Source organism: Canis lupus, chromosome 7 (assembly GCF_011100685.1).
Source record: "Canis lupus familiaris isolate Mischka breed German Shepherd chromosome 7, alternate assembly UU_Cfam_GSD_1.0, whole genome shotgun sequence".
Classification (NCBI taxonomy): domain Eukaryota; kingdom Metazoa; phylum Chordata; class Mammalia; order Carnivora; family Canidae; genus Canis; species Canis lupus.
This window is the reverse complement of record NC_049228.1, coordinates 27,120,286-27,245,386: the sequence shown is the minus strand read 5'-3', so window position 1 is coordinate 27,245,386 and position 125,101 is coordinate 27,120,286. Positions and strand designations below refer to the sequence as shown.

The window sequence follows — 125,101 nt, the reverse complement described above, 5'->3', positions numbered from 1 at the left end:
TTCTAGGGGCTCCTGGGTGGCTCAGTCGGTTAAAAACATCTGCCTTTGGCTTAGGTCATGATCCCAAGGGTCCTGGGATGGAGCCCTGTGTCAGGCTCCCTGTTTGCCGGGGAGTTGGCTTCTCTCCCTCTCCCTCTCCTTGTTAAATAAATAATAAAATCTTAAAAAAAAAAAAGATTCATCTTCTAATTAAAGCAGAAAAAAAGTAAGCTTATTTGTTTAATTGATATCCTCAACAACAAAGTGTGACAAAGGTAACTGGTGTTAAGTTGAAGCATGTCAAGTACCGTTGGGTACTTCACATATTCGTGATGATGGTGGCTCTAAAGACAACAGACAGGAAGGAAGGGGGAGAGAGAGAAGACGGTGAAGGCAGAGCACATGCTATGCTTTCTGTGCTTAGAAATGGCTGGAATCGGCTGCCATCAGCTCGCACTGGGTCAGAGCCTGTGAACAGGAAAGCTGGCAGCTGGAGAGGGGTGAGGTCAGGTGGGACGCAAAGGATTTGTTGTTTTTTTAAATCAAAATAGTAGTTTTCCTTGCTACAATGATCTCAAAGACTTAATTCCTTTACAAAGGGCATTTTCTGGTCCAATTCATATTGACCTGGCTTTGTGACAAAATGCATAACCTCAGACAAGGAGGATTTCCAGGGCAGATGAGAGAAAGTAGATGTTATGTTGTTATATTATTCACTGATTCAGTGAAGCTTTAAACTTCCTCATAATACATTTAGGTTTCTCAAATTCCACCACCCATTTTGCATACAGATTCAAAAAATACTAATTGGATGTAAGGCTCTCAATACATGCTAATTGTGGGCACTTTATTAATTGCATTGAATACGAGCCAGGATCTCCTGTGGCCAATATTGTCCTGTGCACTTAAAGAGAGGATAGGAGACACGGAAGATGCAAGCAGGTGAGTTGAGCTAGGTAGGTGAGTGAGTCTAGGATAACTCGTGCTACCTTGTGAGCACAGCTTTTTTCCCACTGGCCCCAGGCTCTCTCTGCCACACCTGCAGCCTCTCTGCATGAGCCTGGGTGCTTACAGCTCAACACATGCAGACCTGCAGCTCCTGAGAGATGGTGGATGGCAAGTTTCCTCCTCACACCTCTTGTGTTATTTCTCTTTCTCTGAAGGGAGCCCGAGTTCAAGAGGTTGCAGTGAGCTCTATTTGGATCAGCCTTCTGCACTGAGGTACAACTGTTCAGAATGTTCTAATAATAGAGGTGATTTAACGTCAGTTTTGCACCAATCCCAGAGAGCAAGAGGGACCCTCATGGTGGCAACGGGCAGGATCTTGCTCTCTCTAGGCCAGGCCAATATCAGCCCGTGCATAGATGTGAATATAACTGATTTGAACTTACATATTTCCTTCTCTTTGGCAAATAGCCACAGCCGTGAGCCTCCAGAGGGGACCCCCCCTCCCCCAATCCTGGGCCCAGGATTCTCAAATATTTCAAGATATTTTGAATATGACCTGGCTCAGGCTAGTACTTTCAATGCTTTTAGCTAGTGACTGAATTCCATTCAAAAAATTTCATCAAGGGGCACCTGGCTGGCTCAGTCAGTGAAGCATACGACTCTTGATTTCTGGGTTGTGAGTTCGAGTGACATGTTGGGCATAGAGTTTACTTAAAATTTCGTTGAGCTTGCATGTCATGCCAAGGTGGATGGAATAGTCAGCGGACAGATTTGCCAATTGTATGGGATAGATGGCCAGTTACAAATGAGAAGGGATTTCAGAGGAGTGGGGTGGAAATATGGTAGTAATTTCCTTTTGCCTTGACGCTTATGATAGTAATCACCACTCCTCATCCTTGAGCCACAGAGAAAGGTGAGTGGAGAAATGAGAAAGAGGAGGCCTGGCAATAGAGTAGGTGGCATTAAGTACATTCATGGTGTTATGCAACCACTACCACTTTCTATCTGCAGAATTCTTTTTGTCTTGTAAAACCAAAATTCTGGGGACACCTGGGTAGCTCAGGGCGTGATCCCAGTCTGGGATTCAAGTCCTGCATCGGGCTCCCTGTGCCTGCTTCTCCCTCTGCCTATGTCTCTGCCTCTCTCTGTCTCTCACAAATAAATAAATTCTTTTTAAAGACCCCGAAATTCTGTACCTATTAAGCAATACTCCCATTCTCTCCTCCTTCCAGTCCCTGGCAACCTCCACTCTACTTTCTGTCTCTGTAAATGTTACTACTCTAGGTACTTCATGTAAACAAAGTCACACAGTAGCTGTGCTGTTGTGACTGGCTCATTTCACTTAACATAATGTCCCCAAGGTTCAGCCATATAGTCACAAATGATCAGATTTCTTTCCTTTATAAGGCTGAACAGTATGCCAGCATTTTGTATGTATATACCCTATTCTGCATGTTCATTCATCTGCCAATGGGCACTTGGGTTGCTGCTACCTCTTGACAACAAGGCTATGAATGCTGCTGCTATGGACAGAGGTGTGCAAATATCGGTTCAAGTCCCTGGCTTCAATTCTTTGGGGTATATATCCAGAAGTGGAATTGCTGGATCCAATTATAGTTTTATTTTTTAAACTCCAGTTTTGCACAGCGGCTGCAGCATTTTGCATTCTCACCAATGGTGCACAAGGGTTGCGATTTCTCCACATCCTCACCAGCACTTGTTTCCTGTCTTTTCTAGTCACCTTCCTACTGGGTGTAAGGTAGGATCTCATCGTGGTTTTGATTTGCATCTCCCCCACGGTTATTGATGCTGACCCAATTATGCTTTATAACTGATACAAATATTTTTAAAGACAAAAGCTTTATATGTCAATACTTTAATGTCATTTTCTCCCTGTTCTTGAACAAGCTGCTCAACATTTTCATTTTGCATTGGATTCTGGAAGTCACGTAACCAGCTCCACTGATGGGGAAAGAAGCAGCTTAGTGACTTTAAATAGTCTGAGCCTATGATACTTCTTTGCAAGGAGGTATTGATCACCTGTTGCCCATCTCTCTTGACTAAGGAATGGAGTAAATAGACTTAGTGGTCATTTTAGAGACTTATTTGCAAAGGAGAACCACCTAGTGCAAGGTGCTGGGGCTTGAGGTAAAGGATCTGGTGATTGGTTTCACTTTGGATTTCAGCTTCAGCTCTATCGTACATCCCCAGTGCCAGTAAAATCTCCCTCTGAGCCTTGATTGGCCGGTCAGGGAGGAGGCAGATCCCAAGATGAGCTAGGATTGTCTTGTAATGCACGTGTCTTGTTTAAGGCTACGGCGTCACTTTCAAGTCAGCAGTAGTGAAGATGAAGAGGGAACTTTATCTTCAACACAGGTAATCAGGCTGCTTCTGCGGGCACAGAGAGTTCTGGGGGTCTGAGGACTCCAGTCTCAGATGCATCTATGCAGATACCCCATCCCAGATCTCTAGGTCCTATTCCTCTGCCAGCAGGACCCTGACTTTGTGTAGGAGGCTTCCTAAGGCTAAGTCATCCTTCTTTGAAGTGCTGCCATTCTTCTGGCTAAGTCCTGGGCCTGGTCTTCAGCTCTTTCTGCTGCTTGTTAGCTTCAGGAAATGAGGGTCTCTCTACTTCCAAGGAGACTCTCTAATTCTCACGTTTTGCTTTAAATTCATACTTGGTTGCCCTCTACCTGTCGTTTTTCCTTTTTCAAAGCTATGGATGCTGTTCAGCAGTAGGCATTCCATTCCACAGTCCTCCTAATTACTCTGTCTCCTGTTGCTCTCAAGTGCCAGAGACATTGCATAAACTTATGCATTCCCTTTTACATGTTTCCTGCCCACTTCACAAGAGGTGAAAATTTTAGCAATTGTACTGCCACTGCATGCCAGGGACTGTCAATATTGCTACCTCCAGCGATTAGATCTGTATTGCCCTCTTATCCATGGGTGATCTAATTCCAGGATCTTATCCTTCAGATCTGTTTTCTAGGATCACTCCTAGTACCACCCATCTTCGGGGGGTTGCTTAGAAATAGCTGGACCTAGGGAATTGGGTCCATTTGCTTTGTCAAGGAAGTGCTTTTTAGGAGAAAACCTCCAAGGGACTAAGTGATGCAGGATAAAGAAGGAAGAGATGGCCAAGCAAATACGTAGCCTTGGGTAAAGTCTCGTCTTGGCTGATCCAAGGGTGTGTGTGTGTGTGGCCCCTGAAGCATATATCACAATATAGAATTGTACCATCTTGAAACATTGGGTTTCAAGATGATCCATGAGCCACCCAGGGATCCCCCTAAACTCTTAATTTTGATTTGTCTTAGCTGTCTTCACCATGTAGGTGTTCCAGTAATTTTTTTTTTAAGAGACAAGGATATTCTATTTTCTGGGCCCTCATGTTCCTAATATTGTGTGTGTGGTTTTCATACATCAGTGATAACCACCTGGGTTTAAAATTCTTGTGTCACAGTTCCCTCCTCTCAACTCCACAGATGCTGTTCTGGTATTCTAAAACTTTGTGTTTGGGAATACCGAGGCAAGCCTACTTTTTGGTTCCTTGTAGGTAGCACATGTTTCTGCTTGGATAGTTACAGGATTTTCTTTAATATGATGACTTACATAGTTTGCCACAATGTATCTTGATGGGTCTTTTCTTATATATGACAAAACTTTTGTCCCACAGGACAGTCAAAGTTTAAGTTTGCTGGATTGATTAGATGATGGTTCTGGGTCTACTCTTTCAGGTTTCCTCCACAGGAACACTGTCCCATTCTTAGTGATTGCTGTCATCTCTGAGAGCTGTCACCATTTTCATTTTTGGTCTTTTTCACCTGTGTTCTGTGTTGTCTTCTCAAGTCTCTCTTCCATATCTCTCATATTCTTTAGTCAATTCTATTTATTGCTTCAGTAAAGGACTTAGTATTGGCATTGTAATTTGTTTCTTGGCAATCCTTGCTTATTGAAACTTGCTCCCCTTCTAGCTGATCTGTCTTTACAACTCCTTTAATTGTTTCATCTCACCTTTTCCCTCTTTCTGACTTTCTAAATTATGGAGGTCATATCTTACATCCTCTCATGGGTGCTAAGGTACTCTAAACATTCATTTAGTTCCTGTAGTACATCATTTTCAAAATCATGGTCTTGCTCTGACTCTTCAGGATAGTCGTCAACTCATCCATTCAACAACTATTTGAGCACTCAGTGTGATACCTGCAATCATAGTGAGGAGTATGTAATACATCGGCGAACAGACGAGACCAAAACCCTCTCTCCTCATGACACTTACATTTGGATGGATGGAGAAAGATCATAGACTGCAGAATGTTGGCAGGGTTTATTGTTCTGGAAGAATAGAGGGAGATTGGATGGTGACTTGAGGGGACTTCATTGAAAAGGACTTAGAACCTGGGAATCGTTCACACAGGTCTCTGAGGTGGGATGTTTCAGACAGGGACACAGTAGACACTAGATCCTGAGGCAGGACCATGCCTGATGTGTTTGAGGAAGAGTGAGGAGGCCACAGAACAGGGAACAGGCAAAGAGGACAAAAAGGAACTTGGGATCAATTATGAGAGAACTTGTAGGCCACCAAAAGTGTTCTAAAGAAGATGGAATGCCACTAGAGAGTTTTGAGCAAAGACATGATCTGATTACACTTTGAAAGAATCCTGTCCATGTTCTGTGGAGATAAGCTGTGGGGAGCAGAAATGGGAGAAGCACAAAGACCAGTTGGAAAGTGGTTGTAGTATTGCGGGTGACAGATGATGATAAAGCAAAGGACTAGGTGGTCACAGCAGATGCCTGAGAACTGGCCAGAGTCTTGCTGTATTTTTTTAAATTATTTATTATGTTTATTTATTTTTTTGAATATAAAACTATTGACCACTGTTTGCCAGTATTTACAATAAAGTAAACAATATACAGTTGGATAACATTCTGACTACAATAACTAAAGTTATTGTTTTCTCTGGTTTCTACTGAACCAGTAGTTCAAATACTGAGAAGATTGAGCCTACATGTTAGGAATGAGTTGGGGTGAAGAAAAAACATGCAGGTCAAGAATTTGGATTATAGAAGTCTGTCCACCCATTTATTCCAGCAGTTGCTAAATTGCGAAAATTTCTAACCACCTCGTTATGATTAGGTTTCCATCAACAAAGTCTTAGACACTCCATGAATCATGACCTTTTAGTCAATAAAGCACAAGGGTTTTCAACTTCTTGAAAAGGAATGGTTCACTAGAAGGAACCTTTAAATATCCATTTAACTAAGTTTTGCTTACCTAATTAAAGTACACCAAAACTTGTCTAGTTTTGCCCTTTGGGTGGGGAGGTTGTTGGTGGTGATTAAAATTTTCCTTTCAGGGATCTTGCAAATAAACTTGCATTTATTTGACTGTAACTAGGGATATGAATTCTGATATGGCTGCTTTTAAATTGTCCAATTTAAACTCTCTACATTATATTTAAATTGTCCAATTAATTACAAAATTTGAAAGGTTAAGGCTTCAGGAAAAATTTCAATGTAACTTTAAGTGATTTATTTCTTAAGTTGCTGAAAATGATAGCATCCCAAAAACATGGCCTTATCCATGGTTATAAAATGCTGTTTTTGTTTTGGTGAATGTTTCAAAAATAACAAAAAGAAAAGAAAACCACTTATTTATGTACTTTTAAATATACACACAAAAAGCCCTAAATAAACAAAAAACCCAGAATGGTCCTTAGGCATATAGGAGTTAAACACAAATTTTGACTGAGTAACAACTATGAAGATTTCCCCCAACATTTAGAAAAGGTGTTCTCTGATGCAGGGGGATAATATGGTCTCAAATATTCTTTTCTGATAAAGGAAACAACTACAGAAAGCTTTTATTTGTTCAAAGTAAACCAGTGCTATAGATGCAAAAAACCCCAACAACTCCCCCAATACTACTTCGAAACAAACATATCAAACTTGATTTTCATTAGAATGTTATTTCTTCACACTAATAAACCAAAAAACAAAGACCCAGATTTATATATATAAATATATTTAATATATATTAATGTTTTATATATTAATATAAATATATTATATATATATATAAATATATAAAAAGCAATGCAAACAATTATTGAGCTTCATCTTCTGGACAAGAATGCCAAGTTAGTCTCTCTTCATAAAATGCAATTACAATTTGAGGACACTTCATATTTGCCTCTTTTGCCAGCACCAAGTCTGCCTCATCTGAATCTTTCCATTTCATGAGAAACATTAATTCTCCACTGCTGTCTGTGGCACCAATTATTCATTCAGGATCAAGACCTCTGGCAAAGCCTCTTGGTTTATCAGCAGCACCTCTTTTCTTCTTTGATTTGCTATCATCAGATTCGCTGTCAGCTAAAGATTTTCTTTTTGTAGCATCTTTTTCTTTACCAGCTTTTTGAGAATTAAGGAATGCTTCAATTAACTCTGGACAATCTAAATTTTCTTCAGGTTCTCAAGTATTGTCAGCATCTGTAAGTCCCTTCCACTTCAGGAAATAAATACTCCACCTTCCCATTCACTACATGGCAGTCCAGTACTTTTTCCACCATAAATTCTTCAGGCTCCGCCTCTCCTCCTTTTTTACTCTTTCCATTCTGTTTCTTTCCCTTTTGCAGTGTAGTTTTATTGGAGGCCATTTTTTATTGCAGACTTGAAGAGCTATTACGTTCACGGCATGGCACCTGGTGGTCCCCGGAGGGGAGGGAGCTGAATTTTTTAAAAAAGATTTATTTATATTTATTTTAGGGAGGAGGGAGGTGGAGAGAAAGAGCTAGCAAGCGAGAGAGCAGCAGGAGGGGCAGAGGCAGAGAGAGAGAGAAAGAATCCCAAGCAGATGCCCCACTGAGCGTGGAGCCCAACCCAGGTGCCCCTCATGCTGCATTTTAAGGTAGAACCAGAAGGATTTCCTGACCCATTAGTTATGGGTTGTGAGAGAAATGGAGTATGACTTTGGTTTTTTGGCATAAGCAAACTGGAAGGATTCAGTTGTCATCACCTGAGATGGGAAGGAATGCTTATGGAGTAGGTCTGTGGGAGCAAATTGGAATTCTGTTTGGGACATACTAAATCTGTAATGAGTAATAATGAAGATGTCAAGTAGAGTATTAGATATGAATCTGAATTCAAAAGTTAAATGGGAGACATAAACTTGGGGTGTCAGCACATAAATACCATTTCAAAGGTAAGATTAGGTGAGATTTCCAGGGAGATTGTATGTGGAGAGCAGACCCAGAGCAAAATAAATGAAAGACAATTACTATATGATCTCACTCATATGTGGAATTTAAGAAACAACAGGATCATAGGGGAAGGGAGGAAAAAATAAGACGAAATCAGAGAGGGAGACAAACCATAAGAGACTCTTAATCATAGGAAACAAACTGAGGGTCACTGGAGGGGATAGGGTAGGGGGATGGGGTAACTGGATGCTGGGCATTAAGGAGGGCTCAGGATGTAATTAATACTGGGTATATGGGATCCCTGGGTGGCACAGCGGTTTGGCGCCTGCCTTTGGCCCAGGGCGTGATCCTGGAGACCCGGGATCAAATCCCTCATCGGGCTCCCAGTGCATGGAGCCTGCTTCTCCCTCTGCCTGTGTCTCTGCCTCTCTCTCTCTCAATCTGTGTGACTATCATAAATAAATAAAAATTAAAAAAATTAAAAAAAATACTGGGTATGAGACTGATGAATCACTGGCCTCTACCTCTGAAACCAACCATTGTAAGAAAATGCCTGAAAAGGAAAAAAAAAAAAAAAACGTTGGGGCAAAGAGCAACCAGGAAAGTAGGAAGACACCAAGTCCAGGAAACGTGTATTAAGAAGACAGCAATTAACCGCATCAAAGGATGCCGCACTGGGACGAGGAGGGCTGAGAGTGGACTACTAGATCTAGCGATGCAGAGGTAGTGGCACTGTGACAAAAGTGAGACTGGTGGAGTGTGGAAGCAGAGGCTCAGCTAATATGTTTAAGAGAACGAGTGAAAGAGAACTACAGAAGCAAATATAGGCGAATTCTACCAAAGACCTTTGCAGAGATAATGGTGGAAGCTGATAGGGTGAGTGGAGGAAGGGTTGGTTTCGGTCATTAAGAAGGAAGAAACAATAGCGTATTTGCATGTTGCTGGGGAGGATCCAAGAGGACACTGTCTTTCCCTGTTACACAGACCCCACGCACATCCTTGAAGACTCCTCAGATGAGGGCTAGTCCCATTACTCAATACATAGGGTAAGTGCGCTGCCCTTGTCCTGCTCATTGTACATGTGGCGACCAGTTAGAATCCTTCCTATAACTGCAGCTGAAAAGCAGGCTGGCTCCACAGTAGTTTTCTAGCATTTAATAGGCATTCATGGAGCATGACTGATGGATCCAGGAATGATCTGACCTTCCTGACTGGTTCTCACTTAACGACTGGATTATATGCAGCACTGTTGTCTTCACAGTGTTCTTATCATGGCGCTTCCCATTCCCATTTCCATTCCAAACTAGAGCACTTTCCTTGTGGAGACTATGTATCTCGGGGCACCGTGCGCCTCCAATGTCAGCCCCCTGCCACACCGTGCTGGAGTACTGAAAAGACTGAACTCGGTGTTAGGTGGAGGGAGGCTGAAGAGCATGAACCCCACTCTGCTTGTCTCTAAAAGCAGGGCCAAGCAGCTGATGGCTATGTCAGATTTTCTGACTGGGGATAGCTAAGCTAAGTCTAAGAGAACTTTGTCCTCCTTCCTACTTCAAGTAGACATGACTGAGGTAAATAAAGTATGAGTATTCCACCACTTGTTTTTGTCCACTGTTGAGATTCAGTGATTTTACACTGAGAAATTCCTCCTTGATTCCATCAATGGGTTGTGCATTGGGCATGGCTTTTGGTGATAGAATACTTTTTCCTTCTCTGATTTATCCCTCCATGTATACTGCTGGAAAGCTGGGGCCTGTTAAATCAGGGTGATCATCTAGATGTTATTTGAAGTGAGCTATGCTCTGAAGGTAAGGCAACAAGTAACACATAGTGAATAAGCCAAAGTGCTTAATTTTGTTTTCTATGAAATAGTTTATTTTACGGTTGATTTTGGAGGGGCTACAAATACATATCTGATATGAACACAAGGTTCTGAATTCTGCAACGCTGTAAGAATAGTTATGAAGAACGGAGAAGCAAGAGAATAGGGCGCACGACATTTACATTTGCTCATCTCCACCATACATCAAAGGCACTTATCAAAATGGTTAAGTAGAAGAGTGTGGACTTTCAAACAATGACATACCCAAAGCATAAAAATCAAGTGACTGAATTTTCCTATTCTTTGATTTTAAACGTTTTACTAAACTCTCTGAAATATGCAATTTACTTTGTAACCTTGCAATCCAATCATCCATTATTCAAGACTTCTTCAAATGAAAAGAATCTGATGGAATACTATAAAATCAGAATTTTTCTAGACCCAATTATCGTTAAAGAGCACTACTATCCTCTGGTAAAGTCCAAAGGCCACATTATATGATCATGTCTTCTCTGCGGTGAGGATTATAGGAGCAGACTCTCATATTAGCACACTGGTGTCTGTGTGGTTTCTTAGGCTCACTAATCTAGAAACTGCCAGGCACACAGCATTATGCTGGGTGCTATGGAGATGCACAAATATGGTAGATCTGTGCTTTCATAAGCTTACATTTTCCCACTTTGAGTCCATCATGCTTTCAATTCCTACTGACCTGTCCCAGGCAGTTTCTTAAAACAGGAGTGAGATTCAAAGAGTTCACATCCCCATCCCTTATTCTATTTGATTCTCAGAAAAAGTCAGAGTTAAGACCCAAATCAAACTTATAAAGATGGCGCAAGGTCCACATCTGTCTGACGTATGGTTCTGTTTGTCTACAACATGGAAAAAGCAGGGGACAGACTGAGAAGTAAGGCATCTTCCAGCTCCTTAGGACCCGGTGCCTTTACATTGCTCTGTGATAATTCCCTGCGTGAATATGAGCACTACAATGCATTCTAAAACAAATGTATGCATGCTTTTGGACTGATTCATACTCTTACTCCGCACTCACAGAAAAAGAAAATGGACTTCAACCACATTTTTGTGTGAAAACACAAAATCAGACTATTAGAGCAGTTAGTTTGACTTGGTAATACTCAGCACAACTAAAGACCTCTTCTAATGGCATCCCTTCTCAACATGAAAAAACGATTTCTTGCTGTTTCCTAGTCAGTGTATATACATACAGATGTGGACATAGTAAGTGTGGGTGGCAAGCATGGTGAAGAGTGTATTGACAATGATAAATTTTCATTTTTTATTCTTCCTCAATCTGTGCAAGTATAATCACTTCATTTTCAGGATACCCATATGCTGTGTACAGAACTGAATGATGTCAATTTTTGCTGTAAAAATGCTGAAATTTCTAATGCAGAGTGATTGTATGGTTAAGTGATCTGCAGGAGAGCTAACACAATGTATTTCTCTACTTGATGTGTACTAATGATTTTCTTCCATTTTAGATAATTTTCCATGTTCAATATTGAGCTTGCTCTTAAACAAGGAATCCCCAAGTTCATAAAATTGGAGTGCAGTTTTCAGTGAGCTTTATCAGGATGGAGAAACTGAAAGACCACTGGTAATACTGGTGTATAGTCAGGAAGAGTTAATTAGTGTTATAATCACAAAATTGCTATAGGCTTTAGTAATTAAACATAAATTATAAGGGTAGGTTTCAGGCATTATAAAAATAGTGACCTGATTTCACTGGGTACCAACTAGTATTTACAAAGCTACTTGAATTTTTCAGTTGATCTTCTTTGCTGTTAAATAATGATAGTTTTGATAGTGTTGTAAAACTTCATTTTTCAAGTGCAGGATGATCTGAGCTGAATGAGAAAAAGAACGATTAAGGGAAGGAAGGAAGGTAGTGGGCCTGGCATCAATTGGAACATTATTTTTCTTTTGTTTTTGAATGTAAGAAAGCTCATGTCTCTAAGATTACCACAGTAAAGTCATAAACAGACCAGGCATTTTAAGGGTCTCAGGATTAATGAGGACCAAGAAAGACAAAATGAACCAAGCAACAACTAGAACACAGTGACATGCACGCCACCACTTTGGCAGCCATATATTTAAATACAAAGAGAATTACATATATATGATACTGTCATATAAATATTTCATTTTTTATGGTTAAAATTTTAAAAAATAATTTAATTTTTTATATTGAAGAGTGGCATACTTTATTAAAAGAAACACTAGAAATGTGGATTCTTTTTGAGAAATAATCTTCACTGCTATCATGGAGAAACCAGATTTCCACACCAACCAATGGAAAATTAACCACTGATGAATCTGGTTCCAATCCCAAATAAGAGACATACATACATATGTTAGGACTGATTCTGTTCATTATGTTAAAACCTTTCCATTCCTGAACTATATTAGCTACTGAAATTCTAAAAATACTCATTCTCATGGGCATCTTACTTTGTCAAAGGATTTAGTATTTATTATGTTATTTACATTAATTGACATTTACAAAGAGTAGCAAGACCAGTGATGATACCCCATAGTATGTAAGACCTTTGTCTTTTTTTAAATGTTATCAGACTATAAAATTTAGTGATTTAGATCTTCGTAACTTGCAGGTATCTTGAGTATATCCTAATATGCTTTATCCCTTCCTATTTCTTTCCATTTAAACATAACAGTTCTGCTTCTTAGTACTAATCCTATAGACTTAAAAAAAAATGGATTCTATGTTTCATATGTTCTGAATTAAAATAACCAAAGAAAGCAAACTATACAGGACCATATTTCTTTCCTATTTAAATACTGGTTCTTCTATTTACCCTATTTCAATTTCAGTTATATATGTATATATAGTCAACATATTCATGTGCACAAGTTTCTGCAGGACCTCCAATTTTATTATAAAGCTTCTTCCTTGAAGACATTTGAGCACTATGTATTTTTGCTTTGACTTGTTTAAACAACACAAGGAGGTTGGCACATTTTAAAGTTAACAATATATTTTATTGCTGTAAAAATAGACTTAGGTTAATGGCCACTCTAGCTATTTGGTTACTGACTGATGGATGATTATCTCCTGACTTTTTATACTCATTACTGTTGGCTAATTTGACACCTGATTGTACAACATGCACCTCTCAGGGATGATCAGGGAATACAAAAATAGCAAATTCCAAACAGATGATTTTGCTACTTTTAGCACTTCTGGGAGAGGGATAGTTGAAGCTAAAGAGGGAAGGTATCAAAATAAAATTAGAGGATAAGTTACCTGTGGATTTCATTTACTCACATTAGGTCCCTTCTTATTGGAAGCTAACTGGAAATAGACTGGACCATGCTGTTTATTTTCAAACACTCCAGTAATGTTCTCCAATAATTTTATTATCTCCAGTTTTATGGTACCACACTATGCTTTTCATATTGTTTAGATTTTTCCATTTCCATAATCCATATGCCAAAAAATTACTACACATTCCCTTATACAGTCAAAAATAGGTTTACTGGAATGTTTTAGTTATAGCTGAAGGCAGGAACATTTACAACATTTAGCTTTTGTTACACCCATAAACATGTGGAAATTGCTTGCAAAGTAGCTGTAATGTGAGAAGAATCTTGCAAATATTAATGGAATGGCTATGCATGGTTTTTAGCATGTTTTGGTACTCTACACAGGCTTCTGGACTCCCAGTCTGATCCCCATGTTGATGCAATAATGTAAGTCCTTATAATAATAGTATGAAATATTGTGGTCACTGTTTAACTACATATACAAATAATGAACTGGCAAGTATCTAGTTTCAAATTAGATCCTTGGAATATGGCAAAACAGAGGCTGGTTATCTGCCTTAAACATAATTTTTAAAAACACACTTTGTGAGAAAGGAAGAAGATAACTAGACATTCACAATGCTCCAATTTGAAGTGATACTTGCCTCTTCGTTTCTTGAAAAAGAAGTTTTGAAAGTTATATACATAGGTTTCATTTAAATTATGCAGCAATCTTTTATTATTGTTGTCCCAGATTCTGTGTAATGAAGATCTCTGTCACCAAATCAAGCGCGGTATTTCAAGACTGTAAGAACTGTAAGAGAAAAAAATGCAGAGGAACATATCAAAATCAGATTCAGATGGTATGTTAAAAACAATATTCTTAAACATAGCTGTGTCCACTTTTGGAAAGAGGTAATAAGGAAGGAACTTTTTAAAAAAAGATTTATTTTTTTTAGAGCGAGAGCATGCACGATGTTCATGTGGGAAGGGGAAGAGGGAGAGAGAGAATCTCAAGGAGACTCCCTGCTGAGCACAGAGCCTGGAACCATCAAGAATCGGATGCTCAACAATTGAGCCATCCCAGGAACCCCAGGAAGGAACTTTTTATCTGAGATGAAAGATAACAAATAGGAATAGCATAAGCAAAAATATCATAAAACAAACTAAATGTCTATAATTAGCATTTTCTCTTTAAAGATTTTTATTTTTAAGTAATCTCCACACCCAACATGGGGCTCGAACTTGCAACGTCCAAGACCAAGAGTGGCATGCTCTACTGACTGAGCCAGCCAGGCGCCACTAACATTGGGATTTTGATCAAATAGGTTATGGTATTACCATAGCATACAGCTACTACAATATTTTTAAATATTACACATTTTCCCAGGTTATTAAGTATGTATGTATATAACATTAGCTTTTGAAAAACATGATCAATCAGGAAAATATTTGAAATACAGAATACTTATATTAACAGTAGCTATCCCTGTGTAGTAGGATTACAGGTGAATTTTATTTTCTTCTTTATGCTTTATTCCACATTTTCCACCATAAATATATGGTTGATTCTGGTATCTATAGTAGTTATGTTCTATAAAGTAACTACAAACACTGAATTAATAAATAATGAACCCTCATTCCTAGGGAAAATACAGGGTTAGATTCCTGCAAGCCTTTGGCTATATTTTTGTTCACCAATCAATATATAATCTTGCATTTCTGTTCAAAGATAGCCTTTTGAGGGATGCCTGGGTGGCTCAGCGGTTGAGTATCTGCCTTCAGCTCAGGGCATGATCCTGGAGTTCTGGGATCAAGTCTCACATCGGGCTCCCTGTAGGGAGCCTGCTTCTCCCTCTGCCTATGTCTCTGTGTCTCTCTCATGAATAAATAAAGAAAATCTAAAAAAAAAAAAAAAAAGATAACCTTCTGATAGATGTTGTTGATTCACTAACATTGAACTCAGGGCTAACAGCACTGTAACTTATGCCTAAATGAAGTTTATCTAGCGTATGTATTTTCCGTAAGGCCCACCACAGCCTTCTAGAGCTTAGAGCAACACTAGACAGCAATTCAACATGAGGCTTGGGGGCCATTTTAAATACTGAAATCACCAACAAAATGCACAAAACTGTGAGAGATGCAGTACTAAACAGACTTAGAAAGACTTGTGTATGAGAGCTGAAACTAGAAAGGCAGAGCACAGTCTCACCAGACGTCAGCTGGGAATGTGCCCACTGATGTCCAGGAGATGCAGATTTTTCACTGTTCTGAACACAGCTGCCAATGACGAGGGAAGCATCTCCAGGACTGATTTCTAGTTTATACATCAGTGTTTTAGGTGAAGTCACACAAAATCCACAATGAGGATCAACACTACTTCTTTGTGACAAACTTTTTCTGTCTAAAAAGAGAGTAATTCCATGGGGTTTTTCAAATGGCTCTTATGAGGCACTTTTCAAATCTTCATAAAATCCCTATAAACACAGATAAAGGGACTTGGGGAAGAGGAGGTAATAAAAATTATCTGACTTTAATAATGTTAAGAAAAAAAGATGAGTTAGGCATTAATGAGTAAAATCAAGTTTAAATCTAAACCCAAACAACAAAACAAAACCCATCATATGGAGAAAATTTATCTGGACTTGTCCTCCAAACACAGTATTATGAAAGACAAACTTCCATACCTGAAGTTAATAATAGAAGATGGGTGTACAGGCACCGTTTGGCCTCAGACAGCCCTGGGTTTGCGGGTGAGGGGTAGGCAGGAATGCTCTCTGAGAATCTGATTAAAGATATGGACTCTCTTCCCATAAAAATGTGCATATGCATATTCACACAGATTTTTTCATACAATTTAAGAACATTTTCAGACATCTATAGACTAGTAGTTTAAGAAGTCCTGACTTAAGGTCAGAAGTTATTACTCAATCCTGGCATTAGTCATACTAGATCAACTGAAAATAAGTTAAAAGGGAAATTAAAATGAACTCTAAAACAAATGATACCCCCCCACACATTACTAATCCAGTAAATACTTACTGATAATCACTAGCAAAAGGATAACAGCAACCAAAGCCATGATGGCTTTTATCTACAACACACAAAAAAGTATAAGGTATTAATGTTTGACTTGTTAATAAAGTCAAGATTATCTGTTGTGCTACTAATTACAGTATACTAACTCATCAATGAAAAGCTCATCCCTTGAAAGCTTTTCAAATTTTTTCTCATGTGAACTTACTATTTTCATCTTTGTTTTTTGCTTGCCTGGATTTTATTGTTTAAGGCTGTACTGTACAGTAAACAGTAACAAAGTCTTCACTGGCCTGAACACTGTGTCTATGATTTCTCCTGCTTATTTCTAATGAGACTAGGAAAAGTATGAAATTTTAGCAACTCTGTTCAAAAGTATCAGGATATGATGAATAATATAGGTATTCAATACAATTCATTCTCTCTATATAAGGCAGCATTTTTTATAGCACTTATTCTCAAAGCATATGAGAATTCTGTTTTTGTTCTCCTTACTCTCCTCTTGGCAATTTTGTCTCCATTTTGAGGAATATAATTTAGATTCTTTGTGGATACCTCATTTAATAAATAACTTGCCTACGAGGCCTATGTGTGCCAGTTTCACAGTTGGGAGGAGAAACCTTAAGATTAATCCTTAGTCTGTTGCTCAATATTTTCAGATCACATCTCTATAAAATTGTCACATTCCTCATTTAATCCTAAAGTACATAAATTATAAATTGGTCTGATTTTCCTGATAAAAGTCTTGTTTTCATCATTTTCACAGATAACTGATTAAAGATGGTTCATTAATTAAAAAAAAGACTTAGCTACTATAAACACATGCAACATTATGAGTATCAGAAATAGCAACCAGAAGTAGCTAATGAAATGTTTCTAAAACAGCTACAGGTAACATTTTAGTGGCATCATATTTATGACAGGAACAAACTGACCAAGAGAATACATGGAAGGTTTGCAATTTGGACACCAGGTGCCTATTAAAATTATTAATTATGATAAAACAATGTAGAAATTCTCCGCACCTACTGGATAATTTTGTTCACTTTTAAAGTCAGGTCTACTGAAATATACTTTATCTAGAATAATATTCACCCTTTTTAAACTTCATTTTGATGTGTTTTGACAAATGTAGAGTTGTCAGCCACCACCATCAATCAAACATAAGGCACTCCATCACTCCGAAAGTTCCCTCATGCTCTATTATAGTCAGTATGCACCTCCCTACCCTTAGCTAGCCACTGGCAACCTCTGATTTGTTTCCTGTCTCTATTTTTTTTTTTTTGTTTCCTGTCCCTATATCCCCTTTCCTCAATCATCATTACAAAGTCAATCCAGAAAATGGTAGTGATATAGGGACTATTTAGAAATATAATTCATTTTTTTAAATAATAAATTTATTTATTGGCATTCAATTTGCTAACATAATAACACCCAGTGCTCATCCCGTCAAGTGCCCCCCTCAGTGCCCGTCACCCATTCACCCCCACCCTCCTCCCCTTCCCACCACCCCTAGTTCATTTCCCAGAGTTAGGAGTCTTTATGTTCTGTCTCCCTTTCTGATATAGAAATATAATTCAAATATAATTTTAAAATATAATTCAATTTTTCCTCCTTAAAACATTACTTTTCAAAAAAAAAAAAAAAAAAGGCATAACTGTTCCTCCGGTCTGAAATCCAGAAGATACAAAAAACAATCTTTAGATATGGTGAAAAGAAGCTAGGCAAAATGCACATTATGATCATCTTTTAGTGGCTACATGAATGGGTCATGTGTACATAGGGAGAGAGGAAGTGAGTGGCTCATGGACCCTTGGCTCTTCCAAACCAGGGTATAGAGAATTTCTATAAAAATGGAAAACTTGGGATCCCTGGGTGGCTCAGGGGTTTCACGTCTGCCTTTGGCCCAGGGCGCGATCCTGGGGTCCCGGGATCGAGTCCCATGTCAGGCTCCTGGCATGGGCCTGCTTATCCCTCCTCCTGTGTCTCTGCCTCTCTCTCTCTATGTCTATCATGAATAAATAAATCTTTAAAAAAAAAAAAAAAGGGATCCCTGGGTGGCGCAGCCGTTTGGCGCCTGCCTTTGGCCCAGGGCGCGATCCTGGAGACCCGGGATCGAATCCCACGTCGGGCTCCCGGTGCATGGAGCCTGCTTCTCCCTCTGCCTGTGTCTCTGCCTCTCTCTCTCTCTCTCTGTGACTGTCATAAATAAATAAGAATTAAAAAATAAAATCTTTAAAAAAAAAAAAAAAATAAATAAATAAATAAATAAAAAAAAAAAAAAAGGAAAACTTATAGAGGATGGGAAATTTATTCTTTACTAGACAAGGGGAACAATGAAACCTGTTTCTTTCCTCATTTCTATTTTGAAAGTAAGATGATTCAACAGGCAGACAGACAAAAATAAGTAAATCCACAGCAACTCTTGGAAGAAATTCTTAGCATAAGGCAAAGTCAAGTTCAAACTTAAAAATGAGAGATTAAAAACAATGAATTTATGTCTAAGACTTTCCAACAGAGCCAAAAATGATACACAGAATTGAGAGGGAAAAAAAATTGCTCACATGACATGAAATTCTCTATGTAATCTTAAACATTTTAATGATTAGTAGCCATATTTAAGAGGCAAATACATTTCTATAAAATGTTTTGCATGAATATATTAGTACATATTGATTCTCATGTTTTAGCTTGTTAAACATTTTTATTTCTGATTTCTTTGGAATAATAAAGAATAGTGAGGGTTTTTTTTAAGCCTCATTTGTTATAATGGGTTCTAACATATAAACTGCTTTTATTTTTCTCCAACAGAAAATCGTACTTTTCTCTAGCTTCCATTCCATCTTTTAAAATCTCTATGTAATGTTATAAGTTGTTCCAAAAAGGTACTAACAATAAACTATATGAAAAATTTATATTTCTCATAAGGTAGTCTACAAGTAGCTAAATTACTAATAAAACTTGGCTTACTTTATATGAGGAAATCCATGAAAACATCCTTTTAAGAATTGCTTGATTCCTTTAGTTATTCCTGTACCCAGAGCTATTAATAAATTCAGCAAATATTTACTGAGTCCCAGCATGTCTCAAGTTCAGAAGCTATAATAAACAAGGCAGTAGTAGTCCTTGTCCTCACAGAGCTTCGAGTCTAGAGGCCCTTTATTTTCTGAAGACCACTTGAGATCCTGGGCAACTAACGCAGTGTCTACTGACTTACTTTGCATCCACGCCACCACATTTGCCTTCGAAGTTGTTTGGATCTGTTGCTAAAAGCAGTTGCATTATCCGATAAGCTTTCTATATCACATAGAGGATGGAGAGAAGGATTAAACGACATAACAGGATTCTTTTATCTAGTCACACAAAGACAAGAAAATATTAATTTCTACTTCTGCAAATGTATTGCCTTTTAAGCATGAAAACAACATCCTCCCGTTCCTCCACCCACAAACTCTGGCAATCTGTATGGGGGTGAGGGAGGCAAGCAAAAAATAGCAGTAGGTCATTTTTTCCAGGGCCTCAATGCTTTCACAAAAACATAAATTCTGGTAAGAAAATACTCTTTAAAAATTCAAATACTTAACATACCTATAGAAAAAAATTTACACATGGAGAAGATTAGATTCTTAGAAGATACAGAAAGTGATTGATTTTAAAGTAAAACAATGATATTTATTTATTTACTGCTGGGACAGTATCAGTTTTATTGAGGATGCAGAACAGGAATTCTCATACATAGCTAGTAAAGATATAAATCAGCAGAAATTTAATAATTTTAAAGAATACTTTGACAGTATTATGTAAAGCTAAAAATATTTATGTAAATAAATAAAGCTAAACAGCAATTTATTCTGAGTTACATACCCTACCACAAGAAGACATATACAAGCGTGCCCACTAAAAAACTAATAGTGTAAAAATCTGAATCAAACATGAACAGGACAATGGATAAATAAACCATGAAACAGTCTGAGGTAAAACAATGAATTTTAAAAGTGGTTAAATAAGTTGTTAGACAAACTATCAAGGATTAGTCGGGTATTTCGCCACTCATCATTTATTTAAAGAATATTTGAGTACCCAACATATGCCAGCAACTGTTACAAATACAGAGACTAACATTTGTCAATAAAGAAATGTTTCTAAGTTACCAGAGAAAGCATAAAATAAAAACAGATTAACTTTGACCTAAGTGTTGAAGTGATTAGACTTTTCCTTCTTGAGATTGCGATCGCGAGAAAAAATACAACACACATCAACATAAAAAAGAAAAAAAACCACTCTAACTTTCCAACAATAAATTTAAAAATTTTCTATTCCCAACCCAACAATTAAATAATGCAGTAAGATGAGTCAAGTAAAGGGAGCTAAAGTAAAAATACTAAAATCACAAACTTAAGAACCAAATATCATTTTCCTAAGCCAAGATTCCTAAATTCTGGCTAGAGAAATGGAAAGAGAAACTATCAAAACACAGATTAATATCAAGAAATATATGAAGTATCTGTACCTGATTTGTCCTGTAGTTCATCTAGTCTCTCCCCTCTTTCAATTACCTTTGTAATATTTTCTTGCATGACATCAATAACTTCATCCACCTGATTCTGAACACTAGTTTAAAAGAAAGATTTAAAAATTATTAAAAAAATAAAAATTATTTTTTCTTTTGAGCATTTTTATAATTTTTGAAACTTTCATTAGAAAACTTCCATGATAGAAAATAGCGAGTTTTCAGATGAATATCCAACTATAAAATGTTTAAGTGAAGGCTGCTTGGCAGTGTCCTTCTTTGTGGGCTTGAGTACTCAGGCAATTAAAGATAATATAAGTAAAAGTCATATTTAACTTAAAGATAGTTTATTTTTAGCCCTGTTCCTGCAAATTAAATGTACTGTCAGAATGCTTGGTAACTGCAGATTTTAATCAAATAGCTTGACTCTAAATAATTAGTTTCACTTTCTTTTCCATAAGCTACTGAGAGAGGCATCACATAGACACAGTTATAACCTACTTTTGCTATAGTTTATACACTAATGCTAATAAAGGAATTTGCCTAGGTTAGCTTTTGAAAATACTCAATTTCCAAAATGGAAATGTATACTAATGCTCAGTGAGTGTAACTGTTCATTGCTCATCATTTTTCTCTGAAAACAAACAGGGTTTAAGACAGGTACACTTGAAAAGGTTCTGAAGCACCCAAGAGGGAGCAGAAAGGAAACACTTTTTGCTGTTTTTCAAAATGAAAATATAATTTCCTCCTTTATGTTAGGTGATGAGGGCCTGTTCTAACCAAATTTCAGACTGTTTAATAAAGACTTAATCTTCACTGGCTCATTCATCTAATTGGTTCTTAGCTGCTTGCTCTCACTCAGGAGTTACCTTGAGTACACAAACACAGAAATGTTTAATAATTCAAAGTGTTTAAGGACGCCTGGGTGGCTCAGTGGCTGAGCGTCAGCCTTTGGCTCAGGGTAAGATCTCAGTCCAGGGATCAAGTCCCACAATGGGCTCCCTGCAAGGAGCCTGCTTCTCCCTTTCTCTATGTCTCTACTTCTTTCTCTGTGTCTCTCATGAATAAATAAATCTTAAAAAAATAATAATTTAAAGTGTTTAGTTTTCCCATTCTGTTAAACAAAAATTACCTTAAATTACTTCATAAAATTGTTATGCCAGTGAAATATTTAAAAGGAGAAATAAAGTGAACTCATGGTTTCTTACAACTCAAAAAATGTTTAAAATGCACTGGATTACTAGCAACTATATATATATAAAATATTTTATATAGAATATATATAATATAAAGTATAATATCTTTATAAAATAAAGATATGCAACTTTCTAATTAGGAAAGAAATAATTGTGTTGATTATTGCCTGTGGTGCTTTAAAAAAAACAAAAACAAAACAAAACCTCACAATACACATTTTGTCTCTGCCCTCTATTCTATAGTATCCTCCAAACTAAGCCAGTGGGTCAGGGGTGAGGCCTGGATGCCTAGTTTTAAAACCGTTTTATCTCTTCCCTTGAAGAGCTCTATCTTCAAAAAGTTTGCTTTAAAATCAAAATGCAGACTCGTTTAGACATAGGTGGGTTCAGAAGTAGTCTCAGATTCAAGTAGCAATTACTACGTTTGTTGACAGTCTCTCCTTCCTATATGAAAAGCATTTTTAAACCCACTGATTTTCCACACACAAACTTCACAGTTCATCACAGCTCCCAGAATTCTGTGCTTCCCACACAGAGCCCACTGAAGGATACCAGATAGAAGCATCACCCAAGCCAGGACGCAGAACATCTCTTCTGCCCAAAAAGATCGAAAAATCCCCTGAATCCCTAAGATGGGCTTGTAGCAAAATGCCTAATCACCTAAACAGCTAAAATGTTCATCCTATATAAAGACAATGGCACAAATATTCAAGCAACTAATTAGTGTAGTCAACAATCAATGAAAGCCTGCTATGTATTGTTTTTGGCCCAGAGAAGACAGTAATGAACAAAGCAGACAATTCCAGCCCTCACAGAACCACTGCATTAACCTTTAGAGCTGTGATAGAGCCTGTCTGTCCCACTTCTATATTTAAAGCATTTAACACTAAGTGAAAGTACATACCTATTTCCTACCTTTCCCCCCCTAGACGCTAAGCTTGATGAAAGCAGAAACTGCTCATTTTGTTCACTTTTGCAGCCCCAGTATCAGCAACAGTGCTTGGGGCAGAGTACCCATTTGATGAACATTTGCTGAATAAGCAAACAATTTGGGTGTAAGTCCTGAAAAGCATACCCAGTTACTTAAGAAAGATATAAGGCAGTGAATGTAGAGGTCTCCACTGAACTCTGCGAACTGTAACAGAAACACAGCTATTGTTCAGCAAGGACAAATCTTGAAATTCCCAAGGCAGTTACTTTTTGTCATTTGCAAGAGATGACAATAACCTAAATTAAGGCAGTACTGCAGGGTGGGAGCGGACAGCACCCACTGCAGCCCCTACATGTGATCAGATTATGGATATTATGGATATCGATACACTACACATTATTTAAAACAAAACCCGGGATCCCTGGGTGGCGCAGCCGTTTGGCGCCTGCCTTTGGCCCAGGGCGCGCAATCCTGGAGACCCGGGATCGAATCCCACGTCGGGCTCCCGGTGCATGGAGCCTGCTTCTCCCTCTGCCTGTGTCTCTGCCTCTCTCTCTCTCTCTCTCTCTGTGTGTGTGACTATCATAAATAAATAAAAATTAAAAAAAAAAAACCCAAAAAACGTTAAGAATAACAATGATCAGTCCCAGAATCCCTATAAACAAAAGACCTCATGGATGAAGGCAGATTAACTGGAACAGAACCCATACAATTCTAGATTAATTTTATTTGTTTAAAGGATTTTATTTACTCATGGAAGACACACACAGAGAGAGAGGCAGAGACACAGGCAGAGGGAGAAGCGGGCCCCATGCAGGGAACCTGACATGGGACTTGATCCCGGGTCTCCAGGATCACGCCCTGGGCTGAATGCAGAGCTAAACCACTGAGCCACCAGGGCTGCCCTCTCTCGATTAATTTTAACTAGATTGTGAGAAAACTTAGGGACATTACCTCAACAACATGGTATACATGTAATAAATCTAACAAATCAATCAACATTTTAATTTTTCTGCTGAGGAATTAATAAATTATTACTTTCTCTTTCACATATTACCATCCACTGGTATAACACTCTTAATCAGATACTGTAAAACCTTTAATAATGGAAAATCTCATAATTGTGATTCTATATTTTAAGATGTTCTCATGCCCTGAAGGCAACTTCTATAGAAAATTATCTACTTATTTATTCTAATATAAAGGATAATTTTTTAAAAAACCAGTGAGAACACATTTCACACGATTTTTTTACATTTTCACAGCAATTACAATACTGATTTCTATTTGTATTTTATGTTGATCTTAACCTCATTATACACTTTAAATCCCTTAGAAGCAGAAACTGTCCCACTCATCCTTTTATTTCCTAGATCATGTGAAATATGCCAAGTAGAAAGCAGGCATTCAACAAATATCTTCTGATCTCAATAAAAGATTTCATTTATTCAAAACACATGTATTAAGGAATTGCTACACTATTTACTGAGGACACCAATGTGAAAGTTTTAAGACCAATCTTTAGAAAGAGGGGCAGCCTGGGTGGCTCAGCGGTTTAGCGCCACCTTTGGCCCAGGGCATGATCCTGGACATGGGATTGAGTCCCACATGGGGCTCCCTGCATGGAGCCTGCTTCTTCCTCTGCCTGTGTCTCTACCTCTCTCTCTCTCTGTTATAAATAAATAAATAAATAAATAAATAAACTAGAAAGAAGAAAGAAAGAAAAGAAAAAAGAAAAGAAAGAAAAGAAAAGAAAAGAAAGAAAAGAAAAGAAGAAAGAAAGAAAGAAAGAAAGAAAGAAAGAAAGAAAGAAAGAAAGAAAGAAAGAAATTGATTGATTTCAGTCTCCTGGAGAAAACTGGTGCATTAACTGCCATAATGGAAGGAAGCTCATGGTACCAGCTGTGCAGCCTAACCAGACAGACAGCATCAAGATCCTGGTACTGAGTTTTAAGGGGATAAGCATGAATAGGGCAGAGTAATGAAGGTTAATGGTGGGAAAAATTCTAGCCTACCTAAGGGATGGAGATTTTATATATATATGTAAATATATATGTAAAAATATATATATGTAAATATATATTTATATGTAAATATATTTATATACATATATATGTAAAAGGAGGGGATATTTCAAGCAGCAATGATTAACGACACTGATAAAGGAAGCTGGGGCAAGAAAAGGGTAGAGGATTTCTAGATTTATAATTTGAGCAACTGAGTGTCAGGAGATGATGCTATTAACTGAAACAGAAAATTAGGAACTCAAAGGAAAAACAAGTTTGTAAAGGAGGGTGTGGAGACTTATAGGAGACTTATATCATTTCCAGTTAAAAGAGAGTCATATGGTAGAAGAAAGGACACAAGAGAGCATGCCCAGGAAAAGATAAAGACATGTAGAAAGGAAAAGACATTTCAATGTTGACTTAAATCATCCTTAGAGGCAGACAGCATTCTCCTATTCCTGAAATGCCTCTATTCTAATTATCAGCAGGGAAGCTGCATGGTGTAGTAGTGTCCATTCTAAGCTTCCTCAAGCCTCGTATTTTCTCACCTTTAAATGAGGATGATCATCTCTCACTTTTGAGAATTAGATGTAACAGTGTTTTTTAAACCCTTATTACAATGCCTAACACTTGCATGAGCTTAATGTCAGTGCTCTTCCATTAAGAAAAAAAAATCATGCTCTGCAACAAATACTCATTCCTTATTTTATACAGAAAATATTTATTTTCATAGTTAACACCCCCATCTTGTGGCTTTTTAAGGTACTGTTGACAAAGGGTTTAAAGTGATGCTGTATTTTTGCAACTATGTATGTATTTTTGTTACATCATGAACACTCCTTGTCATGAACACTCCTTGCCGGCCTTTTTATAGAGTCAAAATGCTTGGACCAAGACTATAGTTAGGAAATTCCCTACTACCCCTAAGAGATAATGCCTGTAACTCACTAGAGTTGCATTTATAAAGCCATTATTTAACTTAAAAGCAAGAAAACATTCCAAAGAGAACCATATAGGTTATATAGGCATGTGAATATTTTAAATCACAAAACAAAAACAAAAACAAAAAAAAAACCTTCCCTGAAAAGTGGTAGTACTTTTTGTGGGAATAATCTGGTGTCAACATGCCAATCAAATTCAAATGAAGCAACAATGTTGCTGATCATGCAGTTAAGAATTACCCCGTATTAAAATACCACAAACCAAGTAGTGATAGTACAGCTTAAAGAAACACCAGTGCTACAGTTTTGGTTACTCAACTAATGCCAGGTATGTGTCCATGGGCAAGTTGTGTGGTAGGCTGTGTTCCTCCATCTTGGGCCATTTGGGGCACACAACAGAGTCATACCCTGGTTATATAAGCATTCATGAGCCCGTGCCCACAAAGTTTCATATTGTATTTTGATGACTAATCACCTTCTAAGTCTGGCAAGCCTCTGGTTCTAGAGTAAGAACCATTATACTTACTCAATAACCCCTTGGTGTTCTAAAATTCTGTGAGCACCAAATATACTGTGCTAATTAATATGTACATATAAATATTCATGTGTGTATGTGATTGGCACTTGCTAATATAGACATATACTTTGTTTGCAATGCCCATTCTATACAACTAGCAGTGGTTTGGGTTCAGCTGGAAGATCATATTCAAAAGACTCAATAGGCCATACTCAGTACTAGGCTCCATTTGCAGAAGGGTATCAGACAGGAAATAAAGCATACTGGCAGGACAAAAAACAAGTGTGTCATCAGTGGAGTTCCCTACTCCAGGGTGCTTAGGTATGAGAACTATGTGGGTAGATACAGAAATCACCCTGGCTCATGTAGATGAACAGCTCTGCCATGGCACCCTGACAACCCTGAATGCTCTGTAATCCTCCCAGAACATGAGATGATGAATGGCTTGTGAGGCCATCTCTCACTCATCATCCTAGAAGACTGTCACAAGCCAATTTCTTACCACCCTCCAGGTTATGATAATGTATGGAAAGTTTTCTGCAGGGCATATTTGCAGACCATAAAACCACTGAGCTACAGTGTAGAATTGGCTTGGGTATCCTACAATTCCTATTACTGCCGTGCAGCCCCTTTTATTTTGGAATCATCATTTTCGGTATGTAGGATAAGAACCCAGAAAGTTTGGCTACTCTTCCTTTTATTGCCTATGTACATAATGAACTGCCTGAATCTAAGTAGCTCATTGTATCTTTACTGGCCAAATCAGAGCCTTGGAGCAGCAGAGACTCTCTTCTGCTGGCTTTGAAGGGGCAAGTACCATGAGTTCTACATTTGCAAGGAAAATAATTCTGGCAACAACTACCTGAACTTCGGAGCTTCAAATGAGATCATACCTGTGGTGACACCTTGATTTCAGACTTGTGAGACCCCTTATAGAGGGCCCACCTAAGCAGTGACTGAACTCCTGGACCCATGGAAATGTGAGATGATAATGTGTGTAGTTTTAGGCTGCTAAGTTCAGGACAATCTGTCACATAGCAAGAGAAAATAAAAACATCCTGTCTAGCACTCAAATCAGTTTGTTGTAACCTTGGTTCATATTTCAGAATTCACTGGCTAAGTGGATTAGGCTAAGTGTGGACATTTTTTTTTTCATACCAACACCTACCTGACTAAAGACCAAGTATCTGACCAATAATTTGATTCCCTATTATAGCACCCTTCCTATTGTGTGCCAAGTATATCCTGAACTACAGCAGTGACTATCCCTCCTTAGATCCTGAATTCAGGCCTTTTAGTTCATCGTCCACAGTTAGTCTTCAAAACTAGTCAGTTTCCAGGGCTATTTCACTGCTCCTCCAATTCCTCTCTTCTCTCAGGATCCAGATCCTTCTAACATTGGATGCGTTTACTATAGCATCACCCATCAACCTACACAGAACATACACCAACATACCAACACCAACATCACCAACATACACAGAAAAAGCTTTAAACTGAAAGCCATAAATCTTAGAGCAATATAGGAATTAGGATAAATAATAGATATAAAAAAGTTCTGGAGGAAAAAAAAGTTCTGGAGGAATACAAAAAAATATTATACTTCAAAAAACTAAATCTATTATATTATTTCCATTAATTCTAAAAATGGGAATCAAGCTATAGATTTATTTATTTTTTAAGATTTATTTATTTATTCATGATAGAGAGAGAGAGAGAGAGAGAGGCAGAGACACAGGCAGAGGGAGAAGCAGGCTCCATGCCGGGAGCCCGACGTGGAACTCGATCCCAGGACTCCAGGATTGCGCCCTAGGCCAAAGGCAGGTACTAAACTGCTGAGCCACCCAGGGATCCCAAGCTATAGATTTAAAACCAAAATGGACCTTGAGATTATGCTAAATAAATGGATTTGACAAAAAATAATCAGGTTAAGAAAAACCAAGAGGAATTGGATTTCCTTATCTATTATTCAGAGGTAGCTTTGTGAAACTAAAAAGAATTATTGGGTTTTTACAATCCAGTAGTTATATACATCAGGGCTCAGCAAACTTTTTGTGTAAAAGGCCAGACAGGTAATAAATATTTCAGATTTTGCGAGTCACAAGGTCTCTGTCACAACTACTCAAATCTGCCACTGTAATTTTAAAGCAGCCACAGATAATAAGAAAATAAATAGGCATGCTTGTGTTCCAATAAAACTTTATTCAGAAAAATAGGCAGCAACTAGATTTGAATCATAGGTGCAGATTGCTAACCCCGGGCCCATGCAGAAATATGACAATCACTTAAACAAATGAGTAGCTCAGGAACTTACTGCTTAATTTTATCACTTCTAGGTCCAAATCTTGGTCCAGATGGTCCCCTTCTGAAAACAAAATACCGAGTACATATTCATAATGAGAGCATAAAAAAAATACATACAATCAAGCTTAGTTCTAAACATGGATCATCTATTATAAGAAATCATATTTTACTGGTATTGCTGAACTAAATGATATGTAACCACACATCTGTACTTCACTGGTATTCAGTGCTGGTCGGTGCTAGCCACAACTAACCTAATTCTTCTAAATGTTAAAATTTTCAGAGAAAATAGGGTTTATATAATCCTTTGTTTATATATAGGTTGTTCTAATCACTAAACTCTGAAACCATGAGAACTGAAATGCCAGTGACTATGAATAACTTTATGATCAATTATAGAACACTAAAAGTAAATTCACCTTTGAATTAGGTTATCATAAAATGCTGATTATCAGGAATGAATATAGAGGAAATCCATTCAAAACACTTTTGTTACTCATCTTAAACTTATCAACAAAGCTAAAGGGAAATCTAAGAGTCTACAAAAATACCAACATTTCTCCAATTATTTGTCATGTGTTATATCATTTCAACCAATCCATTTTAAGATTCTGGAAATAAAAACTTTGAGATATTTTGGGTAATTAGCATTCCTCTGATGATAGAGAATAGGGTGTAAGCACAAAAATTTTTAAAACTTAGAATCGGGTACCAGGCTCAGTTGGTAGAGCATGCTACTCCTCATCTCAGTGTGCTGAATTTGAGCCCCATGTTCGGTGTAGATCTTACTTTAAAAAAAAAAAAAAAAAAAAAAAAGATTTGTACCAGTTAAACACTAACTCCCATTCCTCCTCTGCTTAGCTCCTGTCAACCTCCATTCTACTTTGTGTCTCCATGACTTTGTCTACTCTAGGTTCTTCATATAAGTGGAATGATATAAAATTTATACTTTTGTGATCAGCTTCTTTCACTTAGCATAATGTTTTTGAGGTTCATTCATGTTGTAGCATGTGTCAGAATTTCCTTCCTTTTTAAGACTGACTAATAAAGGCCAAGTAATATTCTATCGTACAGATATATCACCCTTTGTTTATCCATTCACCTGTTGATTGACCTTTAGCTTGCGCTATCTTTTGGCTATTGTGAATAATGCTGCTATAAACCTGGGTGTTGATTAATTTTTTAAAAATTTGTTTTGTCTCCCTTTCAACACTCAGACAGGGCCACAGTGTGTGGAAGCTGCACTTTCAGCCAGTTGGCTGTCAGGCCATCTGAAAGATGCACATTATTTGGGAGCAGATTTCCGGTGGTACACTACTGGTCTGAAGTGTTTCTTACAAGGATATCCAGCTTACCATGAAGGAATCACTTATTCAACCTTCTGGCCTTCTGTTCAATCCTAAATTCCTTTCTGACAGGCAGCTATTGCTCTAGATCTAAGGCTTTTCACCATAATTGGCACCATGGCAATTAGCTTTGTGACTCTTTGGAAATCGTGTCATATGTAGGAAATTATCTTCCCACTTCATCTGACCTTGCCAAAGTGATACTATTTCCTGTTAATGGATTTGCTTCCTATCTGGCAAGCTCTTTTTGTTCACTGCTTTACAGCTGTCAATTACTTTCTATGTTTATTTTTTATTTTTTTTAATTTTTATTTATTTATGATAGTCACAGAGAGAGAGAGAGAGAGAGGCAGAGACACAGGCAGAGGGAGAAGCAGGCTCTATGCAGGAAGCCCGACATGGGACTTGATCCTGGAACTCCAGGATCACACCCTGGGCCAAAGGCAGGCGCCAAACCGCTGCGCCACCCAGGGATCCCCAATTACTTTCTATAAAACGTTTTTATTTGGGAGGGGGAAAGCCTCTACAAAAACATTGCAACATTATAACAAAGGCGGCCAATGTTTCCCCTCAGGCACACCCCTCTACCTCAATCTCAAGGGGAAAACTGCAACAATATGTTCTCCTTCCTGACTTTGCAAATAAATCTAGGCCTGTAGGAACACAGCTCTTTCTAATCATAACTGTAAAGGATAGATCAGGTCAATTAACTGGCAAAGTATCAGGGCAATTCAATGGGAAAAGGATAATCTTTTCATCAGATAGTGGTGGAACAACTGGATAGCTGTATGCAACAACAAAAACAAAAAAATCACCCTTCACCCTTACTTCAACTATATATAAAAAATTCATTTGAAATAGATTATAGACCTAAATGTAAAAGCTAAAACTATAAAACTCCTATAAGAGAACATAGGAGAAAATCTTAGTGAACTTGGGTTTGGCATATATTTCTTAAATAAGCAAAAACAATAAAAGAAAAAAATGTAATAAATTGATTTTATCAAAATCAGTTTGATCTTCAAAAGATACTATTATGAAAAAAGATTAAGTTACAGACTAAGTAAGTATCTGTAAGACATATCTGACACAGAACTTGTATTTTGAATACATAAACAACTGAATAAGAAGACACATTTAGAACTGGGCAAAAGATTTTTTTTTTTTTTTTTTTTTGGCAAAAGATTTTAATGTACTTTATCAAAGAAGATATGAGGATGGCAAATACACACAAAAAATGATGACCAATATGATCTGTCATTAGGGAAATGCAAATTAAAACTATAGTGAGGTAACACCACATACCTGTAAGAACGGCTAAAATTAAAACATTGAATGTATATAGTACTTAATGAGATTTGGACTAGAACTCTTGTACAATGCTAGTGGGAATATGAAACGTACACCACTTTTGAAAACAGCTGTACAAATATACCAGTCACTCAACTAACTCCTAAGTATTTTCCCAAGAGAACTGAAAGCATAAGCCCACTCAAAAACTTGTACGTAAATGTTTATAGCCACTTTATTCATAATAACAAAAACTATAAACACCCTAAATATCTACCAATAAGTGAATGGATGAATGAATTGCAGTACATTCAGATAATGGAATACTTCTCAGAAATAAAAAAGGAATCGCTGATACATGTGACAGTATGGATCAATCTCAAAATAATTATGCAAAGCGAATAAAGCCATTAAAAAAATAAGGCATACTGTCTGATACCATTTATTTAAAAGATTCTAGAAAATACAAAACAGATCAATGGTTGCCTAGAGATTGGGGGAGTGATAGATTACCAAGGAGTATGAGGAAACTTTTGAGGTGATGGTTATGTTTATCATTTGATTTTGGTGATAATTTCACAGGTGTATAGTACATGTATCAAAATCCACATACTCTCTATATATTTTATTAGATGTTAATTATACCCCAATAAAGCTGTTAAAACCAAAAACTTACAGAAAAAAGTCTTCTTCTTCATCTGAATCATCTTCCAGAAGATTTCTCTGTCAAAAAAAAAAAAAAAAAAAAAAGACAAGTTTTCAGATTCAAAAGGCTTACAAACTGTCAGGGAGTAATGAACGGAGTTCTACCCTGGTGAAATTTCTTTTTTTTTTTTTTTTTTAAGATTTTATTTATTTATTCATGAGAGACAGAGAGAGAGGCAGAGACATAGGCAGAAAGAGAAGCAGGCTCCATGCAGGGAGACCAATGTGGGACTCGATCCTGGGACTCCAGGATCACACCCTGGGCCAAAGGCAGACGCTTAACCACTGAGCCACCCAGGAGTCCCCCTAGTGAAATTTCTTAACTCCAAGGTTCCAGAGACAAGAGTGATCAGTTGTGCTTCACTATAAGCCAAAAGACAGAACCACATATGCCAACCTTACAAAGAAAATGCTTATAATATCAGGATCCCATGACTGACTATAAGGCAGAAAGGTCACCAAAGCCAGTAGAGGAATAAGGAACCGTAGGCAATCAGAAAGAAGTTAAGTCCCTTCTCTCTCCTGCTTTCCATCCGGTCTCCTTCGGTCTCCTTCTACCAGCAGAACCTAATAAGAAGCTAGGTGGCAAAGAAGAAACGTAGTTGCAGAGCCAGCTCCAGAATGAGAGAGGAGTACAGAAGACAGATTTGGAGCTGGGAGACAGGGTTAATAATTGGCACAGTCTACCTATTACCTTCATAGTTCACAAATGACCCTCTACACATATTAGAACTTCAAAACAAAAACAACTTTATACTTTTATCTTATAAGATGTAACTATTTTCCTTATGATGAAGATGATCGCACCCTCTTGCAACAACACCTTTTCAGCATGCAAGAACTTAGAGTATAACTCGTAGGCAGAATAATAACTCCCCAAGATATCCTTGTCTTAATCCTTGAAACCTGTGAACAGATTTCCTTGTATGCTAAGTAAGAGACTCTGCAGATGTGATTAAGCTAAAAATCTTGAGATGGGAAAATCAACAGGGATCATTCATGTGGGCCCAACATAATCACACGAATTCTTAAAAGGAGGCAGAATCACAAGAGTTCTTAAAATAGGGAGGCAGAAATGCCAGAGTAAAAGGGACAGAAAGAGTGAGAATGGTGAGAGAGAATACAGGGAGGGAAAGAACAAAGGGAAGGGGAGGAGTTAGAAGATCTTTGCTGGTTTTAAAGACAGTGGAAGGAGCATGAGCCGAAGACCACAGGCGGCCTCTAGAAGCTAGGAAAGGCAAGGAAACAGATTCTCCCCTAGCCCCTCCAGAAGAAACATAGCCTGCTAGAGCCATGATTTTAGCCCAGGAAGACCCACTTTGGACTTCTGGTCCCCAGAAGTATAAAATGGTAAATTCATGTTTTGTATTTGTGGTAATTTGTTACAACAACAATAGGAAACAGATACATCGCCTATGTGCCTTTTATGAGAAAATTACTCAAGGAATTTCACCAGCCAAAAAAACTCCAATTAAATTAGAATAAAAATTCTAAGACATTGATACAATTGATGAATCTAATAAAACATTTGGTCAAATCTGAATAAATGATGATAATGTGATTGTGAACTTTATCTTATAGATATTGAAAAAGAAACGGCATAATATAAAGAAAAACTCTGAAAGAACCCAAAATTCAGCCCCGGTGGCACAGCGGTTTAGCGCCGCCTGCAGCCCAGGGTGTGATCCTGGAGACCCAGGATCAAGTCCCACATCGGACTTCTGGCATGGAGCCTCCTCTCCCTCTGCCTGTGTCTCTGCCCCTCACTCTCTCTGTAGTTCATGAATAAATAAAATCTTTAAAAAAAATAAAATTAAATTAAAAAATAAATAAAAGAGCCCAAAATTGTTCCAATAAAACCTAGATGCAGGAGTGGAAGGATGAAGTGCAGAAGTAAGAGTAAGGGGTGTACCTCACCAGGGGAAAGGAACAGGGGATGCAGGAAGCTGGCTGGAATGACAAAGTAAAGCAATGGAAGGGGTATATTTGGTCTTTAGTATACTGATAGAGAACACAGATTTAAACATTACTGTTAAGATATGAAGTTAAGAACAAAAAAGAGAGAGAGAGAAAAGAAGGACATTTTAAAACTACCTAATGATACTGGGGATGGGGAGAGATGATGAAAAACAATCTGCCAAAGTAGTCAGGGAAAAGAGAGAAAACATGAAATATAATGAACTTATATCTATGTATAATATATAACATCACAGAGACTGAGACAATGAAAATAGGATTCAATATTCATTTTTTTAAGATTTTATTTATTTATTTATTTATTTATTTATTTATTTATTTATTTATGAGAGAGACAGAGAGAGAGAGAGGCAGAGACATAGGCAGAGGGAGAAGCAGACACTATGCAGGAAGCCTGATGCGGGACTCAATCCCAGGACTCCAGGATCACGCCCTGGGCTGAAGGCAGGTGCTAAACCGCTGAGCCTCCCAGGGATCCCCCTCAATATTCATTTAATAAATACATTTGCACATATTCTATGTGCTAGGCACTGTTCTAGGTAAGCACCAGCTTTGAACAAGACAGAGAAGGTCTGAATTCTCATAGAAAAATATCTGATAGTAACAAATGCTATGCAGAGAACTGAAACAGTGACAGGAGAGAAAGTGACAGGGTGACTAAATGAGATTAGGTTGTCATGGAAAATCACTCTCAAGAAGTGAAACTTAAGCTGAGATCCAAATGATAGCAAAGGGCCAACCAATGATCAGGGGAAAAGGCATTCATGGCCAGCAGAGGGACTGGCTAATACAGAAAAAGCCCAAATATGTTTGTTATCATAACAAATGTGATGGTTTGAATGCTCCTATTAAAACTAAAAACTACACATGATTAGAGTCCAAGAATTCCAGCAAATATCTGTTTATAAAAAATTCACCTAAATGAATGTCAAAGTATGAAAAAAAGAGGTGGAAAAAATACATCAGCAAATTCTAACGAAAAGAATGTTAGGGTTTGCAATATTAATACAAAGATGGATTTTGGGACAAAGGCATTAAATAATCAAAAAAATTTTTAAATAATCAATTTGATGAGAAATTGGTGATGAGGAGCAACTTGTTGGTAGGAGAAATGTGGAGAAAATGGAATCCACATACACTGCTGATGGGAATGCAAAAATTATGCAGGCACTTTAGAAAACAATCTGGCAATTCTTCTAGAGATTGATCATAACTAACCCAGCAATCCCACTCCTAGGTGTTCGAACAAGAGAAATGGAAACATGTTCAAAACTTGCATTTGAATGTTCATAGCACTGCTATTTTTTTTTTTTTAAAGACTTATTTATTTGAGAGAGAATACAAGTGTTTGGGGGCAGTCAGGGGAGAACAGGGCAGAGGGAGAGGAAGAGAGAATCTCAAGCAGACCCCAAACTCATGTGGAGCCCAATGTGGCACTCAATCTCACGACTCTGGGATCATGACCTGAGCTGAAATCAAGAGTCAGATGCTCACTTGACTAAGCCACCCAGGTGCTCCAGCACTGCTATTTTTTCTTTTAAGATTATTTTATTTTATTTTATTTATTTATTTTATTTTATTTTTTAAAGATTTATTTATTTTAGAGAGAAAAAGCACTGTGCATGTATGTGGGGAGGGGGAAGGGGCAGAATGAGAGGGAGAAAAAGTCTTTAGCAGATTTCATGCTGAGTGTGGAGGCCGACGGGAAGGCTTGATCTCACGACCTGAGCCAAAACCAAGAGGTGGCTGCCTAACTGTGCCACCCAGGCACCCCAACAGCACTGTTCTTCTTAACAGTCAAATAGCCAAAAAGCCAACAGCCAGAAGTAGTATGAAAAAAATCATTAATATTCCCAAAAAACCTGAATGTCCAACAATGATGAATGGATGTGATATATCCATTTACTGTGATATTATTCAGCAGTAAAAAGGAATGGGATACCGACACATGTTACAACATGGATGAACTTCAAAAACATGATTTAAATCCAAAAAGCCAATTACAGAGACAACAGATTGTAGGATTCCATTTATATAAAATGCCCAGAGTAGACAAATCTATAGACTGGTGGTTGTCTAGAGTTGAGAGGATGAGAAGAATGGAGGACAAATGCTAAAAGATACAGGATTTCTTTTTTACAATGATGAAAATGTTCTAAGGTTGACTGCGGTGATAGTTGCACAATTCTGCAGATACACTAAAAACCACTGAATTGTACACTTTAAAAGTTAATTGTATGGCATGTGAATTACAGCTCAATAAAGCTGTTACTAAAGAAAAGTAGAACTACACTTTAAAGTTCTTAAAAGTAATTCATAAATTATTAGAATCAGTTATCAAATTTCACCATCTAATACACATTCAAAAAGAGGTCTCTATTTAAATAGCCAGTTTTATTCAATTCTGGTTCAATATCCTATTTTTACAATAAATTGTGGTAGTAACCAACCAACAACATAAAAAGAAAGTGCCATAGTTATAGTCTTAGCAGTGGAATTGAGACTATATTTTTAATTTTAAGTATATACATAAAACTTATTTTGAAAAGCTTCCTAGCAATTGTCTATTGGTGGATTCTACCCCTTTAAGTAAAAAACAAACCACAAAGAGAGTTAGAATAAGGAAAAGACAGGGATGCCTGGGTGGCTCAGTGGCTGGGCCTCTGCTTTTGGCTAAGGTTGTGATCCCAGGGTCCTGGGATCAAGTTCTAGATTGGGCTCTCCACGGGATGCCTGATTCTCCCACTGCCTCTCTCTCTGCCTCTCTGTGTCTCTCATGAATAAATAAAATCTTAAAAAAAAAATAATGAAAACACAAATGTTTCCCATATTGTACTAAAAGACACTTTTACATCATAAGATGTTGGAAAGAGTGAATAATGAGATTCAGAGCTTGTACAAAACAGGAATGTGTAAAATAAAGTCAAGCAGACTATGCCCTCCAGTTTTTTAGCACAATGGCAGGTGGTCAATAAATGAATCAGTAAATGAAGGAACAGTAATAAGATAGGAAGTGAGTGAGGGCTTCAGGTTGCTAGATAAAAAAGAAAAAGACTAATTCCTTTCCTCAATAAGTATTTCTTGAGTACTTATTTTAAAAGTAACCTATCTACCACATTCCTTTCAAATGCTATCTTTTCAAGATTCTGCAAAACTTCTAGATGTACACATATCTGCATAGAATGTTCTGGGATAAATCAGAAATTGAACACTATATAAAAAACACTCTAGACTCTGAGACAATTATAGAACTAAAATCCTTTATCTGAAATTCCAAAAATCTAAAAAGTTCTGAAAATCAAGGTTTCGTAAGTTTGAAGCCAAAACATATTTGTAGGAAAACCTGACCTGAATTGATGCTAGCTAATTTATTTATATGCTTTACTTATACACTTACAGCAATGAGACATTTCTTTCTTTTTTCTTTTTTTTTTTTTTTTTTTTAGCGTGGGAGAGATGGGGAGAGGAGGAGGAAAGAGAGAAACTTAAGCAGGCTCTACACCCAATGCAAAGCCTGACTCAGAGCTTGATCTCATAGCCCTGATAATCATGACCTGAGCCGAAACCAAGAGCCCAATGCGGAACCGACTGCCTCACACAGGCCCCCAGTAATCAAACATTTCTCCGAGAAATACTAATATTTTTGGAGGTGCTGCTCCAGATGCAAAAAGGCTATTATATAATATGCACTTAACTATCTTTCTAAAATCTGAAAAACTCTGAATTCCAGTCATATTCTGTTCCAGAGTTCTGAATAAGATGCTCTGTACTTGTATAAAATTCACTTTGAAAGACTAGAAAAAGGAATAAAAACTTATTTGAATCTGTTTGAGAAATTAAGATTCTAAACTCACCCTTTCACTTTTCACAGAACCAGTGACATCATCATCATTTAGGTGGCGCTTGAACTTGGGAGGCATACTTTTTACTCAAGAAGTACTCTTCTGTTTCCCAGCAGAGTAAGTATTCGCCACCTTGAAGAGAAAAATAAATTCCATCTGATTCGAGATTTTGGGGGCACAAGATAAATTACTTAAATAGTGTTCAAGGCCTTGTACAATGGAGCCTCCTTCACTTCTCTGACTTCAAACTACCCGCCTTCCGCCTTTGCTTCATTCCACGTGATCCTGTCCTCCACGCCAGGCCTCAATACATTAAAAAATAGTTAAAACTATTAAAATAGGTGTAACTTTTAAAAGAGAACATGTAGGGGAAACTAGTGAAAAGTTTTTACAAAATTCAAGAGTGGATTGCTTAAGAGAGGGGAGAAATTAGGAGAAAATGAGACATTAAATGCTTTAAAATTTTTAACCTGGAATTAACAGACAGCAGAACACTCCTGTCTTTTCACATTTTTTAGTTAGTCGATTAAACAATTATTCAGTTTCTTCATCTGTAAAATAGTGATTTCTAGGTATCCACGTGAAGTTTGGATGGTCAAATCAGGTAATACATAAAAATATTGTGTAAGTTATAACATCCTATACTAAAGCACAGCACCAGACTCCAAGAAAAGGATAAAGTAAGTAGTGGGTTAAACAGAGACAGGCTTTTTAGTTTTATTTTTTTTGCTACAGAAAGTCTCAGCTTGTTATATGTTAATATGCATTGTGATTTTCCAGGAAAATGCTTGACTATGCAGTTTATTCAAATTTTCTTGAGAAAAAGCTGACATGCAAATTTAGTTTTCAGTATCTTGGAGTAGAAGATAGATGAAAAATGCGAATAGCTAAGGTACTGAATCTTTTACTCTGTGGTAGGTGCTGTGCTCAGGGATTTACATGTATTTTCTTTTAGTTTTTATGACACTCCTTTAAAGTAGGCACTAAGAAACTAAGAGAGAACCAAGCCCTAATAAAGATACGTAACACTACTGATTGAAACAGCAGAAACACAGGTTCAAATTAATCAATGGCTATGCATGATCGGTTTTAATATTTACTCAACTAATTGCCTTTCAGGTTCTGTTCTAGAAAGACTACTTCCCTATTAGAAACCAGGAGCCCTCTCTTCCTTTTCATGAGAAGAAACAACTCTTTAAGATCTTTAAGTATAATTAGACATCAGTTCGCTGGCTAATATTATATACTAGCCCAGAGTTTAGTCTCATAAACCAAACAAAAGTATTTATTTTAAGTTGGTTTCCTATCGAAACAAATTGACAGTCTTCTTTGATAAGAAATGCTTCTAAACAAAAAACTTAACCACTTGTAACAAAAATCAAATCTTGCTACCTAAGTAACAGCTCTAGAGTTCTTTATTCCACAATATTTCTGTCACGTACATCTGGCCCATTTTATTTCCTACACTTTGATTTCAGAATAATTCATTCACACGGAAATGTTACAGAATGCAGGAAAAAAACAGATGACAATGGAAACAACTGAAAAATCTACGTTTTTCTTTTAATTATACACACATTATTATTTTAAACCCAACAAATGGGCTGCTTTCATAACTAAGGCAAAAAAATTGCAGACTTACTTTATGAAATACACAGTAAAGCTACAAGTTTAATGATGAGGAAACCCCAGTCAGGTCCTCTAATCCAAGGATCATGAAGGCAAGAAACCAGCGTCTGACAGAAAGTCCATCAGCAAAGCATCAGGCAAGATTAACTATACTTCATGAAGCACAGGGCAACTGATGATTTGTGCCAAACAACTAGTAGAAATAATGTTCAGAAATTAGGAATATATTTCTACCTAAAATTTCTCCTGCAAAAAAAATACACATAAATTCGGGGAATTGTGTATAGGTACATAAGTAAGTAAGAGAGCTTCCACGATACATGTCAACACCGAGAGTTGAACAGTAATATACAGTTCGCTTACAAAATGTCACATCACCATAGGCTTCTTATGTCATCATCATACTTCTACAATTTCATATAGAAATGTTTTTTGAAGGGGCAGTAAGTTCTCTATTCACTGTCTTCACATGTAATACACTTCTAACCTGTTGTTTAATGAATGTTGGCTTCTTTTCTGCTTTGCACAGAAAAGAAAAACCCCTATGTGTTGGTTTCACAAAAAGCTTGAATCTGGGCACAGATTTCCCTCTTCCCGGCCTCCATTCCCCTTCTGACTCCTCTTCCTGTCTCCATCAACAGTCCCGGTGGGTGCAGGTTCGCAGAAACACGTGACGTGGAAGGGCACGGCCAGGAGAGGTTACCCACGACTGTCAGACTACGAGGACTCACACCGCCTCTGGCCCTCATAAACGCAGTACGGTCGGCGCTCTTTCTCCCGCGACTTGAAGCACGCAAACCAACCCAGGGCCTCCAGCAAGCAGCTCGGCTCACCGCGTCCCCCCCCCCCCCCCCCATCTGTCGCACAGGCCACGTCCCCCGACATCTGCTCCTAACTCTGTCCTCTCCGCCCCCGGAACCCACTCTCCTCCAGCGCGCCCCACGCCCTCCGCCTCCTCTCCCATCTCCCCCGCAGCCGCCCCCAGTCCCGGTCGTCCTCCTCCGCCACGCCCCGCCCGAAGCCCGCCTTCCCCCAGGCGGGGGGCCCTCCCCGGCCCCCCCAGGCCGGCCCCGCAGCCAGGCGGACGTTGGGAGGCGGCGGAACAGGGGCGTCGTCTCCGTTTCCTTCCTCCTCACATCAGCCCCTCCCGCCGCGGCGGCGGGCGCCGTACCTGAGCCTCCCGGGAGGTCCGGGCCGCTCCGCCGGGCCGGCAGCGCTGCGAGGGCGGGGGAAGGAGTGGGAAGCGCAGGAAGAAGGCGGGGAGGGGGACACAGTGGGCGCGGACCCGGCGTCTGCCGCTCCGCCGCCGCAGCGCCCCCGCTCATCGAGCGGATCGGCGCTCCGCGGCCTGGCGCCAGGCGGAGGGGGCGGGCCCAGGCTGCGGAGATGGTCGAGGGAGTCGAGCGAGCCGGGCGAGCCGGGCGAGCCGGGCTCGGAGGGCGGGAGCGGAGAGCGTCCCGAGGCGGCGGAGGGGGCTCGGAGGAGTCACTCAGGGTGGCGGGCCGGGTCCCAGCGCCGGGTCCGGGCTGCCGAGGCGTTTAGAAGATGATGCTTTGTGCGCAGCCCGTCCCCCTGGGCTAAGGAAGCCGAGGAGAACACAAGGACAAGGAGGATGGTTCGCAGTCCCAGGACGGCTACGGACCGTCTGGGGCCTTTTCAGAAGAAAGACGTGTGAGCCCTTGTCTATCGATGCAGGTAGACTAGACTAGCAGGGAGACATTGCGGGTTGCCAGTCCCGTCCTCATTCTAGACGTTTGGAATCTCTGGACCAGAAGGAGATTTACCTGAGGATGCACAGCTAGTTTGGACAGATTTGGGACGAGGGCTGTTTTCCCCTACACCCTTTACTTCTTAACCTAAAATAACTAGGTCCAGACAGAGCCTTCAGGATTCGGATGGGAAGTCACCCTTGTATGGCCACTCCAGGGTTCTTTCACCCCCTCCTCCCCTTAGGCTTGGAGATTTAAATATGATACTCAAGTAGCTGAGAACAGTAATCCAAAACCATTCCAGATTTGTTTTTACTTTCTCTTGTTTCACTTATCCATTCCTCCCACACACGTCCCAGGCGGATTGTTTTACTCATTTTTTCCTCATCATTTGTATTACGCATCTTTATCACTTAATACTTATAGGTCCCTTGTCGGTCGTGTTTTAGTACTTTTTTAAGTTGAAACACTGTAACTAGTAGGAAAATGTCTTGCTAGGAGGACAAGGACTCTCCACTCAATTACCTGAAGTTGAATCACCTGTAAAGCTTTAAAATTGATGATAACGAGGGGATCCCTGGGTGGCTCCACGGTCTAGCGCCTGGCTTTGGCCCAGGGTGTGATCCTGGAGACCTGGGATTGAGTCCCACGTTGGGCTCCCTGCACGGAGCCTGCTTCTCCCTCTGCCTGTGTCTCCGTCTCTCTCCCTCTGTCTCTCATAAATAATTAAATAAATCTTTAAAAAAATAATTTGATTGTACCTTTAAAAAAAATGACGATAACGAGACACTAACTTGAGATTCTGATTCAATTGGCTAGTAGTCATGCTGAGTAACAGTGAAGCATGGGTAGTCAACTTAAGCTTCTGAAAGCCGGATGTTAGACTCAATATGCGAGACTACTACTCAGACCCAGGCTGACTTGGATAGAAACATCCCACCTAGGAGGGAAGCTTCTAATAGTTTCTCTACCAAGGCATGATGGTGAGACTGCTCCAAACTCCATAGAGGACCCGAAAGTTATTTTTTTTCTTCCACAGTTGATTTTGTATCTGTATATCTGCTTGTTATGGGGTGCTTCCCTGCGGTGGTGCCTTAGCCAATTAGAGCCTTGAGCAATTACAGCATTAGCCCTTTATATAAAGCTTAAGACAATATGATTATTGAGCTGTAGGGGCATCTCACTGCATAGCTTCTATGACTTAATCCTTTTTTAAAGATTTATTTGAGAGCACGCACCCTTGAGTGGGGAGAGGGAGGGAATTTCAAGCAGACTCCCCTAGCCATGCTGGGAGCCAGCAGAGGTGGGGGATCAATCTCAGGACCCTGAGATCATGACCTAAATTGAAATCAAGAGTCAGATATTTAATGGACTGAGCCCCTGGGGTGCCCCTTTTTGGTTTTGTTTCAACCCTAATTCTTTAGTTCTACCAACCATTTTGGTATGATTGCTTAGGGGAGGGGTAGCGTTAGCCCCACTCCTTAATCACCTGAACAAAGTCCCTTTGACTATACCCAAGATACTAGAAAGCTTACAAATGTCATTTTACAGTTACTATGAATCATATACCACTAAGCTGAAAGAATACAAACAGCACTGGATGTAGGGTCAGAATAGGGTTCCAGTCTCATCGACTTGGACTATTTGGTTGGTCCTCTAATTATAATTTCTTTCAACATCATACCTTTAGCCTTAACTGGGCCTGATAGCCTTCTATCCAGAGATCTTTTGTTTTACCCTCCTCTAATACTAAATCTCTGGGCTTCTGCTGGATTGGAGAAGGGATTCTGAGCATCTGATTCTTAAACTTTCTAATCATAGGGGAAGAGAGGAAAAAATAAGACGAAATCAGAGAGGGAGACAAATCATAGGAGACTCTTAATCATAGGAAACAAACAGAGTTGCTGGAGGGGAGAGGAGTGGGAGGATGGGATAACTGGATGATGGGCATTAAGGAGGGCACGTGATATAATGAGCACTGGGTGTTATATGAGACGGATGAATCACTGACCTCTACCTCTGAAACAATAATACATTTTATTTAACTAATTGAATTTAAATGAAAATTTAAAAAGATCTTTAAACTTTCTATCATTCCTCCTGTTTTGGGCTAACATCATGCTCAAGAGTTACCTAGCACTTCCAATTCCTGAGCCTTATGCAGGGTTTAGCTGTGTAAGTCAGGTTGCTTCATGGCCTGCTTAGGATTCTTGTTTCTCAAGTCTGCTAAAGTAACTCACTGATTCATCTAGTTCTCAGGTTTCAGTATTTTGTTGCTATTGTCTCTGTTCCGTAAGGCAGAAAAAAAAATACAAATCAATTAAAAGCATGTGAACAACTGTTCAACATCCAAGTGTAAAGTGTAAATCAAAATACCATTTTTCATCTATCAGTGACCAGGAAGGAAGGAGTTAAGCAGTAGATCTGCAATCCATTATTTCCCTTAGAGAGGAATAGTCCAAAGCAAGCAAGCATGTGATTCTTAGAAATATGGTTAATAACAGACTTGCTGGCAAACAAATTAGTACTTCCTAGTAGGAGAGTGCGTATCTGTAGAATTCCTTTTGCAGGATAGCCCCAGGCTGTGTCTGTTTTATAGTAAATAGAGCAGGAATCTGTAGAGTTGAGGTGCCTGACTGGAAAATATCATGTAAGGTATATAACTTAGCTTGTAATGGAGCGGTGTTTCATGATTGAGTTGGTTCCTTCTGTGTAAATGAGGTGACCACATACCTAATTTAGAAACCACATCTATTATCTTGGGCAGAGGTGCATCCAAAGCAGGAAGAAAGACCTGCGAAGCAGCACAGAGAGTCCTGGGCTTCTCCCTGTTTTGTCTGTGCCTCTTGGTTACTGGTGTCTTTGAAACTAGTGAAACTTGAAATTAGCTAAGATCTCTGATTTCTGAGTCTAATTTGAAACTTCCATCCTTTTGCTAGCTCAATGGCAAAGAGTGCTGGAGATATGTGCATGTGGTATTGTGGAGTGGGAGGCTAAGGAGGTGGGAAGAACAAGCTTTCTTAAACATTGTTGGTGGAAATATAAATTGGTACAAATTTTTTAAAGTTCAGGGTGACAATACATGTTAAAAATTTATACGAAGGGCAGCCCGGGTGGCTCAAAGGTTTAGCGCCACCTTCAGCCCAAGGTATGATCCTGAAGACCCAGGATTGAGTCCCGCATCAGGCTTCCTGCATGGCGCCTGTTTCTCCCTCTATGTCTCTGCCCCTCCCCCCACCTCTCTCTTATGAATAAATAAAATCTTAAAAAAATAATTTATACGAAGTCCATTTGACTTAACAATTCCACTTCTAAAATTTATCCCATTATATAAACTTACACAAAATGTATAAAGGCATTTTCTAAGAATTTTCTTTAAAGGATTTTGTTAACAAGACTGGAAAAAAAAAAAACTTTAACTGTTCAGCAATAGGAAATAAGTTTGGTATATTTATTCAGTGGAACAGTATACAGCCACTAAAATGAAGTAGACCTACCTGCATTGACTTGGAGTATCTCTCTCTGTTATTGGGGAAAAAAGCAAGAAGAATATGTAGACTGCTTCCATGTGAGCATCACATAACAAAAACAAAAAACAAAAACCCAGAAGGGCTGGGAATTTAGTATGGAAGATGTTACAGACTGAATTGTGTCCTCCCCATCCCTCCCAATTCATATGTTGAAGCCCTGACCCACAATGCGACTGTATGTGAAGACTATAGGTTAAGTTTAAATGCAGTTGGTCATAAGGGTGAGGCCCTATTCGGATAGGGCTGGTATCCATTATGTGTGGCCACTATGAAAAAGTGGCCTTCTACAAGTCAGGGAGGTCCCACCAGAAACCAATCCTGATGGCACCCTGATCTTCGGACACCTAGCCTCTAGAACTGAGAAAATTTATATTGTTTAAGCCATCTGGTCTGTGGTATTTTGTTATAAGAACCCCAGCAGATTAATACAGAAAGGAAATCTTTCCTCCTTGTGTGGTATTTTGTACCACTTGAATATTTTACCATGTGTATCATTTTTTCAGTTAAAAAAAATACAGTAGAGATTCTCTTTCCCACTGAAATTGGGACTAGTTATTGGTTAATTTATAAAGTTGGTTAAAGTGGTAAAGATCATTTTAAAAGGCAGTGAGTGTCTTTATTATAATTGCACTGTTTAAACTGTTTACAATTTTCAGTTTCACTTTTTTCAAAGTACAATAAGAACGTTAAAAAGACACCTTTGAAGAAGTTTGAGTCCCAAGTCAGTCTATATTTTGTACAATTTTTCCCCTAAAGTTTTACAAATTTTTCTTACCTACATCGAATTCTACACTAACTTCAGTTTACCTTCAATTTAGTTTTCATAAAGACAACTTTCTATTTGTATTTCATTAGTTTGAATATTAAACTCCGTAAGTATAGTAAGAGATATAAATATTTATGTTACACAAATACAAATTGATTCTAGGGGCACCTGGCTGGCTCAGCTGCAATTCCTGATCTCAAGGTTGTAAGTTCAAGCCCCACGAAGGGCATAGAGTTTACTTAAAAAAATACAAATTGACGCTTGATAAGCATATAGCTCAACTGTTTTGGTGAGGAAGTACACAGTTTTTTTTTTTTTTTTAATTTTTATTTACTTATGATAGTCACACAGAGAGAGAGAGAGAGGCAGAGACACAGGCAGAGAGAGAAGCAGGCTCCATGCACCGGGAGCCCGACGTGGGACTCGATCCCGGGACTCCAGGATCGCGCCCTGGGCCAAAGGCAGGCGCCAAACCGCTGCGCCACCCAGGGATCCCGGAAGTACACAGTTGTATCATTTAACTAACCTATTAGCCCCTTGTGCTCAGTCTCATATTGTGTAAATATAGTTAAGTAACTTATTTTTGATTTTGAAAGAATCTCAGACTTATGAATAAGCACAAAAAACTCTTGCAAATCCTTTATCCAGATTCACTGATTATTAATTTTTTTTCCTAATGCCAATCTCAACTCCTAATTGAATTTCATGACTCACAACATGAATAATACAGACATAGTTCAGGCCAGTCTTCCTCCAAACTGCTGAAGAAACAGGGCCAGAGTGTACATGACTTAACTCAAGGGGGTTTACACTTCATTTGTTTTATTCTCTCTAAATATAGATCTTCTCCCACCTCTTGCCTCACCCAATTATATGAGTTATAGACATTGTGCCTCTTTATCCCTCAATACTTCAATGGGTATTTCCTAAGAACAGAATATTTCTTTTCATAACTACGATTAAAAAAATTTAACATTGATACAATATTATTTTCTAATAAAGCATCCACTTGATGTGGGACTCATCCCAGGACCCCAGGATCACAACCTGAGCTGAACGCAGATGTTCAAGCAGTGAGCCACCCAGGTGCCCCTGGAGTCTGGTTATTTAAGGCAGATTCTATTGTAGTTTTATTTTTTGTTAAAAATATGCAATAAGGGATCCCTGGGTAGCGCAGTGGTTTAGCGCCTGCCTTTGGCCCAGGGCGCAATCCTGGAGACCCAGGATCGAATCCCACGTCGGGCTCCCGATGCATGGAGCCTGCTTCTCCCTCTGCCTGTGTTTCTGCCTCTCTCTCTCTCTCTCTGTGTGACTATCATAAATAAATAAAAATTAAAAAAAAAAAAAAAGAAATGTTTAAAAAAATATGCAATAAAATGGGAATGTCCTCTGTGCTTCCCTCATGGAATTTTAGATGTGACATTTTAAGACAGACACACAGAGATGCTTTTTTCCTCTCCTCTTATTTATTGATATGACCTGTAAGAATTTTATCTTTGAGAAATTGCCTCCTTCAAAGATGGCAACAACAGAGAAGCCTATGCAGGAATATGCTCTAATTGTGTTATAAATTCATTTACAACTTCTCTGAAAGTTAAAAATGGCTATCATTGGGCAGCCCTGGTGGCTCAGCGGTTTAGCGCCGCCTTCAGCCCAGGGCATGATCCTGGAGACCCAGGATCAAGTCCCACGTCAGGCTCCCTGCATGGAGCCTGCTTCTTTCTCCCTCTGCCTGTATCTCTGCCTCTCTCTCTCTCTCTCTCTGTGTCTCTAATAAATAAATAAAAAAATCTTTTAAAAAAATGGCTATCATTTATTAAATGCCTACTTTTATTTATTTTATATATATATATTTTAAGATTTTATTTATTTATTCATGAGAGAGAGAGAGAGGCAGAGACACAGGCAGAGGAAGAAGCAGGCTCCATGCAGGAAGCCTGATGACGGACTTGATCCCGGGTCTCCAGGATCACCACCTGAGCCCAAGGCAGATGCTTAACCACTGAGCAACCCAGATGCCCCTACTTTTATTTATTTAAAGATTTTCTTTATTTGAGACATAGAAAGCACATATGAATGGGGGGGGGGGGAGGGGGAAAGGGAGAGGGAGAATCTCAAGCAACTCCCCACTAAGTGTGGAGCCTGACACAGGGCTCATCCCACAACCCTAAGATCACAACCTGAGCAAAACAAAGGATCAGATGCTTAACCAACTAAGCCACCACAAGGTGCCCCTAAATGCCTACTTTTAAAAGCACTATGCTTAATGATTAGCATATGTTATTTCTGCAAAACAACACTCTGGTAACAAGTGTCATTTTCCTCATTTTACTATGTGGAAACCAAAGTTCTTTTTTTTATTTTATTTTATTTTTATTTTTTTTTTGAAACCAAAGTTCTGAGATGAATTGTGTAACCTGTTGAAGGCTAAATAGTTAAGCTGAGCACATTAGTAAATACTGCAGAGCTGCAAGTTTAAGGTAAAATCAATATTTTATCAAAATGGGCTGCATGATTTGCCCTTATAATAGAAATTAGGCAGTTTCTTTCAGCATTCCCAGGGCATGGGAATCCTCAGCTTCAACTACATCTCTATGAAGAAGAATCCAAGGAAAAGCGTATGTAAGGAAAAGGGCACTTAAGAGAGTGGGGTTTACATAGGATGAGGAAAACAGCCAATAAGAAGTGGTCAGAGTGGGGCATTTGGCTGACTCTGTCAGAACAAGTGACTCTGGATCTTGAAGTGGTGAGTTCAAGACCCACATTGGGATAGTTTACTTAAAAAAAAAAAAAAAAAAAGATTTTTTTTTAAAGCAGACAGAGCAGTAGACATAACAATGAAGACAGCAGTATTAAAGAAAGAGGAATGGTTATTAACATCAAAAACTTCAGAGGTATGTGGCTGGCTCCATCAGAAGAGCATTTGACTCTTAATCTTGGGGTCATGAGTTGGAGCCAAATGTTGAGTATAGAGATTACTAAAAAATAACTTAAAAAAAACTTTTAACTCTTTAAAAATAGTAATTAAAAAAAAAAAACTACAGAGAAATTGGTGGGGGTGGAGGAAGGTGGGAATGAAGGCTAGAAAAAGCCATTAGATCTGTTGCCTCACAGACCATTATTGATCTTCAAGTAGTATTTCAGTAACATTATGGATGTGGGATCCATACTGTAAGAGTTATTTTTTAGTGGAATTGCAGATTATAGATTCCACTTTACAAATAAATAAAAATAAATAAAAATAAAAATCTCTGCATAGAGCCTACTTCTCCCTCTGTCTGTGTCTGTGCCTCTCATGAGCAAATAAATAAAATAATAAAAAATAAAGGAATTTAATTGTAAAAGGAAATGACACATTAAGTTGCAGTTTGAGCACAAGTAAGATCAAGGTACTATCAGAAATAATCAAGTACACTTAGGAATGGGAAGTAAGGAGCCAGGATGAGACACTGAAATGCAAATCAAAAAAGAAACAAGGATGGGTGATATCCCTGCAGAAGTATGAGGATCAGGGTTGGGAGGGCACCAGAGATGAGTTCTGTGCAGGATGGACAGAATCCTTTTTTTGGAGGCAAGACAAAAGGAAGTGACTGATGATATAGAGCGATTTTAAAGTGGAAAAGAGAGAAATTAGGGAAATTCACAAGATAACCTCAAAATGGTCAGTAAAATCCAAGCAAGGTTTTGTGTGTTTTTTTTGTTTGTTTGTTTTGTTTTAGGATTTTATCTTTTTGAGAGAGCATGAGCAGGGGGAGAAGCAGAGTCCCCAATGAGCAGGCAGCCCAATGTGGGGCTTAATGCCAGGACCCCAGGATCCTGACCTGAGCCGAAGGCAAACATTTAACCAACTGAGCCACCCAAGGGCCCATTAAGCAAGGTCTTAGGTGAAGGGTCAAGTGAGCAGTGCTAGAGTTGGGAGTATAAAGAAAATGAAGAATGTTTGGAACGTGGCAACACAGTGAACAAAAAGATGGCTCAGCAGCTGAGAAGATCCAGGCTAGAATCATGATTTTGACTGCTCCTTTAAATCAAGGATGTGGTCTTAGATTCCTTTATATCCTCCATCATACCTTGCACACAATAAATGTATTGACTAGATCATGCTTGTTAAAGCTTGCTTTTGAATGAGCAGAAAAGACGAAAGAAAATAAGAGAAGTGATAGTAAGAGAAAAGGTTTTAGCCTTTCCAGGGCATGGGAATCCTGGAAGCACTCTGCTTGCCTAATGACCTTCAACTTACTTACTTTCAATACTGGTTTCATTTCCCAGGCAGCAAAAGAGGAGGACTAATCTCTCCCTCCTTATTGTCTCTAAGATTATCACAAGCTCTTAGTAAAATAGTATTTACACATTCTTTTGGTCACCTTATAAACAATATAGAATTCTTCCATTTTTATAGATTTGCTTTTCTCTGAACAGCTTCATTATTATTACAGATTGACTTGCAAGAGTTTGGCCTATTTGGCATTGATTTTCTTTTGGCATTTCAAGATAACAGGAGGGGTAAAAAGAATATGAGCAGTGGAAATTTGTGACCTATAAAAATAAAATGAAATTAAAGGAAATAGCTTGATTATTTTAGACCTCAGTCAGTACCATTGCCTTTAAATATTTAAATAAATATTTATTTTGGGATTCCACAGTCATTTCAGCTCAGCACTATATCTGAGGTTGCATTTGAATTTCATAATGCATTTCTTGGAGACATTTTATCCTTGTATCTTACTTTATCCGATCTTCTCTATGCTGTGGTAGACTGCTTGTCTATTTTTAACATTAATAATATATCAGTTTTCCTTCTGGCCTTGGTTATGTTGTTTTGAGTTTACTAAGCATCCAAGTCTCCCCACAGAAGGGAAAAAAAAAAAAAAGAATTAACCAAAAAAAATTCACAGCATATTCTCTGTGACTCTAAATTCATATCAGCTTAGATTATATCTTTAAGGTTAAGCAGGCCCAGGTCTGAAACACAGCATGAGATTATAGGATATCTGTCTGGCATCAAACCCAATGATAACCATCTCTATGGAATGATTTTAAGAAATTTTTTTGGCAATCACTGAACCACCCCTGCCATCCTTTATAGACAGAATAACAAGTTTTCCAATTATTTTCTAAAATGTCATGATAGTAAACTTAAAAACATACCTGTGCTTAGAATTATTCTGGAGAATTCCTGAGAAATTATTCTCAAAAATAGAATTCATCTTTATGTTCTAGAACCTATTTACTTCAACACAGAACTTATACTTTTATTTTTTTTTAAAAAAAAGCTTTATTTATGTAATCTCTACACCTAACATGGGGCTCAAACTCATGACCCTGAGATTAACAGCAACATACTCTTCCAACGGAGTCAGCCAGGTGCCCCAAGAGAATAGTTGTTGTTTTTTTTTTTTTTTTTTTTTTTTTTAAGATTTTCTTCATTTATTCATGAGAGACCCAGAGAGAGGCAGAGACCTAGGCAGAGGGAGAAGCAGGCTCCCCCACGGTGAGCCCTGATGTGGGACTTGATCCTGGTATCCTGGGCAAATGTTCAACTGCTGAGCCACCCAGGTGTCCCCTGAGAGAATGCTCTTGAAGACAAATGTATGAACTTACATTTTAAAATCTTGGTTTTTTTAAATGTGCATACAAATCCTTTGAGTCCACACTAGATCTTAAGGTTGTGGCACCGACAATAGGGCTCCAGGGATGCAACTAAGGCATGTCCTGAGTCAACATCAGCATTCATGTGCACAGACACATCTCCCCATCTGCTTCCTGATTTCCTAGGCTACTCTTAACTTCAGTTATTGGATTTTTGGTTCCAGAATTTCCATAAAAAAAAGAGATTCTAATTCTCTGGTGAAATTATCCATGTTTCATCTATTTTTTTGAACATTTTAATCAGAGTCCTTGTCTTTTACCTAATCCTGGATTACCCTATGGGCTGGCTTCTATTGTCTACTTTTCTCTTGGTTTTTGGTCATAAAACTCATATTAAAAATTAACTATAAATTATTGTGTAAGAAATACTGATTGTATCTGTGATAGTATCCTTCTTGAAAGAAGATTCACTCTCATCTCTGCTGATAAAGATGAGAAGCAAAAGCCTCTGAAAAACAGTTGTTTTATCATTTCGGCCTCCTACCCCAAAATAGTTTTAGAATTCAGCAACATTTTGAGGAGAAAACTATCTGAGTCCCCCAACTCCCCACTATTTCCCTTATTTCTGAGATCCTGGCCCTTTAAGACTGCAGTTTTGTCTTTCCAGTCCTTGGAGACCCAAAGGCAGTATAACTGGTTTGACTGATTATCTTGTTCCCCAACAATGGTCCTTGGCCTAGGCAAAGGCCAGCTGCTCAAAGATCTTTCCTTGTACCCAGAATGCCTCCAGGGAAAAAGCAGCTGGAAGAGGTCAGCTCATCTTTTTGCAGTTCCTTCTCTGGAATCTTGGCCCTTCCAGTTTTATTGCTTCACTTAAACAGTTCTCTGATTGCTTTAAGAGATGTTTCTGGCTTTTCTATTTATTTTTAGAGGGAGCAATGGTCTGTGTCCATTTACTCCATCATACCTGAAAGTGGAACTATATATAAGCCACTCTTAAAAGTACTGTAAAGGGATAAACTCATTTGCCAGTGATTATGCAAGAAAATAGAGGGTTTTCTAAAAGAGTTTCCTAGGTCCTCTCAGATACACTTTGGTAATCAGAACTCATTACTCTTCATAGGCTCTGACCCGAGGGTGAGCAAGCGTGAGAAGAGGATCCTGGTTTCTTTTGGCAATGAAGGCACATTTAATCAGAGATACTTGAATGAGCTCCCCCTTTGCCATATATTACAGATTCAGTTGAAAAATAAAGAAGAATCTACTTTTACTTTTACTTTTTATTTACATATATATATATACATATATATGCTGTATCTAAACCTTTATATGTGTGATATATACACATTTATCATTCCTATTTTCCTTTATTAGAGTTGTGAATATTTTTATTTTTTCATTTATAATCTTTTTCTTTTTTAAGCAAAGAAGATTCTGCATTACTGCTCACATCGTTTCAAAGCTTAAGACACAATCCATGAAAAGTTGAGTCACACTTCACTGAGCTGAAGTGATAACACAAATCATAGCTCTCTGCTTTACATGCTATGGGCACAAGTATATATGGGCAGTTGTTTAAAAGGAATGGGATGATTTCATCATCATGAAGATGCTATGTGCATCTTCAATAGATATATTTTAAACTTTCTTCAGAGCATGAAAACTTGAAGTGAAATAATAAATCTTTCTTCTTTTTTTTTTTTATAATAAATCTTTCTCTAACAATATTGTTTTTAAAAGAATGTTGTCAGGTCTTCTCTAAGGACCATGCCGGCCTTTCTGGTTTATTCTTTAGGTAGATTCAAGACAGTATCAAAAGTATAGTAAAAATTGTCACGAACATGAAGAAACCTTCACAACACTCCTGTTCAGGGACGAGCATTGTATACCAAGAACCTCTGCCAGTCTGGTGAAGTCTAGGTGAATAACATTTCTAAATGCATCAAAATAAAATATACAGAACTGCAAAGGAAGGCAACTTACAATGTTATAAAGTATTTTAAAAACAAGATACCACTAAGATATGTGCTTTTATTAACTCATTAAATAACAAAATCTAATGTTAGACCTAACATCTACCAAGATTTTGAATTAGTAAGGAGTGTAAACAATATTTCAAGGTTATCTATAAGTGCAATGTGATACAAAAATCTTAGTGATTCCAATTGGTAATAAAATCACAGGTACAGCTACTACTACTGACGGTTTTTTTTTTTTTTTTTTTTTTTTTGTGGAGAGGGGTCCTCCATTTATAGTTGAAGGAAATGCTAAATTTCTGCTAGAATTTAGTGAAGATAAAGATGTAATTTTTTTTTCCCATCCAAGTTCACAGACCCTCTGAATTCTAACCACAGGTCCTCAATAGTCCCCAGATTTGGAACTCCTGCTTTAAGCATTCCATCCTCTTCTATAAGGCATGGATAGCCCCAAGGGTACTGGAAGTTCTGAGCAAAGAATAAACAACTACTTCTGTACCAATCTGTCCCAGGCATGGAAGGTCCTGCTTGTTGGTAAGGTTGCTCTTACTAACTAGAACACTGGTATTTTGCTTACTAACATGCACATAGCTCTGCTTTGCAAAGGACCCTTGTACCATTTCTGAGAATTGTGGAGTTGGATTGGACTTGAAAGGTTATCCAGTACAATAAAAATGTCTGTTCCTAAAACTAGAGTTCTTATTATGTGCCAGGTCCTCTGCCATATATGTTACTGCACCTGATTCTCATAGCAACACCATGAGGCAAATGTTATTATTCCCAGTTTACGCAGACTCATTTGTTCACTCACAATAAAGTATACTAGACATTTATTGTATATCTCTTACTAAACTTGATGTTTGCCTTAAACATAAGCATAGTTACTGTCTTCAGACTTTATAATACAGCTGGATGGGGCACCTGGGCGGGCTCAGTGGTTGAGCATCTGCCTTCAGCTCAGGTCGTGATACTGGGTCCTGGGATTGAGTCCCACACTGGGCTCCCACACAGGGAGCCTGCTTCTCCCTCTGCCTGTGTCTCTGCCTCTCTCATGAATAAAGTTTTAAAAAAAAATACAGCAGGAAAGAAAGGCAGATATATGTTGTTCAGAAAAGAACAAACAAATGGCTGAGAATGAGATTCAAGGCGAACCTATCTGAAAAGATGGGGTTGTCAGAATCTAGGATGTCTCTGGGGAGGTAACATTTAGGCTAAAATCAGAAGTATAAAAGGAAACAGTCATGAAAAAAAGCAAGAGAAAGAGTATTCCAGGCCAGAAGAACAGCAGAATAAAGGCTGTTAGGCACAGGAAAGTTTAGCATTTTAAAAATATGTATTTTTAAATTTCCTGATTTTTTATTATTTATTTTTAGTTTTTAAAGATTTATTTATTCATGAGATACACACAGAGAGAGAGTGAGGTAGAGACATAGGCAGAGGGAGAAGCAGGCTCCATGCAGGGAGCCTGATGTGGGACTCGACCCCAGGACTCCAGGATCACTCCCTGAGCAGAAGGCAGGCGCCAAACAGCTGAGCTACCCAGGGATCCCTATTTTTAAAAGATTTTTTAAGTAAACTCTGCATCCAGTGTGGGGCTCAAACTCACAACCCTGGGATCAAGAGTCGCTGGCCCACTGGGCCAGCCAGGTACCCTCCGTCTTAACCATTTTAAAGTGCATAATTCACTCATGTTGGCAATATCCATATTACTGTGCAACAGATCTCTAGAGCTTTTTCATATAAAACTGAAACCCCTTAGCTACTGAACAACTCCCATTTTACCCTCTCCCAAAACCTGGGCAATGACAACTCCACTTTCTATTCCTATGACCTTGACTACTTCGGATACCCCATACAAGTGGAATCATATGGTATTTGTCTTTTTGTGACTGGCATTTCACTTAGCACAATATCGTCAAAGATTATCCCTGTTGTACCGTATGTATGTCAAGATCTCATTCTTTTTAAAGAATTTGAAAAAAAATAAAGGTTGATTAGCATTCTACTATATGTATAGACTGCATTTTCGTTATGCATTCATCCATCAGCGTTTTTTTGGGCTGCCCCACCTCTTAGCTATTGCGAATAGTACTGCTATGAACATGGGTGTGCAAATACCTCTTTGAGGTACTGCTTTCAATTCTTTAGGCTATATACCCAGAAATGGGACCTTGATTATAGGGTAATTCTATCATTAATTTTTTGAGGAACCCCTATTGTTTTCCATAGTGGTTGCCACATTTTATGTTCCCACCAATAGTGTGCAAGAGTTCTGAATTATCAACATCTTTGAAAACCCTTATAAGGGATCCAGCTTCCTAAGGCCTGCTACAAGGGGTGCTTGCAACATATGCACATGAAGTGCAGTTCAGAGGTGATAGGAATCTGGAAGAGGGCAAGGCTCTGAAGAGCCAGGTCATGGGAGCAGGGCAGTGGGGGCAGAGGCAGATGAAGGTGGGGAGGGAGAAGTCAATACATATGTCTAACCTCTAGCGGTAACCTGCTCAATGGTAATATTCCCTCCTGAAGGCAAAGGTCCAGAGTACTCAACTGCCTTCCTACGAAGGGGCTGGGGAGACTTGCAGAGGTACCCTTCAAGAGGAGAAACCCAGGGATCCCTGGGTGGCGCAGAGGTTTGGCGCCTGCCTTTGGCCCAGGGCGCGATCCTGGAGACCCGGGATCGAAACCCACGCCGGGCTCCCGGTGCATGGAGCCTGCTTCTCCCTCTGCCTGTGTCTCTGCCTCTCTCTCTCTCTCTCTCTCTGTGACTATCATAAATTTAAAAAAAAAAAAAAAGAGGAGAAACCCAAGACTCAATCAAGCAGCAAGTCAAAATGGAGACTGATTTAAATTGGTGACAGTCAGTCCCCATTTGGACTTGCTGAATTGGATTCTAGGCTTCACCAATAATTAAGGCTACTAGGTGTCTCTTTTTTTTTTTTTTTTTTTTTAATTTTTTATTTATTTATGATAGTCACAGAGAGAGAGCGCGGCAGAGACACAGGCAGAGGGAGAAGCAGGCTCCATGCACCGGGAGCCCGACGTGGGATTCGATCCTGGGTCTCCAGGATCACGCCCTGGGCCAAAGGCAGGCGCCAAACCGCTGCGCCACCCAGGGATCCCACTAGGTGTCTCTAATTAGAGTATACTCTGGCCAGCCGCCCTCTCCCCACCTTGGCAAAGCAGCCCAGATTCTTCCAGCCTGCCTTTAGGGGATATTCCTCATAGGGAAGGTAGGGCCCACAATTCAGCATGCACCTTGAACCCTAAGGAGCCTATACTGTTACTTGACCTCTCTGTACACTTGTCCTGTTCCAGGTACCTGGCTACCCTGAACTCTGTACTCCACAGAAGGAACTCAGTCAGCCACCTATGGGCATCTGGGGCCCTCAAGGCCTGTGGAGCAAGGGGCAATCCTCAACACCTGCATTCCTTCAAATGTGGATGAAACCCACCCCACTCCCAAAATCGCTGTGAGGCAGAAGCTGAAATGAGCTACAGTTTCCATGTGGACTGGTTGTGAGATTGGGTCCCGGGTTTCTCTAAACAATCAAGGTTCCCAGGCGTCTCTTCTTGGAGCATACAATGGCCAGTGTGCCTAAATCAGATCCAGGCAGTCCAGATTCCTCTATCTCTGCCTTCAGGGGAATTAAGCACATTTGCTTAGATTAAGGCACAGAATTAGGAAGATTCCAGGTACCCCTGAGAGCCCCATCTTGCCACCCAGCCTTGTCTGACATTGTCCTTTCCCAGATCCCTGGTTCCCCTGACCTGTGCCATCTGTGCATGCACAGTCCTCCCTCTGTCAGCAGGTCTTTGTCTGCCAGGGGAGCTCAGACTGGATGGCAACTCAAGGTGGAGGAGGCCCACAGCTCAAAAATCTTTATAAGGTGGCAGCTTTAAAGTGCTGACAATAAGTTCCCACTTGGACTGGCTGCCTGGTGAAGTCCCAGGCTTCTCCAGCAATCAAGGCTCCCAAGGGGTCTCTTACTGGAGGATACCCTGGCCATTTATCTAGTCTTGATCTGGCAAAACCATCATGACTCCTCCAGTGGAATATGGACATTTGTATAGGTTAAGGTTTTAGAATTAGGCAGATAACCTTGTATCCCCAAGAGCCTGCTCCTGTGAATCAGTCTCAGGGTGGGGGGAGCCCAGCCCCCTAAAATTACTCTGAAGCGGCCACTGGGCATGGACCTGGACAGGCTGGTTCACATAACAGACTCTGGGGACAGGCCTTTGCCTAATAGCTAGCCCTTCCTGCCAAATGTCCACATTCCCCCAAACTGGAGTGTATTAGACTGCCTTGTCAGGTTGTGTCAGACTGTTGTTGTCTGGTGCATTCGCCAATAAGAGACCCCAGGGGAAGTCTGGCTATGGTTAGAGCAAGGTCTTGAAGATCAAAGCATATACATAATCACAAGCCCTGAGTTACCCAATGAAGAATTTCCTCTGATAGTAGAGCTCAAGGTCACCCAACTGACTTGCTAGGAAAGGGCCATTAAGAAGAGACACCTGGCAGCCCTGAAAGCTAGAAAAGCCTAGCCCAATCAGGCAGCAAGTCTAATGAGGACTGAATGCTACCTGTTTGCAGCTGCTAACTCAGAGTGATTTTTCAGAATGCAGGCTCTCTTCATTTAGGTAGCCAGGCAGTTGGTTGGGGCCTGGACCTAGCTTCCCCAGTGTGGAGAATTCTAGCTGCCCAAGGCCTGCTGAAGGGGTATGTACTGCACATGTGGGTGCAGAGCATTTAAGGATGCCAGGGATCTTGACCAGAGTAAGAGCCTGAAAAGGTGAGATCATAGGATCAAGCTCTTATGGAGTAAGGTTTGGGCATAACTGCAAGCCTACACAAATATACATATTCCTCATGAAGGCAGAGGTGGATACTGGACTATCTTGCCAGAGTGGGCTGGGCAGGTAGCTCACGTATCCTCCAATAAGAGATACCTGAAAGCCCTGGTTGCAAAAGAAGCCCAGGACTGGATCAAGAAGGAAGTCCAAATGGGGACTGACTATTGCCAATTTGCAGCTGCTGCCTCAGTGATTTCTGGGGGTGGGGTCCCTCCAAACTGGAAGCATGCAGGTGGCCCCTAGTTCCCCAGGTCAGCCTTAGCCACCCACAGCCTGCTACAGGGGTGTGTACTGTGTATACATATGCTGAGGACTACATATGTTGTCAGCTTTCTGGACTGTAACATGGGGCAAGAGGCTGACACAAGTGTAGATGTGTAAAGAACAAAGAATGAGCTTAATTTTAAGTCTCAAGCTATACAAATACACATATTGCCCCTAAAGACAGAATTAAAGCATACTGCATTCCTTTTGTCAGTATGGGCTGGTGTCTGGCAGGTGTGACACTTGGGAATGTCCTAGTATGAGACATTTGGGAGTCCTGCTTGCTAGAGAAGCCAGAGCCTGATCAGGTATCAAGTGCAAATGGGGACTATCAGCAATCTGTTGCCTCAGTGTGATTACTAGGGGAGGGACTCCTTCCTTCCTGAAGGCTATGCAGCTGGTTGGATCTGGTCCTAGCTCTCTTTGATTCTAGGGCCCTACTGTCCAAAGCGTGCTGAATGTGTGCATAGGGCACATCCATATGCAATGCTATTCAGGGAAGCCAGGGATCTGCAACAGGATGAGGGTCTGGAAACAGAGCACAGGAGCAAACTTTTAGAGGACAAGGTTGATGCCTAACTGAAAGTCCTACAAGCCCAATGAGGAATAACCTAAAGGTTATTCAAATGGCCTGCCATGGAGTGCCTAAGCAGTCTGGCCAGGATATCCTCCAGTAAGAGACACCTGGGATCCCAGGAGGCAGCCAGTCTATGGGGGCCTGTTTCCCATTTGCAGCTGCTCCCGAAGAAGGGTTTGGTGTGGGTGGGTTTCCTCCATGCAGAAGGCTATGTAGTAGTTGGACTTGACCAGAGATCCACAAGACAGGCTGACAGTGTGGGCAGCATGTCCATGGGCCAAGCAGGTCAGGGCAGCCAGAAACCTGGAATGGATCAAGTGCTGAAGAGGCCAGGTCACAGGACCAGGCTCCTTGAGGTACAAATATCAGCCTAATCACAAAGCCTTATCTACACATTGTGGGATGTCCCCCTGATGGCAGAGCTGGAGTTTTTTCAACTGTCTCATGACAGAGAGGCATGAACAGGAAGAACAGGGTATCCTCCATTAAGAGACACCCGGGAGTCTAAGTTCTTAGAGAAGCCTGGGGTCCCCTCAAAAAGCAACTCCACAGGGAGTCTGCTTTACACTCATTTCAGCAGCTACCTCAGAGATTTTCAGTGTGTGGGCTCCCTTCCTTGCAGTAATGCAGATGGTTCTGGATGGGCCCTCGACCCACATCTCTTAAGGGTCACTGCTGCCTAATATACATGCTATGCATGTGTCAGAACCAAAGGTTGAGGTAGCCAGGAACCTAGAACAGGGTAAGGGTCCAAAAGACCAAGTTGTAGGAAAGGACTCTTGGGGTTATGAGGTATCTGCCTAATTCCAACCTAACCTATACAAATGTGCATACCACCATCGAAAGGCAGAGCTAGAGTAATCTGGACTGTCTTGTCAGGGCTGAATCTGATGGGTTATTGGGGGGTATCCTCCAATAGAAGACACCTGAGAACGCTGACTGCCATAGAAGCCAGGGACTCTAGCAGACAGTCTATGCAGGGACTGAGAGCCACCCTTTTCAGCAACTGCCTCCACATAATTTTCAGTGGATGGGTTCACTTCAGTGCAGGTGGTTGCAGATGGGCCCTAGCTCTATAGGCCTGGAGAGTTCCAGCTGCCATAGGGCAGCAAACAGGGTATGTATTTAGCATGCACAAGTTGCTTAAGTCAGGGAAGCCAGAAACCTGGGACAGACTAAGTGCCGTGAAAGGACAGGACACAGGTTGGGCTAACAGGGGCACATGGCATCTGCCTATCACAGTTTAACCTACACAAATGAGTACCATACTCCTAAAAGTAAAACTGGAGGAATATAGTCACGGGATCGAGTTCCACATCAGGCTCCCTATGTGGAGCCTGCTTCTCCCTCTGCCTGTGTCTCTGCCTCTCTCTCTGTGACTCTCATGAAAAAAATAAATAAAAATCTGACTTCCTTGTCAAGACAAGATGGCCTGGGTAACCTTTAATAACAGATATCCAGGAGCCCTGCTTGCTGGAGGATCCTGGGATACCATCAGACAGTAAATATAAATGGGACTATTACCAGTTTAAAGATCCACTGCTAAAATATTTTGGGTGAGAGATTGCTTCACCCTGATGACATTCAGGTGGTTGAGATCTGGCCAAAGCTCCAAAGGCCTGGAGTAGCCAGACAGCCCAAGGCCAGCTGTCAGAGTATAGTACAAACTCAGGATAGGGAAAGACCTAAAACAAGGCAGTATCTGGTGAGCAAGGTTGAAGAATGAAGAAGGCTATTTGGAGATACTGGCATTTGCTCTATCCCAGGCCATTACAATGTCAAAAAATGTAAACATTCCCCTTGAAGCAGGAAAACTCTAAACTCTATGTCAGGGCTGTGTCTGGTGAGATGACCTGGGTATCTTCCAAAAGGACACATCAAAGAGCACAGATTACCAAAGAGGCAGGAAACCTAATCATGCAGTCAGTCCAAACATGAACCAAATGTTTCAAGTTTAAAGTGGATACCTTAAAAAAAAAAAAAAAAAAAAAAAAAGGTGGATACCTCATAATGGTTTCTAGGGTGTGGGATCCTACCATCTTGGGAGGCTGAGCACATGGTTCTCTTCACTAAGATGCTCAAAGGCCAGCAAAGTTACAGCCCCAGTCCCTGGGATGACAAAGCACACACTGGGCCCTCACCAGGCACCCAGTACAGGGAAAGTGCCTGCAGAGGCCAGTGACTGGTGCCTGCTTTCAGATGTGTGGAAAATCTGCTTAATTTCAAGCACAAACATTCAAAATATGAAAATTCCCACTGAAGGCAGAGCTAGAAAAATCTGGACTTCCAAGCAAGGGCAGGTATGACTAAGTCACAAAGAATAACCTCCAATAGAGACACCTAAAAGCCTTGACTGTTGGAAGAGCCCAGGAAACCAATCAAGTAGTTGGTCTAAATGGGGACTTAAAAGTTCCCAATAACAAAAGGAGGCTCAGAAATATTTTTCACGGTGTAAGCTCTTCACACCCTGAGTCCATTCAATCACCAGGGATCATCCAGAACTTTAGGGCCTGGGATGTTCCCTGAAGACTTGCTAACAGGCTGCAGACTGCCCCATAGAGGGTAAAAGCTAAGAGGAGAAAAATGACAAGACAGGTTTGGCTCAGGAAAGGGGGATATCTGGGGCCCTTGGCATCTGCCTCATTCCAAGCTTTATCCTCTATCAATGCTCAGACTTCCCCAGAAGGCAGAGCTGGTGAAAAGTGGCCTGCCCAGCTGGGCTGGGGCTAGAGCCTAGACCCAAGGCCCAGCTAAGCAGTGGTGCTACCTTCCAGTAAGATACAAGAGGCACTACTGAGTGGTGGTGAAGCCTGTAACCCCATCAGGCAGCCAATCTGACTTGGGACTGGCTGCCTCCTGTATGTAGCTGCTGCCTCAAAGGCCTTTTGGAACCTGGGATCCCTACACCCACAAGGATCAGCAGGTGATAGTACATAAGCAAGAAATTCATAGGCCTAGAGGACCCATTGTGCATATACACCAGCTGCTCAAGTCAGGGCAGTCAGAGGTCAGGAGGAGGGCAAGTGTTGGGAGAAGCCGCTGGGAAACACACTGTTCTGGCTACAAGGCATGTGGATAAATCCCAAATGCCAACTCCTCCAGTGTGCACAATCGCTCTTAAGGGAAAGCTGGAGGGCATCTGGACAGCCAGACCGCCACTTGGGGCCGTGATTGATAAGACACACCAGGAGACCTCATTACTGGTTAAGCCGGGGGCCCACTGGCAGCAGGTCCACGGTGGGATGGAAAATAGTGCTCTGAAAAAGGTTTGTTGGGGGCTGGTGGACTCCTACAGGACGGGAAGCAGGGAAACTACTTGGAGACCAACCAGAACTCCCCAAGCCCGGAGGGTCCCAGGGTGGGCTATCGCACCTGAGACACTGCAGAAGGTCAGGGGAGTGGGGGGAAGGGACCGCAATCAAGGCCAGGTCATTGGTGCAGGCTCTGAGGGGCTGGGAGGAATGTGTGTCTCGTGCTCATGGAAAGCAGCAACCTTTCCAAATGTAGAGATTCCTTTTGGGGGCAGACATGGAGGAGTCTGAACTTCACCACCAGGGCAGGGGCTATTTATAAAAGCCCCAATAGGAAACACTTCAAATACCCATTACAGAATGCAAAAATGAATGTGGTAGGTCACACAACCAATACTACACCACACGATAAAGAAACAACGTACACACTATGGATGAAACAAAGATCATGCAAATGAAAGAAAAAAGCACTCAAAGAATACATTCTGTAAGATTATATTTATATAAAAAACAAAAATGGGTAAAACTAAGCTATACTGACAATTTGGATAGAAGTTATCCTTAAGAGGAAGATGAGTTACTGGAAGGAGCTAAGAGGTAGGCTTTCTGGCGTGCTGTAAATGTTCTGTGTTTGATGCTGTTCAATGGGTGTTTTCAATTCAGGAAAGTTCATCGAGCTACACACTTATGACGTGTGCATTTTTCATTTAAAAGAAAACAATTTTGAAAGGACTCACCTCTCCTCCCTCCCTAACCTTTTGTACATCCTACCTTCTGGAGTCAAGATGCTTTTGACCTTCTGCAGGAAAGGCTGGTCCACAAAAGCTGGTGGTGGACAACTCACGCCCAGTGTTAGGTCCTTACTGTCTACATCAAACATGATGACACTGTAGCAGGACTGTGCTGGGAAAGAGAAGCAAACAAGTCTTTGTCTACCACCATTTACATTCCTACTCCCCATATTCCCTGTGACCTGTGGTGGCCACAGGTGGCTAAGTCAGAAGGATGACATGGAGACTGTCGTTTGCCTATAAGGACACGAAGTACGCTGTCCAGGAAAGTCGTGGTCAATCAGGGTTCTGCTGTGAGCGCCTCACATGAAAGACAGGGCCTTTATCTGATCTTTTCCTCCGCATTTAAAAGCACCTTCCAGGGGCAGCCCAGGTGGCTCAGCGGTTTAGCACCGCCTTCGGCCCAGGGCCTGATGCTGGAGAACTGGGATCGATTCCCACGTCGGGCTCCCTGAATGTAGCCTGCTTCTCCCTCTGCCTGTCTCTGCCTTTCTCTTTCTCTGTGTGTGTGTATCTCTCATGAATAAATAAATGAAATCTTAAAAAAAATTAATTGAAAAAATAAATAAAAGCACCTTCCAAAGGCACACACATTCATAGGGTCCATGCTAGCAAGATTACTACTTGGTTAACAGTCCATTTATATCAGTAATTTTCAATCCAGGCAGAACATTAGTCACCTGGGAATATTCAAAATACTTTGAGAATCTGGGCTCCATTCCTGACCACCTGAGTGAAAAACCCTGGCGTGGGAGGAACAGGTCAGAGAGGAGATAGGAAGCCTCTGGTATTTTCCTTCAACTCCCAAGTAATTACCAAATCAGGCAAAGTTAAGAACTACTGCTAGGCAGCAAAGCAGCTGCCTAAGCCTTTAAGGGCTGACTCTGCAAATGGCTATGGGAGAAAATGTTCTCAAATTAGTTAGTGTATCTTTTCTAGTCCTCAAACAATAGCTGGCTCAAGAAAGATTTTGCTAAATGAGAAAGAACTGATGATGCATTGGATGTGCTCTTTGCTATAATGAAAAGTTTTTACAAGGCTTAAGCCTACAATGTTACTGACTTTTAGCAAACTTTGAGACTATGATACCAATTATTCAAGAATTTATAAATACTGACTTCGGACTAATGCATGCCCATAACAGGGCATAGCACAGATCTTCTTTGGGTTTCTTAAGAGAGCAGAACATGTCAGCTTATCAAAGTCCAAGAACAACCACTGCCCACATTTGTAGGAACCCTCCAATGATCTGGAAGGTGGTTGTTAGAGGTGACTGCCAGACTATTCAAAACTCATCAACCGGCTGTCAATACAGCAACATGTCACGCACTGACAGCCTACCATGAGCCTAGGGCACTTTTCAATGTTTCACATGCACTAGCTGTGTTGGGCCTGGGACCCCACACTGGCCTCAGCCTCAGAGGTAATCTCTGAAGCTTTGATATCCTTAAATTCAATTTGCAATTAAAATCTCTGCACCAACTGTCCACCCCAGCACCAAGGTACTCACCCCAGGCATCCTGCTTTGCCACACCTTTCCTGGGAGATGCCCTAATCCAGTGAGAACCAGAGTATCAGCGATGGAATGGGCAGACCAGGAGGGGTGGGTGGCCTGAGCTCGCCAGGTCCACTTAAGACTGAACCAACCTGACTGACTTCTCACTGAGGGGCTCAGGCTCCGGGAAGCACCATCCTCAGCCTCCATATCAAGTGGCAAAAGGATCACAGAGCTGTTGCAGAACATTAATATGTCTTTTGTCATAAATCAGGGATACGAATTATTAGAGCAAAATGGAGTCTCAATTCCAGCAGCAGCACGGCCATCAGCATCCCCACGGAGTAGCATCTACCTCAGGGTTCCTGAACCTCAGCACTACTGACATTTGGGGCCAGATAATTCTTTGTCATGGGTGGCTGTCCTGTGCACTGTAGGGTGTTTAACAGGATCTTTGGTCTCTACTCACTGTCAGAAGTACCCTCACCCTGTGGTTACAAGCACCAAAATCATGTCTGCAGACACTGCCTGATGCTCCTCAGCTTTACAACCACTGATCTACATGAACGCTGTTTTGCTCCATCTCTGGCTTTACCTCCAGCTGAAAGACTGAAAAAAACACTTCCAACACACACCCTAACTTTTCTTCCTCTCTTCCTCACCCGTTACAGACCTTAGGTTTCTTGGGAGGATGAGGAAGTGACAAGAACACAGAGTCAGAAAAGAATCAGGAGGAAGGCCCACTGATCTGTTAGCACCACAAGGGCAGAAACGGACTGTTTCACTTGTTGCTGTAGCCCAACCCCTTGCACAGTGCTGAGCACATGGTCGGCACCCTGTATTCACTGAATCAATACATCAACCAAGGAATAAACAAATCTACAGGTCTAAGACTGGGACAATGCTAATGCTGCCGTCTTAGAGATGAATTCTAGAGGCCCTTGCAGGCCTGACAACCTTGCATTAATCTTCCCTCAGGACCTCTCCAAAGTCTCCAATAGCAGTACCTTCTCGTCCCGCCAGGCTGGTAATATAGTCCAGGCCACCTGCAATATGGACCTTCATCCGCTCGCTCTGGGAGAAGCCAAACCACTAGTGGCCACGTCCAACATGGAGGGGTCGATCTCCACAGCATCAATGCAGGACTTCGGGAAATGATCGTGGACAAACAGGGGGAGGCTGCCCCCACCCAGGCCTACCACCAACATTGCCAGGGGGGTCTCTGCAATAAAAGAATACAGTATCATTTGACAATCTGCTTGCTGACAGTTTTATACCATCCTTGGGGAGGGGAAAGGAGGAAGTTGGATTACTGGCTCTGCCCAGGGGACACACAGTTTAGAGGCCTAGCCTCTCTGTCTCATCCCAGAAATGTAGAAGCCAATCTGACATCTGAAAACTCACCCCTAGTTACACAATCCTTTCTTTACTAGATCCAGAAGCTGAACCAGTATGTTACTATTACAGACCTTTAATGATCCCTAAGCACTTAGCTGACATCGTATCACCATCCCTAACATAAGCATTAGATTCCCCTTAATCTAACTGGGAGGGATGATAGCCAACATCTCTCTCAAGATCACAAAGCAGTGGAGATGCAATGCCCTCTCCCCAGCTTTCAATTCAAAGGCCACAACTGCCCTCTCAGACACAGCCCAGCGACAGCAATACATGAGTGAGTTCCAGAAATCACAGGAAAACAAAGGCCCAAATCCTAGCTGTAAGTAAAGAGAAACCTCAGCTACCACAGGAAGATAGAAGTCAAGAAACAAGAATCACCCAAAGGAGACACTAAATAGAGGATTAATATCTGAGGATTAAACCTAAGAACTGAGACTTTAGGGACACACATCAGCACCTATACAGGCCAAAAATACAGGGTGTTTCAGTAAGACACACTCAGGACTTCAGGTGAACAGCTACAAGCTTAGATAGAAAAAGGAGTATTTTTTACCACTGTAGTTGGAGCCAAACCTGTTATTAGTAATAAGGCTATGACTGTACTGCCTACAATATAGGTTTTTTTATTTAAGTAGAAATTCAAGTAAGAATTGCATCTGGTGCTCAAATTATAACACATGACTGAAAAGCCAGAAATTCTTCTAAAATGCAAAGGCATTTTTGGAGTCATGATTTTAAAGGTTAATCTGGTTTCATGGGTAGACTCATAAGCAGACACTCATCAAACTGAACAACTTAAAATCTGTGTACTTTGTGTCTCGTTGAATATATTTTATACCTTAATATTTTAAGTAAATGAATAAACAAAAAATTTAGACATCCACACACGCAGCCATTCCAAGATCACAATTAGAGCTGAGGGAAAAGTTACTGAATGTTTATTAAATTAACTTGGGAGATGGCTGGGAAGAAGCAAGCTTTGCTGTATGAGCATTTGTTGGTCTCTAATCGCTGTGCTCGAAGCACAAGCCAGCTGACACAGCATCCATCGGCAATCTTACAGGCCCCTCCTGTGGAGGGCAGGGGCACTTCCCTCACCTAAGAGCAGCTCCGGGTTTCTCAGCAGGGCAAGGCCGGCAATCATTGCTTTGTGGTGTTCACAGCACAGGTAACTCTTGTCAATGGACTGCCCTGGGGCAGCTGAGAGGTCCTCGGGAGTGTTAGCAGGCCGTTGCTTTTTCCTGTCCTTTTTCCGTTTCTTCTGGGCTAAAGAAGAGATAGAGATGATGAGGTCCTATGCTTACTTAGCACTGTAGTCTGCGGAAGGGGAGCCACATCAGCAGCACTCTGCTGTAGTGAGCTTGATTCAACTCAAAACCCATACCACTGGGCATGGAGCCTACTTAAAAAAAAAAAAAAAACAAAAAATCTCAGAGGACATGGCCTAGATCTACACTGCCCAATACTGTAACCTCCAGCCACTTGAGGCTATGGAAATGTAAACATTAATACAATTTTTTAAAAAGATTCAATTCCTTACTTGCAACCAGCCACATTTCACATGATCAGGAGCCACACATGGTTAATGGTGACCATATTGGGCAGTTAAGTGATTATTAAACATTCCCTCCAATGTAGAAAGTTCTACTGAATAGCACTGGACTAGGTGACCTCTAAGGTACTCACCAACTCTAAAGCCTCTCTGAAACATACTAGTAGGTGGCACTATGGAGAGGCTCTAAATGTTTCTGGCTCATCTCACAGAAGTTTACTAATGAATATAATACAGATGCATATGAAGCAACATGCAACACAGCCTCTAAACTGAAGGCATTAAAGTGATAATCACAACTATTTGGTGAACCACCTCCCCAGCCCCTCATCATTTCAGACCCAGGCTCTGCTCAAGAATAACATACACCTCTATTTTGCTTATTGCCACTTACACTTTAAGAGCCCAGATGGTAACAGGACAACTTGCAGAGCCCTGTGCCTCTGACCACAGGTACCCAGTTCTGTCCTACATCTTAGCCAAGCTGCCAGGTCTTTCTACCACCCAGATGGAGAGTCCAGCCATGTCCACTTGGATCCTACTAGTGTGTTGATGATACCTCACCTCTGTGAGACGCATCCTTCAGCAACCTTGCTTCTGACTGCACCACATTCCTGTTGCTAAGGAAGATCAGCCGCCGGAAATAGTGCTTGTCATCCCCCTGTACATCCTCGACCACGTAGCTGCCACTCAAGGGACTGCAGTTTTGGTGCTGAACGGTCCGGACCCCAATGTCCCCACCCACAGACAGAAAGGGCACCTGAAGATATAAAAAGAGATGTGGTCAAACACCACCTCAATTAAGAAACATGAGGAATTATAACCCTTTCCCTTTGTGGGTATATGAGGAATCCCCATATCAAGGTTCTAGACAGCAAGAACTTCCAAGGTTTGCCTTGAACTTTCCTGAGCCTTTCAACACATCCCAAAAGATTTAATTCACTCTTCTGAAAACCAATTGAGCACAAAGATTTCCAAAACCCTCAGTGAAATGCAATGGGTTCTCCCTAAGAAAAAAACATGAGTGGGGATTCCTGGGTGGCTCAGCAGTTTAGTGTCTGCCTTTGGCCCAGGGCGTGATCCTGGAGTCCCGGGATCGAGTCCTGCATCACGCTCCCTGCATAGGGCCTGCTTCTCCCTCTGCCTGTGTCTCTCTGCCTCTCTCTCTCTCTCTCTCTCTCATGAATAAATAAATAAAATCTTAAAAAAAAAAACACATGAGTTTCTCTTTAGGAATCCTCAAAGGACTTTCCATAAAAGCTGGAGGGAACACTCAGGAGAAGACTATAACTATGAGAGAAGGAGCCTGAACAGGGATAAAGACAACAAAATCCAGAGGGAAAGCAAAAATTCCAAGTTTGGAAAATCTCTCCCTTCCCCCAATTATTCTCACCTTTTCCCTTATTTTTTCTAAACAGGAAAAAAAACTAGGAGAAAAATACATCCCCCCCCCAGACTTTTCCATTTCTCTTTCTAATCTTTACTCTCTCTTTCTAATCATTTCTCCTTTCTAATCTTTTAAAGACCTCCAAGAAAATTTCATAATCACCAGGGGCCTCGGACTTTACAGAGATGTAGGCATTGGACAGAAGGTGACAAATGACCTCCCCACAGGATCTGCATCTCTCTGGTGGACACCAACCCCAGAGTCTGCCAGGAAGAATCAAGCACGTTCATCTGCAAACACAAGACAGCCTAGTGGGCAGAACAGCAGGCTATAACCTGGGAGTCTAGGTTCATCTTTTCAAATCCGTTACTTCAGCAACAAGCTTCTAGGGACCCTGGCCTTCCTATCCATCATGGATAAAGTACCTGCAGTACATTCGCCAATCAATGAGCAGGATGGAACAAGACAGTATAGGCTGATGAATACCATAAACACTACTTGCCAAAGCAGTGTTTTCCTCCACAGGAAGATACCTGACCAGCAATACTAGTATCCTGAAAACTAACCTGAGCTGTTTTTGCCTCTTTTCCATTCTACACTCAGATAATGATGGTTCTAGAAAACAAAATGGTCAAGGAAGGCCTGCACAAAAAAGGGTAAGGAGAAACATTCTGAGCAATGCACAGTATAAAGAGCTGGAGCCTGCAAGGGGGAGAGCATTTGTGGAGTCTCAAAGGCCACACAAACACAGATGCTACTATGGGTCTCCAAAGAGCAACTACTCACCTTCCTCTCACTACCTGAAACAAGAGAACTAAGTACTGACCACTCAGTTCTGAGGTGTTGATATGCCCTCAGGAACAGCCTAAGGGATGAGACACTAGTCCCAGCTCCAAGACACCTTCTGCCTTCCTGCCTAATATGACTTCTCTAGAGATCTGTGAAAGCTCTGCCAAAGCTTTGTTACCTGCTGCTGGCTGGGCATCCCAGCAGGAGCCAACTCCATGACTCTGGCTGACAGCTCGGCCTGGATGCTGTCCATGCCTTCATACTGCTGACCTCGGTGGAGGGCCACTGTGATCAGCCTCCTGAAGCCTGCAGTGGCCGCCAGCTGCTTCCGACCCTCCTCCATGCCAAAGAGCCACTCGGTCTCCCGACCCTGGGGGACTGGAAAGAAGCAGCTGGTGACAGGGAGTCCAGGGAAGAGTGTTCAAGCCCCAATCAATATGACCTACATGGCCACGAGTCAGCCTTGGCGTAGGCCCAGCATCCCTTCCAAATGTGACCCACTGAGGATTATCACTTCCCTAGTACACAAGGCCCAGAGCAAAGCAGCCATCAGACACATGGTAGGACCCACATGACCCTGTGTGTAAGAGGAGAGAGGCAGGCACCTACTGCAAGAAAAATAGCAATAATGCTAACGCTTATTGCATGCCAAGCAGTATTCCAAGAAGTTTACAAACAGAAACTAATTGAATTCTCACAGTAGTCTAAGGTACAGGTGGTATTAATACTCCCATTTATAAATGAGGACATTGAGACACAGAAGCTGAATTATTTGCCCAAGTTATTTGCCAATTAATTTCCCACACCATTAGTAAATTTCCACAATTAGTAAATGGTGAGGCTGGGACTCAAACCCAGGCAGTCCAGCCCCAAATTCCATGCTTATATTGGTTATACCATTTGTTCCCAAAGGTAGACAGGTAGGATTATGGAATACTTTGGAAAATAGCTCACCTGTCAGCAAATCACCAGCATGATGATTTCAACACCTTGCCATTGTCTAGAATTTGCTACTTTAAAGCACTTCCTCATCCTTATCATTAAACACCACTATTGTTTATTAAGCACTTACCATGTGGGAGCAGCACCCTAAGAGACCTTACACTTTTCACACCTATATGACACAGTCAACTAAATCACTTTATAGATGAGGAAACTCAGGCACAAAGAAAAGGAATGTCTGAGGTCACACCACCAAGAACAGACTGAGCTAGAACTGGAACCCAAATAGTCACTTTTTAAGCTACTACTCTGTACTGTCTCCCTAAATTCAGCAGAGAAGCACAGCAAATTCCCCCCCAAGTCATGCCGCTCACAGGCTACAGAGCTGACTCTGCTGCTTGTTACTCCATGTTACAAAGTAACTCTCAACACTGTGAGACTTACCTAAATTGATCTGTCTTGCCTTTCTCTCCTCCCTACCAAACCCATTCTCACACTTTGCCAAGCTTTTGCAATGAAGATGTGAAGAAATATGCCTCAAATCTTAAGTAGGTAGCTGGACAGCTGCTACTCCCTCTTCCTCAGGCCTGGACTAGTCTAAACTCTTGAAGTGCCACCCCCTGCAAGATAAAATCGGCCAAAGCATACCCAGCCACCAAAGTCCCAGCCCTTATGAGCCAGCCCCTCCAGGGAAGAGAGGGAGCAATCCCAACTCACTGATGAAAATGGCAAAATGATTGTCCCGCGATGGTTTCACAGTGGGGCTGTCCACCACGTGGAGGGTGTAGCGTGGCTCCCCCGTGTCCCCATCGCACAAGTCCAGAGATACACTCCCCAGCCCGGCCTTGCGGTACAGCTGGCTGCACAGCCAGGCATACTGCTGCCGCTCCCGCACCGCCTCAGCCAGCTGCTCGGCACTCTCCAGCCGCACAGGCTTGCCCTGCTCCTGAGCACAGAGCTCAAAGATTTGAAGGGCAGAGCCAGGGACTGGCCTGAACTTGGTCATGATGAAGGCAAAAACAGGTAGGGAGAACCGAGGCTCTGCTTCCAGCACCTGGTCCTGGCTGTTGGCCACCTGGTGTACCCTCACCATCCACCCCTCCCGAGAGAAGTGACCCACTGCTTTCTTCAGGATGTGAGCCTGAGCCAGGGAGATGCAGAGGTAGCGACCGCCCACCTGCAGGACACGGCCAACCTCAGCCAGCATCCTGTCCACTTGCTGCAGGGTCTTCTCCTCCTCGTCCGTCAGGACAGCGTCCAGGGTGCCCTTATCCAACACCACCTGGAAGGAAGCATCAGGAAACTCCATCTGTGTCATGTCCATCTTCAAGAAGCTCATCTGGGGCCGTCGGCTGGCATTCCGCTCCTTCATTTGCTTGATGACCACCTCACTGATGTCGATGTTCACTATATCCTGATAGCCCACATCATACAGCTGCTCACTGAGCTCTGAGTTACCGCACCCAATCACCAGTACCTGAGGGAAAAAGCCAGTAAGATGAAGGTGATCAAGGTAAAGGAATAACTGGCAGATACTTCCCAGAATCAAGTCTCGGCATGGCTGTCAAATTTTTAGAAGGTGCAGATGCTACTGTCAGGAGAGAGCACCATTACAGAGGTGATTCTAGGCTCCATCTTGAAAAACTACGGCTTTGAGAATCTCACTTTGAAATCCACATTCATGGGGCAACCCCGGTAGCTCAGGGGTTTAGCGCCGCCTTCAGCCCAGGGCGTGATCCTGGAGACCCAGGATTGAGTCCCACCTCAGGCTCCCTGCATGGAGCCTGCTTCTCCCTCTGCCTGTGTCTCTGCCTCTCTCTCTCTCTCTCTCTCTGTGTCTCTCATGAATAAATAAATAAAATTTTTTAAAAAATCCACATTCAGCCACAATGATGCAAGGTATGTAAAAAGGGACTTTCCATATTGCAAAAACAACCTAGTCCAAGCTTTCCCTGAAGCAAGCATTGAACACTCAAGTGAGAGAAGTCACAGAATCTAAAAACAGTAGTTTGAACTCAAACCTCCTGTTTGACTCTTGAAAACCTTGCTGTGACATAACTCTATTCCACTCGTGGCTTCAGGTCCACCTGACCATATTCTGTTACTTTGTGTGTTTCAGTTGGCTCCACCACCAGTACAGGAGCCCAAAGCAGAGCTTGAACTCACAGCCCAGAGACCAAGACCTGAGCTGAGCTCAGAAGTCAGACACTAACTGACTGAGCCCCCCGGTGTCCACACTCTCCTATTTTCTAAAGCCAAACTTAAAACACAAGTTGCTACCTCCCTCTGTGGGGCAACTGCACATTGATCCTTAAATATTCTCCCCCAATGTCACTAATCTCTAGAAAAGTGCATAAATCTTAGACTAGATAGGATTGAATTTAAAAGCCCATGTGGCCGCTTACTACATGTATGATCCTGGGCAAGAAACTGGCTCTCAGAGCCTCAGTTTCCAAGTCCATGCAATGAATGAACCTTACAGAATTTATTAGGAGATTTGAAATGTTGAACAACATAGCACCCAGCACGAGGCTTGGCAGGTAGAGCGTCCTCCAAGAACATTACATTTACTCCCTGCCTCTTCCCCACCTGCACTACATACAGTTCCGTCTCCATCAATCGCTGGCACTGTACTCCCCAGCTGTCATTTATGGAACGTGCCTTAGGGCTCTTGTTGCTGATGAGCTAAGCACGGTGCCTGAATTAGGGTGCCAGCCACACCAGTTCCGTGAACGGGCTCCCGTGTCCGTCAGCCACCGGCACTATCTGCCCTACAGGGTGGACAGGGACAGAATCACCCACCACGGCTCCAGGGGGCCATCCCCGCCCGGACTCCCAAAGGATCCCTCTTCCAGGGGGATCAGTGATTCGAGGAGGGGCTGGCGGCAGGAGGTCTGTTCTCTGAAAGCCCTGAAGCAGGCACGTTTACCTTCCTTTGGGCCGAGTGGTGCGGGGAGCCCGGGCCCCAGCACGCGCCCAGCGCGGACGCCCTGCTCGGTGCCCGGGGCCGAGCACACCCAGGCCGCCAGGCCGCGCTCACCTTCTCCCGGGGCTTGATGTACTTGTGCAGCACCCCGCACAGCTCCAGGTAGCTTCCATACCACTCGAAAGCCTTCTTCCCTCGCTGCTGGAAGAACTTCTCCCAGTAGTCAACGGAGCCGAAGTCCTTGGCGCTTTTGGGCAGGAGGTTCATGCTGCCGGCGTCCGACCGTCCCACTCGCCCGCGGAGGGACCATCGGACGGGCTCCCACACGCGCCGGCGGCGACGCTGCGGCGGGACTCGCTCCGCCACGAACACCCACGCTCACTTCTCCCCCGCTGCAAACCCAGAGGGACGAGGCTTCCGCGCCCGCCCACACGCGAGACGCCGAGCCCACCCCCGGCCCCCGCTGCTCCCGGCTCCAGGCCGCGGCCCCACGTGCGCGCCCCCTCACGCCACCTCAGGGCGGGGACGCGGGACCCGCAACCACATCCGGGGGCGCGGCCGCGCGATTGGCCGGCCTCGCAGACCCGCCCCGCGCGGTGGCTCTGGCACCTCATTGGCCGGGACGCGCTCGCCACGCGCCTGCGGGGTCCACGCGGGCGCCGAGCGTTCCCTGCGCGCGGCAGGGGGGGCGGGGCCTCGGGCCCAGGTCCGGGCGGAAGGGGCCGCGCTTCCGGGGCCGCGCTTCCGGGGCCGCGCCGTCGGCTGTGCGCGCCGCGCGGGGGCCTCCTCCCCGGTGTGAGGTTTCCCCGCGCGGCCCTCCCGGCCGGGTGGCCCCTCCCGCTCCGAGCGGACCTCGGGCCGCGTCTGACCCCGCGCGCGGCCGGCTGCGGACGCTGGAGGAGGCTCCCGAAGAGAAACAGCGGTGCAAGGGCGCGAGGCGAGGAGTGAGGCGAGCACGCCCAGCCGCAGCCAGCCCTCCTCGCCTGGTTGTCTTCTGCGTCTCCCGCGCACCGTCCCTTCCCGTAGCCGCTTGGATGACTGAGGTTGGTTTTGGAGGAGGCTGGCCTGTCGGCCACGGGCAGGATTCCCCTGTTACCGTAGCGACGTGAAGCTGCCGCCGAGGAAAGCAGCTGCACGCCCAGAAGCTGCGCCTCACCTTGTCCCCCAGAGGACAACACGCACAGTCAAGCTCATTTGGAGCATCAGCCTCCCTGATGGGAGTCGTGCTGGCGCCATCGAGCAGTGGCTGCGACTGCTTCCTTGAGGCGCTTAACGGACACACTGCCCTGTCGTCTTACCTGATACCCTAAGGAAGGTCCTGTGAAGCGCGTTTCACGGCGCTGGGAATAGCGGGAGGGAGCACCCAGGGAGCAGGCAGGCGGGCGTGTGGGCGTGCCCTGGGCGTCGACCTGTAGTCGGGGGTGAGGGACCCCACCAGCACAGGGGCCACGTAGACTGGTGGTCGTTAGTGGACTTCGTTTGGTTTACGACCGTAGTTCTCGATCTTAGCCATGATTCAGGATCACCTGGAAGACCTATTAAAACAGGTTGCCGCATCTCGCTTCCAGAGTGTCTGACGGATCGGGTCTATGCTGCGGTCCAAGGGTTTGCATTTCCAGGAAGTTTCCTAGCGATACCCATGGTTGGTTCAGGACCACACATTGAGAACTATTTCAAAGTATAAGTAAAGAGAAGAGCCGACAAACTTAGCTCCCACTCCACAACGTTAACAGGTTACTCTAAAAGCCCCCAGCAAGTGACATCAAAGAAAATCCGTCTTCCTGGACCGCCTGTTGAGTTCACGTTATTTCCTTTCAGGAAGGGAACCCGAAGGAGCCCCTGAGGTGGCGTCAGTTACTAGAGTTCCTAATGAGTAAGATGTGGGTTCTTTCGGAAAACACTTAATGAGAGCTGAGGACATTGTTTTTCCTTGAAGCGCTTCACGATACCAATGAAAAAAATCAGCAAGCAAAACCACAGCCTCTGCCCTCTCCCCTGAGGACTTAAGTCATCAAACGTTTACATTACCTACTAGGAACCAATCTTTGTGATGAAGCTATGGATGCAGGGGTAAGCAAGGTGGTCACATGGTAGACACTCAGCAAACAATGTCAAAAAATAATCTGTATGAAGGTCGTGATGAATGCTGTGAAGAACAAGTATAAGATTCTGTAACAGCAGATACCTTCCAGACCTCCTCTAGAGGTGACCACTTCTACGGCTCTTCTGAAAAAGGGACAACAATTTTCTATAATCTGTCAGGTTGGGTAAATACTGCACACCTGAAGTTGGTCTAGTGGTATCAGGCTGACATAGTTAAGAACCCAGTATTTCACCCTCTGAAGGTCCCTTCAAGAACCTTTGGTTCCTGCTTTCCCCTCTGTCTCTTTTGTCCTTTCTGTGAATGGCTCTATATTGGAAACGATAGTAAGAAGTGGTTTCTGTCACAGCCCAGGCGCCAGCCCCTTATCTAAAGCCCTAAAAATACAATTATTTTTTGCACTGTTTCAGACCAAGAGGATAAGTAACTTACCCATCCTCACCTGTGACTGCTGCCCTGTTAGAGCCAAAAAAACAGGTCCAGGTCAGAGCACTTGAAAAGTCACTACAGCTTTGCTAAAGTGTATGAGTGACTCTTGCAGAAATACTTCAGATTGAGCATTAGACTTGTCTTTTATAATACTTACATTTGAAATGTAGTTCTCTCAACGCTTGACAATAAGATATAATTAATAGCTGTGCATCCTTGTATAGTTAAAACCAGTTAGATATTAAGATGGTCTGTGTTTGGAGATCTCTGGGTGGCTCAGCGGTTTAGCACTTGCCTTAGGGCCAGGTCGTGATCCTGAAGTGTCGAGATCTGGTCCCGCATCGGACTCCCTGCATGGGGCCTGCTTCTCCCTGTGTTTGTGTCTGCCTCTCTCTGTGTCTCTCAAGAATAAATAAATAAAATCTTAAAAAAAAAAAAAAAAAGATGGTCTGTGTTTTATCAGGAATTCCGGGGTGGCTACCAGTGTGCTTTAAAATGCACAGTGCATGTAGATGAGATCATTCCGTGTCATACCCTAAAAATATAAATCCAGACCTCTCTCAGTATATAATCTGCAATTAGTAGTCTTACTTAATTTAAGCATGGGGTTCCTAGCAACAATATTAAACTAGGGATCCCTGGGTGGCGCAGCGGTTTGGCGCCTGCCTTCGGCCCAGGGCGCGATCCTGGAGACCCGGGATCGAATCCCACGTCGGGCTCCCGGTGCATGGAGCCTGCTTCTCCCTCTGCCTGTGTCTCTGCCTCTCTCTCTCTCTCTCTCTCTGTGACTATCATAAATAAATAAAAAAAAAAAAAATTTATAAAAAAAAAAAAAAAAAAAAAAAAAAACAATATTAAACTAATTGTTGCTGAAATCTTTGCAAAAGGAGGCATAGATAATTAAAGCATTTCTGAAAATGTGGGAGACAGAGAATAGCATAGAGCATATGATAGACAGAAGAAACTCTCCCCATGAGACGTGTATGTCCTAATTCCCAGAACATGTCAATAAATTAGCCTATGCTGAGAGGGAAATTACGTTTCCTAAGCATCTGACGTTAAAATAGGGAGACTAATCTAGATTATCCAGATGGGCCCAATGTAATCACAAGGGTCCTTAAAAATGGAAGAGGGAGACAGCAGAGAAAAAGGATAGAGGTGGTAACATGAGAGGGATTGGAGCCGCATTGCTGGCTTTAAAGATGGAAGAGGGGGCTGGGAGCCAGGGAAAGGGCCTTCCAGCCTATGAAAGCTGAAAGAGCCAAGGAAAAGAATTCTCCCTTAGAGCTTCCAGAAGGAACTCAGCCCGGTAGACACCTTGGTTTTAGTCCAGTAAGACCCCCTCGGGCTTCTCTCCTCCAGAACTGGAAGACACTAAATTTGTACGAAGTCACTAAGGTTTTGAAACCACTACAGAGCATTTCCGTGAGAGGGTATGGGTGTTTGGGCAGAAGGTTACAGTGGGAAGAATGCAGCTTCAGAAGCTAAAACAGAACTGAAGTGAGCAGCACCTCTGTTTTGAGAAGTCTTCCGTTCTGAGTGTTCAGATTAAAGCTGTCAGGCCGTAAGAAGCCAATGAACAATGAGGCTCATGACAGAACTGATAGGAGAATGCTCTCAGGGAGAATGGAAGCAAATGATGTCTATTCATATACAGGGAATAGGAGACCCGAGGACTCAGAATGGTGTCCATATAGGCGTCTGGATGACTGGGGAAATTGCCTATACAATGGAACAGGGGAAGGAGAAGGGAGGTCATTTGGAGAACTGTTGCTTGGGAGGAATTTAGAAGTCACCGTGCTACCCACGAAGGGTTCAAAGCCACTCTCCCTGTCCTGCATGCCTATCCCAGGGCTCATTCCCTTCTCAAATTCTATCAGTGGCATCCAACTGGACTTTGTGGTCCAGACCATGAAAATACCTCATGTGTGCGGTGTAAAACTGTTTAAAGGGAATCTCTCCTTGGTGTCCAGGGAGTGGCTCATGCGGTGCTGGAAATGATTTCATACTGGAAGTCTTTGCAAATGGGTTTCTTTTCCAAATTGGAGAAGCTAAGAATTGGACGGTCCCCTGAGTTAGAATAACGGAAGGCAAGCATGACATTCTAGGATAATGCTGTACCAATTTATTACCTGGTATCAGCACTTTCTTTTATTTATTTATTTATTTATTTATTTATTTATTTATTTATTTATTTATTTATTTATGATAGTCACAGAGAGAGGGAGAGAGAGGCAGAGACATAGGCAGAGGGAGAAGCAGGCTCCATGCACCAGGAGCCTGATGTGGGATTCTATCCCGGGTCTAGAGGATCGCGCCCTGGGCCAAAGGCAGGCGCCAAACTGCTGCGCCACCCAGGGATTCCCCATCAGCACTTTCTTGAAGGCATTCTTGCTGACCTGAGAAGTAGTGCTCAAGCTGACATTGGATTCCTATATCAAGATAATCATAATCGTACTTTTTAGTTTGCATAGCACTTGCAATTTGCCGAGAATCCCCTTACACATTAACGTGAATTCATGGGATGGACACACATGCACATAATTGAGGGAAAACTCTATTGGTTTTGAAAAAATTAAACAGTTATGTATGATGGAGTGAATTTAGCCAGCCTGCCTTGGTATTATATTTGATTCCCAGGATTCCCTTTGTTTAATAGTTTCTTCTGTCACTGTGGACATCTGTAGGTGACTCTTATCCTGATAATGGGTGGACCGCATATCTCTTTAATGGGGGAAAGCAAAGGGCATAGCATACAGCAAGCTGCTTATCTTTGGGGCCAGTGGCCATAATATTTTGAAAACTAAAAATGGTGAGGGATGGTGCCAAGGATGATGGCCTGTGCTCTGTGCATCAGATCCCTACTGTGGAGTCTCCCAAGGCCTGTTTTTGCTTCTTAACTTTGTTTTGTGCAGCCCGGATACTGGGAAAGATTACTATTACAATGTTTTCTCCATAATTCTAAACTAGAGTTCCTTTGCAGGAAGAAAAAAAAAAAAAACAAACAAACCTTGGAAACCAAATTGTTTTTTTTTTCTAAACTCTAGTGCTCAGCACATGTACCATGAGCATTTTATGTATCCCATTTTACTTGGATAGTCTCTATCCTCTGCCCATAACAAAATATTTCTCTACCACCAAAGAGAAGGACTTTAAATAGTACTTAATGAACAACATCCTTAAGTGCTCCCACCAAGATATATATATATATATATGTGTGTGTGTGTGTGTGTGTGTATATATATATATATATATATATATACTTAACCACTCAGATTGAGATCCTTGAAAGAAACCAGGAGAACAAAGGTAGTCGAACAAAGGAGTCCTATGTAATCCTTCACTAAAACTAAAAAACTTTTCGTGACTTAAGAGTGCAAGAAGGTCTTTTCCTAAGAAGAATCTCAATTTCTGAGGCCAAAACACTTCACTGCCCTTTGTCCATCCCGTCTTCCAACAGTAGATCTTTAAGCTGATTGTTCTGGTACAGAGAAGGAATGAGTTTACCCCAGTATGCGGCAATTGCCTCCAAACAGCAGCTCTAGTGGTTGAACCTCAACAGACAAATGGCCTCAGAAAATATGGCCCGAGTATTTCTGGAGCTAGACAGCAGGAAGGGGCACCTAAATGACTAAATCTATACCCCTTTCATGATGCCAAATGATACAGCTTAGAGATACATGAAATTTGGAATCAAAGATCTAACAGTTCTCAATGTGTGAATTTCATCACGCTTGCTGCCTTCCAGTCCTCTGCCTAATGGCCTCCACTATTCCTGCCCAACACAATCCATTTACTACTCAGCAGTTACAGTGGATTTTCAAGTATATATAAATAGCATTTTTTTCCATTGAGATATACCTCACAAACAAAATACATGATTTAAAAGGTGCACTTCAATGTGAACAGAAATTTCTCCAATGAAGACAAACTCATGGCCAACAAGCACATGAAAATATGCTCCACATCACTTGCCATCAGGGAAATAGAAATCAATACCACAATAAGATACCACCTGACACCAGTGAGAATGGCAAAAATTAATAAGACAGGAAACCACAAATGTTGGAGAGGACTGGAGAAAGGGGAACCCTCTTGCACTGTTGGTGGGAATGCGAATTGGTACAGCCACTCTGGAAAAACAGTGTGGAGGTTCCTCAAAGAGTTAAAAATAGAGCTACCCCTCCACCCAGCAATGGCACTACTGGGCATTTACCCCAAAGATACTGATGTAGTGAAACATGGGGACGCCTGCACCCCAATACTCAGCAGCAATGTCCACAATAGCCAAGCTGGAAAGAGCCACGATGTCCTTCAACAGATGAATGGATAAAGATGATGTGATATATACATATATATATATAGTGTGTGCATATGCATATATGTATATATATATATATATATATATATATATACACACACACACATACACAATGGAATACTATTCAGGCATCAGGAAAGACAAAACCCACCATTTGCTTCGAGGTGGATGGAACTGGAGGTATTATGCGGAATGAAATAAGTCAATCAGAGAAGGACAATCATCATATGGTTTCAGTCATACGTGGAATATAAGAAATAGTGAAAGGGATTAGAAGGGAATGGAGGGGAAATGAATGGGAAATTAGAGAGAGAGAGACAGAGACAAACCATGAGAGACTCCTAACTCTGGGTAACAAAGGGTTGTAGAAGGCAAAGTGGGTGGGATGGGGTAACTAGGCGAGGGGCACTGAGGAGGACACTTGAGGGGATGAGCACTGGGTGTTATACCATATGTTGGCAAATTGAATCTAAATTTAAAAATGTAAAAATTATAAATAAAAATGTGTGCTTCAATGGTTTCTCTTTCTTTAATAAATTTATTTTTTATTGGTGTTCAATTTGCCAACATATAGAATAACACCCAGTGCTCATCCCATCAACGCTTCAATGGTTTGTAATATATTCACAGCTGTGTAACCATCACCCCCATCTAATTTCACAACCTCTCCATCACACCAAAAAGACATTCCCTACCTATTAGCATTAGTTGTATTTTCCCCCTCCCCTACCCTCTATCACTAATCTACTTTCTGCCTCCATTGATTTGCTTATTCTGGAGATTTCATGAAAAACGAGTCTTGGAGGATGTGGTCTCTTGTGGATGGCTTCTTTCAATTAACATAATGTTTTCAAGGTTTATCCATATGGGAGCGTGTAACAATATCTCATTCCAGTTCTTGGCTGAATAACAAATATTTCATTTTGGATACGCAATGTGTGGTATATATCTGTTCATCGAAAGATTCGTATTTGGGTTTGACCCATTTAGCTATAATACTGTTGCTGTGCAAGTGTTTGTATGAATGTGCAATTTTAGTTATGTAGAATAAATACCTAGCAGTGGAATTGCTCAGTCCTATGATAATTCTGTGATTGACTCTAGGAGGAAAACAATGATCATTTAAAAGTCTAAATCTGTTTATGTCACTCTCCAGTGCTTTCCAAAACACTGAGAATGAAACCAAGACTCTGCATGTGCTATCAACTTTTAGGATCCAGGGCCTACCTGCATCTCCAATTCCCTCTTTCACCACTCACCCCATTTGCCAAATCCCAGACACACTGGCTTGCTCTACAAACCTCAAAAATTCCAAACTCCTTGCTTTGGGAAATGTGGATACCTGCTCTCAAAAGAATGAAGCTGGACCTTCTCTTCACCATGTTAACAATTAACAATAAATGCATTAGACCTAAGTGTAAGAAGGGAAATTATCAAACTGGCAGAAGACGTAGGGAAAATCTTCATGAGATTGTATTTGACAATGCCTTCTTGGATATGACACCAAAAGCACAGCAACAAAAGCAAATACACACATGGGATTTATTCAAACTCGGGCACATCAAAGGAAACGCTAAACAGGGTAAAAAGACCACCTGTGGGGTGGGGCAAAGTTTTGCAAATTATGTGTCTAATAAGAGGTTAATGTCCAGAATGTGTAAAGCACCACAGCTTAACAACAACCACAAAAACCCAAGTACACATGACCAAAGGACTAGAACAGACTTTTCTCCTAAGAAGATACAAATGGCCAACAAGCATTTGAAAAGATGCCCATTCATCACTGATTGCTAGAGAAATGCAACACAAAGCCACAATCAGATGTATTACCTTGTACCCATTAGGAAGACTGCTAACAGAGTAACAGGCAGCAAACCATAACCACAGGCATAGACCTCCTCCCTGAAAATCACCCTAAACTAAGGTGGTGCTTCAGACTGGCGACAGTCAGTCCCCATTGGGACTTGCGTCCTTATCAGGTCTAGGGTTTCTCCAGTACTCTGGGGCTCCCAAGGAGTGGTTCATTGAAAAATTTCAATGCCCTGCCCCAGGAAAGCAGTCTAGTATCCCCTAGTTTTATGTTGGGGGGAATACCTACATCTGCATAGTTAGTGATTGGGCCTAGTTTTTGTCCAGCAAAGCTTGTTCCCATGGAAGCCTACAGATCCTTGCTCTGCTCCAGATCTCTGGCAACTCTGAACTTGTGCACTGCATGCACAGGCACCATAGCCTCTCCAGCAGCCTGGGGAGGGAGCCCACTCATGGTCCAAGTCACTCTTCAGGCAGCACCTGCGTATTGGCAACAATCAGACACCACCTGGACTCCACCACTTGATGGAGTCCTAGGCATCTCTCTCCACTAGGACTTTAACTCTCTCTATTGGAGGACTCACCAGCCAGGCAATAGGCTAGCAGTATTGTATCCTCCAGCCCCCCTTCAAGGGGAAGGTGCACAGCTATGCACCCCACTGCTTGCAATTGGGCATAGGCCTTGTCCCCCAAGAGCCTGCTTCTGTGACTCAACCTCTCCACACCCTTGCCCTCTTCTAGATCCACGGCAACTGCTCCACAGAGTGTGTGTGCACAGTAACATCCTGTTAGGAAGCCTTGGGCAGCTGGAGCCCTCTAGCTCTGGGGAGCTAGGTCCATCCAGCATCACCTACATAGGCCTAAGACAGGAGAGAACCGATTCCCGAAATCACTCTGAGGCAGCCAGTATGGTGGGTGAAAGTTAGTCCCCATGTACGCTTATTGTCTGTTCAAATCCCCGACTTCTACAGCATAGACCAAGAAAAGAAGCAGAGCTAAGATAAAAGAAAAACATTTATTTGGGGAAGTCTGGTTTGTAATTCAAGGAAAACAAATTAGGGTAGCACCTCAAAATGTGTCCCCCACCAGGTAATGAACATTAAGTTTTCTTAGGAGAAAGGGAATGCTTTATGTGTTGTTTACAAGAATTTTGATTGCTGTTGGCAGCAGAAAACTAACTGTGGCTGAATAATTGGTTGCTAGGGCTGTCACTAAGCAAAAGCTCTTACTGCAGCAAGTTGCAGATGTTGGACCAAGTCCTTGGAATATTTGCAGTCTAGCCCAGTTCAGCATTTATACTTTTATTCCCTGAGAACATGGATAAGGCCCATTTCCTTAACGGTCTCCCATCTCCATGTTAAAACCCCTTGCATAGAGACTCCATTTTACTTCTCCTTTCACATTTCCTCTTTTGATCAAGCCTTGCTCTGAAAGCATTGCTGACCAACTATAGATTTGCTTAGGCCCATGTCATTGAGATGGATCAGTCCTAGAAAGTTATGTCCCACGTCAGAGGGCATTTTAAGTCTGATAGTCAATTCAAGATGTCACCGTCACTAGGGTTAGGCCATGTTTGAGCAACAAGGCAGCGGTCAGAAAATTCTGCTTAGGCACTTTCCTCTTCTGCAGCTTTGTTAAGCCATTTGGTTCAAATGAATCAACCTGTTGAGTGGTCATAATCTTGGTAGTTGTGGAGGTTCTGGATTCCACAACCACCAGTGTATTAAGTGGAACTTTTTTACCGAGCATATGAGCATATTAAGGGTAATTAGCAATATTAATGTTCTAAAAATCTCATGGACATTCTGCATAATGATCCAGATAACTAGTACATTGTTAAGAATATCAAATTAAGGGGGCACCTAAGTGGGCCAGTAGGTTTAATTTAAGCCTAGGCCTTCATCTCGGGTCATGATCCTGGGTTCTTGGAACTGGGCCTCTGGTTGGGCTCCCTGTTCAGGGGGAAGTCTGCTTCTCCCTCTCCCTGTGCCCCTTCGCCCCTCTGTGCCCTCTCCTTTGCTCACTTACTTTCTCTCAAATAAATAAAATCTTAAAGAAAAAAAGAATGTTGCATTAAGTATCTAAGGGGCTTAATAAATTTAATAATGCAATAGAGCAGATCTAAGGAAGTAAAAAAGAAAACTTACATCAGTTTATCAAGATTGAGATTAGAAAAATAAGATGTGAGATTGAAGGGTACATTTATCTGTTATCATTCCTTGGTTGATCAAGGATATTTCATTCATTACTAAGAAAAGCATAGTTTGTACAGTCCTCAAAGTCTTTTTTCTGCAAATAACCTATTTTTTTGTAACTCACCAAGGTTAGTACAGTTCCATATTTTTAACAAAATGGGATCCAAAGTACAAAATGGATTCACTGCTGACAACTCTTTTTTCAAGGTATGTGGTTGAACTAGTATGGTTATGACTGGGAAAGGTTGAAACAAGGTATGGGAACAGTTGGTCCTAGCAACTTAACCTGATAGGTAACACATAAAGGCTGTGGGGCTAATCAGCAGCACCACTGGGACTAGAGCAATTGGTTGTAGGGAGGACCCAGGGATTTCCAACTTCACAAACAGATTTGAATTTCTGGTGACAGATGTAACACAGAGGTCTCCCCCTTTTGTAATCCACTGATAAATGCAGATAAGAGCATTATCTCTTTAAGAGAAAGAGGAAAAACAATAGTAACAACAAAGTAAGGAGCAGCAAGGAAAGAGTTCTACAGATCTGGTCCAGTCATCTTGGGAACATTGTCTCCTTCATCTGTTGTTGGCTGCAACTCCTGGAAATCTACTTTTGGGTCACCAGTTGGTGCGCAGATTCAGTTAGGGTTGGTGCTTTCTTTAGATGTGACATATGAATCCTATGGTCTATTCCTTGGAAGTTGGTAGCACAAGGATTAGTCAACAGCTTGATAGGTGTCTTTCCAATGGGATGGTAGAGATTTTTTCTGAAGATGCCTGTTCCAGTAAGTGAAGTCCCCAGGTGGTATGGCGTAGTATTTAAGGTCTTTATCTACTGGAGACACACTGTGGAAAGATGGCTTTACCAAAGCATGGTTATTTTGTATAGAAGCCATTAGAAGCAGTAGGAGCCTTCATGGTGTCAGATATATCCCCTTTTATTAGCTGTGGATCAAAGAGGCAGGGGTGAGGGGCATTGGGCAGCCCATAGATACTTATTGGACTTATACAAATACATACATTGTTCTGAAAAATGAAAATATTTAATAAGCATTTCAGAATTCTGGAGGGATCAGGCAGGGAGAAAATGATAAATGTTTCAAACTTTGTTGTTATAAAGAAATACTTTAACCAAATTGATAGAGGTTATAGATAGCTTAGTGCAGAAAAGAATAAAGGTTGTCTCAGTCTGGAAAAGAAAACATTAAAGCAATTATTTTTCCATTCATGTTTTAGAAATTTTGAGTTATGTATTCATAACTAAGTTCAATGTTATGATTTTAAATTTAATAAAATCTGTGTTTTAGCATATTTATCTAAGTCTTTCTTATGAGTCACTTTGAAGATGAAGCACATAAAACTATAACTACCTGTAAAAGATTTGAAATAGCAAATATTAGAGATCTTATGAGAATTCATTATGATGGAATTAACAAATAAATTTGGTTATTTCTGTGGCACATAACACTTTAAGTTAATGATAAGGTTATGACTGATAACATTATGCCAGGACATTAGAATTTTAGGAATTTTGCATAAATTTCTAGAACACTTAGAACATATCCTTATAGAAATACATCATTAAGGCTTAGTATCACTTTTTATTTTTTTCCTTTAGCATCACTTATTTCTTACATTTAAATTTTTTGTTTAAATTCAATTACTTAACATATAACGTATTATTGGTTTCAGAGGTAGAGGTCAGTTATTCATCAGTCTTGTATAACAGCCAGTACTCATTACATCACGTTCCCTCCTAAATGTCCATCACCCATCCTTCTACTCCCCTTTAGAATACTTTTTGTTTGACTATGCTTCCCATATAATTTGACATATCAACCCTAATTAGTGTAAGATCTCCCTTTCTATAAGGAGAAGGAGCAAATCTTTTGAGAAGTTCCAGGAACTTGTTTATTTTTAGGTCAAAAGACTTATTTAGAATTTGATTTGGGGAAGTTTGTCAAAAATCAAAAGGATTTAGATACTTGATCAAATAAGATTATAAATGATTATGAAATAATGGTTCATTATCTAGGTGACCAAGTGACAAGAAAAGATTTTGAACGCAAATACAAAGGGTCACATAGTTGTAAGTGAAATTTAGGTCTCTTAATATCCAGAAGACTCCGTGTATTTGAGTAATCAAACGTGATGAAGACGATCACCTAAAGATAAATAAACATGATTTACAATTTCTTATTTAGAGCAGACCCATATAATCCAAGAATACTTGTCCTTTAACAGAAAGAAAACCAAATTTTTAATTATGCACCAGTGTGCTTTTGATATTAAAACTCTCTCTTCAGCTTATATAAATCCATTCCAGTCTCTGCTTGACTACTTAAATTCCCTTTTCAATATTCTTTTAACCTTACACTTTTTGGAAATTACAGTAAGAGTTTCATTTGTTTATAGATTCATCCTGACACTGCTTTGTTAGTCTGAGAATAAAAAAACAGGCAGGGTCAACAGGATCCTCAGAATATTATTGAAGAGCGTTGCTCTCAGTTGGATAGGCAAAATAAAGATTTGAAGAAATGGGACAATTCTGAATTAATGGCAAAGCTATAGGTGTATGGGAAGCCATCATCAGACTTCCCAGCCTTGCAGATAGTTACGAGTAGAAGTGTCTTAAATCAATTTGCTGCTTGGCTGCAAACAAGTCAACAAAGTATGAGCCTGTTACACCAGTGATTACGGTTCGGCCTTGAGGAGTTATCACTGTGTGTGTACAGAACAGAGAGGGTGGTTTGCTTATATTGGCCTTTTCAGCTGGCTGCACAGATTCTTGTAGGTCAATTTACTGTGATATAAGAGCAGTGGCTTTCAAGTATGTGGGATCATTCCACAGCAAGAAATATATATTTTATGGCCCAGCACACACATAGACATACGAATGTGATGTGGGTGTGTGTGTGTGCGTGCGCGCATGACCATAAGTAACTGAAATAAAATTGCAAATTTAATTTCTGGTAGATTGACTAAGTTACTTCCTCAATCAAGTCTTTTGTTAAAGACTGTTTTGTTTTTTTTTTTATTTGCAGGCTGTAAATATCCTTTAACTGTTTTTGAAGTCATTTTGAGTTTTACGAGCTGCTGCATATCAACCAAAGAATGTATTCCATTGTCTCCAAGAGATCTGAAATCCTCTTTTTTAAGGGACCCCTTAAAGTGGACTCATCTAAGTTAAAGCTTTTCCAACATGGTCTTTGCCTACAGGCATGTGAATAAGTTGGTAGAGGTCAGAATAACCAGGTTTCTAAGTTTGAGCAATCAAGTTAAACTCTTTAGCAAAGCCTAGAGGGTCTTCAAAGGCACTGGGAAATTCCTTGATAATAGTTTGCAATTCAGCCTTAGTTCAAGGGTTACAAGGACTAAGGGAGTTCCTACACCTCCTTCATTAGGTTTTACCTTCAAGGGTGCTTGAATTAATAGGGGATTTGGAAGAACTTCAAGGTTGTTGTTATAGTTTGAAAGTTCACCCAGGCTGGGGTGTAGGGGCAGAAAATAGGGAGAAGAGGGAAGAGGAAAAGAAATGGTAGCAGTGGTGACAACGGTCAGTGCAGGAGCTCCAGAAAGCTTTCTACTTTGCAGAGTCTCTGGAAAAGGTCAGAGTTGGCTTTAGGGAGCCTATGGTTATTTTCTTGTTAGGAAGCTGTAACCCAACCCATGTGAGATGTTAACTGAACCATTGGTGAGTTACAGAGCCTGCACCATGTGAGCTGTGCACTTAGAAAACTTTCATTTGCAGCAAAGAGAGATTACAGGGAATGGCTTCCAAAGTCCTGACTTCCCCAGCAAGGGTGGATGGTTTCCTCTCCTATAGGGTGGGATGAATTTTTGGATAGGAATGGAGAGGAAGGCAAAAGGTCCCACAAGCGCCATGACTCTACACACATTGTATGTTTTGTGAATGAGGCTTGTGCTCCTCTTTGGGCTGAGACTTTAGTATTATAATGAGGTAAAGGCAGCTGTTGGTCATTCTAGAAGTCACTTCATATTCTATCTGCAGAGGCCTGAGTCAGGGATTAAGCTCAAACTGGTCTGGGTGGTCTTCGCTGACTGGAGGTCTTATCAGGGCAGTCACTAACCCTTGAGGGGTCCGTTTCACTTCCCATTTGCCTGAATTCAGAGATAAGCTGGAAAGAAGAGCTTAAGGGAAAATGTGGGACAAAGGTCTGTGAGGACCAGCACGTAGGCAGTAAAGGTCAGGTCTTGGAGTCTAACTGGTAACAAAGTGAGTTACAATTCACTTGATTGCTTGGAGGCCTGAAAATATGCTTCCCATTCATTTTGATTGGTGTTATATCCCTTTTCTTATTATGCATGCAAAGAAATAACTGTTAGAATTTCAAAGATTTATTTATTTATTCATGATAGACAGAGAGAGAGAGGCAGAGACACAGGCAGAGGGAGAAGCAGGCTCCATGCCGGTAGCCCGACGCGGGACTTGATCCCGGGACTCCAGGATCGCGCCCCAGGTCAAAGGCAGGCGCCAAACTGCCGAGCCACCCAGGGAACCCCAAATTTTAGAATTTCAAAGGATCCCCAAAGTTGCCATTGCAATTTTAATCACTTAATAATATAGGTCCATCATATAGTCCAAAGCTTACAGGAAGAAGATCCATAATACTTACACATAAAAACACCTGGAGTCCCAGATGAGGACTGCTCTCTAGGTAGCATTTTTGACATTGGAAGTTCCAGAGCATCCTCAGGGAATAGTCCAGATGTAAGTGTTAATCCCCTATAGAAACTAAGGGTTAGAAAAGTGTCAGTGTTCTGTGAGAAGCCATACAGGGAAGAGTCTGGCCAGGGAAGGGTTTCTCCCCTGTGGGCACTTGTCTGGAACAGAATGCAGACAGAGAAGTGTTACTGCTCTATAAAAGCTGGCACCAAAAAGACACCCAAAGAAAGGCTAGAATGTCAACCAAGGAGGAAGGCTCAGAGCCTATAGGACTCTCCAGGGAACCCGCAGCCCCACAGAGTGCTCATGTAGGTGCCATGCTTGAATCCAACAGTGTGTAGAAGTTGAAGCATAATGTAGCTTGGATGCCGGTTCTGCTGCCATGAGAAATGTCCACCTAAAAAAGAGGCAAAGCTAGAGTAAAACAAAAGCATTTATTTGGGGTTTCAGAACTGTAATTCTGAGGACAGATATGGACAGCAACCCAAAATGTAGCCTCCCTCAGAGAACAAAAGTCAAGGGCTTTTAAAGACAAAATGTTTGCATGTGTTTTTTGCAAAGAATTTTGATGGTAGCAGAAACCTAAATTTGGCTGAGTATAATTGGTTCCTTCCTGAGTATAATTGGCTATCCCTAAGAAAGCCTTTACTGTACCAAGTTGCAAGTGTTTGTGCTGGGTCCTTGGAACATTTGCAGCCTGGCACAGTTCAAAGTTCATTGTTTCCTCCAATAAGGACAAACATGGGGCCCTTATGAAATGGGCCCTAGTTTACATGTTAGAACCACTTGACATACAAGCAACACCATTTTCCTTTGCCTTTGTCAGCAGCAATGAAGGCTCATAGGAGTCTCATCCTGGAAGATACCCCAGCCATCTTGCCCAATCCAGCTGTGGCAAGGCAGTGCAGAGTGCCTTTGGGGGAATATAAGCATGTGTGTACTTTGGTGTTTGGAATTAGGCAGTAGCCCTTTTCTGGGGCCAAGCCTCTTGGGATGCAGGCCTAATCCAGGTCCCAGATGCCCCAGAACCCACAGGTGCTGCCCCTGTGCAGTCCAAATCATGAAAATCAGATACGGGCTGCCAGGGCCATCCAGGAATATGGAGCTCAGGCTGATCCCCAAATACCTGCTAGCCTCAAGGGTGACTAGCAATACTCCCAGAAAAACTCATTGAGCTTCCTGCTTAAACTGGAACTTCTGGGAGGTCTGTTGCTAGGAAACACAGTGACCCAAAAAGTAGTCAGTCAGGTGGGGGGATGTAAGTCAACAGTTGAAGCCAGAACATCAGGAAGTGTTTGGGGTTGGTTCTTTCCAACATGAAGCCATTCAGGTAGTGGGGTCCTCTCTGAAGCCCATGGGCCACGATACCCTCTGGTATCCCAAGGCCAGCTGCAAAGAGCACAGTGCCGCTCATGCACAAGCACTGCAAGTAAGGTGAGTCAGACATCTGCAACGAAGTGGTGTCGGGAAAGGCGAGGTCCCAGTAGCAGGCTAGTGGCAGAAACCGGCACCTGTCTTATTCCAAGCCCTAACCTCCACAAATGCCCCGTGTCCCAGAGCACCTGGCTGGCTCAGTCAGTAGAGCATGTGACTCATGATCTCGGGGTTATGGATTTGGACCCCACATTGGGTGTAGAGATTACTTAAAAAGAAAATCTTTAAAAAGTATGCACATAATCCCTGAATCGAGAACTAGGGACTCTGGAAATTTTGTAGAGGTGGACAGAGGTGAGGGGGGCTCAGGATGGTCATGCAATCTTCCATGAAGAGCCATCTGGGAGCCTTGATTGTTGGAGAATCCCAGGGCCCCCTCAGGCAGGCAGTCCAAATGGAGACTGACTGTGGCCAGTTTAACTCTGTTGCCTCCAAAGATTTTTACTGGTGTGGATGCCCTCCGTCCTGAGGCCATTCAGATAGTAAGGGTCCTCTCAGAACTACAGATGCCTGCAGCGTTTCCTGTAGACCAAGGCTGGATGAACAGGTATGCCATGCACCTGCCCAGGCTCCCCAGGTCTGACAAGTCAGGCACATGGAAGGAGGCAGCTGTGAGCAGAGGCTGTGTCACAAGAGCAGGCTATGAGGGGTCCCTGGCCTCTGCCTCATTCCAAGCCCTATACTCCATACCCCCTGAGGGCAGAGTTGAAGAATCTGGACTCCAATGCCAGGGCAGGCTGAGGAATGGTCAGGTTACCCTCCAATAAGACACATCCAGACACATCTGGAAGCCTTGGCAGGTAGATAAGCCTGGGACCCCTTGTCAGACAGTGCAAACGGAGACTGACTGTCACATGTAAAATCCTTAGGCTCAGAAAGATTTCCCAGGGAGGATTTCCTCCAACCTGGTGGACAATGTCTTCCTGGAACCTCACAAGCCTGCACTGCTTCCGGCGAGGCTGATCAAGTGCTGCATGCATCTGCACAGGCCCTCTAGTTTGTTGAGCCGTGGGCCTGGAAAAAAGCAGCTGAAGCAGCTGTAGGGAGAAGCTGGCTCACAGGAAGGGGCTATTTTATTTTTTTAAAGATTTCACTTATTTATTTGACTGAAAGAGAAAGAGCACAAGCAGGGGGAGCAGCAGAGGGAGAAGGAGAATGCGGCTCTCCACTGAGCAGGGAGCCCAACTCAGGGCTTGATCCCAGGACCCAGGTATCATGACCTGAGCCGAAGGCAGAAACTTCACTGACTGAGCCATCTAGGGGCCCCAGGAACAGGCTATTTCATTAAGGTCCCTGGCATCTGCCTCATTCCAAGCCAGATACCACATTCTCCAGAAGGCAGAGCTTGCCAGGGACAGGTGGGGTGGTGCTGACACTGCAGGGCCCTCCTGCCTGAACTACCCTCCACCTCGAGACACCTGGGGGGAGTGATGCTCCAGAAGCCCAGGATCAGGACAGGCAGCCTGTCCCAAAGTGCAATGACGGCTCCTAGTTTAAAGATGCCACCTCCCATGATTTCCAGGTGTGGGATAACTCCACCCAGTGGCCCATGCAGGGGCTTTGGCATCAGGAGAAGCTGTACAGGTGTAAAGGACCCCGACTGGTCTATACTGGATGCAGGCCGTGTCCCGAATATGTACAAGGAACTCAAGCAGGGACACCAGACCCATGGAACAGGGCAACTGTGTGCAGAGCCAGGCCACGCGAGCGGGCTGTGGGAGGAACCAAGCAGATGACTAGTTCCAAGCCCTAACCTGCACAAACGCACCTCTTCCCTCTGAAGGTAAAGCTGCGGACACCTGACCCGCTGGCTGGCTACTGGGCTAGCAGTCTCCAAGGGCACCTGTGACAACCGATCGCAGGGAAGCCTGAGAACGCAGTAGGCCGCCAATCCGAAAGGGGACTGACTGTGACTAGGTCAAAGAGCCACTTCAGAAAGATTCTTGAGGGGTGGGCTAGCTCCAGGCTGGAGGCTTTGCAGGAGTTTCTAGACAGACCTGATGTCCACAGCTGCCATCGGTGAGCTAAGTGCTCACGACCCTCCTGCCTGCCACGCCTAGCAGGGGAGCCACGGGACTGCAAGAGGCCAAGGTTGGGGGGACCTGGTCAGCGCTGCCAGCTGTGGAGTGCGGGTCATCTGACTACTTCCCGGCCTAGCATCCGCTGATGTGCAAGGGAGCCCGAGGGCATGAGCTGCCCAGGCCAGGAGGGATGCGCGGGGTCCCCTCCGAGGAGACTCACCTGAGAGCCTGGAGTGCTGGAGAAGCCCGGGACACCATCAGGCAGCTGGCCCAAAGGGGGACTGACTGGGGCCAGTCATAATGTTTGGCCGCTCAAAAACCTGTCTTGCCAGGGTGGGCTCCTCCTGGCTGAGGCTACTCAGGGTTTAGGGCCTTTCCAGAGGTTGCGCCCCCTGCTGGCCGACCTGGAGACCCAGGGACCTGGCCTAGGGGGGCTGGATACCGGGAGAGCCGGGTCACGGGAGCAGGCTCTTTGGGGTCCCTGGCACCTGGTTCTTTCGGAGCCTTAACCCCTCCCTGCCAATGGTCCTATGCCTCATTAGGCAGAGTTGGGGGGACGTGGGCTGCCTGGTCCGGCTGGGGCCGAACCGAGTGTTGGCGCTGCCCTCCTGGGAGAATCGCAGGGAGGTAGGCCGAGACCTGGCCAGGTGGTCAGTCCCGATGGACGGCGGTCGCCGGTTTCCCGCTGTCGCCGCCGAACAACCCTCGGAGCAGGGTCAGCAGGTGGTAGAGCTCCCCAGGCCTGGAGGGCCGCGGCGGTGCACCCGCGCGGGGGGCGGCCCTTCTTGCTCGTGCACGAGCCGCGCAATGCAGAGGAGCCAGGGACCGGGGAGGCCGCTGGGGAGGCCAGGTCAGCCGCTGGCGGTCCGGACTGCGAGGCCCGTGCCGCGTTCCCAGCCCCAAGCTACCCGAGCCGGCTCGCTCCCCGGAGCGTAGTGCTGGAGGGCACCTGGGCCCCCGTCTGGCCTCCGCGGGTAGGGTTCACCGACACACCCCGGGGGACCTGCTTCCTGCTAAGCACCGGGCCCCAGCAGGCTGCGGGGCCAAAGGGGGAATGATGCAGCCCATTCAGAACGGCCAGGCGGGGAAAGTGTTTTCAGGGTTGGGGGTGGCCACCTCCCCCAAGAACTCCACAGGCCTGGAGGGCCAGGCTCCCCTCAGCAGGCTGCCTGGGGGTATGGAGCTCCAGCCAGCCCCACAGGTTCAGGGAGCCAGGGACCCGCAACAGGCCCGGTGTCTGGAGAGGCCCCTGGGGCCAGGGCAGGCTCTGGGGGCTGGGAGGCGTGTGCCTCGTGGCAAGGTCCAACCTCCCCAAATGCTAGGTCACCCGCAGCCAGAACCTGAGGAGCCTGAACACCCTGGCAAGGGCAAGGCCTGAGTGGGAAGGTGGGGCTACCCTCCAGGATGACACTCCTGGGAGCCCTGAGTGTGGCGGAGGCACCAGCAGTGACTGGCCCAGTGGGCACTGCCAGTCCCCAGGATCCAAAGGAATTTCAGGGAACATTTTTGCATTGTGGGCTCTCCACAGCTTGAGGCCATTCCAATGACGGGGGACCTGCCCGAGGTTGCTGGACCTGAGGTGCTCCCTGTTTTGGGAAGCAAATTAGTGCTCAGAGAATCAGCCTCTCTTTGCCGGCAATTATTTTAACTCTATTTCACAAGCCATTTGCATCCTGGATATTGTCTTTCAATGAGGCAATAAACAAATAACATACTCCAAACTAATGTTGGAGTCGCAGGCAAGGGGAAATGGAAGAATCAAATCCACATTAAGTTAATGTGTATCATTATGTGAGTTCACACCGGGGAGACTTGGTTTAGGCAACTGAGCGCTCCTGTCCAGCTTCAAGGCACGTGGCTATGGGACGTGGGAGGTGGTGGTGGTGGGCAGGTTGATCTGTTTCATGAGGTGGCTGCTCAGCATTCACCACTACCAGGGAACGAGTCCCCTTTAGCAGAGCTAAGGATGAGAGCTAATAGTCCCAGGGACTTCAGACAGCTATTTTAGAAAAACAAAATGTACCCTTGCCCAGACTGAACACTCTTGGAGGATCCTCCCAAACTTTCAATATTTATAGTTTAAATGTGCCCCAGCAACAGTTGCTTCTACGCGTTTTCATTGGTTAGCTCCCAACAAGGCTTCTCAGTGATTTCACTTACATCCTAATGAATATTAAGTACTTAATTCCCTGTACAGATCAAAGTTCACAAAAATATCAATCTATCCTGTGATCCTAAGACTCTTGTGATCTTAGTCACAAACACTGTTATATTTTGGGAGAATTATTCCTTTGATGCACATTCTTTTATATCATATTTTAGATGCCAGTTTGTTTAGCAACTGTATTCCTATATTATCAATCTAGAAGCATCACAAAGAACTCTTAACAGAGTACCATCTCCAGTCACCAAATGACCAAAAGTTAGCTTTGTTAAATTGCTCAGCTTAAGTTCCTTATCGATTATATTTCCAAAGAAAGACCACTATCATAAGGAACCAGGGTACAAGCCTGCATAGCACTGTCAAGCACCTGGTAAATCTGCTGTAACTGCAGAATTCACAGTGTCCTTATTTTAGTGAATGCAGATTTTTATTCTTTTTTCAATTCTTGCATAGTTATTTTGACTTTGTTTCATTTTCCAAATATTTCTTGTCTTCGGATTTCTAATGTATGATTGACATTTATTAGTTTTAGGAGGTTCAATGTGAAATATTTCTCCCAGCAGTTTAATAGTTCCTTTATCTTCTCTTGACCTTGAATAGCATCTTTTCCTTCTAGTGTCACATCCGTTCCCTGTTCTGTATTTATGCCTTCCTCACCTGTGTAACTTTGTTTCCCTTGACTCCAATAGGTCAGGGTCAGGTTGGTTTAGAGCCATACTGTCCTGGCCCAGTTTCCCACATTATGTATCACAGGCTGACAAGGCAAAAGGCTATGGCCTAAAGGTCCTATGTCAGGCAGCCCTGGTGGCGCAGTGGTTTCGCACCCCCTGCAGCCCAGGGTGTGATCCTGGTAGACCTGGGATCGAGTCCCACGTCAGGCTCTCTGCATGGAGCCTGCTTCTCCCTCTGCCTGTGTCTCTGCTTCTGTGTGTCTCTATGAATGGATAAATTTGATCTTTAAAAAAAATAAAAATAAAGGTCCTATGTCCTTGTACCATGGGCTTAGCCAAGGTCCTAGCAGTAATAGAGATATTTGGGTTCCATTACACCAAATATATTCTTAGGAACATGTTTTCCTTCTGTTACAGGGGGCTTTCTGTGATCTGTAGGCTCCAATTTCTTTTGATATCAGGGAACCATAGAAGTGTAATGACCCACTGTCATGTTCCCTCCTTCAAGTGCCAATGTTCATTTCATGGGTGCCTGAGGAATCACAGCCATCAGGATGCATGCTGTCTACTACTTCCGGTGAGGTTGCCTGTTTGTTATCTCAGCTGACTGGCGTTGTCCTGACATTATAGCTATTTCAACAGTATTCCGCATATCAGCCAACCTGAACTGCACTGATGCACAATCTACAGTGGGAAAAATGCTGTCATTTAGTGTTTGTGATTTTTAGCATTTTCTCCAACTGCTTCTTGTTGAATTTCCTTTGCTCTGTTTACTTCCTTTTTTTTTCTTTCTTTCTTTCTTTTTTTTTTTTTTATTCAGAGGCAGAGAGAGAGAGAGGCAGGCAAAGAGGCAGAGACACAGGCAGAGCGAGAAGCAGGCTCCATGCAGGGAGCCCCATGTGGGACTTGATCCCGGGTCTCCAGGATCACACCCCAGGCTGCAGACGGCGCTAAACCGCTGCGCCACCGGGGCTGCCCTGCTCTGTTTACTTCCATGTGAAATTAATTTGTTTTATAGTATAATGCTGATTTATGCATCTGTGCACCCAGTGATGACAAGGGTGCCATTGCATACATGTTAAATAGAAATCATTTGGTCTCAAAAAGCTTTTTAAATTAATGTGATTTGATTCATTTGTTATTGAGAAAAAACAGCTGCCATCATTTCTCTAGCTAAACCACCTACCAGTCCAGCAAGGAACTGTAAGTGCTTCCTTCCATTTGGCAAATCTGTTTTTGGCATAGGTTATAAATTGAGTATAAGCAAAGATGGATAAAATGAAGCACAGTTTGGGCACTATATCTGGTTTGAAACACCTGAACATTCAGTTTCAAGCTATAGGCTACTGCAATTGTAGACTCCAGCATAAACAGGAGAGGTTTTATTAACATAAGTTCCCACATTCATGGGGGTAGAAATCTGTGGTATGAGAGAGAAGCCCAATGTATACTGTATATCATGGAAGATAGTGTGTTCTCTGCTAAGTTTCCTATGTGTCCTTTATATACCCTATAGGTGTCTCTGCTCTTTTAAAATCTGGACTTGGGTTCATGGATCTATCTTTCATCTTTTAATAGGTCAGTATGGACAAAATAGTGCAATTCGGCAGTGTTGAAAGCAACATAAGTTTTTGCTTAAGCAAGCCATTACACCTTTCAGTTGATTCAGAGGCAGTGAGTTTGCAGGGTGAATGGAAGGTCCACATTATACCTTGTTCTTTAGCATATTCTTGTATTAGCTTTCCTGAAATGGGTGCCACGATGTCTTTTTTATGACAGTTGGGATACCATTGTAAGCCATCCACACCTTTAATGCTCCGATGGTAGGTTCTGATCATTTTTTTCCGTGAGGATAAGATAATCCTATTCCTGACCATGTGTCTACAATGATGCATAGATACAGTTTATTCTTGGATATAGGCAGGAGTTCTATACAATTATTTGTATAATTTGAAAGGATCTGTCAGTTTTGATTGAATTATTGATCTGGATTATTCATTAATGACTTCCAAGACTTAAACTTTAGCAATTCTCATTTTTAATTTGAATTTGGATGTATACATCCATGTAGATACATACATGTTTCTTTTCTCTAACCATATTCTCCTTCTGTGTATGCTAGCATGACCTGTTTGGTCATGTGCCCACATGATGGTCTTATCAATTGGCATCAATGTTCTGTTCAGATTTTACATTCTATTGTCCTTCTTGATTTTGTCTGATTGTTTTAGTTTCTTTTTTTAATTTTTATTTATTTATGATAGTCACAGAGAGAGAAAGAGAGAGAGGCAGAGACATAGGCAGAGGGAGAAGCAGGCTCCATGCACCGGGAGCCCAATGTGGGGTTCGATCTCGGGTCTCCAGGATCGTGCCGTGGGCCAAAGGCAGGCGCCAAACCGCTGCGCCACCCAGGGATCCCTGATTGTTTTAGTTTCTTACACAGCTATGAATCATTATTTTTTGTTAAATTTTATGAATCTTTACCTCATTCATTTTCCTAGTGAGATTGTGTACCTGGTTATTAAATTTGGTTATTTCAGAGTGGTCCTTTTGATATGCAGGGAGAGGTGTGATGAATATGGAGATGCCATCCAGTTCTATTTTCTGCAATATATCCTTACCCCATATGTTCTTTTTTTTTTTTTTTAAAGATTTTATTTATTTATTCATGATAGTCACACAGAGAGAGACAGAGAGGCAGAGACACAGGCAGAGACACAGGCAGAGGGAGAAGCAGGCTCCATGCAGGGAGCCCAACGTGGGATTCGATCCCGGGTCTCCAGGATCGCGCCCCGGGCCAAAGGCAGGCGCCAAACCGCTGCGCCACCCAGGGATCCCCCCCATATGTTCTTATCTCCTATTTTCCGGTCATTTCCTGCCACGTACCCCATATGTTCTTATCTCCTATTTTCCGGTCATTTCCTGCCATGTTCCTGACCAATGAGCTATTCTATTAGCTACTGCCTATGAGTCCAGGAAAAGATACATTTCATTCTGATTTTCTTTAGTAGATAGCCAATTTTATGGCTATTTGTTCAGCATATTGTGCTGATTCTCCCCAGCCTGATTCTGTTAGTGTTAGACCATGATTAGCCATAGCCTGCTAGTGTACTCTGAATGGTGTCATGGAGGCTGATCCATCTGTAAACCATGACTTATTGAGTGCTGTGGACCAGGGTGGTTCCATTGCCCAGCTGCTTGACTTGACTAGGCTCACCTCTTGGAAATTTCAGCAATTCCACCATCGGGATCACTCAGATTTCTTTTATTAATGCAGAGGGTCTACCTTCCATCTATACATCCCATTAAGAAATATACCATTTCCATGCATGTGTGCCACAGTTCAGGGTAGCCATGGACCTAGAACATGGCAATGGTCTTGAAAGGCTGAGTTAGAGGAATGGCTCTTGGGAAAAGGGGATATGTGGATTTATAAGCCCTAAACTACCCAATGGCCTATGTTTCACTTGAATGAAGAGCTCAAATGAATGGACCACATTGGCAGGGTTGGGGCCCCCAGGCTGGCCATAGTATCATCTAATAAGGGACTCCTAAGAGCAAGGATTGCTGGAGTAGCCCTAGAATCCTCAGGAATCAGGAATCAAGTCCAAATAAGGACTTACTGTACCCAATACACAGCTGGTGCTTCAGAGTGATTTTAATGATGGACCCACTCCACACCAGAGCCAGGTGTTTGGGACCAGGCAGCAGCTTCACCAGCCTAAAGGTCCTGGCTCTCTAAGGCATTCTGAAGGGGATAAACTGTGTGTGCTCAAGCAACACAGCTCAGAGTAAGGAGGTACCTGTAAAGGGCCAGGATCTGGGGAGGTCATGTCAAAGGAGCAGGACTTTGTGAATGCAGAGCATCTGCTTTATTCCAATCCCTAATATTCACAAATGTGCCCATGCCTCCCTGAAGACAGGGCTGGAGGAATCTGGAAAGGCTTCCAAGTCAGGGCCAGGCTGGATGGCCAGAGTCTCTCCATTAAGTGACACCTGCTAGTCATTATGCATCCAGCTGCCAGTTTAAAACTGCCTCATCTGAAAGATTTTGGCAGGTGGGCTCCTACTGCCCAAGAAGCTCTGCAGGTGGTTGGGGACCAGCCTGAACTGAACAGGCCTAGAGAGCCCCAGCTGCCCAAGGGCTGCTGCTGGGTGCATACTATACATATGTGAGCCAAGCAAGTCAGGATCACCAGGCACCCATTGAGAGAAAGTGTCAGGAGAAGTTTAGTCATGAGTTTGGGCTATTGTGGGTGCAAGGTATCTGCTTAATTCTTAGGCTAACTTATACAAATGTGCATATTCTCGGGAAGGTAGAGCAGGTTGGGGCCAGTCTGACTGGCAGGGTATTTTACAGTAAGTGATGACTGGGAGCCTTGACTGCTGGAGAATCCCTGGACCCATCAGCCACACTGACTGTTTCATGTTAAAGCTGACGCTTTGGAAAGATCTTCAGGGTGTGGGCTCCCTCTGCCCTGGAGGCTCTGGAAATGATTGGGGATGTGTCCTATTTCCACAGTTCTAGAATGCTGGTATTGCCCAATGGTGTCTGTTGCAGTTCATGCTGCACAGGTGTAGTCTGTACATTTTCCTCCTGGAGGCAGATCTGGGAAAGTCTGGACTTCCTTTTCAGTGTGGGGCTAGGCAGAGTAACTGGAGTGGCCTTTAGCAAGGGACACCTGGGAGCCTGTATTTCTGTAGAAGCCCAGGACCCCATCAGGAGGCCAGTCGAAATGGCGGCTGACAGTTACCAGCACAGCTGAAGCCTCAGAAAAATTTTGGCAGTGGGTTTTCTCCACCCAGAAGGCCAGCAGATTTGAAGTGACTGGCCTGAGAACCGTAGGCCTTTGGGGATCCAGTAGCCATGTGCCAGCTGATAGGGTCCGACTGTGCTTATGATAGCCACTCAGGGCAGGATAGCCAGGGTATTCGATCGGGGAACGTTGGGCAGGCCTGGGCACAGGAGGGCATCCATTGGCAGTACCCTACACAAATGTGCATGTTTCCCCCGTAGGTAGAGCTGGAGGAGTCTGGACTGTCTTGCCAGAGTGGCACAAAAGGAATTACCAGGTTACGCTCCAATATGTGATTCCTGAGAAACTTGATTCCTCCAGGAGCCCAGCACCCCATAGGGCAGTCAGTCCACAGAGTAAATAACAGCTGCTAATTTCACCTGGAAGTAGAAATTTTTCTGTGGGTCGTCTCTCTACCCTAGAGGCTAGCAAGGGTGAGGATCCTACTTAAGCTCCACAGGCCTGGAGGGCCCAGTTAGCCAAATACTGTTGACAGAGTGTGGATGGTGCATGCATGGGTCACACAAGACAGGGTAGCCAGGGACCTGGAGCAGGGCAATGTTAGGCGAGGTCAGGTGACATGACAGGGCTGGAGGTAGAGGGCCTGGCATCTGCTGAATTCCAGTGAACATTCTACACAAATGGGTATATTCCCACTGAAGGCAGAGCTGAAGGAATATGAATTTGCCTTGCCATGGTAAAGCAGGGTGAGGTGGCTGAGGTACCCTCCAATAAGACACCTGGGAAGCTTCTGGCTGCAGAAGCCGGTACACCATCAGGCAGCCTGTCTAAAAGGCTGTTTAAGGTGGAACCTCAGAGAGTTTTTGGTGGTGGGATCTCTCTATCCTGGAAACTGCCAGGAAGTCGGGAACCTGCCTGTTTTCCATGGCCTGGAGGGGCCAGCATCCAAGGGCCTGCTGACAGGGCACAAACTGCCCGCATGGCCGTGCAGGTAGTATAGCCAGAGACCAGGTACAGCACAATGTTGGGGCAATGTTGGAGCAGGGCCAGGTCAAAGGAGGGGGTTATTGGGGTAATTCATATTTGCCTAATTCATGATATAACCTACAAATGGATATATTCCCCCTGAGAGGAAGAACCTGGACTGCTTTTCCAAGGTGGGGCCTGGTGGGATGGCCAGGTTACACTCTGGTAATAGACACTTGTGAGCCCTGATAGCTGGAGAAACCCAGGACCCCTCAGGGATCCAGTCTAAATAGGGACAGTCTGTCACCAGTTATATACTTCTACCCCATAAAGATTAATGAGGTGTAGGCTCCCTCTACCCTGAGGCCATTCAGGTGGTTGGGTCTGGGGTATTCCCTGCAGCCCAAGAGTGGCTGAAGGTGTATGGATGTGCATGCACTTGATGTTCACTCAGGTCATGAAGGGAATGGGGCAATTTCATGCCAGGCTGGGCCATAGGAGGGGGCTTTTTTTTTTTTTTAGAAGTTATTATTACATTTATTAACACTTAGCTGGTAAGGGAGACTAACATTAAACTGACCAGGGACTCGACATAGTGGGATCACAGTGATGGAAAGTGCCTAGAATTTTCTGAGGTTCTGGCTCACGGGAGAAAAATCCCTTGTGCACAGATGTTTCTAAATGGGTGTTAACTAATTCACCGTTTCCTGTAAAAGGGACACTGATTATACATGTCAGGCCTCATGGCTGGAGCGGATTTTATTTCTGTAGCCCAGACACCGATAGGTTTACTCTCTCAAGGGGAGCGCTCAGTGGCGAGGCGACTCCCGACCCGAAGAGGGCTGAGGCATCCGGTACTTGGACAGGTCCAGGTTGAGGTCTAAGAAGGTGTACGGGGTGTAGTCGTGGTGCTGGAGGGGGAGGAGCAGAGGGAGAGGGACAAGCAGACTCTGTGCCGAGCATGGAACCCAATCCCATGACTCCGAGATCATGACCTGCACCAAAAACCCAGAGTCAGATGCTTGATAGGCAGAGACACCCAAGGCACCCCAGGTAGCCAATTATTTTTCTAGTAAAATCAATTTATTCAGGAATAAGAGAGGAATTGCAATTCAGGACAGCAAAATATGGCAAACCACAGGCATGTCTAAAAAGACAACCAAGAGGTCAGCATTTATTAGGTTTTAAGAGGAAACCCGAGAGGGTTGTTTTGCACATAATTCGTTAGAAAACAGGAGTTTGAGGTTGTGAGGGTTTCTCATCGGCTCCAACTGATGGTTAGTGCATTGTTGCTGGGGCAGGGAGAGATCTTTTTTCATAAAACGAGGAGATAGATTCCTATGTGAAATGTATCCTCCCTTGTCAAGAATTACCTCCCTACTCCCTGCTGGTTATGCTGCAAGGCAGCAAGGAGTGGTAAGACCATGTGAGCGCCTCCTTCAGGGCTTCCCGACTCCAGCGCTATGAGTTTTCCTGTCATGGTTTTCACATTTCCCCTCTGAGAAGGTCTTTTCAAGGTCTTTTCTTGAAAGTGTTGCTGATCAAGAGTTGGTCCACATTCGGTTGCTTTGGGCCTCAGTGCCAGGAAAGCCCTTTCCTGGTTGTCGTGTTTCACGTGGGGGGGTGGGAAGTATACAGACTATAAACTGTGGAGCTGCATTTGAACAACAAGTAAGGGGAGGAGAAGGGAAAACTCTCACGCACCTTCCGCCTGATGTCTATTTCTTATCAAGTCGTAAGCGCTGGGGATCATCTCAAAGTACTGGGCCGGCATCACCCTATTTGGTGCCTCACTTCCACAGAGATTCGGCAGGCAGCAAAGTTTAAAATTGATTATACCGAATGAGGCAAGTTGCAGAATAATGACCCCAGTTTAGATAATAGTCTTAAACTAGGAGCCTAAACCAGAAGGTAACCAGCTAAAGAGAGTAAAAGGCCATCATGGATCGTTAGAATTTGTAGGATTTGTCATAGCCAATCTGCTTGTTTTCTGATTTTAGGCAATTGGGTTTTTTTTCTTCCAAGGAGAATTTATCCGTGTGCAACAGGTGGTATTTGTTGGTGCACCAACACCTTCCTGTCCAGTAAACAGATAATCAAGGGCCATGTGATTATCTGAAATCGCTTTAGCCAGCAAATGATCATTGTTAGGCTGTTACTGTTTCGGTTGGGGCTAACTCTCCTAACATTAAGGAGAGATTATTTATCATGCATTCACTGGCACGTGCTCTACTCTGTGGGAGAAAGGCTCACCCCATGGAGGCAAACCCAGAGTCATGTGTGCCTCATGGAAGCTCCCATTTAAGGCAGCTGTAGAGGCTCAATGGGATGGACCACTGGGAGCCTTTGATTTGTCACGGATTTTAACAGGGACAAATAAATGTCCTAATATGCATTGACCTCTGATCTGACAGCTAGCTAAACATTTATATGCCCCTGGGAAATGCTGTCCATCACAAACAAAATGAACTAGATTTAGCATAGAAGGCTTCAGCTATGGTCTAGTTATCATTAGACTCATTAGCTGGAATTTTTTGAACCCTTTCCAGCTATAGGTCAGAGCAAATGGGATGACATTCTGTAAAAGGCTATTACTTTTTAAAAGGGTCTTTTCTAAAATCCTCACAAAGAGGTATAACCCTATTTGTCTTTATATTAGGTTTGGTGAAACAGATTGTATTTAGGAAAGGAAAAGATCACAGGGAAGCAGGGGGGTATGCAATTGATGGGGCTGAAGTGTTCAGTCGAGCTAGTACAGGTTATGACTGGGGAAAGGTTGAAACAAGGTAGAGGAAGAGCTGGTTGTAACAACTTAACCCAACAGGTAATATCCATAGGCTTGTGGGAATAATCATTAGTGGCATTTGGGACTAAAAAATTAGTTACAGGGACAACCCAAGGGTCTCTGACATCATGAACAGATTGGAGTTTCTGGTGACAGATCCAATAGTCAGAGAGGTTTTCCTCTTTTGCAGTAGGCTGAGAAATGCAGATAACAGTGTTTCTCTTTAAGAGGGTAAAAAAACAAATTAAGAAACTGTAGTGAGTGGAGGGTATGCAGACCTGGGTCAAGGATCTCAGCAAAGCTCTCTCCTTCAGCTATTGTCTGTTTCAGTTCCTTAAAATCTTTACTTGTAGGTCACCAGTTGGTGTTCAGATGTCAGTTCACAAGCTCCTCAGGATGTCTCAGGTGTAATCTGGAACTGGACCCCACACACAGAAAGGAGGGAGAGTCCAAAGAGAAAATCAGGCCACTGCAGGTTGGTAGGTGGCAGTTCTCATAAGCAAAGGGAACTTACAAGGCTTATCTTGGGCAGCAGCAAGATGAGTAGATCTCTCCACCCATCTGCCAATTCTTAAACACTTATATGGAAGCCTTCCCTGGGTCCAGTCACATATACCATCCACATGGCCCCCACACCACATCCCTATCTCAAGGCTGTCCTTAGAGCAGCCTCAGAAATGGGGAAAGCAAGGGAAAACCACATTCCTAAAATAGGGGCTCTAGTCCCTCAGGTCCAGCTCCTGGATTACCTGGCAGTCACAGCTTCTTGATGAACTATCTCAGTACTCCAACCCTCATGACACTTTTACAGTCTCATACAAACCTCTCTTCTGCAGTGTGCTATGCGTGTTCAGTAAGGGGTTTCACTACCACGGAAGTGGCTGCCTTGGCTGCATGAGAGGAATATGGCAGAGCAATGATACAGGTGCGTGGAAGAGAAATCATAGATCAAGACAGCAATTCATAAGATCAGTGACAGATTTTTCACGAAGAGCACCAAGATCCAAACCCCGAATTTATTAAGTCCACTAGGCTGGGGGTTGGGTCAGAGAGTTCACTCTTGTCATCATGTAATTTAATAAAGACCATTAACAGACTCATCAAGTATGAACACACACACCCACACAAGATTGTTTGGATAATGGCACAAGCACCTTCCTGTGGGGCAATAAGAATGTCCAAGGCCACCCTATTTTGGAGGACAGTTTTTCTCATTAGGGACATTTTAATGATCCATAAGGACTGGCTTTATTGTTATTGTTCAAGTCTTACTGAATAGATTTAGTAAAGGCTTTTATATGTGCCATAACATCCTCCAGATAAGTGGAAGAAACAGATAGTGGCCAAAAGATCATCTCAATGGGAAGCAGAATGTGCCCACCTGGCCTTGAAGAAAAAGAGTCTAGAAGGTTTAGAAACTTGACCCAGTTGTATATACCATACTTGATGGCCAGGGGAGGCAGTGCTGTCCCGTATGAGGAGGCAGACTGGGGATGGGATATGCCAGACAAGGAATATCCTTGGAATGAAATCACCATTCAGAGATGCTGATTTCATTCCAAGGATAGTGCATTTTACAGGTTCAGCTTGCACAGGACAACAGGATCCCAGTGGAAATCGAGTATTTCCCCATCACCCCAAGTACAAAGTCACATGCACCCCAGTGGGACATCCCATTGCAAAGTCCAATAGACAACTCATTTCCCAGCTGTGGTGGGGCTTGGTGTTCTCAGCAGCATAATGCATTGATCCACGGTGAGAGCTGAGGTAATGGCTCTTTCTCACAATATCCATACATTTGCAGTGTTGTGTTGTGTTGTGTGCCTTCATGGGGGTCACCAGAGTGACATACGGGCAATAGGCCCTATGGTTGATCATTCAAGGGTCTTAAAGCTAGAGACAGTACTTTAGTCCACCCAGCCAAGGTGATTTTACTTGTTGGTAATTTCATCTGATGCTTTAATTTTTTTTTCTTTTACCACTAACCCTGCTGCTTACAGGTTATAGGGAAGATGGAACCTCCTTTCAATGTATTCTGCTTGATATTATGTATCATGATCCTTGAAATGTGATCCCTGATCATTGTCTATTTAACATGGATATCTATCCCTGGTACTCAGTTTCTGTAATTCTCAATGGTGGCAGCCTCGTTTCCATGGTGACAGGGCAAAGCTTGGCTCAAGCTAGGTGCAGTATCCACACCAACCAAAGCATATGAATAATGCTCACTCAGAGAGAGGGGGCCAATATAATCAATTTGTCAGTCTCTCACCAACTGGAAACTCTGATAGATGGTATCCAGATTCTGTTGGCAGTTGCCTTCAGTGTTGTTTAGAACACAAAGGAATTGCTACTACTGCATTAATCAAGTCATTGTACTTCAAAACCAGCCCAGCACCCTTGACATTCCAATTTTAGTATATGTGCTGCTGAAGCAAGCATTCAGCACCCTTGACAAAATGGCATCCTATTTGAGCAGGGAAGTGGCCATTTTTCCTGTGCACCCGATCTGCTGTATCTGTCTCCTGAAGGGTCAGTAGCTAGGGCTTGTATCTGAGGTAAGGCATCAGCTTTCTGACTGTCATAGGGTGCCAGTGCCTCATGAGCTGGGACGTTTTACTGCCTTGGGCTCTTGCAGATGCCCCCAGATGTCTTTTCACATATCCAGACTCTATATAGGTTTATTCATAATCATCTACCCTTTGGCTTTCCATTGTCAGAGCCATAGTATAGTATTAATGCCTCTCAAACAGTTCAACTGTCAGTGCAAAGGGCTGATGGCCAAGACCCATGAGTAAACACCAGCCAGACTGCTCCAAGCTGTCAGCCCACCTGCTGCTATGGCTTGTTGTTGGCTCCATACAAATGGTTTCAGTGTTGGGCTGAATAGTGACTACTGTCTACGTGGATGGATTGCATTGACTAGACCCATCTGTATACCAGGCATCAGTGGGGCTTTCCCCTGTTCCCTTTTTACAGGCTTCAGGGGCCCCACAGGAATAGGGGCAGGGGGATCTGAAAGATCTATATATTCCACAGGGCCTAATAGCACCTGCATTTCTAAAGACTGTGGGCTGGGTGGACAGGGTACTCCTCTGCTTCAAATAGGCATGATGTTTTAGTCAAAGCAGAGATTTGAGCCATGGCAGAGGTGGGTCACTGGAGCATATTCTCACCCCTTGATAGGTAGGAAAGTTCTTTTTAAAATTTATTTATTTATTTATTTATTATTTATTTATTTATTTGAGAAAGAGACATGAGCAGGGGGAGGGGCAGAAGAAGAGGGAGAAACAGGAAGCCAGATGTAGGGGGCTCAATGTAGGGTGTGATCCCAGGACCTGGGAGGCTTTATCTGGAGGAGACCTGTGTACACTGCTAGGAACTAGTACTCTATGGGGCTATATTAATTTTCTGCCCCCTTCTATTTTTATTTTATTTTATTTTAATTTTTTTAAGATTTTATTTATTTATTCATGATAGACACAGAGAGAGAGAGAGAGAGAGAGGCAGAGACACAGGCAGAAGGAGAAGCAGGCATCATACAAAGATGTCCGACATGGGACTCGATCCAGGGTCTCCAGGATCACGCCCTGGGCTGCAGGCGGCGCTAAACCACTGCGCCACCGGGGCTGTCCTCTGCCCCCTTCTAAATTTTAGACTTAAATATGTAGGAGTACTTCTCTCCTTCTGTTTTTTTCTGCCACAGTACCCAGCCTATACCTTCTGGAGTCCCAGACACTTCTACCTCAAATAGCAGCCCTATTTGGGAGATGCCCAGAGCTTTAATCTGCTTCACTAGTAGTTTTGCTTTCTCAAAGGTAGTTTGTTGCCCTGATCACCTATCTCACATATACCCTTTCTTTACCAGGTAATACAAAGGATGGAGGCATTGTGCCAGGTTGGGAATAAAAGTCCTTCAAATGCCTAAATCCCTACAAATGTTTGCACCTCTTTCACATTCTTAGGGTTTGGATAAGCTCCCACCTTGTGGATCACAGCTTCTGGGACATGCATCTTACCAAACAAAAAATCTTCTTGGTGCCTGGGCCCTGAATTTTCAGTGGGTTCATTGCCCATCCTTGCCCTCGCAGATACTCCAGCAAAGCCTGCAAGGAGTCCTGCAACAGAGGCAAATCTTCGTATCATCATATGTTAACATCATATCACCAATGTAATGGCCCCACTAATAAAGTAGGTAAGAAAGGACAACAGGCACAGGTCTTGGATGCCATCCCATGGCATAGTTTGGGGGCTATGCAGGTGGCCTTGGGGGAGCACTTGTGCTGAGCATGAAGCCTGATGTGGGGCTTGATCTCACCACACTGAGATCACAACCTGAGCCAAAACCAAGTCAGATGCTCAACCCACTGTGCCACCCAAGCACCCCCAAATTTAAATATTTTCTATTTAAATAAATGTTCGTCTCAATTCATCAGTGGTCTGTGACTATGGTTTGAAAACCAAAGGTTAAAAGTAAGTCCTAGTCACAGAAAGCTCTCATGGAGTTCCATTGATTCTCTCCTTCAAAGGGCTGCCTACTGGTTTGTCTGCATTCCTTTAGCATTAATGCACACGGAGTTGATTTACACCCATAACACTCAGTGTTCTGACCATTTTGGGGGGCTTATTTTGTATTCTCATCTTTCCTTCCAATATTTTAAACTATGCATAAACTGTTTTTTAGTGAAATTTAAGGAGCAATTATGAACTATCTTACATATATTTGCCTCCTGTACTAGATGAGCAAACTTATAATCAAAAAATTTTTTAATTTATTATTATTTTTTTGTAATGTCTACACCCAACTTGGGGCTTGTATTCACCACCCTGAGATCAAATGTCACATGCTCTTCTGACTAAGCCAGCCAGGTCCTCCTAGACAAAACTTTTAGAAACATATTTTTATAACAAATTTTTCTCAATGTAGCATAAAACATGTTTATTAATAGGAGCACCTGGGTGGTGCAGTCAGCTAAGCATGCAACTCTTGATTTTGCCTCAGGTCATGATCTTGGGGTCGTGAGATTGAGCCCCACAAGGGGCTCCGTGCTCAGTGAGAAATCTGCGTGAGATTCTCTCTCTCCCTCTCCCTTTGTCCCTTCCCTCTGCTCATGCTCTCTATCTCCCAAATACAGTCTTTAAAACAAAGATTATCTCAAATCATATGAACTTGGAAACATTTGTGTTAGTGAGGTTGGGAGCAAATGGTCAAGAAAGAGTTATTGAGATGTCCTTGGTGCAAAAAGGTGCTTTATTATAGTGTGAAGACAGGACCTGTGGGCAGAAAGATCTGCACTTTTGCTATGTGAAGCTGGTGGTTATATGCTTAGTGCTTAAGAGGGAGGGGACACGCAAGGAGTATTAGATCATAAATATCTTCTTTGAATTTCTACTTGTAATTTTGTGAGATGTCTCTGGTGCTTATAATTCCCCTTGATATTCATTATTGTTGAGATGTACAGGCAGTCATTAGACCCTTTAAGAATGTGGCAGTCAGCATACATTTGATCCTTACTGGAACTATGCAGGCTGTAGGTTAGCCTTCTGGGCTAAAGGAAAACATTTTTCTGTTTCTATCCCTCATTAGTGGTGCAGTGAAGGCTGGTGCTGTTCACCAATGGAGGTGACATCCTGAGGCCTCTCAATCTGCCAAGGGAACACCATCAGCCCCTGTTGCCTGCCATCACTGGGGAGGTGGCGCCTGAGCACAGGTGTCAGGACTGGAAAGATGGAGAATTATGCTTAGGTGAGGTAAAGCTGAGGAAACTCTGGTGGAGTTCTGTAGTCTTCCTGACATGCAGATCTGTTGTCTGGCCTGAGCATGTAAGTAGGTGAAAGCCTAATTGAACCATCTGGGTAGCTGGTTCCTTCCAAAGTTTCCCTCAGGAGAGCTGGTGCTCTCACAAGCAAACCCATATGTTTTATCCAGGAAAGTGAATGAATAGAGGTTTTTTGAAGCCAAAACAATATCAACTTACTCTCAAACCTTAAATGGGTAAGAAGATCTGCTCACTGGCATGGATCTTGATTTCTCAATATGAATGCATATCATGAAAGTGGGGCCTCAGGATTCTTCTGACCTCTTGAGTTTTAAGCAGAAGGTATCAGAAAAATTGCCACAGAGATAACTGGCTCTTGGTAGCCAAGTGTTCTTAGCAAGGTTGTTTTTTGATCCTTTGTGTCAGTTCTTCCTATTTTGAGGGCATCTTTACCACAACATCTTTCCTAGGAGCGTATGACTCCTGCATGTGTTCGACTGCTTGATCCATGTTTCAAGATGGGTGGGTAGCCCACATCGCCACTGACCTCTTGCACTCACTTTGCAATGGACATATGCTTGTCACATGTGCTTGTCGTGGCATGTCTCCTTGAAAACCTCCCAGGTTGATGGTGGACCTGTCCAGGGTGCACTAGAGACAGTCTGCCCTGCCCTTCTGCACACCCTGTTGCTGGGGATGGAGGGGTTGAGGGAGTAGTCACACCATGGGAGGGCACCGCTGGGGTGGAAATGTCCCCCTCCCAGGGGCTGACAGGGTGGGGACAGAAGGAGGGACAGTGGGGCAGGAAGGGTGGGTAGAGAGGTCAGTAGGAAAGAGGGAGCAGGAATGATCTGCTGGTCCTCCCATGTGGCCAGGCTGCCCAGCAGGGTTGAATCCTCCAGGTGGTGGTGAGGGGACCCCACCCATTTACCTCTAAATGATTCACCCTCTTGAATTTCCTTTTCCAGTTCCACTGTCCCTCTGATCTAAGGTCCCCTCTGGGAAGGCAGGGAGAGGAAGGCAGGAATGGGACCTGCCAATCTGCTAGACAATGCCTGGGGAGAAGCCCAGGAGGAGGAGAAAGGGAGGAGAGGCAGGGACCACAGAGACCCTGGCAGGAGAAGATCTGCCCATCTGTCTGCACCCCGACCCCCAGGGAAGGGGAGCAGTGGTGGGGAGAGCATGAATCGGCAGCACATGTGGGGGCCCTGCAGCGGTTGGAGGGGATGATAAGGGGAAGATCACACTTCCATACCTGGAGGTGTTAAGGTACATAGGGAGAAAGAGGTCTCGAAGCCCCATGGTTGACCCCCACTGCTGGCCTTTCTTGCCTAACCCTCTCCTGCATGTCCTCCATACTCCACCATGGCCCACAGAGTGAGGAATGCAGTCTCCCACCCCATAACTCCCCCTCAACCATATACACACACTGTGGGCTCAGGACGTACAGTATGGCAGGGACACAACCCAGGGCAGTACATAGCAGTGGATGATACCCAGGCATCCCACAGGTCACCACTGGAGCACATATCCCCAGGGCATGGCCATGCATACAACTTAGCCTCAATGCCAGCCACCACAACAGGACAAGGCCAGGTGGAGGGGGTGGTTCAGCCCCAGGCACATGGCTGTGGGACACCAGGGTGGCTGCCAGGTGTAGGCGGTGACCAACAGTGTTCTGACTGTCCCAAGAACACAGCACTGGACGCCCCCACCCAGATGACCCTAGACTGCATGTGACAGCACAAGGGGAACTTTCAAAAGGACCTTAGCCCCCATGGCCCTCCAGTCCAGCTCTCCTCTCTTTTTGTTCCATGCAGCTGCCTGAGTGCCAGCTGCTCCCACTTCCTGCCCACCTCACCATTGAGCGAGCAGCAGAGGGAAGTGGAGTGGGAGTGTTGGGGATCAGCATGCAAGGTGGAAACCATGTGTCTGCACTTAGGGGATAGAGGGGCCCGTGGTCAGCCAATCCCCACCCCCCATGGATGACCAATGGCCAACTGCTGTCAGAGCTGGTGGCAGTGCACAAGGGTAGTGAATGCCTGCAAAACAGGCCCTGCAAAGGAACCCCAGCTCCAGGAGAGTAGCTCCAGGAGGAATCTGGCAAAGTGTCCATGATTGATGTGTCCTGCAATTCACATGTTAATTCTTCCATAAAGCGGCGTGTGGGGGGTCTGGGGTAGAGCGTGGGGACCCCGCTGCCACCCAGAGTTTCCCACCTCCCCTAAGGACATGGGCAAATGCACACGAGCATCCGAACAACTGCTGGGTAGCCTCCTCTGGAGGTCCTGAGGATGGTGGCAAGTCTACCTCAGCCTGGGGGGAGGGGCGGCAGAATTTGGGGAGGGAAGGGCCAGGCCTCCCAACACCCTGACCTAAGTTGGACACCACCCAGCTGAGTCATACTAGGTACCTAGACAGCGGGGACAGGTAAGGTGAGGAATGAGGCTGTGGGCCGCCAACTCCACTCAGACCCTGGCTGTGGCCACTTACAGGGCTCAAGTGGGCAGGGCGCCGGGGATGGGAGAAGGAAATGAGCCAGACAGGGTGGAGGCCTAGGAGGCAGGGAGAAACTTGAGGTGAGAGGGTGGGATGGGGGTGAAGCCTAAGAGCCAGAGAGCCATCCAGGGAGGGGGTGGTAGGCAGGTGCCCCATGTGAGCTGAGGCTCTAAGGCCCTGAGGGGGGTGGGTTGGCCTGACCCTGATATGCCACAGGGGCTGCTGCTGCACACCCAGAGGGGCACCTAGGGTACACGGTGGGTCACAACAGGGCGACCCGCGCCCAAGGTGAAGGCAAGGATGTGCCTCCTGAACCCTCAGCCCACTTTGCTGGAGGTATGGTGGGAAGATGGGGGAGGTAGCCCCAGTAGGGTGGGCAAATGGGCGCCAACATGATATGTGGAGACCAGCAGGGGAGAGGGGCACGGTCCTGTCTCCCTAACATCACATTGCCCCCCTCTTCAAGGTGACCACCATGAGCTGCCGGGGCCACCACCAAGTGCTCCTCCCCTTGCTCCCTCCTGAGTGCTCACCCCTTCAGGACCAGCAGGCTGGAACCACTTGAGTGAGGGCTCACACGCAAAGCCAAGGGCTGGGGGCCTGCCGCTGGGGCTTTCGTTCATAATCCTCCTACAGGTTGAAATCCTCCTACTGGTGGAAATCTTGTTAGGACTTGTATTTTTTCAAGTTTCACCGTCTTCTCAGCACTTTGCCAGGGCCATCCATGGGCTGACCCTGGCGGGGCTGACCCGAGGGCCTTTCTAAACCATCCCATCAGTATTGGCAACAGGCAGTATATACAAATGGCAGGGACTGAATGGCCCACACTTATTGGGAATTCCTCATTCTTGGGGAATAATTGCCATCCCCAATCTCCACCCCTCAGCAGGGTTCCACAGGTTACCGGCATCTGCCAGCATAGGGTAGGTGCATCCTGGGCCAGTTAGTAGGGCGTGTGCAGGCCCGGACATCTAAGGGTATCACTGGCCTGTTACTGCTAAGTCGTGGGTAGTTGAGCACCACTTGTCCCTCTAAGAAGTCGGAAAACACAGAGTTGAGGGTTCTAGTGACCAGTTAGCATGGCAGAGTCTCATTTGTGACCGGAATTAACCAGACAGATCCCTCCACCATGCGCCATGACCCATGGAATCAAGAAAGAGCTACTACTCTATCAGTCCTGTCCATATAGGCAGCCCGGGTGGCTCAGCGGTTTAGCACCACCTTTGGCCCAGGGTGTGATCCTGGGGACCTGGGATCGAGCCCCACATCGGGCTCCCTGCATGGAGCCCGCTTCTCGCTCTGCCTGTGTCTCTGTCTCTCTCTCTCCCTGTGTCTTTCATGAATAAATAAAATCTTAAAAAAAAAAATCCTGTCCATGTCCAGCCAGGGGACGTTTCCCATGTGGAGTCAAATTAAGTCTCAGGCTGCGCTCCAGTGGTGACCTTCCGTCAACTCCTTTAAGGTCCAGCTTCGCAACCGTACTCCCCCTGGAACCCAAGGAGCTTTCCGGGGGCTAATAGGACTGATGCTGGCCTACCACCTCGAGCATCCTTAGTAGCCTGAGCCACGACAGTATCTGATCGTCTCTGAACCTCTGGACTTTCATTCTTGATTAACACAAACATTCTGAGCAAATGCTTTTGCTCTGGTCCATTTGTGTGGGTTGAAGAATTTCACCTCCGGGGCGCCATACAAAGCACTTCGCTCTCTCTCTCAATCATGGCCTCACTTCTGAGAACCAGCAAAATAGCACGGTAGGCACAGCAACTACCATCACAAATTGATAAGAGTGGATTGTCGCCACGGGGCTGGGAGGGCGTGACAATCCTATTTCATTATTCCTAGTTGCAGCATCCACGCAGCTCAGGCCTGCTTTGAACACTCTAATTTTTTCCCCAAGTGAACACTTGAGAAATTCAGCTAAGAACATCAAAGGGGCACAGAGAGGCAGGGGGCGGGGACAGGCCGTGGCTCACTTTGTGGAGCACCGTGTGCCTGTGCCCAAGATCCAACAATGAGCATTTTAGCTGCGGTAACATACACTACTGGAGCTGTAATTACTGTGGCTGCTGGCACAGATTTGCCCTCCTCCAGTAGTCCCTCGTTAAAGGACTAAGTGGACTCATTGCAATTACAGGGCCTCAAAAGACTCCTCTATTATTTATCATCACTATGTCCCAGGAGGGACTGGGTAATTTGTGTGCCTGCTGACTTCCTTGGGGGAGGTAGGGGTTTTTCAGTCTCCCTCTCTGGAATCAAACCCTGATTGCCTATCACCAGTCGAGGCAGGCAGGGGAGGGGGTGTCGGTGGTGATGGGGAAGGGCACACACAGAGTGAGGACCTTCAGCATGCGCGTTGGTTCAGAGGAAGGCTCCAGTGGTAGACACGCACAGGACCCCACCGCCACAAACACAAGGGCAGTCCCTTTGCACCTGGGATGCTAGCCAGCCTCAGCACCCTTGGTGAACCTCCCTTAAGCCAGTCCCACTGCTGGCTCCTGTTCTGAACAAGATTCACAACAAGGGGCACTTGAGTGGCTCAGTCATTTAAGCATCTGCCTTGGGCTCAGGTCATGATACCAGGTCCTGGGATCGAGCCCCACATTGAGCTCCCTGCTCAGCGGACGGCTTGCTTCTCCCTCTGCCTCTGCCCCTCCTCCCAGCTTGTGCTCGTTCTCTCTCTTTAAAAAAAAAATTACTATTAAAAAAAAGATTCACAAAGGCCATGCTTTGGTTTTGAAAAGGAAAGAAAACTTTATTATTATTATTATTATTATTATTATTATTATTAAAACCTAATAGAAATAGAAGAAGAAAGGAATCTACACATAGATGCAGGTAATAGTAGGCAATAAATGAGAATAAGGCAAAGTTACATCAAGTTGGGTACTTCCAACACCCAACCTCATCATCAGCTGGGGAAGCCTTGTGGGAACAGCCAGGCTGGAGTCCCGAATGAGAGGCCAGAGCCTCTCAAGGGCAGAGCATCCTCCTCTCAGGTGAAACTTCCAATTGACTATCCCCATCAGGCCATATTTACAGGGCAGGTGACAGAGTTTGAAACTAAACATTTGTCCACCTACATGGAGTTTGGAGCCAGCTGCATTTCCATGTTTTCATGTTTCTCTATTTTTGAGGAGCCTGAGCTATGTGTGTCTGCCTCCCCTCCCAGATTCCATTGCAGGGGGTCAGCCCAGCCTAGAGAAGAAAGGGATGTGGGATGAGATTTGTAGCTCTTGGCATGCAGAACAGAAAGGCTAGTTCTGACCTGGAGGCCAGATATTATATTTCAAAGAACCAGGCTCCCAAGGTTATTCACACAGCACGAGTCTCACAAACAGTATTCCTCAGCCTGCCTGTATACCTGCAGGTCTGGGTGGTCTGTTATGCCAGACAAATCATAAAAACATCTATCCATAGAGCACCCCCCACCCGCCATGTGACCCCCAATGAAGGCTGTCTGAACCTCTTTTTGTCTAGTCTGTTCTGGAGCTAACATCCAGGGGAAATTCTCGCAATCAAGGTGACCTGACCTGTGCCCATGGCACTGCCAGCTGCACCTGGGGACAGGAGTGAGTGGAGAGCTGCTCAAGGTGTGAGTGGGACAGGGCACATTGGGACAGCCCTCTGCCCCCTGCCCTTGGCATGTGACGCAGGCAACCCTTGCACACACTCCCATGCAGGGGCCCCACACCTAATGCCAGCCAGCCCCTGCTGGCCTGGCAGGACCCTCCCCTGACTCAGACTGGGGTGGAGGGTCCACAGTAGGCAAAGCGGGATACTTGGCCCCATTACAGGGCTGGAATACCCCTCACATGGAGCGGGGCTCTGCCCACACTCAAGGGTAGTCACATCACTGGCCACTACCTGGGAAGGAGGAGCAACAGCCAGAGGTTCTGGTGCCCCAAGGCACCCTCTGGGATTGCTAAAGAAGGCCTTCTCACCAAGGGCACATCACCCCCACCCATTGGGCTTGTAAAAATGCCTTCAAATATACCAGTGCTTGGGGGTGTCCTACAGCATGGGCAAGCATTAGGGCATCCTGAGCATTCATGGCTGGGGATTCAAGGCCTGTGATGCCCAGACCTGCCCATTTGCTTCAGCGTGTGCATCAAAATCTTTGCTTGTGTTGCCTGGAAGGGCTTGTGCTTCTAGCACACACGAGAGAACCAGGCTCACATAATCTATTTACAAAACAGTAGCCCTCGGGTGGCCAGGCTCCACATCACCGGGCCGGGTCTGCCATGATAGTTCACACACCGTGCACAACTTGGCTAAGGCAACACATAGCATGTACCCCAAGTCTGCCCCCCTGTTTTGCTGTGGGATGATGAGACCCCACCCTCAAAAGGGGGTGGGCATGCATCCCTACCAATTCTATCATCCACTCTTTGGATATGCCACCAACAGTGGTGGCCCAAGAAGGGTCACTGGGAATGGGAAATGATGCCATCACTTAGCCTCAGGCCCCTGAGGGACAACCTAGAGTGCTCTAGAGGACACCATGGAGGGCCAGGCACAACTTCCTCACACACCTGGCTATGAGCAGTGTGGTGGGGGAACAGCCCTCCTGCCATGGGTAGCACTACACACAAGACAAAAGGCAGATGAGAGTGTCACTGTGTCAGGGGACTCCAATCCTGCTGACACCATTGAAGCAGAGAGAAGGAGGGCATGGTCAGGCCAGTGGGCAGGGAGGAGAGGTGAGGGGCCCAGGACAGAGCAAGAAGAGCGGTCCCATGGTCTCATTCACCATAAATGTCCATCCCTGCCTGATGGAGCTCAGGCCCAGCCCAGGAGAGCAAGGTCACCACGTCTGTCAGTGCATACACGAGAGTCCCTGAGCCGGGAGGCCAATGAGGACAGCAACCAGAGGGGCCTGCTTCAGTCTCACAGGCACCCCTTGCCCAGATAGAGCAGTAGGACAACCCTGAGAGAGGACACCTGTCACATGTCAGGGAGCCCTGCAGGGTGGGATTGTTGTGACCGCGACGCAGTGCCAGGGGCATGAAGCGCACAGGGTAGAGGACCCATGTCACCTCCCCCTGCCTGCCCCCGGTCCTGAGGTACTGGAGACTGGAGGTGACAGTGGCCTGGATGGCCTGGATGCATAAGAGCCAGCATAGAGGCCCAGGCAGGCGGCTCAAGCAAGCAAGGGCAGAGTCAGACTTGGCATCGTGCCAACAGGCCCGGGACTCGGGGAGGTGGGGCGGGCGGGGTTCGCCCTTCCATTCATTCATTCATTCATTTGGCAGAAATGTTTTTCTCTTTTTAAAAAAAAATTTTTTTATTGGAGTTCAATTTGCCAACATATAGCATAACACCCAGTGCTCATCCCACCAAGTGCCCCCCTCAGTGCCCGTCACCCAGTCACCCCAACTGCCCCCCCCCCACCTCCCTTCCACTACCCCTTGTTCGTTTCCCAGAGTTAGGAGTCTCTCATGTTCTGTCTCCCTCACTGATATTTTCACTCCTTTTCTCTCCTTTCCCTTTATTCCCTTTCACTAATTTTTATATTCCCCAAATGAATGAGACCATATAATGTTTGCTTCGACGTGGAGGGACCTGGAGGGTATTATGTTGAGTGAAACAAGTCAATCAGAAAAGGACAAACATTATATGATCTCATTCATTTGGGTTCGCCCTTCCTGTCTCACCCATTTGCTGGTCATCTCCGAGTGGATTCCGCAGAGGCGCTTCCACCGGCCAGGAACCGTGGCTGGGACTGGGGGCTCTTCCCCCCCCCCCCCCGAGGCGCCAGGCACCCTTAGGTCCGCGTGGTGGACCCGGCACAGCGGACGCTGGTCCCCCCTCCCGGCGGCCCCGCATCACCCTTAGGGGCGTGGTGCACGGTCGCGACCCCGCCTCCTCATAACCCGGACATCCGATCTCGGGTAAGCAGGTGACGAGCGGAACCGTCACCCTAGGGTCGCCCGCCTCCAGTAGCTCCACCTTGGGCACCGCCTCCTCCCATCCCTCACCCACGTCGCGGACGCTCTAGAGGAGGAAATCCTATAAAAGCCGGCGCCAGGTGGCGCCTGACACCCATCGGGAACTGGAGGAGGACAGATGGAGCTCACCTGCGGGTGAGGGCGCCCAGCCTGCAGCCCAGACTCCCGATATTGCCCTGGCCCACTTTGGAGCTCTGCTCTCAGCCTAGGGCAGGTGGAGGGCATCTGGTGCGGCTTCAGGGCGTCTGCCCTGGGAGCTCCCGGCTGGCACAGCAGGACCCCAGCAGCCCAAGAGAGACCTGGAAAGTCTGGGCAGCTGCTGGGCTGGGGGCAGACTCTACACAATTCCCAGGCTGAGCGTTGCAGACATGCGCAGAAAATTCCCCGAATACATCAGCAGGCCCTGGGCAGAGACTGTAAAACCAAAATCATGGATTTACTCATAGAACAGCAATGGATGAATTGTTTTTATCCTATCATTTCAAGCAGAGGATGTCCTTCTGAGTCATGCACACAAAGCTCAGGAGGGAGGGAGGAGGTAATCATTACACTTGACCACACGAGAGCTTAGACAAAATCCGTCTCCGCATATGCCGCAATGAAGTCCAAAGACAACAATCAGGTATGTAGAACATTGGTACAAATGCACATGTGGCGATACCAATACCGATTTAGGCATTACTTACCTTAATAAAAACTATCCCCAAAAATGGAGGGGGAGGGGGCTAAGAGTCATTCACTAAATAAATCCAGTTTCAGGACACTGTACAGTGCAACAGTATGACTCTGTGTGTGTGTGTGTGTGTGTGTGTGTGTGTGAGAGAGAGAGAGAGAGAGAGAGAGAAGAGGTAAATGTCAATGAAGAACTGTTCCATAAAATTAAGAGAGAAAAAAAAGATGTGGAACTTCCTTTGGTGTTAAAAATTATTTTTCAAGTACATGTATTTGTCTTTAACGAGGTGGACAGGCAAAGGAACTAGAATCACTATAGCAATTTCAAAAATAAATGGGAATCAAGTCACTCCTGGTTTAATGCTTATTTATAGAAGTGCTAGAGATCATATGATATTGGCAGACAGAGAGATATGTTGATCAGTGTAATCAATACCCAAACAGATTGCCCAAGTCCAACCAAATTTTGGCAAATGTGCAAAATCCATTCATGGGAGGAAAGATGGCCTGCCTCTCCATCACATTGGAGGACAGTACTCAGACATCCACAGGCAAAACATACAAGCAGGCAGGGAAGCAGGCCGCAGACACACTGACAGACAAAGAAACAAAAATCCTTTACCTAAACACTCATACATCATACAAAAATGAACTCGAAATGGATCGCATACTTCAATGGAAAATGAAAGTAGAACATACTGTAGTAGGATGGGGGGAGAATTCCAAGAGGAAAAATTGGGGATCTAGAGCTAGGCAGAGATTTTAATACCTAACACCAGATATGTGATCAATGAAAAGAAACAGACATTGGAAGTCATCAAAACTAAAACCTAGGCTTTGCAAACACTGTCTGAAGAGGACCAAATGACAAAAAACAGACAGAGGCTTGGGAGGAGGAATAGGTGAGTGAGGGGGAAGGTTGAAAGGGAGACACAAAATAAGGAAAATCTCCTAGAGGTTAGAACAGGGTCACTAGGTGAAGGGAAGTACAATCCGTTTACATGGGAAGTCTGGTGCATGGCCAAGGTAAGGAAGAAAAGGACCAAAATTTTAGGTTTAGAACTTTTTAAATGTTGTGTGTATGAGGCAACCAAGTCATAAAATCAGCTGGGTGGTTTTTAAATCTAATTCTGGATGGACATGAGATATGGGGTTTATAAGCTTAGAGTTCATAATTGATCACCCGCTATTATTCAAAAACCTGTAGCAACAATAGACAGTCTTGGGCCTGTCAGATTGAAGAAGCTATGATGCCACTATAAAAATTTCAGGCATGAAGAACATCATATTTTATTTTATCAACACCAGATGACTAATATTTAGCCTAGCATGATGCAGGAAAATTATGCATGGGGTGATACTGACATAATGCCCATCATAACTATAGATTTCCCTGAGTGGGAATAACAACAAGAAAGAATTTAAAATTTATGGGGTACTATCTTTATTTTACAGGCATAGATCTGCTGTGCATCTTCCACATTACCAATATCCCTAAGTGGGTCAGTGTAGCAGGGTGCCTGCTGGCCATAACATTTTGACTATAGCTCACTCCTGGATACCATACTCATTGCAGCCATGGATACTCTTCCAACAGCTCCAGCAATAGCAATCGTGCCACCATTTTGAATTAAAATGCCATCTTCTGATTCAGATACAACTCCAATGTCTGTGACATCCTCTGCCTCCTTTATGGATCACCATCCTGGTCAACTTCTTGCAACTCAGGACTCACTGGCCATCACTAAGCCCAGCCTCACCACCCCACCCACACTGTTACCGTCAGCACCAACCACTTGGTGGGAGACCTTCAATTAATGGAGAAACCAGATACATAGGGAACCTGATGAAGCAGTGGAAACCCTCACTTCAATCTCCACAAGAATTGATGACAGCTGTGAATTCTGCAGTTACACCAGATTTACCAGGTGCTTGACAGTGCTATGCAGGCTTGTACCCAGGTTCTTTATGATAGTGATCTTTCCTTGGAAACGTAAGTTAAGCTGAGTAATTTAAGAAGGTTAACTTTTGGTCATTTGGTGACTGGATATGGTACTTTGTTAAGAGTTCTTTGTGATGCTTATAAATTGATAATATTAGGAATACAGTTGCTTAAACAAACTGGCATTTAAATTATGGTATAAAAGAAAAAAATAAATTATGGTATAAAAGAATGTGCATCAACAGAATAATTCTCCCAAAATATGACAGTGTTCGTGATTAAGACTGCAAGGGATGTAGAATCACAGGATAGATTGATACTTTTGTGTACTTCGATTTGTACAGGGAATTAAGTTCTTAATATTCATTAGGATGTAAGTGAAATCATGGAGTGAATGGTTGTGTATCAAACTGGTGATTTCAAATCCACTTATTTAAGACAAAGACAAAACAAGTTGTTTTTTAAAAAGTAAAGTTGTTGGGATATAAAAAGAAAGTTGTATCAGGATGTCATCATCTTAACTGTTCTAACGCACAAGAACACAGTAGTGCAGCTGCAGAGAAGCCTTGTTGGGAGCTAACCAATGAAAACGCGTAGAAGCAACTGTTGCTGGGGCACATTTAAACTATAAATATTGAAAGTTTGGGAGGATCCTCCAAGAGTGTTCAGTCTGGGCAAGGGTACATTTTGCTTTTCTAAAATAGCTGTCTGAAGTCCTTGGGGCTATCAGCTCTCATCCTTAGCTCTGCTAAACGGGACTCGTTCCCTGGTAGTGGTGAATGCTGAGCAGCCACCTCATGAAACAGATCAACCTGCCCACCACCACCACCTCCCACGTCCCATAGCGACGTGCCTTGAAGCTGGACAGGAGCGCTCAGTTGCCTAAACCAAGTCTCCCCGGTGTGAACTCACATAATGATACACATTAACTTAATGTGGATTTGATTCTTCCATTTCCCTTTGCCTGCGACTCCAACAATAGTTTGGAGTATGTTATTTGTTTATCGCCTCATTGAAAGACCATATCCTGCATGCAAATGGCTTGTGAAATAGAGTTAAAATAATTGCCGGCAAAGAGAGGCTGATTCTCTGAGCACTAATTTGCTTCCCAAAACAGGGAGCACCCCTGTTCCAGCAACCTCGGGCAGGTCCCCCGTCATTGGAATGGCCTCAAGCTGTGGAGAGCCCACAATGCAAAAATGTTCCCTGAAGTTCCTTTGGATCCTGGGGACTGGCAGTGCCCACTGGGCCAGTCACTGCTGGTGCCTCCGCCACACTCAGGGCTCCCAGGAGTGTCATCCTGGAGGGTAGCCCCACCTTCCCACTCAGGCCTTGCCCTTGCCAGGGTGTCCAGGCTCCTCAGGTTCTGGCTGCGGGTGACCTAGCATTTGGGGAGGTTGGACCTTGCCACGAGGCACACGCCTCCCAGCCCCCAGAGCCTGCCCTGGCCCCAGGGGCCTCTCCAGACACCGGGCCTGTTGCGGGTCCCTGGCTCCCTGAACCTGTGGGGCTGGCTGGAGCTCCATACCCCCAGGCAGCCTGCTGAGGGGAGCCTGGCCCTCCAGGCCTGTGGAGTTCTTGGGGGAGGTGGCCACCCCCAACCCTGAAAACACTTTCCCCGCCTGGCCGTTCTGAATGGGCTGCATCATTCCCCCTTTGGCCCCGCAGCCTGCTGGGGCCCGGTGCTTAGCAGGAAGCAGGTCCCCCGGGGTGTGTCGGTGAACCCTACCCGCGGAGGCCAGACGGGGGCCCAGGTGCCCTCCAGCACTACGCTCCGGGGAGCGAGCCGGCTCGGGTAGCTTGGGGCTGGGAACGCGGCACGGGCCTCGCAGTCCGGACCGCCAGCGGCTGACCTGGCCTCCCCAGCGGCCTCCCCGGTCCCTGGCTCCTCTGCATTGCGCGGCTCGTGCACGAGCAAGAAGGGCCGCCCCCCGCGCGGGTGCACCGCCGCGGCCCTCCAGGCCTGGGGAGCTCTACCACCTGCTGACCCTGCTCCGAGGGTTGTTCGGCGGCGACAGCGGGAAACCGGCGACCGCCGTCCATCGGGACTGACCACCTGGCCAGGTCTCGGCCTACCTCCCTGCGATCCTCCCAGGAGGGCAGCGCCAACACTCGGTTCGGCCCCAGCCGGACCAGGCAGCCCACGTCCCCCCAACTCTGCCTAATGAGGCATAGGACCATTGGCAGGGAGGGGTTAAGGCTCCGAAAGAACCAGGTGCCAGGGACCCCACAGAGCCTGCTCCGGTGACCCGGCTCTCCCGGTATCCAGCCCCCCTAGGCCAGGTCCCTGGGTCTCCAGGTCGGCCAGCAGGGGGCGCAACCTCTGGAAAGGCCCTAAACCCTGAGTAGCCTCAGCCAGGAGGAGCCCACCCTGGCAAGACAGGTTTTTGAGCGGCCAAACATTATGACTGGCCCCAGTCAGTCCCCCTTTGGGCCAGCTGCCTGATGGTGTCCCGGGCTTCTCCAGCACTCCAGGCTCTCAGGTGAGTCTCCTCGGAGGGGACCCCGCGCATCCCTCCTGGCCTAAGCAGCTCATGCCCTCGGGCTCCCTTGCACATCAGCGGATGCTAGGCCGGGAAGTAGTCAGATGACCCGCACTCCACAGCTGGCAGCGCTGACCAGGTCCCCCCAACCTTGGCCTCTTGCAGTCCCGTGGCTCCCCTGCTAGGCGTGGCAGGCAGGAGGGTCGTGAGCACTTAGCTCACCGATGGCAGCTGTGGACATCAGGTCTGTCTAGAAACTCCTGCAAAGCCTCCAGCCTGGAGCTAGCCCACCCCTCAAGAATCTTTCTGAAGTGGCTCTTTGACCTAGTCAGTCAGTCCCCTTTCGGATTGGTGGCCTACTGCGTTCTCAGGCTTCCCTGTGATCTGTTGTCACAGGTGCCCTTGGAGACTGCTAGCCCAGTAGCCAGCCAGCGGGTCAGGTGTCCGCAGCTTTACCTTCAGAGGGAAGAGGTGCGTTTGTGCAGGTTAGGGCTTGGAACTAGTCATCTGCTTGGTGCCTCCCACAGCCCGCTCGCGTGGCCTGGCTCTGCACACAGTTGCCCTGTTCCGTGGGTCTGGTGTCCCTGCTTGAGTTCCTTGTACATATTCAGGACACGGCCTGCATCCAGTATAGACCAGTCGGGGTCCTTTACACCTGTACAGCTTCTCCTGATGCCAAAGCCCCTGCATGGGCCACTGGGTGGAGTTATCCCACACCTGGAAATCATGGGAGGTGGCATCTTTAAACTAGGAGCCGTCATTGCACTTTGGGACAGGCTGCCTGTCCTGATCCTGGGCTTCTGGAGCATCACTCCCCCCAGGTGTCTCGAGGTGGAGGGTAGTTCAGGCAGGAGGGCCCTGCAGTGTCAGTACCACCCCACCTGTCCCTGGCAAGCTCTGCCTTCTGGAGAATGTGGTATCTGGCTTGGAATGAGGCAGATGCCAGGGACCTTAATGAAATAGCCTGTTCCTGGGGCCCCTAGATGGCTCAGTCAGTGAAGTTTCTGCCTTCGGCTCAGGTCATGATACCTGGGTCCTGGGATCAAGCCCTGAGTTGGGCTCCCTGCTCAGTGGAGAGCCGCATTCTCCCTCTCCCTCTGCTGCTCCCCCTGCTTGTGCTCTTTCTCTTTCAGTCAAATAAATAAGTGAAATCTTTAAAAAAATAAAATAGCCCCTTCCTGTGAGCCAGCTTCTCCCTACAGCTGCTTCAGCTGCTTTTTTCCAGGCCCACGGCTCAACAAACTAGAGGGCCTGTGCAGATGCATGCAGCACTTGATCAGCCTCGCCGGAAGCAGTGCAGGCTTGTGAGGTTCCAGGAAGACATTGTCCACCAGGTTGGAGGAAATCCTCCCTGGGAAATCTTTCTGAGCCTAAGGATTTTACATGTGACAGTCAGTCTCCGTTTGCACTGTCTGACAAGGGGTCCCAGGCTTATCTACCTGCCAAGGCTTCCAGATGTGTCTGGATGTGTCTTATTGGAGGGTAACCTGACCATTCCTCAGCCTGCCCTGGCATTGGAGTCCAGATTCTTCAACTCTGCCCTCAGGGGGTATGGAGTATAGGGCTTGGAATGAGGCAGAGGCCAGGGACCCCTCATAGCCTGCTCTTGTGACACAGCCTCTGCTCACAGCTGCCTCCTTCCATGTGCCTGACTTGTCAGACCTGGGGAGCCTGGGCAGGTGCATGGCATACCTGTTCATCCAGCCTTGGTCTACAGGAAACGCTGCAGGCATCTGTAGTTCTGAGAGGACCCTTACTATCTGAATGGCCTCAGGACGGAGGGCATCCACACCAGTAAAAATCTTTGGAGGCAACAGTTAAACTGGCCACAGTCAGTCTCCATTTGGACTGCCTTCCTGAGGGGGCCCTGGGATTCTCCAACAATCAAGGCTCCCAGATGGCTCTTCATGGAAGAGTGCATGACCATCCTGAGCCCCCCTCACCTCTGTCCACCTCTACAAAATTTCCGGAGTCCCTAGTTCTCGATTCAGGGATTATGTGCATACTTTTTAAAGATTTTCTTTTTAAGTAATCTCTACACCCAATGTGGGGTCCAAATTCATGACCCCGAGATCATGAGTCACATGCTCTACTGACTGAGCCAGCCAGGTGCTCTGGGACATGGGGCATTTGTGGAGGTTAGGGCTTGGAATAAGACAGGTGCCGGTTTCTGCCACTAGCCTGCTACTGGGAC

At 43.7% G+C, this 125,101-nt stretch overlaps 2 protein-coding genes, 1 long non-coding RNA gene and 1 pseudogene across 4 annotated transcripts in view; 1 reads left to right on the top strand and 3 right to left on the bottom strand.

The window, feature by feature from the left end:
• Window positions 1-7,002: 7,002 nt before the first annotated feature.
• On the bottom strand, window positions 7,003-8,529 carry LOC100684720 (annotated as a pseudogene).
• Window positions 8,530-12,950: 4,421 nt separating this feature from the next.
• VAMP4 (vesicle associated membrane protein 4) lies at window positions 12,951-37,969 on the bottom strand. Its single transcript, XM_038542536.1, has 7 exons — window positions 37,850-37,969; window positions 31,990-32,036; window positions 28,688-28,738; window positions 20,783-20,883; window positions 19,490-19,569; window positions 16,279-16,330; window positions 12,951-14,050 (listed from the first exon to the last, which is right to left on the bottom strand). Exons 1-7 carry the CDS (start codon window positions 37,913-37,915, stop codon window positions 14,022-14,024), a joined length of 426 nt encoding a protein of 141 aa, XP_038398464.1. The 5' UTR covers window positions 37,916-37,969; the 3' UTR covers window positions 12,951-14,021.
• Window positions 13,330-73,706, bottom strand: LOC119876434 (eEF1A lysine and N-terminal methyltransferase-like). Its single transcript, XM_038542535.1, is given in 15 exon segments — window positions 13,330-14,050; window positions 16,279-16,330; window positions 19,490-19,569; window positions 20,783-20,883; window positions 28,688-28,738; window positions 31,990-32,036; window positions 37,850-37,969; window positions 62,754-62,885; window positions 65,276-65,362; window positions 65,365-65,490; window positions 66,768-66,935; window positions 67,786-67,981; window positions 69,576-69,775; window positions 71,057-71,816; window positions 73,380-73,706. Coding segments are annotated over 9 exon segments (1,908 nt in total). The 5' UTR covers window positions 73,533-73,706; the 3' UTR covers window positions 13,330-14,050; window positions 16,279-16,330; window positions 19,490-19,569; window positions 20,783-20,883; window positions 28,688-28,738; window positions 31,990-32,036; window positions 37,850-37,883.
• Window positions 73,707-117,728: 44,022 nt separating this feature from the next.
• The window catches only part of LOC119872672, a 9,133-nt gene continuing 1,760 nt past the window's right edge, over window positions 117,729-125,101 (top strand). The window contains exons 1-2 of one of the 2 annotated variants that reach the window (XR_005361646.1): window positions 117,729-118,432; window positions 119,938-120,475. This is a non-coding gene — a long non-coding RNA (uncharacterized LOC119872672). The remainder of the gene's footprint in view (window positions 118,433-119,937; window positions 120,476-125,101) is intronic. The other variant, XR_005361647.1, reaches the window with a different exon arrangement.

Excerpts from the sequence above, each read along its gene's own strand:
- VAMP4 (XM_038542536.1), bottom strand. The coding sequence starts at position 37,915 with ATGCCTCCCAAGTTCAAGCGCCACCTAAATGATGATGATGTCACTGGT. Across the intron at positions 28,739-31,989 it reads GAAGAAGAAGACTTTTTTCT|AAGGGGACCATCTGGACCAA; the intron begins GTAAGTTTTTGG and ends TTTTGTTTTCAG. Across the intron at positions 16,331-19,489 it reads TGTGGTGGCGTGGATGCAAA|ATAAAAGCCATCATGGCTTT; the intron begins GTAAGTCAGTAG and ends TGTGTGTTGTAG.